Genomic DNA, 144,179 nt, shown 5'->3' on the forward strand with positions numbered 1-144,179 from the left:
GTTCCACTTATACTCCAGCTGTATCAGAAGTTTGTTTTTACAGAAAAGGGCATTTATCCAAGCTGTAGTTTTGCTTTTCTTAACCACAGGCCAGTACACTGTTATTTGAATTCTTAACAGAATATATGATCATTTGGTATGTAATATCACTGAAAGTTGAATTAGCCCAAAGAATTTCTCATATAGCAAAGAAGATACAAGAATTAGCCTATGATGATGGGCTCTACAGATTCCATACCACATACTATGAAAGTTGGTGCTGTGTGTCTGTGCATAAATATGTGTATGTGGTGTGTGTGTGTGTGCGCACAGCGCACAGTGTAGCTGAATTGTCTTTTGAAGGACAGATAAAGCACCAACCACTGTCAATAATCTGTGAGTATAGAATCTCATTTTTCAGAATATAGTACATTCATTGAGACAAAAATTTATATAATCTATGCCCTCAGAAAGAATACATGAGTTTCAAAACAAAGGGGCGTTAAGTATGAAGAGCTGCACTTACCATTACTATTGTTAACACATCAAGAGGCTTTGTGTTTGGCAGACATTCTAGAGTTAATGTCCTGGCCCTGAAATGACTCACTCCAGCATAAGATTATCTCCATCTTGCAGCTATTGATACTTGGGCTGGAATATTTATGGTTGTAGCACTGCCCTGTGCACTAAAGGATACTTAGTAGCGTCCTGGTCTTCTATCTGCTAGGTTCCATTATACAACCCTCCTAATTGTGATGGACAAAAATGTCTCCAGATGTAAGGGCTGTGGATCAGTGGTAGAATACTTGCCTAACTTGCAAGAATCCTTAGGTTCAAACCCCCATATTGCCCAAAACCTATTGCCAAATGTTCCCTGGGGAGCAATGGCCCAATATCATCATTCTAACCAGTGGAACTACCACTACATATTCTCATATCCTTGCATCCAGGAAGTTAAGACAAGAAATATCTCCATCGTAACTTGTTCTGTTGAGCCTGATTGTCAGGAGGTGGTATAAGTGATGCTGTGACACAATGGAACAGGGGGGAGTTTTGAGATCAAGCAGTCTCTGGGCAGAAGGAGCTGCTAGACTGGCTGGCCACTCTGTCAGAGATTTGGCCAGTAAGGTAACAACAGGGGGAAATGGGTAAACAGTTTACTACTTACATAGATGGCATAAGCAAATACATAATGTCAGTTCCCCACACAATCCCATAAGACGATACCAAAACATAGGGGTCAGAGGATAGATGACAAAACTCATAGATTACTTGTTATGGAAGAGCCAATTCTAGAATGAAAATAAATGGTGTTAATCCTGTGTCTGTGTACTAAGAAGACCAAGATATGCAGTCCTGTGTCTCCCTGTAATGAGCTGTATAGATAAGAACCTGAGACATGACACCCTCCCACAATAAACAGAAGCTCATGAGAAATAGCCTGGGATAGCAATTCAAAATTTGGTGGGGCGTGGGGGCAGGATCTTGCAATGTTGCCCAGACTTGCTTCTGCCTTCCAAGAGTTGACATTACAATTGTGTACAACCACACCTATCTTTTTTATTGTTTGTTAGAGCCTTTGTTATATGTCCCAGGCTAGCCTTGAACTATGTAGCTCAAGTCACCCTGTCAATTCTGTCTATAAATGAATAGGTCTAGTGATCTCTTATTATGTAGGACATGATAATAGAGAATCAGGCATCTCAAGGAGAAAGACCGAGATCAAACCAGCAAGTAAATGGGCCACTGAATCAGCCAATGGAGTAACTGAGGGTAAGGAGAATTTATAATGGATTTTAGAGAAAATAAAACTGTATTATTCAAGGTTCTCTAATAGAACAGAACTGACAGCATATATATATATATATATATATATATATATATATAATTAGAGTGACTTACAGGATATGATCTAGGAAGTCCAACAATTACTATCTCCTGATGGAAAAGCCAAGAGTCAGTAACTGTGCATTCCATGAAACTAGATGCCTCAGTATTCTCAATCTGGTGCCAGAGAACTGGGGAATTCCTAGAGATTTTGCACTGGAACCTGGAAGGCTGAACCACCAGGGAAGGAATGCCTTGACAACAGTATGGATGAACTTCCTAGGGAGAGTGAGAGAAGTCAGGCAAAAATGTAAAATCTTCCTTCAGCCAGGTCCTTTTATGTAGACTGCATTAAAAATGTGACCCAGATTGAGGGTGGGGTTTCCACCTCAAATGTACTGGATTTGGGGTGTGTCTTCTCACTTGAAGTGATCCAATCAATTTCGCCTCACAGGCATGCCCAAGTCCCTAGATTTTAGTTGATTCTAGAGGCAGTCCAGTTAACAACCATGATTAGCCAACACAAGAGTTATTTTTTTCCGTTTTGGCTTGTAGCTTTGGAAACAGCTCACAACCTCATACATGGTAGGCCAGAGTTCTAACATGGGGCTTCATCTCCAGCCCTTGATAATTAGTTTCAATTTAATGTTCTTTCTTTTTCTAAGTTTTTCCTCATAAAGAAAACCTCTCGGGAGTCCTGTAAAGCTTCTCCCAGATATTCAAAACAAAATGTACCCTAGAAGACAGAAAATATGTGCTTTTCTAATTTTATTTTCTAATTATGTGTGTTTGTGTGTGTGTGTGAGAGAGAGAGAGAGACAGAGACAGAGACAGAGGCAGAGACACAGAGAGACAGAGACAGAGAGACAGAGAGAAATTAAACTCCCAGTTGTGAGGCTTGGTGGATAAGTCCTCTTACTGGCCTACAAACTCATTTTAAATCATTCCACTTTATTTTTTTATGGATTTTTTAAGCCAAAGTATCTTTTTTTATATAAAACACTTGTGGTGGTTTGCATAGGTACAGCCCCCATGGACTCATGTGTTTGAATACTTGGCCCATAAGGAGTGGCACTATTAATAGGTGTGGCCTTGTTGGAGGAAGTGTGTCACTGTGCAGATGGGCTTTGTGGTCTCTTCTATGTTCAGACCAATGTGAAAGAAATCTTCCTCCTGGCTTCCTGCAGAAGACAGTCTCATCCTGGCAGCCTTCAGATCAGGGTGTAGAACTCTCAGCTCCTTCTCCAGAACCATGTCTGCCTGGATGCTGCCATGCTTCCTGCCATAATGCAATAGCAGACTGAACCTCTGAGACTGTAAACCAGCGCAATGAAATGCTGTCCTTTATAAGAGTTGCCTTGGTCATGGTGTCTCTTCATAGCAATGGAAGCCCTAACTAAGACACCAGTTCTTTAGAGGTAAATAGTACATATCTTTAACTTATTACTGTATGTTACATCCTATACTATAATATATCATTTAATAATTGGTATGTGAAGTGCTATGTTTGGTATATCGTTTGAGTGTGTTTCACAAAAGTTTATGGGAAGACAGCTTCCAGTAGAGGCTGGTATAAAGGAAGTTTGTCTGTATCTTGCTTCCTGTTTCACCACGTGACCTCCCACATGAATTCTCACTATTGTAATATTTTCCTGGAGACCTTCACCAGAACCACACAGATGCTGGCACTTTGCTCTTGAATCTCCAGAACTGCCAGATAAAAAAAAAAAAAAAAAAAAAAACTCCTTTATAAAGTAACCAGCCTTGGGTACTTTGCTATAGGAACGAAACACAAAACAACAACAAAGGAAGTTTCAAACACACACTTTCATTTTTGTGCAATTATTTTCATATATTTTTCTACTCTGTGTTATAAAGACACACTACACTATGCTGTTTACTTTAGCAAACTATGGTTTTGTTTGTGCATTATAACTTTTGTGCAAACATATTATTTTAGAATAGGAATACATAGAATTTAACTTCCAAGCAGTAGTGGCACACACTTTTAATCCCAGAATATGGGAGGCAGAGTCAGGTGGATCTCTGTGAGTTCCCAGCCAGCCTGGTGAACAGAGTGAGTTCCAGGACAGCCAGGGCTACACAGAGAACCCTTGTTTCAAAAAACAAAACAAAATTTTAAAAAATTATTTAAATATTTCTAAGTTGTATATTAAGCTTATTGCCACTCTGTTTTACAAACGAGCATTCTTATGGAAAAATGAATTTACATACTTCTGGCTGTTCGGGTTATATTTTCATTATAATAAAAAAAAACTCACATAAGTAATATATGTTGGCAAACATCTGGAATATCAGCACATGTGTTTGAGGCTAACCTGGGCTATGTAGTGAGGTCCAGACTAGCTAGCCTGAGCTACTGAATAAGATTTTATTTAAAAAAAAACTTTTCAAACACACAAAACTTGACACCTTAACCATTTTAAATACATGTTTCAGTGGCATATACTGTGTTTAATATTGTGAAATAGAGCTCTGGAGCTTTTAAAATATGTTTTTAATTAAACAATAATTATATAATTTACCCCTTCACTTTCCTTCCTCCAGCCCCTCCCATATCATCTTCCTCCAGTGACCTCCTTCAGCCTTTCTCAAGTTGATGATGGTTTTTCTTTCATTTAAATCTTGCTAATTTGAAATCCTATATGCATTCACAACTTCCCCTCCTCCCAGCCTCTGGTATCAACCATCCTATTTTCAATCTTTGTGCATTTGACTACTTGGATATCCTAGATAAGTGGAATCATATACCATTTACTTTTTGTGACTAGCTTATTTCATTTATCTTCATATCGTTAGGATTTACCCATGTTAGAGCATATGTCAGTATTTCTGTGTGTATCCATGTGTGCATACATGTTCTTATGTGTACAGGTACATGTGTGTATGCCCATGAGACTAGAGGTTGACACTGGGTATCTTCCTCAATTGTACTTTTTGAATGTGAACTTATATATGTATGTGTGTATATATGTATGTATATGGTAAGCTCTGTGTGTGTGTGTATGTGTGCTTGCACATATGTACAGATGTCAGAAGTCTTTCCTGGTTACTATTTGCCTCATTCATTTAGGCAAGGTGACTCAGTTGAACCCAGAGCTCAATGGTAATGTCTGTTTTAGTTAACTGGCTTGCTTCCATTTCTATCTTCCAAGCACTGGAATTACATGTAGGCAACCATGCCCACCAACCATATGTAGGTACTGGAGATCCAAATTGAAGACCTCATACTTGGTGATATACAAGCTATTTATCCACTAAACCATCTCCATAGACCTGCCTTAAATTTTAATGCAGGGTCTCTTACTGGAACCCATGGCTCACAAACTGGGCTAGGATGGCTGGGCATTGAGCTCTAGGAATATGCCTGTCTCCACTTCTCCAGTGCTAGGATTCTAAGCACATACCACCAAGCCAACCTTCCACATGAGTTCTTGGTATCAAACTCAGATCTTCATGTTTACACAGCAAGCACTTGACTTGTCTTCCCAACCCTAGTATTTCCTTCCTTATAAAACTAAATAGTATTTCATTGTATACCTTGCTATCTGTCTTTACATATAGCACATCTGTCAGTGGACGTTTGGGTTGTTTCTAGCTCTTGGCAATTATAAATAGTTTTTCTATAAACATGAACATGCATGTTCTCAGGAGCATCTGTATTATTTTTTTTCATGATGGCTCTACCATTGCAGAGTCATAGCAACTATAGAGTTACTCTCATTTCTTGACCATCACTCGTCTTTTATGTGTTTGTGATAATAGGTGTGAGGTGATAACTTGCTGTAGCGTTAATTTTCATTGCTTTGATCATTAGTAATGTTGAAAACATTTTTATTTGTCTCTTGAACACTTACAAAATCTATATTGGATATTTCTTTCATTGCTGTGACAAAATACCTGATAAAGGCAACTTAAGGACAAAAGGGTTTCTCCTGGCTCACAGTTTGAGGGATAGCCCATTATGGTTGGAGCTTGGCGGCAGGGACTGGAGACAGCTGATCACACCGCATCCATAAACAGGAAGCAGGAGGTAAATGTCCATTCTTAGCTCCTTTTCTCCTTTATATTCAGTCCAGAACCTTATCCATGGAAGGTTCTTCCCACCTTGCCTAACCTAATCCAGAAAATGCCTCAGAAACTTGTCTCTTAGCTAAGTCTAGGTCCTGTCAAGTAGACAATATTACTCATAACAATATCATCTTTGGGAAACGGTCTATAGAATACTTTATTTTTACTTTCCTTCCTTTTTTCTTCCTTCCTTCCTTTCTTTTCTTTCCTTCCTCTTTCCAGTCTGGCTGAAAGGAATAGACACTACTTAAATATCTGGGTTTCTAACCATTCTATGTGGCTTATTCCTTAGCCTTGGGTAGTTTTCTCAAGTGCATGGATCTATAGGTACCTGGGAGGACCATCGGTGATCCAGGGCACCCTCTGTAAGTCTCTGGAGTTCATTCTACATTTACAATATTTTACTTAGTGCTATGTCTAACAAAACCTACTTCCTTTGGTTGCTGCGGATTCTCTCCTCTCCTCCTCAGGTCCAGCTTTTACTTGAGTTCCTCCTCTCCATGCCATGGTCTAGACAATATGTATCACAAACATGAGGCTCAACTCATGGCTCCCACTTGTCAGGGATTACTATCCTTTATTATTTTATATGGCCCATGACTAGAAACATCAGTATTCTGTATCTTTTGTCCATGTAAAAATATTTTCCCTTGTTGAAGACTAAATCCAGTTTATAGCATAACAATTTGATTGATGCTGAAAGTCTGCCTCGTTTTATTTATTTTCTAAGTTGGTATGTGCAAGGGCAACTCTTATACAAGAAAGCCTGACCAATACATATACAGATGCTTGCAGTCAACCATCAGACTGAGCCCAGGAATCCCAATGGAGGAGTTAGGGGACGGACTGAAGGAGCTGAAGGGGTTTGCAACCCCATAGGAAGAACCCCCCCAGAGCTCCCAGGGACTAAACCACCAACCAAAGGGTACACATGGAGGAACCCATGGCTCCAGCTGCATATGTAGCAGAAGATGGTCTTGTCAGCATGGGAGGAGAGGCTTTTGGTCCTGAGAAGGCTTGGTGCCCCAGTGTAGGGGAATGCCAGGGAGGGGAGGAGGGAATGGGTAGGTGGGGGAGGACCCTCATAGAAGCAGGGGAAGAGTGGATGGGATAGGGGTTTTCCTGAGGGGAAACCCAGAAAGGGGATAACATTTGAAATGTAAATAAATAAAACAACCAATTTTTAAAAAAGAGAAACCACTTAGTTGGGGCTGGCTTACAGCTTCAGAAGTTTAGTCTATTATCCTCAGGGTAGGGAGCATGGCAACATGCAGGCAGACATGGTAGCTAAGAGCTCTGTACCCAGATCTGCAAGCAGCAGAATGAGAGAGCCACTGGGCCTGATTTGAACTTCAGAAACCTCAAAGCCCATCCCCACTGACACATTTCCTCCAATAAGGCCACAGCTATCCCAAACAAGGACACACCTCCTAATCCCTCTCAAGTAATGCTATTCCCTGATGACCAAATCTTCAAATATATGAGCCATTCTCATTCAAACCACCACACAAGATAATATGTTCCATTCTGGCATCATATATATATTGTATTCATATATGTCCTTTTACTTTGTTCTCACTCATCCTCATTCCTCACTATCATCCTCTTTCTCTACTTCGACTTAAAAAACAAAACAAAACTTGTTTCTGTGTGTGCAAGTCAGGCCTCAGTCTGAATAATAGAACTACTCTTTATCTCTACCTCTGCCTTTCTGTCTCTCTGTGTATATGTGAATGTGTATTGTGCATATGATTTTTTAAAGATTTATCTATTCATTTACTATATAAATACACACACACACACACACACACACACACACACACACACATGCACGCACTGTTGCTCTCTTCAGACACACCAGAAGAGGGAATCAGGTCCCTTTACAGATGGCTGTGAGACACCATGTGGTTGCTGGGAAATGAACTCAGGACCTCTGGAAGAGCAGCCAGTCCTCTTAATCGCTGAGCCATCTCTCCAGCTCGTGCATATGATTTGTGAGACAGGATGTCACTATGTAGCTCAGACGTCTTTTGAACTCATGGTCTTCCTGCCTCAGCCTCCTGAGTAATGCGATTACAATTATTTCCCACTAGGCCCACCTGTGCATAACATTTTAAAACATTTGTATCAGACAATTGCGTGAGCTAGATAAAGTGTGTCTCAAAGGCCACCCTCCAGGTCTGATACTGAAATATCATGTGAATAGTTTGGAAGCTGAGATGAAAGCAGACAAGAAAGGGTCCCTGTGACTCACAAGTGTAAGCCCCCAAAGGTAGATTGATTGAACTCTGAAACCATTTCTTTTTTTCCCCCTCTGATCTTTATGGTATGAATTTCTTGCACTCACCAAGACATTTTGTGTCATAAATTAACTCAGACCCCTGGCTCGGGGGGGGGGGGAGGATTCTGTGAAGAAAAGTTCCTGACAAGAACAGCACCTTCCACTGAACCTTCTGCAAGCCTGATTAGCCAATTATAACGTCGACCATGTGAAGAGGTTGGATGTTTGAAGTCCTAACACAAATTATCCTGGTGCATCTGAATCCCCCATAATAACTATTTCTTACCCTCTTCTGTGTGTGACCCCTGATCATGTACAATTATACCCTTAATTTCCAAACTACCAAAGGGCTAAGTGTGCTGTCAGATAGTATCTGAGGCTTACAGCAGAATTTTCCGTTTTGATGTAACTGATCTGCATACTGTCTCCACCCATGTATTTGAAAATGCCTTGATTTATGACTTTCTTTGTTCTGTTACTATGAAAACTTCATCAAATTGTTACCACTTTGTAGTGTGGAATTTGGAGTAACCTGACTTGTGTCCCTGAGCCATAGTCAACTCATACTTAGCTCTGGAATTAACTCACATCCTCATTGTGATGGTGTGAGTGTGCTTGGCCCAGGGAGTGGCACTATTTGGAGGTGTGACCTTCTTGGAAAAGTGGACATAGGCTTAAGACCCTCATCCTAGCTGGCTGGAAGTCAGACTTCCACTAGCAGCCTTCAGATGAAGATGTAGAACTCTCAGCTCCTCCTACACCATGCCTGCCTGGATGCTGCCATGCTCCCACCTTGATGATAATGGACTGAACCTCTGTCCAGTCCTGTAAGCCAACCCCTATTGAATGTTGTCCATATAAGAGTTGCCTTGGTCATGGTGTCTCTTCACAGCAGGAAAATTCTAACAAAGACACCCATTGAAGTGGAAGTTTTGTTTTGGTTTTCAAATGTTGATGATCACAGAGAAGAGTGTATTAGTTACTTTTCTCATTACTTTAAATAAACACCTGACTAGAAGCAATATAAAGGAAGAAACATTAACTTTGGCTCATAGTTTGAAAGAGTATATCAAAGAAGAGAAGACATATCTTTGGGCAGCTATTTGCTATACCAAGGGGCAGAGAGAACAGGAAGCAAATTCTGGCTATAAGTCAGGTGATGATCCACCCAGCAGAGATCTACTTCCTTCAGCTAGGTCCTATCGGCTACCCACTTTCCCAAACACCTAGACCCTACCACCTTCCCAAACAGTGCAATCAGCTGGCATTCAACCACATGAACCTGTGGGGGACATTTTATTTCTAAACCGTGAGAAAATCCAGTGCAGCTACAAACCCTGCTGCTATCCTACACCAGAAAAGAGACAGTGTGCTTGAGTTCCAAAGTGAGGACAGCTTCACTTCTGTCTTCCACCTCTCCCACAGCAGTTTCCCTGTGGCTCACCCTAATTGTAAATACGGAATGAAAAAGAATTCTGGGAAGTACAGTTGAGTTTAAACTCAATTTATTCACATTCTTAGATTTCTATGCTAGGTTTCCCCAAAAGCAACTTGAAGAAGAAAAGCTTATACTTCTAAGTCACAGTCTATACTTAAAGGAAGTCAGGACAGGAAGTGAAACAGGGCAGGAACCTGGAGGCAGGAGCTAATGCAGAGGGCATGGAGGGGTGCTGCTTACAGGCTTGGTCCCCCTGACTTCCTCAGCCTGCTTTCTTATAGAACCCAGGACAAATAGCCCAGCAATGAAACCATTCACAATGGGCTCCCACATCAATCATTTTTCAAGAAAATACCCCACAGACTTGCCTGGGGAATTTTCTCTATTGAGGTTTCCTCTTCTAGGCTGTATTAACTTGACAAAATCACAACACAACCAGGGCACATACTATGAACCTGTCATGTGGAGTACTTTATAATTTAAGTCACTATAGTGAGTGAAACATTTTACTCATTCCTATCTATCCCAATTTATTCCTACTACAGAGATAAATCTCCTGTGTTTATCTTGTATCTTTCAGTCTTGACATTTTCATTAATTCTACTGGTATTTATTAATGTCGCTTGAATTTCCCAAGAGCACATTTACATCCAAAACATCAAAACTCTTCTTTCAGTATTTATTTTGCTATATCATTTTCTTCCTTAATTGCAGTTATTATAATCTGGAAGATTATTGGAATGATAATTATAACAGCTTTCCTGATCATCTTGTAAACATTTTAGTGTCTCACTCTGGAATATTTATTTTCTTTCTTTTTAAGATTTAAGAACTAATGCTGCTTTTTTTTTTTTACTGAAACATGATATTTGCCCATATTTATCAGACACAGTAAAATGATTTGGTTCATGTACACCTTGCACAATGAACAAATCAGGGTAATAGCATTTCTATCATCTTAGGTAAGTAGATAATTCTTACTCATGCTTTGTGTTCTTATTAAAAGTACCTGGAAGATTTTATGAAAGCTTTTACAGTATGTTGTCAATACTACCCGAATATATCATCCTTTAATTCATTTTGCTATGAATTACACTGAAAGGTCTATTTATACTGAACCACAATTGAGTTACTTATACCCAACCACTCTTGGATTCCCTGTTAGGTATTTAACATGATGATAATACCTTTGACATTATCAGTTTGGAATTCTATGAGGAATAGAAAGCTGATCACAAAATATTTCAACCACAAAGACATGAGAGTGCTTTAGCACCATGAGAAACAGACATTTTAAGGGTTAAATTGACTCAAGGGCTCAAGCTCATTTATTTTTTTCACTCTGTCATATTACCAGGATGTAACAATAGAGAAGTTGATTGCATTGTTCAGAGTTGAACTTCTGATAGTTCTTCCCATCTATGCTTTGCATCACAGAAAAATCTAGATTCTCCTTCTTTCTGTAGGACCTGGAATGGCTTCAAAGCATGTACCCCTTGTATTCTCGGATCCTTCAGTTCAGCATACCCCCTAAGCACCATAAAAACCCATTCAATTCTCCCTTCCTTACTCACTCATTTTGGGATATTTTGGTGGCCCTAGAAAGCCTCTGTGGTGGTCTAAGTGAAGATGCCCCCCATAGGCTCATAGGGAGTGGCACTGTTAGGAGGGGTGGCCTTGTTGAAGTAGGTGTGGTAATTGTTGGAGGAACTCTGTCACTAGGATCTTTGAGGTCTCAGGTGCTCAAGCCAGGCCTAGTGTGTTTCAGTCTCTTCCTCTTGCTTGTGGACCTAGATGTAGAACTTTCAGCTGCCTCTCCAGGACTATGTCTGCCTGGATGCCACCATGTTTTCCACCATGATGATAATGTACTAAATCTCTAACTATACGCCAGCTCCAATTAAATGTCTTCCTTTATATGAGTTGCTGTGATCATGGTGTCTCTTCGCAGCAGAAGAGACCCTAACTAAGACAGCCTCATTGGGCAAATCAGTCATAAACCTCCATTCTCTTGACATCAACACCAATTTTTGGTGGGAATCTCTTCTCCTGTCTAAAATTATGACTGTGAGAAGGATGCAGAGACAACCACGCCAGCCAGATGGCCTTCCTCTCTTGCTTTTGATTGTTAACTGACTGATAACCGGAGGCTTGACATGTATTTTCAGCTGCTGCTGCTGACTACCATGTATTTTGAGTTGGGCTGCATTGTGCTATGCTAGCTAGGTTCTACAGAAATTCTGCTATAGATTTAACTGACCTAAATTAGAGGTTTTGGTCATTAATAAGTAATTAGGATACCAGTATGGGATTGGAACCCTCCTTAAAATACACCTAGGTTGTGTGTTTTGGTCTAGACCTAGCTGTGTATCTCAGAATGATTCATTTGTCTTCCTCCTCATATAAAGTGTGACTGATGTCAGGATAAGGGGGAGGCTTTAGAGACTGATTATGTCTCGAGGAAGCATTGAAAGCCAAGCATGGCAGCACACATAAATGCTTTGAACACTCAGGAAGCTCAAGCAGCAAGATGGCAAGTTTAAATTCAGCCTGGGCTAATGGTAATACACTAACAATCACAACAACAGAAAAAATATCAGGATATCTCTGAGCAAGAAAAGGACCGAAGTGTCAATACAGTTGTTCAATTGGCATACAGACACCTTAACGTTGCTTCTTCTAGCCAAATAACAGAATCATCTGCAGCGTTTTTTCAGACTCTGGCTCTCTGGTCTGTCCAGTGACAACGATAATTCCTTTCCCAGGGTTCCTTACTTTGATTTAAAGAACTCTGACAGTGTACCACCTCACAAACACATATTTTAAATAAAGTGTCAGTCAAAGTCACACATACCTTGTGTATAGCATATATTGAAATCACAGTGCAAGTCCTAATCAATACATTTCTTATACCGTTTATTGACAGTGACCAAGGCACTTACTTGTTTCTCACAAAACTTGATATCGGGCTCTTAAACAAAGCATTCAATACAAGTTTTTCACCTCATTTATAAGCTACAAGCTTCAGGCCTCAGAAAGTGCCAGAATGTCTCATTTAAACAAATTTAAATTCAACTAAATGAAGTACAACTTATTTTTTGTCATCAGTCAGAAATCGGAGGTGAATTATAATAAAAGGCCTTACTCAGCGGGGGTAGGGGCAGAGATGCACATAGGTCTTAAAGCCAAGGCTTCACGCACACTAGGCATGTACTTTATTACTGAACTGGACCCCTTCAGCCCCAAGACTCCATTTTTTTGTTTGATTGATAATAGCTTTTAAGACTTACCTCTGCGAGGCCATAGAGATGGCTCAGTGGTTAAGAGAACAGGCCATTCTTGCAGAGAACCCAAGTTCAATTCTCAGTACCCACATGGCAGTGGACAATTATCTGTAACTTCAGTTCCAAGGGACTTGCCTCCTTCTTGCCTGCTTGGTCACTGCATGCATGTGTTGTATAAACAAATATAAACACAATCACAAACACATAGAATAAAGACATATTTTTAAAAGATGCACCTCTGTACTTTCATTGTTCCCTACATTTGGTCAAGATTATATGAAAGGTTTAGTGCTTCTCTTTTGGTAAATGCAAAAGTTTCAAACCATAGTTGGGACCTAAAAGAGGGGCCCAGGGGGAGGGTGAGGTAAGCCCACACCCCGCCAGAGTTTTACCTATTCTCTGGTCAGTCAGGCGTGGGAGGGCTGCTAACTACCTTCCACCCATCCCTGGGTGGGCATTCCTCTATCCCACTCTTCAGGGGAGTGGCCAAGGGGCAGCCCTACCTGGGATTCCCAGAGCTAAAGCCCTGGAGTTATAGCATAGAGGGATGAGGGAAGAGGTTCCCAACACCTGCGAGAGTGAGGGCAGCGGACCTTTATGAGCAGAGACTCTATGGGTTTAGAGCTTTATTATAGAAATGCAGGGAGAAAGAGAGAAGGGAGAGAGAGAGAATGCTAGAGAGAAAGAGAGTAAGAAGAAGAGAGGAGAGGAGAGGAGAGGAGAGGAGAGGAGAGGAGAGGAGAGGAGAGGAGAGGAGAGGAGAGGAGAGGAGAGGAGAGGAGAGGAGAGGAGAGAGGCAAGGAGAAGAGAAAGAGAAAGAAAAGAGGACAGAGGAGTGAGAGAAGTGAGAGGTAAGAGAACAAAGGAGTGATAGGTAAGAGGGAGACAAGTAAGAGAGCAAGCAGAGGCCTAACAGCCCTTTTTATGGTCTTCACTATTGCTAGGTAACTGGGGAGGAGTTTAGCCTGAAGGTCAGAAGCTTGGGCCATTGCCCATGTGACTTCTAGCCACACTTCTCTTGTGGGGACTGGGGGGGGGGTGTAACTTAGACAGGAGCCAGAGTTCCAGGAGCATAAGGGAATGCCTACCATGTCATTTAGGTGAATTATGACTTCGGGGTTCAGACCTCAGCTCGACTGAAGACCAGCCTGTAGTGCATAGCCCAATGCCCCACACAAGCACCTACTCACATAAGGAGCATATCAAGATACACACACACACACACATACACACACACACTTAAAATTGCAAGCTTGTCTTCTCTCTCAATTTCCAGTGTCTGGGATTCACTCATGATCTTCTGGGCTCCTCCAAAGGGCTTACATCATTTCTCCAGCTCTGCCCTCTGGAGCATTCTAGACTCTGTTCAGCACTGCTCCATTGCTGCTGTTGCTCTTGGTGGCCATCCCATGGTACTGGCATCTCCAATATGCTGAGGTCTTCTGCTGCAACTGGTCTGCCCTTTCATCAATAGCCTCTCATTCATGGTGGAAGCCTCAACTTTTCTATATAACCCTTTCAAGCCTGGGCTTTCTTTTCTGAATTTATTTATTTATTTTTATTCTCCCCCTCCACCCTCCGACTGTTCCACATCCTATACCTCTTCCCTACCCCTGTCTCCTGTGGATGCCCCCACACACCCCCATACACACACCTGACCACTAAACTCTCTGGGGCCTCTAGTCTCTTGAGGGTTAGGTGCATCTTCTCTGAATGAACATAGACCTTTTACTCCTCTATTGTATGTGTGTTGGGGAACCTCATATCAGCTGGTGTATGCTGTCTGTTTGGTGGTCCAGTATTTGAGAGATCTCCGGGGACCAGATTAATTGAGGCTGCTGGTCCTCCTACAGGGTCTCCCTACTCCTCAGCTTCTTTCAGCCTTTCCCTAATTCAACTACAGGGGTCAGCTGCTTCTGTCCATTGGTTGGGTGCAAATAACTGCATCTGACTCTTTCAGCTGCTTGTTGGGCCTCTCAGAGTGCTGTCATGCTAGGTCCCTTTTTGTGAGCTCTCCATAGCCTCAGTAATAGTGTCAGGCCTTGGGACATCCCCTTGAGCTGGATCCCACTTTGGGCCATCACTGGACCTTCTTTTCCTCAGGATCTCAAACACTGGACCAACGAACAGACAGCATACACCACCTGATATGAGGCCCCCCAATACATGTACAGTAGAGGACTTCTGGGTCTGTGTTCATTCAGAGATGATGCACCTAACCCTCAAGAGACTGGAGACCCCAAGGAGTTTAGGGGTCAGGTGGGGTGGGGGGTAAGGAAATCCATGTGGAGACAGGGGGTAGGGAGGAGGTATGGAATGTGGAACAGTTGGAGGGTGTATGGGGCAGGGGAATAAAATATGGAATGTAAAAAAATTAAATTAATTAGTTAAATTTTAAAAAGAAAAATGAACAGAAAAGATTTAAATAAACTCATGAATGAACAAATAATTCAAGATTTATATAAGAAGCAGCAATTTGGATGGAGAAAGAGGGTAAGAGGAGGAAGGAGAGACATACTAATAAAAAGTGAACGCTGGGATTTTTTTTAAAGTAATAAATCAAATAAAAAAACCTCTCAGAAGGAAGTACCACCAACAGACCAGGTGGAAGAAAGAATATCAAGATAGGAGAAAACGTTGAAAAATTAATATATTCACAAAAAGGCTCCATGACCAAAATAGTCAAAATCCCTGGGACACAATTTCAGGGATGAAATATACAAAACTGCTGTATACACAGAACTAAGATGCAGACTGAACTGACAGAAAAAAAAATGATCAATGGAATTTTAACTGGAAAAAAAGTTTCAAATCAGATAAAAGAAATGGATAATACCTCTTCCAAGTGTAAGAGGTATTTGAAATCCTATTTAGACACAGCCAGAAACAGCCTTTCTCTGTTATATTATACTTAAAATATTAAGAGCACAGAATGAAAAAAAAATAGTGAAAGCTGTAAGAGAGAAGTTACAGCTTACGTACAAAAGCAATCCTATCCGAATAATAGCAGATTTCTCAGCAGAAACCCTAAAAAGCCAGGAGAACATGAACAGAGGTATTTCAAGTGCTGAGGATAAATAACAACTGCAAAGCAAGGCTACTATATAAATGAAAGGAGAAGGACCTTCCATGGTAAATATAAACTAATGCAATTTGTGTCCACTAATCAGCATTGCTTACCATTCTAAAAGGAATGCTACACAGAGAATAGGAAGAAAGCTTAAGAAAAATAAATCACAAAAGTTCAAGAAAGAAGTCATCTCACAAGAAGGATAGATTAAAAATACAAATCATGAGCCAGGTGGGGGGTGGCACATGCCTTTAATTCCAACACTGAGGAGGCAGAGGAAGGCAGATCTCTTTGAGTTCAAGGCCAGCCTGGTCTATAGAGTGAATTCCAGGACAGCCAGGGCTGTAGAGAAAAACCCTGTCTCAAATAAACAAACAAAAAGAATTCATATATTGGTTTGGCATGGTGGCACATCCCCTTACTCCCAGATTTGGGAGAGAGAAACATGCAGAGCTCTGTGAGTTCAAAGACAGCCTGGTCTACATAGAGAGTTCCAACTCAGCCAGGACCATGTCACAAAAGACTAATTTGAAATAAACATTATCAACTTAGTAAATAAGCAAACACCTAAGATGATGGAGAAAGTGATACATAAAATTCAATAATAACCCTAAAAGTGAATGGTGTTAAAGCAACAGTTAAATCAAAATACAAAAGCATTCTGTCCTAAGAATCTCACCTCACTAAGACATATACAAACAAAAAGGGAAAGGACAGAAAATGATATTTCAAGAAAATAAAATCCAAAAGCAATCAGGAGTGTCTGTTTTAGTGTGTGACAAATCAGACTTTAATCCAAAATTAACCAGAAGGGATAAAGAAGGCGATTACATATTACTAAAAGAGGTGTATTATTGTGTGTATATATGTGTGTGTGTGTGTATGTGTGTGTGTGTGTGTGTGTGTGTGTGTGTGTTTGATATTAGAATGGCTTACAAAATGTGGTTTGGGTAGTTGCACAATGATTGTCTCCTGGTGGAAAACCCAAGGGTAGTTGTTCAGTCCATGAGACTGGATGTCTCAGCAGTCCCAATCTGTTACTGAAGTCCCAGGGACCCATCTTCATCCTAGATTGAACTCCCAGAGAGGAAGGTTCTAATATCACTGAGGAATAGTCTCAACAACAGAATAGGTAACTTGTCAGCAAGAGTGGGGGCAAGCAGGCAAAAAGCAAAAGCTTCCTTTTTCCATGTCCTTTTAGGTGGGAGGCCACCAGAAGATGTGGCCCAGATTTGGGTGAGTTTTCTCACCTCAAATTATCTAGATCTAGGGTACATCTCCTAACTTAAAATGATCTAATCAAGACAATTCCCCACAGACATGGCTAGATGCTTGGGTTTTAGTTGATTACAGATGCAGCCAAGTTGACAACCAAAATTAGACATCACAGGGAGTAATCCATCAAGAGGTTATAAATGGGCCAGCAAGATGACTCAGCAGGTAAAAGCATTTCATGCCAAACCTGACAATCTGAGTTCAATTCCTGGAACTCACATGGTAGAAGAAGAACTTCCATAAAATTTCCTCTGATATCAACACTTGTGTGTTGTATTTGCATGTAAATGTATGTGTACTGTTCGCTCTCTCTCTCTCTCATTTAAAAAAAATAAGGCACTGAAAAGGCTCAAAGTAAAGATATGTGCTTTTGAGCCTAACAACCTGAGTTTGATCCCCACAGCCCACGTGGTAAACAAAATGGTCAACTCCTGTAACTTTTCCTCTGATCTCCACACACATACACATATGTTCACCAACACACAAAGTTAAGAAATGCTATTTAAATATTTTCTAACTTAAAAAAAAAAGAAGAATATAAAATACAATTTACCAAAACCTTAGGTACACGGCTATAGCAACTCTAAGAAGAAAGTTTCATAGCTATGAATGCGTATATGAACAAATCAGAGAGATACCGGCTATGGAGGCATGCACCTTTAATCCCAGAACTCAAGAGGCAGAGACAGAGGCAGCCAGCCTGATCTACAGAGTGAGTTCCAGGATAGCCAGGGCTACACAGAGAAACCCGATCTTGGGGGAAAAATAGAGAGAAAGAGAGTCTGCCTCTTAATACAAACTATTGCTTGGCTACCCACTGGAACTTGATGGTAAGACACTATTGGTGAAGACATAACCCAATTTGGACATAGGACATGGAGAAATCAAGATGATAATTAACTGGAAGCTTCTTTCCTGCTGGCTAGCTTTCATAGTGCCATAAGCTGCTAGGCAGGCATCTAGGAACGAAAAGTCACCAAGTCTTACTCAGCAGTGAACCCTGTGAACTACAGTAACAACTCACCTAGAAAGATAGATAGGTAGATAGATAGATAGATAGATAGATAGATAGATAGATAGATAGATAGACACCGAGTCACCTTGGGCACGGAATCAGCAGACACCCCCACAGTCCCCACAGGACTCTCCACGTGATTTTAATTAAGATCACTGGTGAGTGGAAAACAACACCTGCTCCAATCCAATTGTGACAGTCCTGTGACAGCAGGAACAAGGACACCAGAGCCCTTCCTAACCAGAGGCTCAGGTTCCTTTTGATCAGTTCTGGTTTACATTGGTTTCGAACAGATGAGACAGCTCCACACTCCTCAAAGGAGACAGCACTTCCAGGCAAGTAACTCGCCCAGGATCTTAGGACAACAGGATCCCAGGATAAGAGGAGCTGGGTCACACCAGTATTTCAGGGTCTCAGAGGAAGCTTGACTGCCAAAAACTCTGTCACACACAGAATCTCAGGTTCACAGGAGCCCACAAAGTATCACAAAGAAAGCTGGACTCTGAGGAGTCCTGAATCAACTGGGATTATAGGAAGGACAGGCTCCAATCAGATATATTGAGGGCAGCAAGCACTTGAGATAATCAGATGGCAGGGTGCAAGCATAAGAACAGAAGCAACAGAAACCAAGGTTACTTGGCATCATCAGAACCAAACTCTCCCACCATAGCAAGTTCTGGATACACCATTACATGAGAAAAGCAAGACATGGATCTAAAGTCACTTACCATGATGATGATGGAAGACTTTAAGAAGGAAATACAGGAAAACACAGGTAAACAGCTAGAAGCATTTAAAGAGGAAATGCAAAAATCCCTTAGAGAGTTATAGGAAAACACTACCAAACAGGTGATGGAATTGAACAAAACCATCCAGGATGTAAAAATGGAGGTAGAAACAATAAAGAAAACCCAAAGAAAGACAACTCTGGAGATAGAAAACCTAGGAAAGAAATCAAGAACCATAGATGCGAGCATCAGCAACAGAATACAAGATATGGAAGAGAGAATCTCGGGTGCAGAAGATTCCACAGGGAACATGGACACAACAATCAAGGAAAATGTAAAATGCAAAAATATCCTGACTCAAAACATCCAGGAAATCCAGGACACAATGAGAAGACCAAACCCACAGATAATAGGAGTAGATGAGAATGAAGATTTTCAACTTAAAGGGCCAGCAAATATCTTCAACAAAATTATAGAAATTTTATAGGTTTGGAGTTCTGTAGGCTCCTTGTATCTTCATGGGCATCTCTTTCTTTAGGTTTGGGAACAATAATTTCTTTAGGTTGGCCATAAAACAGGCCTCAACAGATACAAAAATATTGAAATTTTCCCATGCATATCATCAGATCACCATGAACTAGGGCTGATCTTCAATAACAACATAAATAATACAAAGCCAACACTCAGGTGGAAACTGAACAACACTCTCCTCAATGATACCTTGGTCAAGGAAGAAATAAAGAAAGAAATTAAAGACCTTTTAGAGTTTAATGAAAATGAAGCCACAACATACCCAAACTTATAGAACACAATGAAAGCATTCCTGAGAGGACAACTCATAGCTCTGAGTGCCTCCAAAAAGAAACTAGAGAGAGCATACACTAGCAGCTTGACAGAACACCTAAAAGCTCTAAAACAAAAGGAAGCAAATTCACCCAAGAGTAGACAGCAGGAAATAATCAAACTCAGAGGCAAAATCAACCTAGTGGAAACAAAAAGAACTATTCAAAGAATCAACCAAAGGAGGAGCTGGTTTTTTGAGAAAATCAACAAGATAGATAAACCCTTAGCCAGACTCACTAGAGGGCACAGGTGTGAGGAGTGGGTGTGGCAGCAGTTCCAAGATGGCACCTGGGACTGCAGTCAAGTCTTATGACTTGCACCTGACTTCCTCATACACCTGAAAATAAGCCACATCCATCGTGAGAACTGCGCAGGTGCACCATGATGCAAAATCGGATCATATGACGAGTGATGATTCTGGCCAATGGACTGCTGTTACATGGACTGGGCTGATAGGTCGTGGTTGAAGGGATATATAAGGGATTGCAATTGGGGGCAGTTTGGTTGTTTTGTTTTTTTTTCCTGGAGAGATTGATTTCTGGAGAGAGATTCATGCATGATATTGAAAGGTTCCTGAATAAACTGCTTTGAGAAGAAAGTAGAGTTGTCGCTCTTTTCTGCTGGTTGGAATAGGAGGCAACACACAGGGACAGAATCCTAAATAACAAAATCAGAAATGAAAAGGGAGGCATAACAACAGATCCGGAGGAAATCCAAAACACCATCAGATCCTTCTACAAAAGCCTATACTCAACAAAAGTGGAAAACCTGGATGAAATGGACAAATTTCTAGGCAGATACCAGGTACCAAAGTTAAATCGGGATCAGAATAATGACCTAAACACTCCTATATCCCCTAAAGAAATAGAAGCCATCATTGATAGTCTCCCAACCAAAAAAAGCCCAGGACCAGATGGGTTTAGTGCAGAGTTCTATCACACCTTCCAGTTCTTCTCAAACTATTCCACAAAATAGAAAAAGAAGGTACTCTACCCAATTCATTCTACAAAGCAACAATTACTCAGATACCGAAACCACATAAAGATCCAACAAAGAAAGAGAACTTCAGACCAATTCTCCTTATGAATATCAATGCAAAAATACTCAATAAAATTCTCACAAAGCAAATCCAAGAACACATCAAAACAATCATCCGTCATGACCAAGTAGGCTTCAACCCAGGGATGCAAGGATGGTTCAATATATGGAAATCCATCAACGTAATCCATTATATAAACAAACTCAAAGACAAAAACCACATGATCATCTCGTTAGATGCGGAAAAAGCATTTGACAAGATCCAACACCCATTTATGATAAAAGTCTTGGAAAGATCAGGAATTCAAGACCCATATATAAACATGATAAAAGCAATCTACAGCAAACCAGTAGCCAACATCAAAGTAAATGGTGAGAAGCTGGAAGCAATCCCACTAAAGTCAGGGACTAGACAAGGCTGCCCACTTTCTCCCTACCTATTCAACATTGTACTTGAAGTCCTAGCCAGAGCAATTAGACAACAAAAGGAGATCAAGTGGATACAAATTGGAAAAGAAGTCAAATATCACTTTTTGCAGATGATATGATAGTATATATAAGTGATTCTAAAATTCCACCAGAGAACTCCTAAACCCGATAAACAGCTTCTGTGCAGTACCTGGATATAAAATTAACTCAAATAAATCAATAGCCTTTCTCTACACAAAGGATAAACATGCTGAGAAAGAAATAAGGGAAACAACACCCTTCACAATAGTCACAAATAATATAAAATACCTTGGTGTGACTCTAACTAAGGAAGTGAAAAATCTATATGATAAGAACTTCAAGTATCTGAAGAAAAAAATCAAAGAAGATCTCAGAAGATGGAAAGATTTCCTATGCTCCTGGATTGGCAGGATCAATATAGTAAAAATGGATATCTTGCCGAAAGCAATCTACAGATTCAATGCAATCCCTACTAAAATTCCACCTCAATTCTTCAATGAATTAGAAAGGACAATTTGCAAATTCATCTGGAATAACAGAAAACTTAGGACAGCAAAAACTCTTCTCAATGATAAAAGAATCTCTGTTGGAATCACCATGCCTGAGCTAAAACTGTACTACAGAGCAATTGTGATAAAAACAAACAAACAAACAAAAACCTGCATGGTACTGGTATAGTGACAGACAGGTAGACCAATAAAATAGAATTGAAGACCCAAAAATGAACCCACACACCTATGGTCACTTCATTTTGACAAGGGAGCTAAAACCATCCAGTGGAAAAATGACAGCATTTATTTTCAACATATGGTGCTGGCACAACTGGCAGTTATCATGTAGAAGAATTTGAATTGATCCATTCTTATTTCCTTATACTAAGGTCAAGTCTAAGTGGACCAAGGAACTCCAAATAAAACCAGAGACACTGAAACTTATAGAGAAGAAGGTGGGGAAGAGCCTCGAAGATATGGGCACAGGGGAAAAATTCCTAAACAGAACAACATTGGCTTGTGCTGTAAGATCGAGAATTGACAAATGGGACCTCATAAAATTGCAAAGCTTCTGTAAGGCAAAAGACACTGTCAATAAGACAAAAAGGCCACCAACAGATTGGGAAGGGATCTTTACTTATCCTAAATCAGATAGGGGACTAATATCCAATATATATAAAGAACTCAAGAGGGTGGACTCCAGAAAACCAAATAACCCCATTAAAAAATGGGGCTCAGAGCTAAATAAAAGGAATTCTCAAATGAGGAATATCGAATGGCTGAGAAGCACCTGAAAAAATGTTCAACATCCTTAATCATCAGGGAAATGCAAATCAAAACAACCCTGAGATTCCACCTCACACCATTCAGAATGGCTAAGATCAAAAATTCACCCACCTCACACCAGTCAGAATGACTAAGATCAAAAATTCAGGTGACAGCAGATTGCGGCAAGGATGTGGAGAAAGAGGAAAACTCCTGCATTGTTGGTGGGATTGAGAGCTTGTACAACCACTCTGGAAATCAGTCTGGCGGTTCCTCAGAAAATTGGACATAGTACTACCGGAGGATTCAGCAATACCTCTCCTGGGCATATATCCAGAAGATGTTCCAACTAGTAAGAAAGACACATGCTCTACTATGTTCATAGCAGCCTTATTTATAATAGCCAGAAGCTGGAAAGAACCCAGATGCCCCTCAACAGAGGAATGGATACAGAAAATGTGGTACATTTACACAATGGAGTACTACTCAGGTATTAAAAAGAATGAATTCATGAAATTCCTAGGCAAATGGTTGGACCTGGAGGGCATCATCCTGAGTGAGGTAACCCAATCACAAAAGAACTCACATGATATGTACTCACTAATAAGTGGATATTAGTCCAGAAACTTAGAATACACAAGATATAAGATACAATTTGCTTAAACACATGAAATTCAAGAAGAACGAAGACCAAAGTGTGGACACTTTGCCCCTTCTTAGAATTGGGAACAAAATACCCATGGAAGGAGTTACAGAGACAAAGTTTGGAGCTGAGACAAAAGGATGGACCATCTAGAGACTGCCATATCCAGGGGTCCATCTCATAATCAGCCTCCAAACGCTGACACCATTGCATACACTAGCAAGATTTTGCTGAAAGGACCCAGATATAGCTGTCTCTTGTGAGGCTCTGCCCGGGCCTAACAAACACAAAAGTGGATGCTCACAGTCAGCTATTGGATGGATCACAGGGCCCCCAATGGAGGAGCTAGAGAAAGTACCCAAGGAGCTAAAGGGGTCTGCAACCCTATAGGTGGAACAACATTAAGAACTAACCAGTACCCCAGAGCTCTTGACTCTAGCTGCATATGTATCAAAAGATGGCCTAGTCGGCCATCACTGGAAAGAGAGGCCCATTGGACTAGCAAACTTTATATGCCCCAGTACAGGGGAACGCCAGGGCCAAAAAGTGGGAGTGGATGGGTAGGGGAGTGGGGGGGGAGGGTATGGGAGACTTTTGGGATAGCATTGGAAATGTAAATGAGGAAAATACCTAATAAAAATATTAAAAAAAAATAAAAACAGAACAAAAAAATCTAGACTAGATGAAATGGACAAACTCCTAAACACCTATGACATACCAAAACTAAGTGAAGATGATTTAAACAATTTAAACATGCTTAAAATAAAAACAGGGTTAAAGTACCTATAAGAGTTCTCTAAACAAATAAAGATTTAATAGGCAGATTCACTGCAAGACCCTTTCAAACCATTAAATAGCCAACACCAATGTTTCTCAACCTGTTCCATAAAATACAAACTCAGTGAATACTATGTAACTCATTCAGCAAAACCACCCTGAATAGAGACACACAAAACAAAAAGAAAAATATAGGCTGATTTTCCTGATGAATATAGATGCAAAGGTTCTTAATACATCTTTCATAATCTGTAGTCCAGAATATATTAAGAAGACCATACACCATAGATGAACTGCTTTCAGTCCAGGTATATAAGTTTGATTTAATATAAGCAGAAAAGAAGTGTAATATAGTACACAAACAACAACATTATTATTCTAGGGGCTGGAGGGAGGTCAGTGGTTATAAACACTTGTTCTTACCCTGAGATTCCACCTCACACCAGTCAGAATGGCTAAAATCAAAAATTCAGGTGACAGCAGATGCTGGCGAGGATGTGGAAAAAGAGGAACACTCCTCCATTGTTGGTGGAATTGCAAGCTTGTACAACCACTCTGGAAATCAGCCTGGCGGTTCCTTAGAAAATTGGACATAGTACTACCGGAGGATCCAGCAATACCTCTCTTGGGCATATATCCAGAAGATGTCCCAACCGGTAAGAAGGACCCATGCTCCACTATGTTCATAGCAGCCTTATTTATAATTGCTAGAAGCTGTAAAGAACCCAGATGCCCCTCAACAGAGGAATGGATACAGAAAATGTGGTACATTTACACAATGGAGTACTACTCAGCTATTAAAAACAATGAATTTATGAAATTCTTGGGCAAATAGATAGACCTGGAGAATTAATGGCAGGAACTATGTTATAATCTCATCTAATGTGCCAAAGATCTTCAAGAAAATTTAACATCCCTTTCTTCATGATAAAAGCCCTAAAAATAACCAAAATATGGAGGGAATGTACCTCAAAATAATGAAGGCAAAGGTATGTGATCACCCTAAAGCTAACATTATACTAAATGGCAACAAGACTGTGATTATTGTTATATTCACTTTTTGTTTGTATTATACTCATTTTCTAAGACCTTGGGGTATATCAATAGGATATTTATTTGAGTGTTCTTTACTTTTTTTCACTATGAAATCATCTTTTTTCCAGAACTATAAACATTTTTATCAAATTAATAGGATACAAATCAACCTGCAACATACAAAAATAAATTTGGCAAGAAAAAAATAATAGGGTAGTGCCCTTCACAATAACTTAAAAATAAATATTTGTTAGGTGGTGGTGGCACAAGCCTTTAATCCCAGCACTTGTGAGGTAAAAGCAGGTGGATTTCTGAGTTTGAGGCCAGCCTGATCTTCACAGAAAGTTCCAGGACAGCCAGTAGTACATAGTGAAACCTTGTCTTGAAAAAAACAACAATACATACATACATACATACATACATACGTACATACATATGTACATAAAAATAAGCACCTAGTAATAAACTTAGCTGAAGAGGTAAAAGACCTCTTCAGTGAAAACATTAACATAATTAAAAGATAAATTTAAGAAGACAGTATAAGACCTTTCATACTCATGGACTGATAGAATTTATGTTGTAAAAATGGTTATATTACTTAAAATGTCATACAAGTTCATTGTAATCTCTATCAAAATATTAGTGAAATGCCACTTTAAGGAATGAATGAAAACAGTTCATATGGGAGCAAAGAAAGAACCTGTGCAATCCTAAGTACAATGAGTGATGCTGAAGGTACCATCATACCTGATCTCAAATTGTATCACAGAGGGAGATGCATCTGTGGGTAAAAGTACTTAAAGTGCAAGACTAGCAACCTGAATTAGGATCCCTGGAACCCGGTAAAAGCTAAACACAGCCTGTCCTCTGATCTCCACACTGTGGAAAAGAAAGAGCCCAAATGATGATGAATATCTAGAATAGAGAGAGCCACTGTATTAAGTAGCAAAAAGAAATCATCCAATCATTATAAGCACTGATGAACTGAATAGAGAGCTCTCAAAAGAAAAATGCAAATGGCCAATAAATACTTGAAGAAAAATCATCCTCATTAGTCATCATGAAAGTGCAATTTAAAACTACTTTGAGATTCCTTCTCACCCCAGTCAGAAAGGCTGTCATCAAGAAAACTAATGAGAAATGCTGGCAAGGATGTGGGATAAGAGGAATTCTTATACATGGTTGGTGGGGATGTAAACTTGTGAAGCTAATATGGAAATCAGTGTGCAAGTTCCTCAAAAAAACTAAAACTAGAACTACCACATGACCCAGCTAGATCACTCTTGGGAATATGCCTGAAGGACTCTAAGTCAGTATATACCATAAAGATGCTTGGTGTTGTATTCACAGAAGCTAAGAAATGCAACCAATCTAAATTTCCATCAACAGACAAAATAAATACAAATGAAAATAAGTAAATATCCAAAAAAAAAAAAAAAAAAAAGCCGGGCGTGGTGGCGCACGCCTTTAATCCCAGCACTTGGGAGGCAGAGGCAGGCGGATTTCTGAGTTCGAGGCCAGCCTGGTCTACAAAGTGAGTTCCAGGACAGCCAGAGCTATACAGAGAAACCCTGTCTCGAAAAACCAAAAAAAAAAAAAAAGAAAATAAGTAAATAGATAAAATATGGAGCATATACACATAGGAATTTTATTTAGCCAGAATGAAAAGTGAAATTATGGCTTTTGCTAGAAAATGGATTCACTTGGAACGCATTAACATAAATTATGCGAGTCAGAAAGACAAATATCATAGGTCTCCTCTCATATGTAGAACTTAGATTTAAAGTAATATCCAAGTGTAGATAAGTGTGTGTAGGAGACTACAGGCTATCTTAAGTCAGGGAGAGAGTAATTGAATACATGTGACATGAAAGCAGAAGTGTGAACCATTTGAAAGGGGAGGGAAAGTGGCCAGAGAGAAGGAGGAAGCAGGAGGAAGCAGTTGGGAAGGAGGATGCATCAGAACAAACCACAGTGACTATTTGGAAAGAGGAAGAAGGAGACAAGGAGGTAGTGTCTGTGTGCTAGAGAAGTGACTATAACCAAAACTCATATATCATATATAAAAATGTTACAATAAGATCCACTAATTTCAACTGAGGTGGGGGTGGCACATGCTTTTAATCTCAGCCCTTGGGAGGCAGAGGCAGGTAGATCTCTCTGAGTTCAAGGCCAGCCTGGTCTACAGAGGGAGTTTCAGGACAGCCATGGATACATACAGAGAAACCCTGTCTTGAAAAACAAAACAAGATAAAAGATCTATTAATTTGGTTTTTTGTTGTTTGTTTTATTGACAGGGTCTTACTAAATAGCCCTAGCTATTCTGGACATCACAATGAAGACCAAGCTGACCTTAAACTCACTGAGATCTGCCCACCATGTGGATCCTGGGAACCAAACCCAGGTACTCTGGAAGAGCAGCCAGCTCTCTTAACTGCTGAGTCATCTCTCTAGCTATACCTAACATATGTAATTATAAAACATATATGAACCTTTTTTGTAAAGGTCAAAAGAAAACCTAAGCCAATATGGAATCTGAAAGAAGGCATAGACAACAGAACCATACTGTTCTGAAACATCACAGAAGAACCACCTGCCAAACACAGCTTTCAATGTAAGGTAGAAACTGCTGCCTACCTTTGGAATTTTCACTCAAGTTTTGGAGTGAAAACCAAAGTGTAGCATTGACTGGTGATGGAACAATGGGGTGGTGTTGGCAAATGCAAGAAATGGGACAAAAAATGTGTTTAAGCATGGAAGAAGGAACTTGACCAGTTTTACTGAATTGAATAAGTTATCCAGTAGCACAAGAGAGGGGTGTTATGCAGGGGAAACGGGTAATGAAATACCCTAAAATCCTCAAGGAAAGTCATCGTGGGTGCAGACCAATACTTCTGGCACAGAGGAGGATCAGTAGTGAGTCTGAGCTATGTAGCAAGAACCTGTCTTGACAAATAGAACAGACAAACAAACATAAAAACCCCGAGAAAAATAAAATAGAAAGTCCTGGCATCTAGAACAAATTGGGCGTTTAAAAGGAAAACTGAGGGAGTTCTGTCACTCATGTGTGACTTGGGGAACTTAGTACTGCATAAAAACTTCAATACAGAAAAAGTGACAGGGAGCTGAGTCATAAAGTATTCCCCCAAACATCCACTTTCTCCAATTCCAGGTTGGAATTTCTTGTCAAATCCTAGCTGTGCGGCATCTCTAATGCTGTGTATCTCAGCACTCAGGAGATGGTAGCAGATGAATTGAAAGTTCAATGCTAATATGGGCTCTACAGGGTGATGTGGCCTTTCAAAAGAAATGGAAGATGGAAAGAAAGAAGAAGAGAAGGGGGAGGAAGGAAAGAAGGAAGGAAGGAAGGAAGGGAGGGAGGGAGGGAGGGAGGGAGGGAGGAAGGAAGGAAGGAAGGAAGGAAGGAAGGAAGGAAGGAAGGAAGGAAGGAAGGAAGGAAGGAAGGAAGGAAGAAGGAGGAAAGGAAAAAGAAAGAGGAAGAGGAGGAGGAGGAGGAAGAGGAGGAGGGAGAAAGAGAAAAAAATCCATGCCAGATAGGGTGCAGCTAGGGTGCTACCGTTCAGAAACTCTCAGGAAACTATGGATTCACTGCTGTTCCAGAACAGTTGTACTACCATGGCGTACTTTAAAGAGCAGACACCCAACTTGCCAGACAAGCAAGAAATATCTCTTCCACTGCATTTTGGTTCAAGCAAGTCATGAGGCAGGCCTCATAGACCATGTTTATGATGTGGCATGTTAATCTCTTATGTGGGAGGAGTTGGTGTGAGTGGCCCAGTGACTTCAGGGCTTCAGTGTAAGGAGGCAGGGGAGGAAGGAGGGAGGCTCTAGGACCCAGGACTGGACAAGACACTGAGTTGATGGGTGAGCCCATTGCAGTCCACTATTTAGAGCAGGTTTGACCATGGCCGTGGACATTGATGACCCAAAGAGTGGTTTCCGCCACTGCGAAGTGGTTCTGTTCATCAATGAAGAGGTGACACAGAATGGTGGTGGCCCTGGTTTCTACCTGACCTTCCACTCACGGCCCTGGAAGGATATAGAAGATGGCCTGAAGTCTGTAGTGGTTGATACCCAAGTACCGCGTTCCATCAAGAGGGCCTGTGCCTGGAGTGCTCTGGCCCTAGGAGTCAGGGTTGCTATGAGACAGAGAGAAAAACAGTTACAACGTGTTCAGCAGCTGCATGACCGGGTAGAAGAGCTTGAGGCAGCCACCTGGACTTTGGCCACAGACCTGCAACGGCTGCGTGAGGAACGTGATGAAGTGGTCTCTGAGCTTCATAATGCCAAAGAGCACCTGAAGCAAGTGAAGTTTGAGCGAGATATGTTGCAAAGGAAGATCATTGAGTTCGAGCTGTCACAGCAACTCCTTGCCCAGTCACCAGATGCTGATTATCCAGGCACTCCACCAAGGCCTCTAGTTGCCAAAGAAAATAGAGAGGCTCTGGACACAGACTTGCAGAATGGGCAGTGTGCAGTGTGCCCGAAGAAAGACCAGATGGCATCCCTAACAGGTAAGCCAAGATTGCCTAGTCCTTGAGTCGAAGCCCCACAGCCCTGTCTATCAGTGTTCTCTATGACCTTCCTAATGGCATCCCCTCCCCCATCCAGAGTACTCTCAAAAGGGCAAGGAGGCTATCCATCATCCCCTAGCTCGCTAGCTGCTGCAGGATCTCTGTGTCCAGACATGAGGAACCAAATTCATGGACAAAAACAAATCTAGATATAACCAGAGGTACTCGGAAACTTCTTTTTTTTTTTCCTTTTTTTATTGAATATTTTCTTTATTTACATTTCAAATGTTATCTCCTTTCCCCGCCCCCTCTGAAACTCCCATCCCCATCCCCACTTTCCCTGCTTCTGTGAGGAGCTCAGGCTTCTCACTGAATTTAGGGAGGGATAAAATCATTTCTTGGGGCCCCTTGTCAAAGTTTTTCTTTTATTTACATCATAGAATATTTGAAAAGTCAAGTAAAAGCTTTTCACTATTCTACTACCAAGCAATAATCTCTGGGCTTCTTTGCTGAGCTAAGAGATCTAACCCAAGGCCCCAAGAATGCTAGGGCGGTACATCACCACCAAGCTATAGCCTTAATCTGCAATTAACACAGTAAATCTAATTGCACATATGGATATCTTTCTACAGATTCAATTATATATGTGTGTATGTGTATATAATTTCCATTGGTTTTGAGAAGGATGAAATTCTACTGATATGTCAATTTACAAGGAAAACATTTCCAGTTGCAGGTACATTTACAACTGGTCAGTAGTTGACTGCTGTGCATTTAGTTAAAACACAAAAGAAGCTGATGTTATGGAACATTCTCTCTCTTTTTTCTGTACTCTCCTTAACTTCCTTCTTGCATAACCCCAGATCTTCTGCAGGGCATAGCTATGCTTTTAAAATGTAAGATGCAGTGCGTTCTGGATACATTGCATTTTTTTTTGAGAATGCTATTGCTTTACTGTAGTAATTCTTTAATTTGTTTTTATAACATTCACCAACGCTATTCTTTGTGTCTCTAAGTTCTAGATACTCTGTGCGGGGCTGAAGAATTCCCAGCTTCCAGTGTGTGAATCTTCGTGAAATGACTTTCAAAACCAATCTCTGCCTCAGTAAAATCTCAGCTAGGTGCTGCTATGAAAAATAAAATAAAATAAGTGAAGGAATTGGGGAGATGTCTGCATATATATTTTAGGGGAGAAAGCACACAGATTTTGTTATAACTTAATCCATTGACATTGCAGAGTTCAAAGGGATTCACAAGCCAATGTAAAGTTTTAGAGAACATCACAAGTTCATTGAATTTCATTCATTAGTCCACTGAATGGTTACTGATAAATTGACATATAGTAGAAACTACAACTATGCTATCCAGTATGCACACTATAATCCCTTTCGGGTAAGGTTGGCTACATAATAATAGGGAACATAATTTCAGACATAGCATGGCTCATAGTGTCCTCTGTCCTGCATGAAATGCAACCTTTGGACAAACTCAATTGAAAAAAAGAAATCAAGATACATTTCTGTAATTTGGGGTGACAGCATTAAGAGACTTTTATATGGGGAACACTAAAGAACAAAATAGTCTTGATAAAATTTCATGTCTCCCTTTTTCAAGGGATTAACTTGATAACTGAAAATTTGATAAGTTTCCTGTAATTCATAAAACAAATAGTTATTGATTGCTTTGAGTTTGCTAGGTATTGGAACTATATGCTCTATTAACTCATATACATTGTAATCCTTCTTGGTTAGGTCACTAGATGACAAGAATGAGTATAATTTGGAATACAAATTAGATCAGAAGTGCTTTCTCTGCCTTGCATAGAGTGTGGTCCTGAGTAAACCATTAGAAAGAATATCTGTATCTATTTTTGCAATCTGTATTGGGGGCAGCATGAAAGAGATCTTCATGGACCAATTTGAGTGATCAAACTGTTTGTCATCTTAGTCGCTAATTAGACAGATATGAGCAGTGACAAAGACCAGAAAGGTGGACTCGTGAAAATACAGGTAGGGCTTTTCTGATCCTCCAATCATTTCCTCTCTTGAAGGTCATAGGCGTTTCTTCCCACCAGCCTAGCAGAAAAAATCGCTGGGTTTTCTTGAAGGAAGTATTTAGAGGAATGATGGCTCTTCACAACCCTGAACTGCCCCATCCCAAGCCCCTGTCCTGTCAGAAATGGATGAAGAACATCGGGATCACCACAGCCCTCCACACAGAATGTGCCTCCTTGTAGGGGTTAATTACGTTTTAAAAAGAACTGATGTGTGGGGAGCAGGCTTGTAGACTCCTCTTACAGTATGTGTGGGGTTTGCAGGCTTTCTTCTCCCCTGAGTCAGCCGCTGCGAGGCGTGGAGGAGCCAGGGTGGAGCTGGGCCTGAGAGGTTAAATCCAACTTCAGTTTGAACCACAAGTGTTCATGAGTTCCTGGAAGGATCCTGCCCAGATACCCAGGAGCCACTTTTGTCAGAGTTCTTCTTTTCATTAGTAATAGAGTGCACACTTGCCTGGTATGTGTTCTGGGTAGTTTTTATTTCAGATATTTGTTTAGAGATGGCAGCCCCAATCCTCACTGCCCTTGACATCCCAAATAGGTAAAGTTCAGTCTCATTTCCTATTGGAATGATGCTCTTGTGATGATTACCAAGGATTGGAGGCACCTGTGTGGAGCCTTCAATCCATTGTTTTCCCAGTGATCCTCACTATTTGTACTGCATGGGCCCTTGAAAGTGGGCATATCTGTTCTTGAGCTAGGAGAGTGAGGCAAGTATTTCTTCCCTGATATCTGGTGGTCTAAGAACCTTTTGTAGGACAAGAAGTCATTTTCCTGATGTTCTCTATGTGTGATGATTTGTATATGCTCGGCCCAGGGGGTGGCATAATTAGAAGGTGTAGTCCTCTTGGAGTAGGTGTGTTACTGTGGGTGTGGGTTATAAGACCCTCATCCTGGCTGCCTGGAAGTCAGTCTTCCACTAGCAGCCTTCAGATGAAGATGTAGAGCTCTCAGCTCCTCCTGCACCATGCCTGCCTAGATGCTATGCTGCCACCTTGATGATAATGGGCTGAACCTCTGAACCTGTAAGCCAGCCCCAATTAAATGTTGTCCTTATAAGAATTGCCTTGGTCATGGTGCCTCTTCTCTTCTCAGCAGTAATACCTTAACTAAGACAGAAGTTGGTTCTAGGAACTGGGGTATTGCACTGGGAGAGGCCATGGAAGGCCATTGATGAAGGTACAGTCTCAGTTGCAGTTGACAGCCAAGGACTGAAGGAGTCATGCAGAGGATTTGAAGCTTGGCACTATGAAGAGAGCCTATGAGAGGCTATTGGTGAAGCCTAGTTGCAACAGAAGACCCCAGCATATTGGAAATGCCAGTACCAAGAACAGCAGCAGTGGAGTGGATCAGCCTTAGCTGAGAGTACTACAGAGGGCAGAGCTGATGAAATGATGTCAGCCCTTTGGAGGAGCCCAGAAGATCATATGTGGATCTTAAACATTGAAACAAGAGGCTGTAATATTGAAGTTGCCTTGAAGACCCCAAGATGTTCGAGATGACAAAGCCATGAGCTATCTGCTGAGGAAGGCTGCTAATATGGAGTGGAAGCAGACAAAGAGAAAGAAATTTGTTATAGTCAACAAAGATGAAAAAGGAGTTGGAGTTCTGAAGACCACTTTGACATCAGACATGGAGATGCAGAGTTTGGAGTTTGCCCAGCTGATTTCCTTGCTTTGAGAATTACAGTTAAGTGATTGGATGAATCTCAGAAGTGACTTTATACTTTGGACTTTTAACATTGTTGACACTGCTATAGACTATAGGGACTTTAGAGGTTGGATTAAATGTATTTTTATTATGCTATGTTTAAGTATGCACCCCCAATAGACTTACATGTTTGGACAAGTATATTGGGGCCAGAGAGTGAACTGTGATGGTTTGTATATGCTCGGCCCAGGGAGAGACACTATTAGAAGGTGTGGCCTGTTGGAGTAGGTGTGTCACTGTTGGTGTTGGCTGTAAGACCCTCATCCTAACTGCCTGGAAGCCGGTATTCTCCTAGAAGCCTTCAGATGACGATGTAGAACCCTCAGCTCTATCTGCACTATGCCTGCCTAGATGCTGCCATGCTCCCACCTTGATGATAATGGACTGAACCTCTGAACCTGTAAGCCATCCCCAATTAAATGTTGTCCTTATAAGAGTTTTCTTGGTCATGGTGTCTGTTCATAGCAATAAAACCCTAAGACACTATTGTTTCCTAATATATTGTAAGTGATTTCTCTGCTTTTCTGCCCTGCAAGATTTTGTCCCCATACTCCCACACAAAATTTTTCTTTCTTTCCTTTCTTCCATTTTTCTTGTCTCCTCCTTCCTCTCTCTCCTACCATATTCTCTCTCTCTCTCTCTCTCTCTCTCTCTCTCCCTCTCTCTCTCCTCTCCCCTCTCCTCTCTCTTCTCTCTCTCCTCTCTCTCCTCTCTCTCTTCTCTCTCTCCTCTCCTCTCTCTTCTCTCATCTGTCTGTCCATTAGGCTGTCTTTGTAGCCCATACTGGTCTTGAAATCACTAGCTAACTGATGATCCTTCAGAGCCTCTTGCCTCCACCTCCTGAGTATTGGGATTATATACATGGCTCACTAGTCCCAGGTTATGTGAAGCTAAGGAATGTCACCCAGAGCCTTGTGCATCATAGGTTCCAATGAAACTACATCCTCAACTCTCTCCTACACATAAGCTTACCAAGGTGCTTATGATTTTGAAAAGCAGCCATAGTACAGATTATTAAAAATCCATGTGGTTTAGCAAGGCTGACTACCTACTTGATATTGGGCTAAGAAAAGGGGCAAATAACAAAAGTGACTCTGCCTCTGCAGCAATCTTACACCCCATATTTGTAATTAGTTATAGTCTGAAATGTTAGAGATAAAGGACTCCACAAAGGCTATTAATCCCATAGCTAGACTGTTTGGATTGGGGCAAGTTTTATAATATTCTTGTATAACTATCATATCTCCATGGAATATGGGAAAGAAAGAACAATGATACTTGTGAATGTCATGGTCCTTTTTAGTGTGAACTGATATCATCAAGATTACTGGATAATTTATTTATTGTAAATTCTCAAGTACTAGATTACACATGCTGACTCCAGATGTTCTGGATGTGGCACCTAGCAGACATGTCAGATGCATGCTGAAATTTGAGGTTTGTCTTAATCCACAGCATAATGTGGTGGACAAATTGTCCCAGATCTCATTATGACTGTTTCATCAAAGCAGACCTTTCCATTTATACTCTGAGGCCCACCAAAATATCTGTAGGTTCTATGTGTCGCTTTTGTATAGATTAATGTGATTACCTAATATTATAGGGATATTTTTCACATCAAAGTTGTAGGAATCTTTGACTACATTCACTGCAATGGCTCCCAATTCCCTCCTCCTCCTCCTCCTCCTCCTCTATCCTCCTCCTCTTCCTTCTTTTTTTTTTTGTGGTTTTTTTGAGACAGGGTTTCTCTGTATAGCCCTGGCTATCCTAGAACTCACTCTGTAGACCAGGCTGGCCTAGAACTCAGAAATTCACCTGCCTCTGCCTCCTAAGCGCTGGGATTAAAGGCATGTGCCACCGCTGCCTGGCTCCAATTCCCTCTTCTTCATCCTAGTCTGGACACATGAGGGTAAAGATAGTATGAATGTTTTTACTAGAGAGAGCTGGACTGTGATGCCAAAGAATTGGGCTCAAAAGGTGCTCTGCAACCTCAAACATGTTACTGATTATTTCCAAGCCTCCTCTAGAGTTGGCTGCTCCATCTGCAATCTGGGCTGTTCTCTGCAATAATGGAATAATGGTCTAGAGGAATAGCAACCAAAGACCTATTCATATTATTGGGCACTTACTATCTGAGACCTTGTAGTTGTTATCCTGTTGGAGGCTGCCAAGGTGTGGATGTTGTTTATCCTTCCCTGAAAGGTTTATGTGTTGGACACTTGCTTACACGGGGCTGAGAAATGGTAGGACCTTTCAGTGGTATGTCCTAGTGGTTGGTCCCTAAGATATTGGGAGCACTTCACAGAAAGTAAAAACTCTTCTCCTGAAGTGAGTTCTGAGGAGAGCACATTGTAAAAGCATGAGTGTGAGTCCTGAGAACCATTTTTTTACTTCCTGTCTCAAGAAGTAATTTCTATCTCATCCACATGCCCTGCCAGGTGATGTGGCCAATAAGGCCCTTAATAGACTTGACCAGATGCCATTGCTATACTTTTGGATCTCCAAAAATGAGAGATAAATAAAACTTCTTTTTCACCACTTTTTCATTTATTTTTGAAATTATATAATTCCTCCCTTCTCTTTCCTCCCACTGTACCCTCCCATAATACCCCTGTGCTCTTCCAAATCCATGTCCTCATTAATAGTTGTTATACCCATATATGGATATACATATATATTGTTAAATATAACCTATTCAGTCTGCATAGTGTTACTCCAATGTATGTGTTTAGGGATGATCATTTTGTATTGGATAACCAATTAGCATGTTCTTCCCTGAGGAAGACTATTTCTACCACTCAGTATTCTTTGGTTTTCTTGTAGTTCTTTGTGTAGGGTTGAGACCTCCTGGGACTTACCCCATAGACTTTGGCATGTATGTTGTCCTTGCTCAGCTCATGTTTAGACAGTCTTGGTAGTGAGACTTCATGGGTGTAGTGTCTGGCATCCATAGGAGACAGAATCTCACAGCAAACCCCTGATCCTCTGGCTCTTATAATCTTTTCACCTCTTCACGTGCAATGTTCCTTGCACCTTAAGTAAAGTCTTATTTTGTAGATATATCCACTGAGACTGTGTTCCGCAACTCTGCATTTTGATTGGCTGTGGTCTTCTGGGATTGTCTCTGTTGCAAAGTTTCCTTGATGAAGGGTGAGAACTATACTTATTTATGGGTATAATTAGGGATTATGCTGTTTAGTAAAGTGGTGGTTGTAAGTTCTCCTCCAAGATCCATGACTTCACCAGCCCTGAGTTGTTGGCTAGATTTTCAGAACCAGGCATGGAATCCCTTTTGTTGATTAGGTCTTGAGTCCAATTAGAGAGCTGTTGATTACCAGCAAAGTACATATGCCACTTTTGCATGCCTCGGGTTATCGGACCTTGCTGGTTGTTATTGTGGCTCATAGGCATCACAGCTAATGAAGCAGGTATATTGGTTGCTTCCTTCCTTTGGAAGCTTGCATAGTGCTTTCTGGTACCATGAGAGCTAGTCCTCAGGGAGGAGGCATTCAGGTCAGATCTAGTTCAGGGATCTCTGAGCCCTGTGTCTGAAATGCAGTCTCTTCAGCACTAGGGACTTATCTTCCACTTCTTTGGGGCAACCAAGAACAATAGCAATAGGTTGTATGTTTGAGAAGTTTCTTAGACAACCCTAACCAACCACTCAAAAGAGGGTTTCTCATGCCTGGTGTTGGGATATTTTATTACGTGGTCTTTAGCTCTTGGAGGGAACATTTTCAACCAAGATGAGACAATCTCATTTAAATTATTTTCCTGGTTTCTACAGTTAATCCAGGTTATGTACTCATGTCTGAAGATTTGGGAAAGGGAATGCAACATTTGCTTTTCTGGGTCTGGATTACTTCACTCAATATGATCTTTTTCTAGCTTCCTTTGTTTACTGTAAAGTCCCTGATTTCCCTTTTCTTTACAGCTGAATAGTATTCCATAGTTTATACGTATCACATTTTCATTGTCCAGTCATCAATTGAAAGGCAGTTAAGTTGTTTCCATTTCCTAGCTATTGTAAACAGGGCAGCAATGAAACATGGCTGGGCAAGTATCAGTGGTGCAGGATGCCAAGTCTTTTGGGCATATGCCAAGGAGTGATATAGCTGGGTCCTGCGGATGATTTATTTTTAGCTTAAGAATTCTCCATACTAATTTCCATAATGGCTGCACCACTTTGCAATCTCACCAACAGTAAATGAGGGTTCCTTTTTTTCCTGAACCCCCTCTAGCATTTTTTGTTGTGGGTTTGTATATGTGCGTGTGTGTGTGTCATTTCATTCTGACTGGAGTGAGATGAAATCTCAATGTTGCTTTGATTTGCATTATCCTAATTTCTAGGGGCACTGAACATTTTTTAAAAATAATTCTTAGCCATTATTTTTCTTCTTTTGAGAACTCTATGTTCAGATCCCACACTCAATTCTATTAGGTCAGGTTTTCTTTTTCTTTTCTCTCTCTCTCTCTCTCTCTCTCTCTCTCTCTCTCTCTCTCTCTAGTTCTTCATATATTCTGTATATTAATCTTGTCATATATGTAGCAGGCAAAGATTCTACCCCATTCTTTGAGCTTCCTCTTCACCAGGTTAATTATTTCTTCAGTTGTGCAGAGTATTTTAGTTTTATGAAGTCCTGCTCATCGATTGTTGACCTTGATTCTTGGACACAAATCATCAAGAACCTATACACCTATATCATGTAGGGTACTGCCTGTAATTTCTTCTAGTGGTCTCAGTGTGTCAGGTTTTGTATTTAGCTCTTTGATCCACTTGGAGTTAGTTTTTGAGCAAAGTGATAGATTGTATCTAATTTCAGTCTTTAGTACGTGGTCACCCAATTTTCCCAGCACCATTTATTGAAAGTGCTTTCTTTTCTTCACCTTATGTTTTGGCATCTTTATAAACCACTAACTGGCTGAAGTTATGAATACTTATCTTTGGGTCTTCAATTTCATTCCATTGGTCAACATGTCAGTTTTATGCCATTACTATATTGTTTTTATTACTATGGCCATATGTAATCTATCATGGAATCTGGAATTGATCTTTTTGTTCAGGAATGTGTTGGATGTCTCAAGGCTTTTGTGAATTCATATGAATTTGGGGATGGTTTTTTTTTTCTATTTCTGTGAAGAATTGGATATAAGGATTTTGATTGAGATTGCATTGAATCTATAGTTTTTGGTAAAATGGTTTTCACATAGAGTCCTTCACTTCCTTGGGTAGGTTTACTCAGAGATATTTTATTTTATTTATTTTCTCTGAGACTAATAATGAATGGAGACATGTCCATGATCTGCTTCTCTGTGTATTTGTTAGTGGTATACAAAAAAGCTATTGATTTGTGCAAGGTGATGCTATATCCTGCCAGATTGCTGGATTTGTTTATCATTTACAGAAGTTTTCTGGTAGAATTCTTGGAATTTCTATAGTATTGTGTCATTTGTAAACAGGGATACTTGGACTTCTTTCCTTTTTTGTATCCATTTAATTTCCCAATCATGCCTTACAGCTACAGCTAGTACTTCCAGCACAATATTGAAAAAGAATGGATATTGTATAGCCTTGACTCATTCATGAATCCACTGGGATTGCTTCAAGCATTTCTCCATTTAGGATGGCATTGGCTGTGGGTTTCTCATATACAGCTTTTATTATCTTAAGGCATGCTCCATCTATCCCTCTACTCTCTTAGACTTGAATCATGAAGGAATATTGGATTTTGTCAAAGCCTTATCTGTATCTATTGAAATGATCCTGTGATTTTTGCTTTTAAGTTCATTTATGTGGTCTATTGCATATATTGACCTGTATATGCTGAACTATCCCTGTATTTCAAGGACAAAGCCAAAAGGTCATGGGACATAATATTTTGATGTATGTCTATATTCTGTTTGCAAGTATTTTACTGAGTAATTTTGAGTCAATGATCATCAGGGATACTGGCCTGTAGTTTTCTGTTTAACCTGGTTTTAGTATTAATGACGATGGCTCTGTAGGAGTCTGAGATCTACCCCCACCCCTGCCTTTCTTTCTTCTCTTCCTCCTCCTCCTTTGTTTAGTTTAAGAATTGACTATAGATCTTCTCTGAAAGTCTGGTAGGAGTCTGCTGTGAATTCTTCTTGCCCTGAACAATTATTTTAAGCCTGGAAGGTGGCAGTGGTTGTTGTTGTTATCATTATTGTTGCCATTTCAATCTCCTCACTTGTTATAGGTCTGCTTATGTTGCTGAGTTCTTTTTGGTTTAATTTTGGTGGTTTGGTTGACTCTAAAAATTTGTACATTTCCTTTAGGTTTTCCAGCTTTTAATGGCATATAGGTAGTCTATTTAAAAGTATTCCTTTATAATACTGTGATTTATTCAGTATATGTTGTTTCCCTGTTCATTTCTGACTTTGTTAACATGGATCCTCTCTTTTTCTTATGGCTAGTTGAGACATGGGTCTATCAAGCCTTTTTATTGCCAAGAACCAGCCTTGGCTTGTAGAGGGGTTATGAGGGAGGAATGTTTGAAAGTGACAACTTGAAGTCAAATGGTGGGTACAGGCTGACAGCCTGTGTTCTGCTTGAGACAACTTTCTCTAGAGATCTCCAGACAACTCATCCAGATGGCTCAGCTCTTGAAGACCAAAGCCCAATCTTTTATTTACATATCAGTTTAATCATCCACTCCAGTTTCTCTTTTGATTATTCCATGAATCAGCATCCCTTGACCCTTGACCCCTGATTCTTAGAAAAAGTACATCTTTCCCCCAATATGTCTGGGCTTGGACCTAAACTGAGTCTGTCCCAGGTTGACCTTAAACTCAAGAATATGCATGCCTTTGTAACCACAAACAATAAATTTAGCTGGGTGAGACCTTGCTCTGCCATCACCACTGCCCAAATCTCTTTATCTCCTTCCTTGATATCTTTCTGACAAGCTGGCTCATAGTGCACCTGCCTCTGTTCTTTTAGGTCCATGAAGCCCCTCATATAAATCATATATTGCATCCTTATATTTTACATAGTTGAGAAATTATATATTTTTGAACTAATGTTTTCAGAGTCCTTTTCCACAGCCTTAAGGGCTGTCCTGAAAGTCATAGCATTTATCATTTTTGCAAGGACATAGCCATACTCTCGTCTCCCAGACTCATGCAGTTTCCAATTATCATTGAATCATTAACCTTCAGAATGTCCTCAGAGAGGACATACCCATGAAGGAGGAACCTGAAGTAAAATATAGAAACACAACTTACACCTAGCAACTGCCAACACTCATGGAGTCCCACACTCTGATGGTTCTGCTACAGAGGCAGGAAACCATGTCACACTGTCCCTTCCACATGGCCATGCAGGACTTGGCAGTTTATCGTCTCAAAGAAGCAGCCCTTATATTTGTTAATATTTTTGGTATTGCTTTCCCTGTTTCTGTTGCACTAATAACTACTCTGATTTTCACTACCTTTTGCCATTAACTGGGTATGGATTTGTTCTTGTTCTTCTTAAAGTTCCAGTTGCACCACTAAGTATGTATTTGTGCTCATTCTGTTTTTGTTTGTTTGTGTAATGTAGGAACTTAGAACCATAAATTTCCCACATAGGACTGCTTTTGTTGTGTCCCAGGAGATTTTTTTGTGTTGTGTTTTCATTTTCATTTAGTTACAGGAAGCTTTTTAAATTTCTTTATTGATTTATTCTTTGGCCCATTCATCATTCAGTAGTGAGTTGTTTAATGTCTTTTTGGGTAGAATATCCCATGGATACCTGTTAAGTCTATGTGATGTATAATGTCAATTAATTTTGATGGTTTTTTTTCCAAATGACCTATTTATTGGAGAAAGTGGAGTGCTGAAATCACCTACTATTAATGGATTGTTGTTAGTCTCTGTCATTAAATCCAGCAATACATTTTTTATGAAACTGAGTACTTCAGATTTTGGTGGATGTTTAGGATAGTAATGTCTTCTGTGTTAATTGTTCACTTGGTTAGAATGAAGCATACCTCTTTATCTCTTGAGATTAGTTTTAGTGTGATATCTATTTTGTCAGAGTAGGATATTGATGCATGGTTGCTTTCTGACCCCATTTGATTAGAGTGGAGTATTTTTGCCCATCCTTTTATTCTAAGGCAGTGTCTATCTTAAATGCTGTGTTTCTTATAGAAAACACATAGATTAATTTTATTTCTTGATCCATTAGTCAGCCTGTGTCATTTGATTGGGAAATTGATTGGTATTGGTATTTAAAGTTATTATTGAAATGTGTGTGTTATGTTCATCCTGTTATTGGTATTTGGCACTGTGTTCTCAGTGATATTTTATGTTCTAGTGCTTATGGTTCATTATTTCTTCCCACAATTTTTCTGCTCTGCTCATTTTTCTCTTCAGTCAGAAAAAAATACTTCTTGTATTTTGTTTGGTTTCCTGGATATTAAAAAAAAAAAAAAAACTTTTAAGGTGTGTTTATGTTCTGGAAAGTTTTTCTGTCTCCATTAGTATTGGAAGCTAGTTTTACTGAGTATATTAATCTAGGCCTCCATCAGAGTCTTCAAGGACTGGAATGCATTGTTCCAGGCTTTTCTGGCTTTCAAAGTTGCCATTGAGAAATCAGCTGTGTTTTGATGGGTTTTCTTTTATATGTGACTTATACTTATTTTTCTCTTTCAGCTTTCAATACATGTTATGCAGAGTTCGTGTTTTAACTATAATATACTAGGAGGATGTGGGAATTTTCTTGTCTTGTCTATTTGGTGTTCAGTATGTGTCTTATATCTACATAGGTGTGCCTTTCCTTTTTTCTATGACCTTGTTGAAAAGCTGGTCCATCCTATTAAACTTGAGATTCTTCTCCCTCATCTATGCCTATAATTTAAAGATTTTTTTTCATGGCATCTCACATTTCCTGTGTGTTCCTTTCTTGTAGTGTTTTAAATTGTTCATATTCCACGCTTATTTTTTCTAGATCTGCTTATTGATCTTCAGGTCCTACTATTCTATTTTCTGATACTATAACCTATTTATAAGGCTTTCCTTCAAGTTCCCTAGTTGAATTCATTGGGGTTTTTAATTCCATCTTCTTTTCAGCTTGAGTCCTCTTCAGTGCTTCCATCTCCTCAATGAATTCTGTTCTCAAGTCCTGTATTGTCTTTGTCATTTCCATCAGCCTTATGATTGTGTTTTTCAGGTATCACTCATTTATTCTCCTTAAGCTATTTTTCCTTAATTTCATTGAACTATTCCTTTCTCTCTTCTTTAAACTCCCTGAGTTCTTTGATGAAGTTTACAAGTGTTCTTAAATACTATGCCCTGGGTCCGACTAGAAAACTGTCATTGGCAAATAGTTCTACAAGACAGGTTTGATATTACATACATTAGTATTTTTGTGATGAAATCTGGGCACATGGGCTTCTTTTGTTAGTTCCCATTCTGATAGTGACAGAGCAAGTTGGGTCAATAGAGAGGAAATACAGGCAGGCTAGGCCTAGAAGTTGGAAATAGCTGGGGTGGGATGACGTCAGATGGACAGAGGGGACTGGACTGGTGTACAAGATGTGCTTCCTGGTCCAATCATGGAGTGTGGGGATAGATCTGGATGGTTGGACAGGTTGGCTATGGCATGAGAAGGGCCTGTGAGTTGGAGAATAGAGAGGATCTTGGCCAAAACATAGAGATCATTTGTTGTGTAGGCAGGGGAGCCAGACTAAGCTCATGAGCTCAGTACCATGTGACTAGACTAACTCAACAATAAAAAATTAAGGAACTCGTCTGGATAAATGTGAAGTGCTGTGAGATGGAGCAGAAGTCAAGGCCTTGTCCTTTCATGGGGGTATTTATTTATGTGCAGAAGAGAAAGCCAAGAAGATGCAAAACCCACTCTGAGGAAATTATTTTCTCAAGGTCTTTTTCATTATCAATGCAAACCTAAATTGGACTGCAAAAAGTAGTAAAAGTGATTCATAACCCAAAGCGAGAAGCAAGGCATTTATAGTTTGATCTATTTACGTTACACATATAAACATATACCTTTTTAAATACATGCATAAAAACTATGGATTTTTTTTATAGGTTCCATAGTTGTAGAAGCAGTGGCCCCTGCATGAGGGAAGATCCAGGGACAGGAAGGATGTTTGGAGGGGTAGAGTATCGGTGAACAGGAAGAGAGGTTTACTTACCAAAACAAAATGGGACATCATTTTGAGAATCAATTATATGCATCCCTAGATAGCACTAAATTTGTTATGTAGCCAAAGATGACCTTGAACCTGGTATTCCTGTCTCCAGTGCCCACTCACTAGGATACAGGCATGCAGTGCTGGGGATCAAACTATGTTTCATAAGATGCTGCTAGTCAAGCACCTTACCCACTGACCACATCCTCAGTCCATTATTTTTCCTTAGCAGACATAATCATATTGCTGTTCTTAAGAATGTGATTTTAAATGGCCATATGATATTCTATCATATGCATACTTCACATTACATTAGTCAAAATGACAATTTTGACAATTATTTGCAAATTTTCACTTCCACTCAATATTACACTAGGGTAGAGTTTTCTGATTCACAGGCAAAAGTATCATTTAAAACTATAACCAACCTAGGGAGCTGGCAAGATTGCTTAGTGGGTAAAGCATTTCCTGAGCCCTCAGAACCCACAGAAGAGTGGAAGGAGAGAAGCAGTCATACAACTTGTCCTCTGATCTCCATGTGCCAGTATGAGCACCCACACACTCTCACACATCACACACACACAGGGTAATAATGTTTCTAATTTAACATTTAACCTAATAAGTTACTTTGTTTTAGTTTCCATTCTTTCTGTGACCAGGAAGATGGCGCACTTCTCAATTTGCTATCTATATGCAGCTTGTCTGCTTTGATTCACCTATTCAAGTCTCTGTTCCAGATCACTCCTGGGAATGGCTGTCTTCTCTTGTTTTGTCAGTATTTGGTAGTAAGGATATTACTAACCCATATACTTCAGAGAACAAATATTTTCTTTTGTTTTTGCTGTCATGGTCTTGTTTAACTTTGTGTCTGGTGTCACTTAGATGCTCATAAATAGTACATTTTTAATATTGAAATATCTTCTTTTTCACTGTCATTTTTCATGCGTGTGTATGTGCTCGTCGGGGGCAGATTATTTCACAGCCCTGTGCATGCCAAGCAAGTGTTTCCACCACAACATCCCCACTACTATGCTACTGTAGCTATCTATGTTCAATTCTGGATCTTCTGTAGTTTAAATTTTAACCTCTTTAAGCATACTTGCATTTGTTTTAATGTTGTGAAGTCAGGGATCTAAAAATAAGTAAACTACTGTTTTAGTAGCTAAGCATTATTTTTAATGTTCCACTCTTTTCCTACTGATTGAAGAGAACAACCCTATAAGTTAACACACACACACACACACACTACATGTTAGCCAGGCAGTGGTGGAGCATGACTTTAATCCCAACACTTGTGAGGAAGAAGCAGGTGAATCTCTCATTTTGAGGCCAGACTGGTCTGCAGAGCAAGTTCCAGGATAGCCAAAGTTACACAGAGAATCCGTGTCTCAAAATAACAAAAAAAACAAAACAACCTCAAAAAATAAAACTACAGCATACTTGTATGGTTTATCTATTAAACTATTGGTCTATTTTTTATTTAAACATTTTTATTAGATATTTTCTTCATTTACAATTCAAACGCTATCCTGAATGTCCCTTATACCCTCCCCCACCCTGCTCCCCAACCCACCCACTCCCACTTCCAGGCCCTGGCATTCCCCTGTATTGGGGCATATGATCTTCCCAATACCAAGGGCCTCTCCTTCCAATGATGGCTGATTAGACCATCTTCTGCTACATATGCAGCTAGAGATGTTTGATTCTAGTTTTATAGAACATTTCAATAAAAGCACTATTTTATTACTCACCAGTTGTCTTTTTTATTATTATTATTTGTTAGGTATTTTCTTCATTTACATTTCAAATGTTATCCCCTTTCCTGGTTTCCCCTTTGAAAACCCCCTATCCCCTCCCCCTCCCCCTACTCCCCAACCCACCCACTCCTGCTTCCTGGCCCAGACATTCCCCTACACTGGGAAATAGAGCCTTCACAGGACCAAGAGCCTCTCTTCCCATTGATGACCAACTAGACCATCCTCTGCTACATATGTGGCTGGAACCATGAGTCCCACTATGTGTTTTCTTTGGTTGGTGGTTTAGTCCCTGGGAGCTCTGGGGGTACTAGTCGGTTCATATTGTTGTTCTTCCTATGGGGCTGCAAATTCCTTCAGCTCCTTGGGTCCTTTCTCTAGTTCCTTCATTAGGGACCCTGTACTCAGTCCAATGGCTGTGAGCATCCACCTCTGTATTTGTCAGGCACTGGCAGAGCCTCTCAGGAAACAGCTATATCAGGCTCCTGTCAGCAAAATCTTGTTGGCATCCACGTCTGGGTTTGGTGACTGTATATGGGATGGATCCCCAGGTGGGGTAGTCTCTGGATGGTCCAAATGTGGACTTTTAAATGATTATTTTATTTTATATATGTGTGTGCTGTACATGCCATATGTGCATGTCTGTATAGGTATATGTACCAGCAGAGACTAGAAAAGGACCTCAGGTGTATTCTCTTGAGACACAGTCTACCCTGAAGTCTACCATTTCAACAGCCCACTGTCTGAGCAGCAAGCCCCTGGACTCCATCTGTCTCTCCCCAGCACTGGAGTAAAAGGCATACATGATGGCCTGGACTTTGCATGGGTTCTGGGCACTCAAATCCAGGTGTTCTTCCTTTCATAGTAAGCCTCTTACCCACTGAGCCATCTCCTCGGCCCAGATTTTTAAAAAAAACTGACACATAACTATATTTAATGGGGTATACTGTGATGTTTTAATATATTTCACTATACATATGTAGTGATAAGTTCAGGACATCTGATATATATTTCTCTGTGATATGAGCATTCAAAATTCTCCCTATTTGCTTTTTTATGTTCAGAATGATATTTTCCAACTACAGTTATCCTCCTTTGTTACTGAACATCAGACAGTATTCGTCCTATCCAACTTTGTCTCTGTGCTCTGAAAACATTCTCTGTCCATTCTCCTTTCCTCACACCCTTCCAGGACTCTAGGAGGCACGACTTGATTCCCCGCTTTCTTTTCTTTTCACATTATATATTTTATTAAATATTTTCTTTATTTACATTTCAAATGCTATCCTGAAAGCCCCCTATACCCTCCCCCTGTCCTGTTCCCCAATCCATCCACTCCCACTTCCTGACCCTGGCATTCCCCTGAACTGGGGCATATGATCTTCCCAAGACCAAGGGCCTCTCCTTCCATTGATGTCCAACTAGGGCATCCTCTGCTACATATGCAACGAGAGACATGAACTCTGGGGGTACTGGTTAGTTCATATTGTTGTTCCACCTATAGGGTTGCAGACCCCTTCAGATCCTTGGGTACTTTCTCTAGCTCCTCCATTAGGGGCCCTGTGTTCCACCCAATAGCTGACTGTGAGCATCCACTTCTGTGTTTGCCAGGCACTGGCATAGCCTCACAAGAGACAGCTATATCAGGGTCCTGTCAGTAAAATCTGGCTGGCATATGCAAAAGTGTCTGGGTTTGGTGGTTGTATATGGATTCCCCACTTTCTATTTGAAGGTAGACAGCATGTTCAGAATTCCATTTGCTTTCTTTTAAATGCTGTATCATATAGTATGATGTTTATGTCAGTACAGGTTTTTGAACCTTGGCATTTAAACTATGTATTATGTAGCTATGTATCCCTGTACAATTTATTTAACCTAAGTTAGGTTTGCCCATCTCTAAAATAGCAATACATTCTATGGTGTAGCGTTTTAAAGTTTTAAAAAGATTGAAGAGAATGCCACCAAATATAGTAAGCAATAAGTGTTTGCTTAATGATATCAAGCTGAATCTTTTCCTTATTACAGATGTTGTGATCAAAAGAAGAGGGAATAGAGAGGGAATGGAACTAAGATAAGACTCAGATGAACAGAAAAAGTATACTCCAACCACGTTGAAAAACAAGACTGAATTGTGAAGTTATGCAGTGAGTTGCAGAATCCACTTGAAAGATGCACACATGAGACTCAAAGGAATAAATAATTTGAGTTTAAAGCTTCAGCTAAGAGAATACTTAGGTGATGAATAGCAAAAAGCCACAGCAAGATACTACTTCACTTCCACCAAAAGGGTAAAACCTAACAACTGCTGGCAAAGGTTTAAAAACTGTTGCTGTGGATATATTTCTGGAAAACAGCATGAAGATTCATTACAACTAGAAACAGAACAATCACAAAATATAGCAGTCCCACCCCTGGGTTCAAATCCAGAGGAAATGAGATCAGTATGATTCTATGCTTAGTAGAGGGGTTAGTCTCAGGACTATTCACCAGAGCCCAGATATGGAAGTGCCCTATGTGTCCATTGGCAGATGAAGGTATGAAGAAAATGTGCAGATACACAGTAGAACATTATTCAGTCTCAAAGGAATGCAGTTTGGGACTGGAGAGATGGCTCAGTAATTAAGAGACTGGCTATACTTTTCCAGAGGCCCCAGATTAAATTCCCATTGCCCACATAGCAGCTCACTTGCATATGTAACTCCAGTTCCAGGGTATCTGACACCCTCTTCTAACATCCACAGACAGCTCACTCACATGGTGCACAGACATGCTTGACAGGTGAAACACCCATATGCATACATTTTTTTAAAAATGGAAAGAGGAAAAAAATGCAGTTCAGTCATTGCAGCAATGTGGACAGAATTGGAAGTTATGTTACATGAAATGTATCTGGCATAGAAAAACAATGCCATATGTTCTCATTGATATGAGCAACCTTAAAAGGTTGTTCCCAAGCCGGGCGTGGTGGCACACGCCTTTAATCCTAGCACTTGGGAGACAGAGGCAGGTGGATTTCTGAGTTCGAGGCCAGCCTGGTCTACAGAATGAGTTCCAGGACAGCCAGAGCTACACAGAGAAACCCTGTCTCGAAAAACCAAAAAAAAAAAAAAAAAAAAAAAAAAGAAAGAAAGAAAGTTGTTCCCATAGAAAGTGGGGAATCAAGTCGTGCCTCCTAGAGTCCTGGAAGGGTGTGAGGAAAGGAGAATGGACAGAGAATGTTTTCAGAGCACAGAGACAAAGTTGGATAGGACGAATACTGTCTGATGTTTAGTAGCAAAGGACGATAACTGTAGTTGGAAAATACCATTCTGAACATAAAAAAAGCAAGTAGGGAGAATTTTGAATGTTCATATCACAGAGAAAAATATATCAGATGACTAACAGTGAGGACATAGAACCTGAAGAGGCCACCTCCTAGAGCCAGGCAGGACCTTCAGTGGAGGGGTTAAGGATACCAACCCACCCATAAAACTTTGACCTGAAAATTTTTCCTCTATACAAGAAATGCAGGGATGGGGATGGAGCAGAGACTGAAAGAAAGGTCAACTTTAAAGCCCATCCCATGGGCAAGTACCAATCCCTGACACTATTATTGATACTCTGCTATGCTTGCAGACAGAAGTCTAGCATAACTGTCCTCTGAGAGGCTCTACCCAGCAGCTGACTGAAACAGATGGAGATACCCAGAGCCAGACATAGCATGGAGGTCGTGGACACTTACGGAAGAGTTGGGGGAAGGATTGAAGGAGCTGAAGGGGAAGGGAACCCCACAGGGAGACCAATAGAGTCAACTAACCTGGACCCATGGGAGCTCTTAGAGACTAAACCACTAACCAAAGAACATACACAGGCTGGACCGAGGCCTCCCAGAACATTATGTAGGAGATGTGCAGCTCAAATCTCTATGGCTGCCTTCTCTGGCCTCAGTGGGAGAAGATGCTCCTAATCTGGCAGAGACTTGATGTGCCAGCATTGGGGGAAAAACACAGGAGGGAACCCACTCTCTCAGAGAAGAAGGGGAGAGAGTATGGGGGAAGGGACTCTGGGAAGGAGAGACAGGAGAGGAAGCAGCATTTGGGGTGTTAATTAATTAATTAATTACATAGGAACTTCCAGAAGTCACAGATGCAGGCTACGTTTTGGAATTAGAAGTGACACAAGAAGTACTGTTGTTCCTTTAGCCATCTGTGACATTAAAACTACAGTGAGATTAAATCTCACCCCAGACTATCAACAAGAAAACGGATAATTACAAATGCTGATGAGGAAAGAGAAAGCCTTCACACTGCTGTTAGGGATATAAACTGGTGTATCCAGTACACAAATCAAGTGTGAAGGGCCCAATTGTAAAAATGCAACTACCATATCATCTAGCCATAACACTAACTATACAAATTGGTCCTACCTACAAGATGTACTTGGGTAAAGGTAGAGCAGACATTGTGGGAATGGCCAATCAATGGCTGGTCCAGCTTGAGACCCATGCCATAAGACCACCCCTGACACTGCCTGGAAGGCCAGGATGCAGAAGATGGATAGCTCAGAGACCTAGAATAGAAAATTATTCCTAATATTCTGCTATACTCATAGATTGGTGCCTTGCCCAGTTGTTACCAGAGACCGTTCCCCCAGCAATTGATGAAAACAGATACAGACACCCACAGATATAAACATTAGGCAGAGCTCAGGAAATCCTGTAGAAGAGGGGAAAGGAATGTAGGAACCATAAAGTTTGAGGACATTGCAAGAAAACCCACAGACTCAACTAACCTGGACTCACGGGGGCTTACAAAGACTGACCAGGAAGCCTGCATGGGTCTGATCTAGGCCTTCTGCACATATGTTACAGGTGTGTAGCTTGGTCTTCTTGTAAGATTCCTAACACAGGAGCAAGAGCTATCTCTGACTCTTATGCCTGCTTTAGGAACCTTTCCTCCTACTAGGCTGCCTCATCCAGCCTCAACAGGAGAGGAGGTGCCTAGTCTTACTATAACTTGATATGCCATGGTTGGCTGATAGCATGGGAAGCCTATTCTTCTCTGAAGAGAACTGGAGGAGTGGGTGAGGGGGACAAAGGAGAGAAGGGGGGATACTGGGAAGAGAGGAGGAAGGGAGGGGAAACTGCAGTCAGAATAGAGAGGGAAAGAGGGAGAATATAATTATATTTATATTTATGTAATGGACTATAAACCCTACCACAGAGACCACACACCCATGTATATTGCTGTACTCTTCATAATAGCTAAGAAATAGAATCAGATCAATGGATAAAGAAAAAGTGTTCAATATATACAATGGATTTTTTGTTGCCTTTTTTTAAAAAAAATGAAATTATGGGGCTGGAGAGAAGCCCAACCATTAAGAGTACCTGCTACTCTTCCAGAGAACCTGAGCTCACAACCACCTGTAACTTCAGCTCCTGGGGATCTAACACCCTCTTCGGACCTCCACAGACACCTGCACTCACCTTCACACACACAACACATAAGGGTACACAAATACATTCAAGTAAAAGTAAATCTGTACAAAAAGAAATAAAATTTACAGAAAAATCGTTAGAACTAGAAATCATGTTAAGTGGCATAGCAGAAAATTATCACACACATTTACAAAACATTTTCTCTCCTGTGGATCCCAGTAAAAATACACATTTTAACTTTATACATTTATGTCTTTGTGGATGTGGTTACTGGTCATGACACTAGAAAGGGTACCATGACATGAGAGTGGATCCCCTGGGCCTGGAGTTACAGATGGTTGTAAGCTGCCCTGATGCTAGGAATCTAACCTCGGTCCACAAAGCAGGGGGAATGAAAAGTCATAGGAATGTTGTTCTCTCTCTCTCTCTCTCTCTCTCTCTCTCTCTCTCTCTCTCTCTCTCTCTCTCTCTCTCTCGTGTGTGTGTGTGCACCAACATGAACACACACACGTGAACATTGTATGCATTACTAGTGCATGTCCATGTGTGTATACAAAGATCAGACAACACTGGGTGTCCTGGTCTGTCATTTTCTGCCTTATTTGCTTGAAACAGGGTTTCTTTTTTTTTCATATATTTTTATCGTGTTCCCACTCCCCAAACTCAACTCTCCAATCCCTCAATCAAAACAAATAAAAAAAAACAGTAAGATTTTTAAAAATCAAAACAAAATAACATATACAAACCAAAACAAAACCAACAGAAAAACCATAGAGGGACATTCAACCGGTGGTTCGGGGAGACATACCTTCCACCTTAGACCATGGCCAAGTTCATCAGTAACTTCACGGAGAAAGCACCGTCGATGGTGGCCACTGCCATGACTTACTCGAAGCCTCGAGTGGCCACATTTTGGCACTACGGCAAGGTTGAGCTGGTTCCCCCAACCCCTGGTGAAATTCCTACAGCTATTCAGAGTGTGAAAAAAAAATCAAAGTGCTAAAACTGGTAGCTTCAAACACCTTACAGTTAAGGAAGCTGTGCTGAATGGTTTGGTGGCCACTGAGGTGTGGATGTGGTTTTATATCGGAGAGATCATAGGCAAACGTGGCATTGTTGGCTATGATGTTTGAAGACCAGTCTTTAACTTCTGATTTGAGTTCTTACTTGAATGTTCTTGGACCATGTGTGACGGGACTGCTGTCTGAATAAAATACTAGGTGTTGAAAAAAAAAAAAAAAACACATCGTTTTTTACTGGCCTGAAGTTTGCCATTCCTGGCCCACTGGCTGGCAAGGAAGCTCCTACTCCCAAATGTAGGGCAGTTTTGAAAGAGTTTCAAGAGATGCTTACCTTCATGTTTAAACTTCTGGCCATAATCTGTAGCATATCTTGTCTAGTACATCCCTGTACTCCTTTGTAACCATATTGACCCCCCCCCAAAGCCTCTCAAGGGTGCTTTCCTCTCTAGGTCCTTGTACTTTCTCTGCATTGTATCTGAAAATCTTGTTCCATAGCTCCCTTCATAGCTCACACTCCCACCCCAGTCAAGTCTCTTTGAACTGTCATCTTGTCAATAAAGCATTACCTGTCCAGCCAGTTTAAAATGGCACTTCAGAGCTGAAGAGATGGCTCAGTGGGTAAGAGCACTTGCTGTGTAAGCTGAAGGATCTGCATTTGAAGCCCTAGCTGGGTATGGCCATGCATACTCATAACCACAGCACTGCCCTAGATTTGGGAGTAGGAGCTGTGTATCAGAGCTCAAACTGCCAAGCGTCCTAGCTACAGTGCACTTAAATCCAAGGGATGACTCTGGGATAGGAGTGACATTAAGGAAAGCGAGGACAGAGAGAATTCCATTTAGTTTCTTAAACACACTAATGCACAGTCAAAATGATTCATGATGCAGAAGAATCTGAGGGCAGAATGATAATGATACGTGATCAGAATAAATGGATGAGGCTAGCTTGGGGAAAAAAAAAAAGATCCTCAGAGCTTAGCATTAGTAATAAGGCACACTGCAAACTGGCACTGAGCTTTCAAAAGGCACGTTGCCACAGAACTCATCTACCCTTCCAAACTCAAGAATAATGGAGTGTATTGGATTGATTAAAGGCAAGCTGGTAGAGCACGAGTCAGATTTCTGTGACTAATACAAGGCAAATGCTCTATAAGCCTAAAGCATCTTAGAGCAGGATGTATAATGCTAAACGGTATGGTCTGTGGAGGCAGACGAACCTGAACTCAGCCACTTGGCCACTAACTTCAATGCTTCAGTGACCTCACTTCTGTGAACTGGGGATGATAATTTGCAACCTCAGAATTACTGTTCTGAATGACACAATGTGGGTCAGGAGCTTAGCACTGGAGCAGCTCACTGAAACTAGAGTTGCTATCAGGTGGCGGTGGTGCCCACCTTTAATCTCAGCACTGGGTGGGGGTGGGAGGTGGGGCAGAAGAATCTGTGAAAGTTTGAGGCCATCCAGAGCTACATAGTGAGACTTTGTATTGAGAAAAGAAACTAGAGTTGCTTTCCTGGTTAAGAAAAGAAAAATGTGTTGGGGTGAGGGTGGGGGAAAGGGCAGTTGATTTCCCTGCCACCATTCCCATTTGGTCAGTTGTAACACAGACCTTCAATTCCAGCAGAGTCAGATGGATCTCTGTGAGGTTAATGCCAGAGCAAGTTCCAGGACAGTCAGTGTTACACAGAGAAACTATTTCAAGGAAAAACAAAAACACTGTGTACCAAAACTTGTTGTTCATTATGCACACCTCTTGAAACAAAGTGATCCAAATTTACAGTGCCTTAAAAATACATAAACAATAAAAGTAATGGAAAAGAGGAAATATTTTCTCCGAGTTCTAAAGGCAGTAGTGCTCTCAGGGATTATATACACTGAACTTAAAGGGTGATCCTTCAAATTGACTTACATCCATAGGAACCCTTACAGACAATATACAAGGAGTATTCTTGCTAGCTGCACTTGTTAAGTATTGAATTGTGAATACATTCAGTAAAGGAGATGAAACAAGAAATATTCTGTTGAGACTCCCCTTCCCTAACCAGTCCAACAAATCCTGTGTAGAGCCACTTTTCCAACTAAAGTTGTATGTGGTAGTGCTGCCTATAACATCAGTACCCAGGAGTTAGAAGCAGGAGGCTCAGGAGTTCAAAGCCCCAGCCTGGGTTATATGTCTCAGAAAAAAAACAGTGGATGGGGATAAAACATGGATCAGTCACAAAATGAAATGCTAACATTTAAGAACAACTGAGAGACAATACTAAATTCCTTCTCCCAATACCCAAATTAATATAAACAGTAAGAAATACATGTATGATCTAATGTAGTCATCCAAGTGAGAAGACAGAGGGCTTTTGTAAGGAATTTAAGGGACGTTTCAGCTCCTCTCCAACCCCAGTTGGAAAGCATCTATTCATCAGAATGAACTTTAGTGATGAGTACAGGTCATTGGTATCCACAAACATGTATTAAGTTCTTCCAATTGTTGATGTATACATTTTGTTCTGGATATTTTCTTGGTATTTTCATGAATATGTAGGCCCTCATATTTGAATTGTCTATTTTTTTTAACAAATCGGGTTTTCATTCTTTTTCTTAAGATTTTTTTTATTTTATATATGTGAGTACACTGTAGCTGTCTTCAGACACACCAGAAGAGGGCATCGGATCCCGTTACAGATGGTTGTGAGCCACCATGTGGTTGCTGGGAATTGAACTCAGGTCCTCTGAAAGAGCAGACAGTGCTCTTAACCACTGAGCCATCTTTCCATCCCCATGAATTGTCTATTTTAAAGGTTCTAGTAGTTACCTTATAATGGGACTTGAGTCAAATTGCAAACCTTTAAGATCATGATTTGTGCTGGCATGTCAAAAGAAAAGGACTTAAAGCTAAAAGCTATAAATCAATCTAAGCTCTTAAGGCTGTGTACACAGAATAAAAATGAGGTTAACCATGGTGGCATGGGATGTATCACCTTTATTAGCGCTAATGTATCAATCTAAAATCACACATATGAGATCAAACAAGGATACCACAGTATACTTTATTTTCCCTGGATCCATTAGTTCTTTAAATGGGACAATCCAAGACTTGAAAGAACAGCAAGCATCAGTTCTCCCAAAGAGGATTAGGTAGAAAATGATTCACCATTCACAAGTTCAAAGTCTTAGTCTGATCCACTGTTATATTGGTATAACAAGAACTCACAAAGAAAAGCTAATTGAACACTCAACTCAGTTCACAGACTTTGAACTTCACTGGAATTGAAGCAACTTTTTTAACCTCCTATGATTTTGTATTTCAATGCTCAGAGAATAGAAGACACATCTGTTAATTGCCTAAGATAAAGCCAAAATACCTAATGAAGAATTAGTTACATTAGTTTCCTGCTCAAAGAGTAGAGAGGTTTTGGATATACCCATATTTTTGGGATCTCTCTGAATATTCAAGTCATATACTTAGCAAGCCAAAAAGTCCATTTAATTAATTAGGCTTCAAGATAATATCCAAAATATATATTGAAAGGAAGTCACTGTTCTTTACAGTACTGGCATTTTGGCTAAATGACTTTTGCTAAATAACAAATAAGTAGAAGCCGTTGGAGGACGTTTTGTTAAAAGCCGTTCTGTATCTATTAGAGCAAATGGAGGAGCACTTGCCTCTGCTAAAGGAGTTACCCAGAATTCTACACAGTTGGGTGTCTCTGCTTTTGAGATAGACAGAGATAAGATAGCAGGCGAGCATCTTGGCAAACCTGCTTTCTTTTTAACAGGATTTCAGAACTGCAATTAATGGTAAAATACCCTGGCATCAGCTCATGGCAGCAGCACAGTGGTGAGCAGCTGCAGTATGCTCAGAGGTAGATTGGGATTTGATCCTGGGATCTGCTATCAGACTAACATCACTTAGCCCAGTGGTCCTCAACCTTCCTAATGCTGCAACCCTTTCTGTTGACCCCCCAATCCCAAAGCATTTTTGTTGCCACTTCATAACTAATTTTGCTACTGTTACAGATTGTAATGTAAATATTTTTGGAGACAGGGGTTTGTTAATGGGGTCAAAATCCAGAGGTTGAAAACCACTGACTTGGACTTAAGATTAATATTTTAGGCTTAACTAAAATCTCTGACGTGAAAACAGATCTTTGGACTCTTCAGTTCTTAGTAGAGAGAAAATAGCTAGAGAAAATTCAACATCTGCCTCGTGCTAGTATCAGGTGTGCAAAGCATTAAACATCCAAAGTACCTTGGTGGCTAAAGAATCCAACAAACACAAGGAGACGTAGTGTCTAGGACCTTCCTCCAGAAACCACAGGCACTCATGGCCCCGACAGGGATACAAGACTCTATCAAGATCAATACATTTGTAAGATCATCCCAGGTGAGCTTTGGTTAGGCAGCCACCTGACAGACGACATGTCAGCGTCCACTAGATTCCACAGTTAGCACTTGGTACCGGGAGAGGAAAGGTCAATGCATTGAACTCACTGAGGCACAAAAGTATACAGAAGGATTTTTCTTTTTGTTAGTGCAGGATAAGTTAACTTTCTGAACAAGTTAAAGCTGGGAAACAATTCTAAATTATACCCTTAAAAAAACATAGCCCATTCTAAATCAACACCTTAAAAAAACACGAACAGTATTGCTTCATCTTGCAGTAGAAATATCAGGTTTAATATAATGAATACATCCCAAACTGCCAAAGCCAAAAAAATAAACAAACAATTCCTTCTTAAAATATAGTAGCTCTGAAAGTAATGGAGAAATAGGCAGCTTTTACTGTTGAGTGTAGTCTGTTTTAGATGCTACTTTTAAGTTGTGAGGCTGGAACCCAGAACTTCACATATGCATGCAGTATCACTGGGTTACATCCCAGACCTCTTTTTATTGTTGGTTGTGAGCGTAGCCTTCAATGACTGAGCCATCTCTCCAGCCCCGAGACCCCTTTTTAAAGTAACAGAATTACACAGATTTAAACAATTCTCCTTAGAAGGTGCAGAAAGTCATTCCTTTTATGAGCTAAATTTTATGTTTGTCTTCAAAGAAGATGAACTATAATGTTTCAAAACTTATTTCGGGAAGCAAGTGACATTCTCTTTCAGTTCTGATTTTGCAAATAACATCAAAGTAGCAAAATACAACTAACTGCAACATATAAAATTATACTTCGGTAGAAATGCTTCCAAAATTGGATCCAGATGCTTAAAATTATTTACTTTAAAAAGACAGTCTAAGTTGTAAGTTTTCTTTAAATTACATCTTAATGAACAGAGAAGAAAATGACAGAAATAAAGGCTGGTCCTAATCCATTTTTAAAGTTCTACTCATGCCCAAGCCAGCTTGCAACTCACTGAAGTCAGTCTGTGAATCCGATTTATCGCACAGCGATTCCTGGCTTTTGGCCAATGGAAGCACTAGACTGGTTTGATTAGACAGACTGATACCCAGTACGACTTTTCCGTCTTCCAATCATGTAAGATATAAACACAGCAATTATAAGGAAGCCCAAGGCCACACCCACTGCAACAGGAATAAGAAAGTTGAGGTCAGAGTCAGCAGCACATTCCTCAGCTGTTAGAAAAGAACAGACAGACAGCAGAGAAAGCAAATTAGTAAAGAATACAATGAGAGGAAGAAGCAAACACGAAGCACTGACAGCGGAGACACATGCTATCATTTTCTTTGGAGTATTACTTTCTCAACATCCACCCGAACATTTCACAGCAAGACCATTCACAGTCAGCTATTGGATGTATCACAGGGCTCCCAATGGAGAAGCTAGAGAAAGTACCCAAGGAGCTAAAGGGATCTGCAACCCTATTGTTGGAACAACATGATGTACTAACCGGAACCCTGGAGCTCTTGTCTCTAGCTGCATATGTATCGAAAGATGGCCTAGTCGGCCATCAATGGAAAGAGAGGCCCATTGGACTTGCAAACTTTATATGCCCCAATATAGGGGAATGCCAGGGCCAAAAGAATGGGAATGGGTGGGTAGGGAAGTGGGGGGCGCTATGGGGGACTTTTGGGATAGTATTGGAAATGTAATTGAGGAAATTATGTAATAAAAATATTAAAAAAAAAAAAAAAATAAAAAAAAATAAAAAAAAAAAAAATGCCAAAAATTAAATCAATAAATTAAATCCAAAGAAAAAAAAAAAAAAAAAAAAAAAAAAAAAAGTTCTCAGTACAGAAAGGGAAACCGGGAAATGGTTCAAACTCTGAATTAAGCTTATACAATATTGACTTATACTACTAGCTTATACAACTCCAGAGTTGCCTGATGGCAATTGGGAAATTACTGCCTCTGCATCTCCTCGTCCTTTCCCCCCTGCCACATCTAGACTTAAAGTGTTAAGTGGAAAAGAGAAGCTAGCTCAGTGCTAGAGTGCTTGTCTAGCATGCCTAAGGCTCTTGGGGGCTTCTAAACAAGTAAAAGACAGGATCAAGGTGGGTTATAGCTTTTTAAAGATTAATCTATTTGATCTTATTATGCAGGTATTTTGCTTATGTGTATGGCTATAGACCACATGCATCTAGTGCCCTGGAGGCCGGAAGAGGGCAGATTCTCAGAACTGAAGTTACAGGTGGGTGCTAGGAGTCAAACCCAGGTCCTCCACAAGACCAACAAATCAATATGCTTAGTAATCTCTCCAGCTAATTTTTGTTTTGTTTTTTCCACCTAGGCATTAGGTAGCTCACGGGTTGCCAGTAATTCTTTCCAACTAACTGATGGTCGTGGTGAAGAATAGCAGCATCAAAGGCATGCTATGGAATCACCAGAGCACAGCATGAGCAATGTGGACACTAAACTCTGACCCCCAGATATAACTGAATTGGAAATCAAACTCTGAAGTAATAACTAGCTTAGGGAAACTGCCAAGTTATCTAAGCTGGGCCTCCCTCCCTTCCACGAATGCTTCCATTATACAGTACTTGAGAATTCAAGATATTTTAAAGTACCTGGGCCACAGCAAGTGAGCCACAATTACTCAGCCCCTTCCCTTTTCCTCCTGTGTGTATGATCCAAAGAGGCTTGAGTTTTGACAACATGGGAATCCTAACAGTTGTGTCTTAGTGGACAACTGAGAAGGCCTGCATTCATTATTTCAAAACGACTGAAGCAAGTCAGCTCTCAAAGTGCCAACCTTTGAACCCAGGAGCTCAAGTTTTAATCAATCAACATTTTACTATTGAGTGATTACATTTTATTGAGAATTTAATCCAAATACTAACGGTTTCATTGCTGCTGAACATGTAACATTGAGGAAGTCACATTCCTTTTCACACAGCTCTGGACTTAAGGAGTACCTAATCACTAAGGTCTTTTCATTTCAAGGTTAGAGCCATGAATAAATTATAATGTTTTGTGTTATCTGAGATTTTCTCTCACACTTTTGTCACGTTGTCATGGTTCTGAGAACATAATGTCAATAACTACAATTAGCCTATTTTTTTTTTTGAAGGACTACTGTTTTTCGGAAAGCTCCTTAACAGACACTGACAGCTGGATACCTAAACACATTTTCACTGTTAATTAGTACGTGACAGAAACTCTGAGCAAGCCAATATACACATTAAAATGAATTAATGATCATTTCAGTGTGTACATGGTCTCATCTGTTAAATCCCTTGATTTATTTATGTATTCCATCAGCACTTCACTTTTACCAGGGAAATGTTTCAATCTGGACTATCTGCCTAGCTCATTTAGATGCCAACAGCCTCTTTCTCCACCCCTCTCAGAGCTGTGCCCCACCGCGGCTATCTTGGAGAAGCAAGAGCATAACTGCTGTGCTTCATTGCCTCCCTTCTGAGATTGCTGTTAGCTTACATTTCATAAGTACCAGTCTGATGACAACACTAAATAGATTTTAATGCTCCAGAGATCAACAAGATGAGGTAGAGAAACACAACACAATCTGTCCTAATTAGTTCATAGAATCCTCTATCCTTCAGTGCTAACCAGGCATCCAAAGAGGACGAGAGCGAGGGGAACTGTTTAACTGTTTGAATCCCTTCCGTCTGTAGTGCTGAAAAAGAAACATTTTCTTAAAAGCCCGGGATGGGCATGGTAACACGTGCCTGTGACCTTAGCATTTAGCCAGCCAAGGCAGATGGATCTGAGCTTGAATCCAGCCCGGACAACATAGCAACTACCATATCAGCCAGAGCTACAGAAAGATTCTTTTAACACCACCCCTCCCCCCCCCAAAAAAAAAACCCTTCTAATTAAGAAGCTAGTCTGAGCTCTGTTATAACTTCCTGAGCCTGTTTTTAACCTATGGGAAAAAAATCAGAAGTTTGAGAATCAATTTCATATTTAACTTGAACTCAAAAGACATCAAGTCATAACCTTTTAAAAATGTAATACTTAGCTGGGTGGCGAGAGCACACACCTTAATTTCAGCATTCAGGAGGCAGAAGCAGGTGTATCTCTGTGAGTTCAAGGCCAGCCTGGTCTAAAAAGTGACTTCCAGGACAAGGGCTACACAGAGAAACCCTGTTTCAAAAAACCAACCAACCAAACACCCTCTAGTTCCTCTTCAGTTTTTATTTAAAAAAAACAAAACAAAACAAAAAAAACCATGGATGGCCCTAAGGACTCTCTACTTCATCCCTCCAAAAACCAAGTCTACGAATATCTGATAGGTATTTTAAGTATATGCAAAGGCTAGTAGTGGTGAGTTTAAATTAGGACAGCTGTTACAAATTGAAACAGAACACCGGTGGTCAAGCAGTGTTTATTAATTCCAGTAAGATACAACTCCATATATCTTTTCTTATAATGGTCATGTTAATAAGTTTAAGGCATCTTAGGTTAGGATCCCAATTTGGCCAAAGCTTCTTAAGACAGACCTTAAAACATTGCATATGTGTGTTCGTTTTCTTTTCTTTTTAAAGCCAATCTGCATTTTAAGCAGATCAGAGAAAAAAATTTTTTTCAAAAAAAGACTTATCTCAAACTGCGGGGACTGATTTCCGAATGAAAGTTCCAAGGTGTCTGTCTTAAGGAGCAAAGTGCTTCATACACTGACAGGTAAGACAACTTTGTTTTTTTGTATGTATTTTGTAATATAATCAATCGGATTGCAGGTACTAAAATTGCTCATATCCAGTATGATGGCGCTTGAGACCAATAAAGTAAGCCAGCAACACTAGAATAAGTACTCCTCCCAGAGCTGCTCCCACCGCTATGGGCACAAGGAAGTTGTCTTCATCTGCACTGCAGTCTTGAGCTGGATGTGGAGAAAGGACAATTGAGAACAGAAACAATGGCATTTCATATGTCTCAATTTAAGTTAAAATGACAGCCCTTCACCCTGCATACAGATTTTTACATCAAGTAAAGTCATTGGCATTCATTATCAGTAGTGATATGATTTCATGAGATGTTGCACCAAAAGTTTTTTTTTCAAGCAAAAACAAAAAACAAGTACTTCTATGCAGTTCCCCTTCATAAAATAAAAAGTAGTCATTGGGGAGAAAATATGTATAGTGAGAACACACTCCCAGGCTTCTTATAGAAATTTGCTTTCCCTTGATCAGCCTGGAGTTTCCAGAGCTAACTATGACATTGAATCCTCGGTACTAACTCACCAAATAAACACGTGTATAAAGCAGACACAGAGCTCAATGCAGAGGATGTGAGATCACTTAGTAATAAGGAAAGATGATTAATCTGGCCCTGCTGGCTTCATGCTGTTTATGTAGTTGAGGGAAAAAAAAGGGTATTTATTCACTATTGGTAGGAATGTTCTATTTTAGCAACCATAGAAATCAGTATCAAGTTTCCTCAAAAAGAAAGAAGGAAGGAAGGAAGAAGTCGGGCATGGTGGCGCCACCTTTAATCCCAGCACTTGGGAGGCAGAGGCAGGCGAATTTCTAAATTTGAGGCCAGCCTGGTCTACAGTTAGTTCCAGGACAGCCTGGGGAACACAGAGAAACCCTGTCTAGAAAAACCAAAAAACCAAAAAACCAAAAAACCAAAAAAAGAAAGAAAGAAAGAAAGAAAGAAAGAAAGAGGGAGGGAGGAGAGAGAGAGGGAGAGAGAAGGAGAAGGAGAAGGAGAAGGAGAAGGAGAAGGGAGGGGAGGGGAGGGGAGGGGAGGGGAGGGGAGGGGAGGGGAGGGGAGGGGAGGGGAGGGGAGGGGAGGGGAGGGGAGGGGAGGGGAGGGGAGGGGAGGGGAGGGGAGGGGAGGGGAGGGAGAGGAGAGGAGAGGAGAGGAGAGGAGAGGAGAGGAGAGGAGAGGAGAGGAGAGGAGAGGAGAGGAGAGGAGAGGAGAGGAGAGGAGAGGAGAGGAGAGGAGAGGAGAGGAGAGGAGAGGAGAGGAACATTTTAGTCATGTTGCATTTGTAGTTACTGAAGATAAGTGAGATCGATCATAAAAGGAAATATGTAGAAAAGGGAGATACTCAGTTTGGGGTTGAATTTAAGATGTTTGTGTCCTGAGCTATACCATTCGTGAGTACATACCTAAAGGGGTCTATCCTACCACAAATACCTGTACATCTGTATTTACTGCTGCACTGTACACATAGTAGTAAACTAATTCACAGTAGGAAACAGTCTAGATGTCTACGAAAGGGTGACTAGATGAAGAAAATGTGGTGCATATATACAATAGCATTTTATATGGCTATAAATAAAAATGAAATCATGCCATTTTAAGTCAAATTGATCAAACTAATATTAGCATGTTGAGCAAAATAAGGCAGACTCAAAGACGAATACCCTAATTTCTGATACTGTATTTTAGTTTGTATGTAGTCATGAAACTAGATTGACAGACTGAGAAAAGGACTTTTAAGGAAGTAATGTAATACATGTAACGTGAAAGCAGGGGAGGGGGAGCGGATAGCAGCAGCAAGAATGAGTGTGTGGGAAACCATCATAATGAAATAGTCTGTGTAGCATTTTTAAAACACTAAGAAAACAAGACATCTAGGTTCCAAACAAAACATCAATAAACTGGAATGAGTAAACTGAAAAGGGACCAGAGAGAAAACCCCTAGGAATACTAATATTTGAGGGACTAAGGTATAAAAATAGACGTAGGAAAGGCAGGTAGAAGATGGTGTCACAGCTCAGGAAGGGGAGAGCTCCCTTTGTCATGGGAGAAGAATTTAACATGTTAGAGAATTCTAAAACAATGCCTATAGGATCTAGCAATGTGCAGGATGAGTTATGAGTCAAACTGCTGCAGAGACAACTGAATGGCAAGTGAATAGCTAACGATCAGTCACAACATCAAGGACTAAGAAGAGAGTCTTCTTTATAAATTTAAGATTAAGAAAAAGACAGCATGGGGTGCTTAGAATAGGGACTTAAAGAAAAGGTAGCATCTGGAATAGATAAATTTGTTTGTAAGATGAGATAAATGTTCATAAAAAGAACAAGGCTAATGAACAGCATTATATATTATACATTATAATACAGAGTATTATACATTATACATTACAACACAAAGTAATAGCTCCCCTTTATGAATGCAGACTTTGGAGGTTTTTAGAAGTTAGGGTCTTTTATTACCATCTCCAGTTTGAAAAGATACTTATATTTAGTTAAAAAAAATGTTTTAAAGAGCAAGGCTAATAATGACATGTTGAAGATGTTTGATAGAAGGTTTCCTAGGACCTAGGAGGAATAAGATTCCAGAAGAACTGATCATGAAAAGTCTAATATGACTGACTACAGGGAAGGATGGAGAACTAAGACACTTGCAAAGGCATACAAAGAGAATCAGGATGCTGAAACACCACTTAACAGTATTACCCACTCCCTTGCTTCATGTTGCTTAATGTTTTCTTCCAGGGGTTGGACTCTACCAGAGGTTGATAAATTACACAGTTAAGTAAGTCTATTAGGATTATGCTAAGATAAGAATGAAGAGGATTAGAGTTAAGAGCAGCACTAGCTGTTCTTCAGAGGACCTGGGTTTGATTCCCAGCATCCACATGGTAGCTCACAACTATTCATAACTCCTGTTCCAGGGGATCTGATGCCCTCTTCTTTATTCAAAAGGCATACAAGTGGTACACATACATATGCACAGGCAAAAACTCATATACAGGAAAAAAAAAAGGAGAGAAAGGAAAGAGAAAAGAAAAAGGAGGCTGCAATGCGGTGCTGACTATGCTCTGCAATCACAAAATGTACCAAGCTCTACTCTGACTGCCAGCCTCTGGAGCAGTATCTGGAAACAAGATGCAATCCTAGAGTTTATAGAGATTTTGACATTGACTTTGGCTGCCAACTTGATGGTCATTTTAAACTATGTTCTATTAAGAATCCAGAGAGTCGATGATGCTGGATTTGACTTGAGAACTGTTGGTACTAAAGAGTTCCCAGTTAACTCCGCCCCTTCAACTTCCCACATTACCACTCAGTCTATAAACTATTTGGTGGCATATACCATAAAGTATTATGCCTTGGATTTAATACCTCTTGGATTTTAAAAAAATCATTAGTAGATTAATTTCTTATTTTGGCAAAAAGTCTCAACAGTCCTCTCTTTCCCAGATTGGGTGTTTGACCTAATACTGAGATGACTTTCATAAATACTGCCAATAAGGCTTTCATGTAAGACAAATATTCCCAGAGCAAATCAAAAAGTCAATTCCACTAATACAAAGATCTCTCTAGATGCTGTCATTTACTTAAAATGCACAATTAGTATATGGAATACTAATTTATAATGACTATTGATTTTATAAATTCAACTTGAAAGAATCTGTAGGTAACTGAAACAAAATCTGATTTTAAAAGTTTTTTTTACTCTGTTCTCTGCTGTTTTTGAAACAGGATTTCATGCAGTCCAAATTGAACTCAATTTTGCTATGTGGCCATGGATGACCCAGAAATCCTGATCTGTCTCCACCTTCAAAGTGCTGATTATGGATGTGCTATACCACTAAAACAGTTCATGCTAATAGAAGTGTGTCCTGAAGAAAAATATTCATTATGTAGGCCAATTTGAGTGCAGCTATTTGACTAACGTACACTTAATATTACAATGAAAATGTTCCTGGAAAAAAAAACTGTATTTGGGGGATTTTTTTTTGAGACAGGGTCTCCCTGTGCCATCTTGTTTGACTCAAAACTCACTATGTATTCCAGGTTGGGCTTGAACTTGCAGAGATCTGCCTGGTTATGTCCCAAGTGCTGCAAATAAAGGAGTGTGTGGCATTGTGCCTGACTGTCAAGATTCTCCACCCCCACCCCTACAACCTCACCTCCATCACTTCAAATTGAACTCAGGGCCTGACACATGCTAAGAAAGTGTCCTATCACTGAGAAACACCCACCCTTGTGAAGAGGTGTGAGAGCCACAGGAGCAACAAAAAAATGTAAAGACTGTGGGAGGGACACACACCTTTGATCCCAGCACTCAGGAAGCAGAGGCAGGAGAATCTTTTGAGTTCCAGATCAGAGTGAGTTCCAAGACAATAAACACTGTTTAAAAAAAAAAAAAACCTGGGTCCCGGGTCCCTCAGAGACCAATCTGCACAGGTCAGCTCACAGACTGCAAAGGGTGAGTGAGCAGACTGCAGAAGCAACACAGCTTCTGGGACAGACCCCGTTTTGGGCTCCACATGTCCAGGCACTTTCCCCATCAAAGGAGAGGTGTCCGCCTGGGAGGGCTCTTTCGGAGCAGGGGAGGGAGCCATCTTGGGTCCCGGGTCCCTCAGAGTCTAGTCTGCACAGGTGAGAGTACTACTACAGAAGCAACACAGCTTCTGGGACAGACCCCTTTTCGGGCTCTAGACATCCGGGCACCACCTTCCCCTCCAGAGGAGAGGTGTCTGCCCAGAGGGCTCTGACCACCAGAGAAGGTGAGAGAGCCATCTTGTGTCGTTCCCCCCCCCAACAGACACACCTCCCCCGGTCCCTCGGGAACCAGTCTGCTCAGATGAGCATGCAGACTGCAGAGGTAACACATCTTCTGGGACAGGCCCTGTTTCAGGCCTTCATCTTCAGCCAAGAGGCAGGTCAGAACGCCACATATCTGTGCACCTTCCCTGCAAGAGGAGAGCTTGCCTGCAGAGAGTATTCTGACCACTGAGATTCAGGAGAGAGCTGTACTCCCAGGTCTGCTGAGAGAGGCTAACAGAATCACAGGAGGAACAAGATCCAACCAGAGATAACTATAACAACTAACTCCAGGGTTTACCAGATGGTGAAAGGCAAACCTAAGAATCTTACCAATAGAAACCAAGACCACTCACCATCATCAGAACCCAGAACTCCCACCTCAGCCAGTCCTGGATACCCAAACACACCCGAAAAGCAAGACTCGGATTTAAAATCATATCTCGTGATGCTGGTAGAGGACATCAAGAAGGGCTTTAATAACTCACTTAAAGAAATACAGGAAAACACTGCTAAAGAGGTAGAAGTCCTTAAAGAAATACAGGAAAACACAACCAAACAGGTGATGGAATTGAACAAAACCATACAAGACCTAAAAAGGGAAGTAGAAAACAATAAAGGAAACCCAAAGTGAGACAATGCTGGAGATAGAAACCCTAAGGAAGAAATCTGGAACCATAGATGCGAGCATCAGCAACAGAAAACAAGAGATGGAAGAGAGAATCTCAGGTGCATAAGATTCCATAGAGAACATCGGCACAACAATCAAAGAAAATGGAAAATGCAAAAAGATCCTAACTCAAAACATCCAGGAAATCCAGGACACAATGAGAAGACCAAACCTACAGATAATAGGAGTAGATGAGAATGAAGATTTTCAACTTAAAGGGCCAGCAAATATCTTCAACAAAATTATAGAAGAAAACTTCCCAAACCTAAAGAAAGAGATGCCCATTTACATACAAGAAGCCTACAGAACTCCAAATAGACTGGACCAGAAAAGAAATTCCTCCTGACACATAATAATCAGAACAAATGCACTAAATAAAGATATTAAAATAAATAAAGATATTAAAAGCAGTAAGGGGAAAATGGTCAAGTAACATATAAAGGCAAGCCTATCAGAATTACACCAGACTTCTCACCAGAGACTATGAAAGCCAGAAGAGCCTGGACAGATGTTTTACAGACCCTAAGAGAACACAAATGCCAGTCCAGGCTACTATACCCAGAAAACTCTCAATTACCATAGATGGAGAAACCAAAATATTCCATGTTAAAACCAAATTCACACAATACCTTTCCATGAATCCAGCCCTTCAAAGGATAATAACAGAAATAAACCAATACAAGAACAGAAACCATGCCCTAGAAAAAGCAAGAAAGTAATCCCTCAACAAACCTAAACGACAGCCGAAAGAACAGAATCCCAACATTAACAACAAAAATAACAGAAAGCAACAATTACTTTTCCTTAATATCTCTTAATATCAATGGACTCGATTCGCCAATAAAAAGATATAGACTGGCTACACAAACAGGACCCAACATTTTGTTGCTTACAGGAAACCCACCTCAGGGAAAAGGACAGACACTACCTCAGAATGAAAGGCTGGAAAACAATTTTCCAAGCAAATGGTCCGAAGAAACAAGCTGAAGTAGCCATTCTAATATCAAATAAAATTGACTTCCAACCCAAAGTTATCAAAAAAGACAAGGAGGGGCACTTCATACTCAAAGGTAAAATCTACCAAGATAACTCTCAATTCTGAATATCTATGCTCCAAATGCAAGGGTAGCCACATTGATTAAAGAAACTTTAATAAAGATAAAAGCACACATTGAACTTCAAACAATAATAGTGGGAGAGTTCAACACCCCACTCTCACCAAAGGACAGATCCTGGAAACAGAAACTAAACAGAGACACGTGGACACTAACAGAAGTTATGAAACAAATGGATTTAACAGATATCTACAGAACATTTTATCCTAAAACAAAAGGATATACCTTCTTCTCAGCGCCACATGGTACCTCCTCCAAAATTGACCATATAAAACAGGCCTCCACAGATACAAAAATACTGAAATTATCCCATGCATCCTATCTGATCACCACAGACTAGGGCTGATCTTCAATAACAACATAAATAATACAAAGCCAACATTCACGTGGAAACTGAACAACACTCTGCTCAATGATTCCTTGGTCAAGGATGAAATAAAGAAATTAAAGACGTTTTAGAGTTTAATGAAAATGAAGCCACAACATACCCAAACTAATGGGACACAATGAAGGCAGTCCTAAGAGGAAAACTCATAGCCGAGAGTGCCTCCAAAAAGAAACTAGAGAGAGCGTACACTAGCAGCTTGACAGCATACCTAAAAGATTTAGAACAAAAGGAAGCAAATTCACCCAAGAGGAGTAGAAGGCAGGAAATAATCAAACTCAGGGGTGAAATCAACCAAGTGGAAACAAAAAGATCTATTCAAAGAATCAACCAAACCAAGAGTTGGTTCTTTGAGAAAATCAACAAGATAGATAAACCCTTAGCCAGACTCACTAAAGGGCACAGGGATGGCATCCTAATTAACAAAATCAGAAATGAAAAGGGAGACATAACAACAGAACCTGAAGAAATCAAAACACCATGAGATCCTTCTACAAAAGGCTATACTCAACAAAACTGAAGAACCTGGATGAAATGGACAAATTTCTAGATAGATACCAGGTACCAAAGTTAAATCAGGATCAGGTTAATGATCTAAACAGTCCTATACCCCTAAAGAAATAGAAGCAGTCATTAATAGTCTCCCAACCAAAAAAAGCCCAGGAACAAATGGGTTTAGTACAGAGTTCTATCAGACCTTCAAAGAAGATCTAATCCCAGTTCTTCACAAACTATTCCACTAAATAGAAACAGAAGGTACTCTACCCAACTCATTCTATGAAGCTACAATTACTCTGATACCTAAACCACAAAAAGATCCAACAAAGATAGAGAACTTTAGACCAATTTCCCTTATGAATATCAATGCAGAAATCCTCAATAAAGTTCTCGCTAACCAAATCCAAGAACACATCAAAAAAACCATCCATCCTGACCAAGTAGGTTTCATCCCAGGGATGCAGGGAACGTTCAATATACAGAAATCCATCAACGTAACCCAGTATATAAACAAACGCAAAGACAAAAACCACATGATCATCTCGTTAGATGCTGAAAAAGCATTTGACAAAATCCAACACCCATTCATGATAAAAGTCTTGGAAAGATCAGGAATTCAAGGCCCATACCTAAACATGATAAAAGCAATCTACAGCAAACCAGTAGCCAACATCAAAGTAAATGGTAAGAAGCTGGAAGCAATCCCACTAAAATCAGGGACTAGACAAGGCTGCCCACTCTCTCCCTACCTATTCAACATGACTCTAACTAAGGAAGTGAAAGATCTGTATGATAAAAACTTCAAGTCTCTGAAGAAAGAAAGAAGATCTCAGAAGATGGAAAGATCTCCCATGCTCATGGATTGGCAGGATCAACATTGTAAAAATGGCTATCTTGCCAAAAGCAATCTACAGATTCAATGCAATCCCCATCAAAATTCCAACTCAATTCTTCAACAAATTAGAAAGGGCAATCTGCAGATTCATCTGGAATAACAAAAAGCCTAGGATAGCAAAAACTCTTCTCAAGGATAAAAGAACCTCTGGTGGAATCACCATGCCTGACCTAAAGCTGTACTACAGAGCAATTGTGATAAAAACTGCATGGTACTGGTATAGCGACAGACAAGTAGACCAATGGAATAGAATTGAAGACCCAGAGATGAACCCACACACCTATGGTCACTTGATCTTTGACAAGGGAGCTAAAACCATCCAGTGGAAGAAAGACAGCATTTTCAACAAATGGTGCTGGCACAACTGGCGGTTATCATGTAGAAGAATGCGAATTGATCCATTCCTATCTCCTTGTAATAAGGTCAAATCTAAGTGGATTAAAGAACTCCACATAAAACTAGAGACACTGAAACTTACTGAGGAGAAAGTAGGGAAAACCCTCGAAGATATGGGCACAGGGGGAAAATTCCTGAATAGAACAGCAATGGTTTGTGCTGTAAGATCAAGAATTGACAAATGGGACCTCATAAAACTGCAAAGCTTCTGTAAGGCAAAAGACACCGTCAATAAGACAAAAAGACCACCAACAGATTGGGAAAGGACCTTTACCTATCCTAAATCAGATAGGGGAGGACTAATATCCAATATATATAAAGCAGCCTTATTTTTTAATAGCCAGAAACTGGAAAGAACCCAGATGTCCCTCAACAGAAGAATGGATACAGAAAATGTACATTTACACAATGAAGTACCACTCAGCTATTAAAAACAATGGATTTATGAAATTCTTGGACAAATGGATGGGTCTGGAAGATATCATCCTTAGTGAGGTAACCCAATCACAAAAGAAGTCATTAGATATGCACTCCCTGATAAGTGGATATTAGCCCAGAAACATAGAACACCCAAGATACAATTTGCAAAACATAAGAAAATCAAGAAGAGGGAAGACCAATAGGTGGATACTTCATTCCACCTTAGAATAGGGAACAAAATACCCATCAAAGGAGTTACAGAGACAAGGTTTGGAGCTAAGAGGAAAGAATGGACTATCCAGAGACTACCCCACCCAGGGATCCATCCCATAATCAGCCACCAAACCCAGACACTATTGCATATGCCAGCAATATTTTGCTGAAGGGACCCTGGTATAGCTGTCTCCTATGAGGCTATGCCAGTGCCTGGCAAACACAGAAGTGGATGCTCACAGTCAGCTATAAGATGGAATACAGGGCCCCCAATGGAGAAGGTAGAGAAAGCACCCAAGGAGCTGAAGGGGTCTCCAACCCTATAGGTGGAACAACAATATGAACTAACCAGTACCCCCAAAGCTAGTATATTTAGCTGCATATGTATCAGAAGATGGCCTTAGTAGGCCATCACTTGGAAGAGAGGCCCCTTGGTATTGCAAACTTTATATGCCCCAGTACAGTGGAATGCCAGGGCCAAGAAGTAGGAGCAGGTGGGTAGGGGAGCAGGGCGGGGGGGGAAGGGTATAGGGAACTTTCGGGATAGCATTTGAAATGTATATAAAGAAAATATCTAATAAAAAAAGAAATATAAAACTTCTCTTAAAAACTAATTAAGGCCGGACGTGGTGGAGCATGCCTTTAATCCCAGCACTAGGGAGGCAGAGGCAGGGGGATTTCTGAGTTCGAGGCCAGCCTGGTCTACAAAGTGAGTTCCAGGACAGCCAGGACTATACAGAGAAACCCTGTCTCGGGGAAAAAAAAAACTAATTAAGATTGCTTTTTAAACAGTAAATTCGTGACTCACCTCTAATGTAACACCATACTTAGATTTCTTTTAGATCTACATTCCAAACCACAAGTGTATCTATCACATGAAGATGAACAGATACTTGAAGCTGACACTGAAAAGCCAGCTCAGTGGGTAAAGTACATGTTGTGTTAGCATGAGGACCTAAGCTCAGACACCAAGCATCCATCCACTGTGTGCACCTGCAATCCCAGGGCAGCACTGGGGGAAGATGGTCACTGGAGCCAATGAGCACTCTGGCCAGTCAGTCTAGCAAAACTAGCAAGCTCCACATTAATAAAGACCCTGACTCAAAAAAAAACCCAAATATAAGGTGGAAAGCACACAAAAACCCTAACATAGATGTGTAGCCTTTACAGGCACACACAGTATATACACACACAAGTACATGCATGTGTATACAGAAAATATTTGAAGCTATTCAGTATAATCTATATATGTCTACACAAATTTCAAAGACAAGATATAATGATTACTAACAGGATTTTGGTTTCTAGGTAGAAGAAAGGGAGATGAGTAGAAGAGACGTGAACCCAAGACAATGTAACTTTACCTACCTAAACAAACAGATGGGAATGTTATAATATTCAAAATAGATGAATCTTCTAAGAATTCTTCCTGACAATATGCAGGCAATGTAAAATGGTACATTATTCATAGAGTTTAAGTATGTGTTTGAAATAAAACATGTGGCATCTTAGAAGACTCTTTCTAAAAGATTCAAAGATGCACCTAAGTTTTCTGAAATGAAAGGCATTACTCAAAGAGGTAAGAAAAAGCAGAATTTTAAAGTACCCACAATCACTAGATGAAGAAAGCTGTGAGACTAACATCCTAAAGAAGTTCAGAAACTTGGCCAAAGTCTCCCACAGTAGAGGCAGTGGCATTGAGAACCAGTGGCATTGAGAACCATGATAACTGCAGTGCCATGGCTTACCTCAGGATCTCAGGGGAAACCTGCCAGGTGAACTGCAACATTATCTTGCATAATAACATACTAATATGACTGGCAAATTACATGGGGATTGAAAAAGCAAGTGTGAGCTAATTTAAGAGACACTTTGTGTTATGGATATGAAATGTTAGCCTCAATTTGGGAATTAAGAAAAGTGTACCAAGAAGATGCTCTGAAGCTTTGACTATGAAATAAATATCCTCCATTACTATTTACCTGTGAGTTAGATTCCACAAGAGTGCTTATGCTTACACACACACACACTCACTCACTCAGTCTCAGTCTGTCTCTGTCTCTGAGTCTGTCTCTGTCTCTGTCTGTCTGTCTCTCTCTCTCTCTCCCTCCCTCCCTCCCTCTCTGTCTCTCTCTCTCCTTATAACAGACTTGTCAAATAAAATCATCCAGACCTGAGGCCTAGGTGAAGATGCATGTCTCAGGTAATTCTTATTCTGCAGCCATAGTCATCCTTGTGTCACTCAAACCTTACAAATGGGACTTTCTCTCCAGACTGAGTAGCATACAGACAACATATACTGGAAACAATCTAGTTCTTTCTATTCTTAAGCACTTGTTCTAAGTTGTTTTTTTTTTTTAATCGACATCATGTAATATACAAAATCTTCACTTTTAAGCAGTGGGAAAAAATGTGAGCAAATTTCCTTAAGAAATAAAAGAATCTTTATTGATTTAGAAGCAATGTTGGGCAAACAGACAGGCAAATATCTGAGAAGAGATATCGTACGTACATCAGCTAGCACTTTAAACATTTGAAGAGAAAACATGGAAAGTACTTACATGGACCAGTTTCTTATACAAATTCTAAAGTGTGGAAAACATCCCACAGCAGACAGAGTATTACCATCAAGAAGCAAAGCCAGTAAAACAAAACAAAACTACAAAACTACAAAGACAGTGTGTATTGTCTATAGGAAATAATAGTGTAAAGAGCGGTACATAAACTGGCCCATGTAAAATACAAAAATATTTATTGAAGTCAGATCTTTCTATAAAACAGTGCTTTGGAGGTATCTCAATATGAATCCGATATATAATCTAAATGTAAAATCGTTTAGAAACATTAACAGCATTAAGCCAGTGCCACCCACTTGTTCCAATTAGTCTTTTTAAAAAGCTGTTTTGTTGATTCATGACAAATACATAAGACTTACATTCTTAAAAGCACAATCCATCCTTTTAGGATTAACAAAACAAAATGCAAAAACAATTAAAATGAAAAATGTATTTTAAAATCAGATTTCTGATTCATTTGTAACAAGTACTTTAAGCTGGCCATGCAGTTCCCTGTTGCTCTAGAAGACAGTCAGGAGTAGGATTCTGAACTAGCAAGGTTTTCAGGCTAAGTCGACAACAAGTTAAAGTGACACAATCTCTGCCACTCCTATACAACTCAAAAGACAGTCACAGACATGAACATGCTAACATGCAAGTGCCTATACGTGTGCATATATATCATGTATTCAACATCAGCATTTTGGAACCCAGATAGCTCTTCATTTTCTTGTGAATGAAAGGCATTTAATCTGCCCTCCCCAAATAACAAGGACCTTCTATATATGGCTGCAGAGCTTAAGAAATATTTGCTGGGCCATACCAGTATGTACACATGTATGTGTATGTACACATCCATACATATATGGAAGATGTCCTAGAAGCTGCAAGGAATACATGATGTGTTAAGTATTGGGCTGAAAGAATTAGTTCTCTTATATAAGCAGTAGGTGGTGCATAGTAAATGAACAATTGGTGCCATCTCTGAGTACAGAACTGAATAGAAAAGTACCACAACGAACATTAACTATTTAAGTTTTGATTATCACAGAACCATTTAAACATAAAAGCCAAATTAGTAAGTGCTGTAGCAGTCAATGCAAACTGGAAATGAAGACCATGTTAATGGACTAAGGCAAGACCATGACTTTTGGATTAGGTGCAAGCAATTTTATGAGCATAAGTGCACTTTGTTATCTAGGTTCTAAGACATACTAACATTTCTTCTTAAGGAAAAAAGGAAAGAACAAAGCACATTACCACCAAGAAGGAAGACTGGAAGGTTCAAGAGAAATCTGCATCAATCTTACTGCTGCATGTAGAGGCCAATTTCTGGGTACCAAGCACTAATGCCCTCATTTGGCACTGCCTAGCAATTATCTCTAAAGCACCTAAAACCAGATTGAAATGCCCAGTTGGAATTGCCTTGTGTCTTGCAATTTAAAAGATTGAAACATCCAGGGTTTTTTTAAGATTAAATAAAAAGATAACATCTATTCTAAAATTTAGGACTTTTGTTTTTGTCATTTCAGCCACATTAAATACAAATGTATTCAAAAACATGGGAAAAGAATTTTGCTGGCAAGAGCATGGTACCTCTGGGCTCTGCTCAAATCTACTGATACCTTTTTCATAGGTCAAATACGGAGCAAGGCCGAAGTAGCTAAGTCAACCTGCAAACAAAAGTCACAAGCAATGCAAAAGGAGCAAGTACAAATCCACTGGAAATCAGGATGGCCAAACTCAGTCTCATGCAGGCAGAAGAAACCGGCTTTTTCCTACACTGGACGTTCTCATTCAAAACTCCAGACCAGTGAAACAGAACCAGATAATTTTGTACATGCCTTTTGCCATAGTAGTTTTAAACTCAGGAAAACTAAAATCATATGATTCATTTATAGTTGATAGTATTTGGAATTCTTTTGTTTTAATTTGAGATCTACTATACCACCCAATCTAAGAGCAGGACTGTAACTAATATACCTTCAATAGTATTGCATGCGAGAACTTGTACTTGCTTTATTGTTTTGTAACAGATCACATGTGGATTAGTGTTACAGAGTCTGATATCCAGCATAGGTCTTTCTTCTGCCAATTAGGTAAGCAATCACTATAACGATAATCAAGCCTGAAAGACCAGCACCAACTATAATTGGTATTAGAATGGTGTCATCATCCAGCGAACACTCCTGGGCTGTAGGTGAGAAAAAGTGTGTAACAAATAATGAGTATAATCAAAAAGAAATATCCAAAAGTAAAAGATGCTGATTTAAAAGTCAGAAATGCTCTTATAAAAGAAATTTCAACAAAGGCAGGCATATTTTTTATGATAAAGTATAGAAAGTGATGACCAGTTAAAGCTACAATCTTGAAGTGTATTTGTCCTTTCATTTGTGAGTACATATGAATATTTATTTGTGTGAATAATCCAGATTTATTTAAAACTCTAAATAAACAATGTTATCACATGATATGCACACACTGTGTTACATATACTTCTAAGATGAGAGAATTACTTTATCATAAATGAAAAGATCTAACCAAGCCTATGTATATAAAACCATTTTAGCATCTAAGTGGGAGAGTGTATCTCTCTCTCTGGGGAAATAGAAATTAGGATATTACTGGACTGAACGATCAGGCTGGCTCTGGAGTTCATTAACAATAGAGATCAGCAAACTATAGCCCAAGTACCAAACCTGGCTAAAGAGCTAAAAATAACATGAATAATTTTAAACAACTGGAAAAGAAGACAGTCTTTTGTGAAACGTGGGAGTTACATGAAATTCAAATCTTCATATCCTTAAAGTTTTACTAGAACACAGCCACACTCATCTGTATGAACTGCCTAGGGAGGTTCCCAAGCTACAGCGGCAGAGGTTGCCACACAGACCAAATGACCTCAAAGCTTGAGAAATCACTGTTGAAACTGTTTCACAAAAAGCTTCTGTCCCTGGCATAAAATATGTGATTTCAGTGGGTGGAAGAGCTAAGAAACTAGGACCTCTTACTAATTTGAGTGTGTTTACTACATGTTTTATCAATCTAGCTCAGAATAGCAACCCAAAGAGGCTATTTTTTTCTATTTATAGCAAGTAGTCTGATCTAATAAAATCCAATCAACACTCCAACCTGACTGCAATTCTATTTCCTCCCTGAATACACTTAAGTATTACCTGGATGTGATATTTATAGCTACCCACAACCAAGAACCTAGTTCCATAAATAGATCAGGCATTCAATATCAGTATTAAATGTTATATATCTTTCTGGCACCCAACCTTTCAAATTAGGCAAAGACTATTGGCTCATCTCAGGCCACTGCCAACTAGATAGATAAAACAGACCTGAACTGCGAATAGTAGTAATGATTTTAAATTTTAAACACAAAATCAGACCTCAAATTAGGATAATGATGTAGGGGAGCTAGATGATTTCAAAAATAAATCTATTGTAAGATCAAAATAATTAAAGTTATAAGGAAACAAACACAGAAAGGAATTGGATTCTGGTTTTGTTTCTTTGAAACAGGATCTCATACACCCCAGGTTGGCCTGCAAGTGAATTTTCAGCCAAAGATGACCTTGAACCCCAGATGACTCTGCCTTGACCAGCTGAGTACTATGTTTTTAAGCACGTGTCACCACTTCTGGCAAAGGAAATGGAGTCTTGGATATTTTTTGAAGTTGCGATTAACCTTTCTACCCACAAGAATGGTAAAGGTCTCTTTTGGCCTGAGCAAGGCCAAAGTAGTATTCCCTAGCACTGCAAAGGCAGCTGAATCGTTCACAGCATATTCACTTTAAACAGAGCATCTCCGTTTACTTATAAGCCTCTCGATTAATTGTTTGAAAGGATGGCAATGACTGGAAAGCTCTGCTCAGCAAAGCTCTGCTCCACAAACTGCCAATTTAAGTAATTGGTTTAAAAGCATAAGTCACTTAAGGAATTTGCTCTACTTTTCTTTCTGTCATGCAAATCTTAATCTTGCAATGCCAAATACATCTTTTGTATCCATACAAATACAGTATAATGAACTCTAGGAGGATTTCATTAAAACCCAAATAAAGGCCATCATTTGCCCTTCTAAAGTAGGACTTCAAAACGCCTTATTTGAACTAAATTGTACTTGCAGATCTCCCTATATGACACTCTGGCTAGCAAGATGAATTCACGGGTGTGAGGCTTTGCTATGACTCTGTATCTTGGGTCTTAAGAAAATCAAGCCAAATTGTTTTCATATGGGTATGAAAATGTTCCCCAAGATGGTCCCAAGAAGGCAGATGTAAGGTAAGGTACTTATAGCTCCAAGTGCCATCCCCACCCAAATTCAACCCCAGGGGAGTACCTGTTCCTTAAAAAGGATTCTTAAATACTTCAAATTATTTTCAGGTTTTCAAAAACTGTATCTGCTTTGAGCAAAATGATGAGCCAAATGAAGAGTTACACAATTGGTTCCAGGCTGTAAGAACTTTCTATCAGAATCAAGAGGGGCATTTTTGTTTCTCTATGTTCATGTACAGAATCCTCTTGACTCAGAGGAAAGGCCACCTATAGGGTGACAGAAGAACAGAGTGAATAAGGTTTGTTTCTTACCTGTAGAATACTCTCCTTTTGTCACATTAAAAGGTTGCACCTTTAGGTTAAAGGTATTTATCTGAAATGCTCTAGACACAGAAAGCACCTGCTCTTTGTTGCACATATAAGAACTTCCCAGAGGGGCATCCCAGAAGCTAAGGTTGTTGTTAGAAATGTTGAAAGCTGCAGGAAAAAAAAAGGCAGGTGAGTAATTTCTTAGTGTATCAATACTAAGGGGGGGTTGGCTGGAGGACAACCTTGAGTACACTGTTTCTCAGATGCTGTCCATCTTGGTTTTGAAGACAGGGTCTTTCATTGGCTTAAAGCTGCAAAATAAGCTAGACTAGCTGGTGAGCTTGCTCCAGAGATCCACCTGGCTCTGCCTCCCCAGCACAGAAATCACAAATGCACATTGCCATACCTACCTTTTTTTTTTTTTTTTTTTTTTTTTTTTTTTTCTCAGATCTTTGTGCTCTGCAAATACTCAGGGCGTTTTAGTAAAGTATAAGAGTTTGCAGTCAGGCTCTGACCAACACCATCCCCGCCCCCCCCCAAAAAAAAAACCAACTGTTGTCATTAATAAATTCACTTGTTTCTTTTGTTTTCTGAGACAGGAAGGATATCACTATATAGACCCAACTGACCTAGGGCTCACTATGTAACCCAGGCTGGCCTCCCACTTACGATCTTCCTGTCTCTGCTTCCCAAGGCTGGAATCCCAGGCATGCACCACCTCATTCACTTCTCTCTAATCTTTCCAGAGCTTTCAGTAGCCTAAAATCTAGTCGCTTCCCTAACAAACATCCACCATACTTTGAAAAGATGATTCTGCAAGGGAGACAACACTGTAGTTCTACATTAGATTGTAAACTGTGATCAAGAAATATTTTTACATAGCATCTACTATTTCATAAGACACAATCTGGTCATAAGCTAATTAGTATTTCTTTTCCCTCCATAAAATCCACTCTTCTCCTCCAAGCCAATGCTGTGCTTACCTGAGCCATTAGCCAAATACATGTAGACATTCACTTCCTTCAGATAGAACCGTTTTTCATTTTTCTGTTTGAAAAAGAGCTTCTAGTTAATAACATATCATCACAACTGCCTAAAGAAAAAGTTGGTCTATCTGCCTTTCTGTCTGTCTGTTTATTAGAGGCAGGGTCTCTCTGTTATATACCCTCTGGCTGTCCTGGAACTTTTTCACACTCAGAGACTCACATGCCTCTGCCTCCCAAGTGTTGGGAAGTTTATTTTTTTATGAACATATATTTTACTTTTATTTTGAAACAGTATCTCACTATGTAGCCTTTGATAAGCTGGAACTTACTATATAGACTTGGCTAGCTCAACTCAGCAATCCCCCTGCCTTTATCTCCCAAGTGCTGGATCAAAGCCTTGCACTACCACATCCCACTAAATATGTTAATTGTATGTATTTTGTTTTCAAAAGAGGGTTTTTCTGGCATAGCCAGGACTGTTCTGGAACTCACAATGTAGACCAAGCTAACCTACAACTCACAGAAATCCAACTGCCTCTGCCTCCTAAGTGCTAGGATTGAAGGTGTGTACCACCATGCCCAGTACTTAATTATATGTATTAATCGAGCTCAGTGTGATATTCTGACACATGCATACATCAAATACTAATCAAATAAAGGGCAATTGGCATTCCTCTTGCCTTAGAACTGTTTGTATTTGAAGCACTGAAATCCCCTTTTCTAGATCTTCATAAAATACAACATAGGATATTTTGAACTATCTTTCTAAAGCATTTAACTGATCAGCCAGTCATTCTAATTGTCTACATGCTTAGTATACACAAAGTAACATGTCTGCTCCATGGGACTAGCAAGATGAATCGGACTTGTATCTTGCCCTCCCAGTGCTTGCAATCTGCGAGGAAACATAGATCCTTAAGAAATTAAAGATACAGCTCAGTGGTGGAGGGCTTGCTCAGCATTTATGAGTCCTGGAGTTGTAACCCGCTTGTTCCTTGACTTGAAAAAAAAAAAAAGATACACAAATAAGTTAATCCTGTCTTTAAAAAAAACGAAAGTGGCCAATTAGAAATTTGGCAAGAAAATCATCTCCAATAAGGGAAGATGTATCCCTCATGTCAGCTGAGGGATAAGGAATTGGGGGTGGGCAGGATCTGGTTAGGAAACAAGTGGATCAAGGATATGTTCAAGATGGCAAGAGCAAAAGCAAAGGTAATCAATCAGAAAGAAACATTACCTAAATAACAACTGAGAACTAAGTGCTAGCCATTATTCTTTCTGGGTGTGAGACACTGGAAATTGACCCTAACGTTTTGCAGGCATTGGATAAGCATCCTGACACTGAGCTGTATGTCCTCAGTCATTATGTTTGCTATTTTGAGACAGAGTCTCACTAAGTTGCCCAAACTAGTACTAAACTCAAGTAGTGCAAACTGACCTTGAATTTGCAATCTTCTTCTCTCAACCTCCCAAGTAGCTGGGAGTATAGAGCTGTGCCACCAGCCTTGGCTCCAACACCCCTATACTACTGATGCTGTTACTATGCCCAGTTTAGGATGAGTCATTCAAGCACAGAGTTGCTAAGTGACCTCCTCCACTGCTGCCAATTAGCAATCAGTGAGCTGGAATTTAAACCCAAAGTCTGGCTCCAAACATTCGGACTGGTTACTGCTGGGCTCTTAGACTTCACAAGCTATTGCATGAAAGCAGAGAGAAGGAAGGCTCATGGAGTGAAATCCAAGCTGCGAGAGCAGAGTTCACTGCGTGGAGGAAAGGGCTTGAGCTGCCCTTCTGTCCTTTAGATGTTACCTTGTTGGCAAAACACAATCACTGAAGATTTATGGGAAGAGCTGTGCTTTGGGAAGATTAATGTAGGGGAGATAAACAAAGGGGGAGCTTAGGTAAGAGGCCTTTGAACTACCCAGACAAGAGAAGCCACGGCTAGAAGCAGATATGGGACAAAGAGAGCAAAATGAAATGAGAGACATTTCAGCAGCAAGTGTAATGGAGGGCTTGATGTGTCCTCTTACTATGCCCTCCCTCTGTTCAGCCAATGCTCTGCCTGGCACTCAAGATGCACTCCTAACTTTGTTCTAACTCCCTTCATATTCTCAGCTGGACACACAGCTCGCCATCCTCCTCCTAGCTGGACTGGCACTGATTATGTTCCTTCATCCAGGGACAACCTCTACTTTTCTACTTCTCCTCACCTCTGTATGCACAGATCTGACCTATCCCTGAATGCCCTCAAATGTCATCTTTTCCATTAAACTTCCTCTTTGTGTTAACATCTGGCCTGGCACTAGGCATATAGCCAGGTAGCCGCATGCTTCTTTAGCATCTGTGAGGCTCTGAATTCAATCCCAATTGGGAGAGAAAGAGAGAAAAAGAGAATGAGAGGGAGAGCAAGAGAAAAGGGAAGGCAGGCCTATCCTGGACACATTGAAGAGGCTAATTCTTTTTTTTCTTTATTTTGTAATTTTTACAGTGCTAACGATGGAACCCCAGAGCATCACACTGGCAACTAATTTAATGAGTCAATGGATGGACTTACACATAGATAACAAGGGAACTGTTCTTTAGATTCTCAAAGGATTAGTACCAGGATACCAAAATCTAGGAAGTCCAAGTCCCCCTTTCAAAATGGTGTACTATTTGCTTAGAATTTACATGTGGCTCCTATATACTTTCAGTCATCCCTAAATTACCTATAATCCTTAAATATAAATGTATAAAAAATAGTGTATTGTTTATTTTAATAACAAAAACAAAACTGTGCATGTTCACAATAAATACAATTTTTGTGGTTCTGGAGATCAATCTCAGGGTCTTGTGCATTCCAAGCAAGAATGTCTGCCACAGACAATGAACTTGAGACATTTTTACCTAACACTACTTCGAGGTTGTATGTAGGACGTAGAGAAACAGACAGCTAACCATGTTCATTAATGCTGGCTATTACTAGTACAGATACTATAAAGAAAACATTCTATAAGAATGTTAACAGGGGCTAAAAAAGATGGCTCAGCAATTGGGAGCACTGGCTGCTCTTCAAGGACCCGGGGTTCAGTTCCCAGCACCCACATGACAGCTTACAGCTATCTGTGATTCCAGTTCATGGCATCTGGCGCCTTCACTCAGATATGCATACAGGCAAAACACCAATGCACATAATAAATGTATCTTCACAAACAAAGGATATAACTATAAAAGGTTTAAAACGGTGTGTTAGCATGAGAATTGTCTAATAATAGAGAAAATATTATAAAAACTAATTAGAGCTAGTTTTCTTTTACTATGAGTTCATTCTTGTTTCTACACTGAAGCACATATAATAGTACAATGGCCACTTTGTGTGATTATTAATACAAGAGTCCAGCCTATAGATAGCCCAGTTGACTCAGAGATGAGCAGGGATAAATAAACCAAATATCGTCCCCCTCCCCGCATACACCTACCCACTGTTCAAACTTGCAGGTGCACTTCTCAGAGAAAGCGCTTTAGCTTTCAGTACTTACCACAGCAAAGATAAAGTCAAGATACTTAATTTGGCTGTTGTTCAGCCTAAGTTGAGCACTTTGAGGTTGACAGCTGCCGGTGAAGTTGGTTGTGGCAGGGTTGATGTTAAAAATAAAAGGCACCTTCGGGAGAATAAAGAGAAGGGAGGTGCAGATTAACTGTAAAAGTCAACACCAAAGCCCTTTACACTGATAAAACCAATGTCAACATACAACACAACCTCTTTTGTGTGGACACTTGAATTCCTGATGTCTTACTTTCATGAGAACTTGATGCAAGACTTCAAGCTATGACTCAGCCAACTTCAACTACAATAACAAGAGGGAAGTTTCCCCAGTAATGAGTCAAATGAAAACACTTTTTTTTTTTTTTCAGAGCACAAAAGCCATCTGTCTAGTTTGTTTCGGATCCTAAAAAATGTGATTTGTTCACTGGCACTCCATCTGGTGTCCAAATGAGGTATTGCAACTGGACAAGGACTTGACCATAATTGTGCTCTGACTCATCAAATAGCCTTGCACCAACCTACAGTGTGGTTCAAATAAAAGCCTGAAAAGGCTTTGATTTGACTTTCATTTTTGGCAGTGTTGGGGTGGTACCCAGACCTTGTACATGTGCTGTAACTGCTCTATCCCTGAACTTTATCTTATCCCATCTCCAACTTAACTACATATGCTGAGCTACTGAAGGCTTATAGAATCTAAGCTGTAAAGAAGTCTTTTAATAAATTGGCAGGTTTTCTGCTGGTCAAGATTCCTAGATGGTGAGATTAACTATTCATGGATATAGTCATTCCAAATTATTCAAAACTCAAGTCAACACCAACTCTGCATTTAAACTTAAATCACTCTAGTATCGGTTATTAAGTGCACGGTGCACTATACATTACTTAAGATACAGACAGTTTACAAAAAAGGTTTCACTAAACCCTACCTTCTCCTCTGTGATGTTCAGCTGCAGCCCCATGGTAGCCAGCAGACAGGTAGTATTGCCATTTCTAATGCTGTAGTTTCCAACAGTTGGAGTTGGAGTGGGTGTTGAAGTTGGAGTGAGTGTGGTTGTAGTCGACGGGGCAGTGGTGTGAATGATGGGTGCCACAGTGGTGACAGTTTGGTCTTTCTCACACACTTGTTCTAAAACAAAGGACAAAACAAGCTCGGGTGATCTTGCTTTATTAGGCCAGGGAAGAGCAAACTACTTCGAGTTAGGTTCTCACAGTCCAAGGGGTTAATTAGAGCAAAAGAAGACCTCGGGGGATGAAGCACGGGTTCCTAAGCTACTGTTTCATAAACAGAGAATCTCTTATGAGTTGTGACCAGAATAGACAAACTCCGAACACATCAAAAGTTATAGTATTCAACTGTGGCCACATAATCTTCCTTCTTGGGCCCACAAATGCCTTTATTTCAAAGAATTTCCCCTGTCTCTGATGAGAAATTCAGAGACAAGTCTAAAACAACCCCACTCCCCACCCCCAAGCTAAAAATGTTTTTTTTTTTCCTTCAAATGTAACAACCACTGTGAAGAAGTGGTACTAAAAATTAGCCTGGAAATCGTTGAAGGGTTTAAATACAAAGGAATCATATTTCTATCACTCCTCTAGCAGGTTATTGATATTTAAATCCCTTCTTAGAAAGTATTAGTTTTCAAGTAATGAATGTGAAATTATTACATTTCCATTAAACAGTCCACTGTGGGTCTCTAGTGCTTACATTCTCATTCATATTCTCTCTCTCTCTCTCTCTCTCTCTCTCTCTCTCTCTCTCTCTGTGTGTGTGTGTGGGTCTCTAGTGCTTACATTCTCATTCATTCTCTCTCTCTCTCTCTCTCTCTCCCTCCCTCCCTCCCCCTCTCTCTCTCATACAGATAAACACACACACACACACACACACACATTCACAAACACAACATACTACAAACAAGACAATTGCATGTATATCATAAAATTTCAACTGAAATTATCTGTAAGAATGGTTATCACTTTAAGCCTATGCTCACAGTGCACGCCTATGATCCTAGGAGGCAGAGGCAGGTAGATCTCTGAGATGGGAGGCCAGACTGATCTACAGAGGGAGTTCCAGGATGGCCAGGACTACACAGAGAAACCCTGTCTCACAAAAAAGAAAGGAAGGAAGGAAGGAAGGAAGGAAGGAAGGAAGGAAGGAAGGAAGGAAGATCGATCTATCACTTTAAAAATATTTAGTCTGCACCTTAAGAAATGTTCTCAGACGGTGATCTCAGTGAATGCTACCTGATATAGTCTGCCCTTAAAATAAGAGCCACATATATAAGTCCATTTAAGGACTTACGGTTTTTGATTAGGCAGTGGAGGCAAATGTCTTTAATCCCAGCACTAGAGAGGCAGAGGCAGGTAGATCTCTGGGAGTCCGAGGCCAGCCTGATCTACAGAGAGTTACAGGACAGCCTGGGCTGTTATACAGAGAAACCCTGTGTCAAGGAAGGAAGGAAGGAAGGAAGGAAAGAGAGAGAGAAAGAGAGACAGAGAGAGAGAGACAGAGAGAGAGAGGAAAGAACAAACTTACCATTTTTACTCACTGTACCATTTTGGACAAAAGCTTGGAGGTGAATACCCCAATAGTTCTGAACAACAGGAGTCAGGTTGTAAGTTAAAACACTATTGCACTTAAAGATGACATCCAATGGAACTGTGAAATTCTCAGGATTTTTAACAGTATGAACTCCTATAAAACAAGGTTAACAATGTTATTTCCAGGAAGACAAGAGAAACTAATATATTTATATTAACATAAATACAGGTTCCCTTTCTTCTAGGCCTTGCTATGTCAAAGGTTATAAACTGTGGAGCGTTGACAGGAATGACAAATTCACTGTGACTGGAACTGTAAGCAGTAGGGAAGACAAGACATAAGGGTTATGAAAGAAAGCAGAAAGCAGAAAGACTAGAGGGATGGCTTCATGGTTACCCGCACCGGCAGCTAGTTCCTAACACCCATTTGGTGGCTCACAAATACCTGTAATTCCAGTCCCATGGGGATGTCATACCTCTTCTGGCCTCTGTGGGCAGTAGGCACACACAGGATGCATAGACATACGTGCAGGCAAAACACCCATACACATAAAATAAATGTTAAAATAATAAAGAAGCATTATTTTTTTAAAGAAAGAAGATATTTGTAGAAGGTGTTCCCCTGAAACTTCTCACACCTAAGGACAGTATGAGCTTGGTTGACAATGGGGGACTTGCTTCTGTTTTTCACATTACCTGTTGCTCTTGCTATGGTTTTGTGTTCATGGACACCTGTGTGCAAGCTGGTTATGGAGAGTACACATGTGGGGGCCGTCAGAGGATAAACTGCAGGAGATGGTTCTCTCCTTCAGATTCCAGACAGCCAACTGGGGTTGTCAGACTTGACAGCACACACTCCTACACACAAAGTCATCATGTTCTCCCTCCCCCAACCTGTCCCTGACCCTACCTACCCACCCAACTTCATGTTCCTTCCTCTCCCTACACCCTCACTCTCAAAATAACCAAGAGCATAGCAAGGAGAGTTGAAACAAATAAAGAACAATAAGGCAAAAAGTGTCAAAACAACAACACAAGGGAGTCCCATTTTTGCTGGAGAAAAATGATGTCCTTTACCAACAGATACCAATCCTAGTTAGAGTAAGCCTTAAGAGAGGAAATAAGGCCTAATTTATTTTAAGGGATGTTAATAAATATCCAACCATAGGCAGAAAAAAACTCTGACCCTAACTTTTAATTACCAGGGGGAACAGAAGGCCAATGGTTGCTTAGGTGAAAATCGAGATATAGTGAAGGGCAGGAGGAAGAAAACCAAAGGTAAGTTTAAAATGCCTTTCTACAGTAACTAGATGGGACTTAGTGACTGTAAGAAAGGCAGACTGCTGAGAATGGTGCACAGTGGAAAGAGTTACTGCCCTATAAGCATATCAGAGGCCCCAGGTTCAATACTCAGCACCCCAGAAAATAAGGTGGTGGAGCCACATAGGCCAGCACTGAAATGCCTGCCGCTCCAGAGGTAGAGAGCCTGGAGGACTGGGACTTCAAGCTTGTGCTTGGCTTCAGCTAGCCAGAGGCCCATCTGGGCTACATTAGAAGTGATAGAGCCTTCCTCTTTCTGGGGCTACTGAGGTGATTCCGAGAAGTGACAGGCCTGGTGACTGTGTCCCAGTCTGGCATTGGTGACACATGCCTTTAATTAATGCCTTTAATCTTTAATTCTGGAGGCAGAAGCAGGCAGATCTAGTTGAGTTTGAGGCTAACTTAGGCTATAAAGTAAGTTCCAAAACAGCCATGGCTATTTCACAGAGAAACTGTCTCAAAAAGACAAAAATAAAGTGTAATAAAGAAAAACGTAAAACAAATGATTCCATTTCAAGAAATCTTCAAGTAAAAATGTATGCCACTGTGAACAGAATTTTTACTGGAATGCCTATAGTGAAACTGCAAAATACTGAACTCATACAGATCTAAGTGGCCTGGTCTCTTGGAGAAGCAGAAAAGAATGTATTCATGATCCCTAACACGGGTAGTCTTCTATGCATCTCCATCATGTAACAAGGCAGCCACGTAGTGCTTCTTGGCACCCCCTAATGGACAGATGGAGTTTGGGGATTTTTAAATTTGAATGTTTTCCTAAAATTGTCTCCTTGTTATCAAAAAGGAGCAGATGTGAACTTGCTATATAAAGACAGACCTTAAAAAACAATGAGCGGAAGCCAGGCGATGTGGCACATGCCTTTAATTCCAGCACTCAGGAAGCAAAGGCAGATGGATCTCTGTGAGTTTGAGGCCAGTCCTAGTCTACATAGTTGAGTTCAAGGAAAACAAGAGCTACTTGGTGAACTGTTTCAAAAACAAAACAAACAAAAAATGATGATAGGAAAAAAGTTTCTAAACATTTTAGGATTATACTATGAAACTATATAAAAGTTAAAACTATTCCCTATGAACACATACAGGAATATCACACCCTGAAGATATAAGGCTGGTTGCCTCTAGCAGGCAGAGAAGAAAATGAAATCAAGGAGTATCTCAAATTTAGCAGTAAAGTTTTGTTTCTTTAAATAATGAAACACCCATTTTAAAATTCGATTTATTAACCCAGGCATACTCCTTTAATCCCAGCACCCAGGAGACAAAGGCTGGTAGATCTCTATAAATTAGAAACCAACCTGGTCTCCATAGGGAATTCCAGGCTAGGTAGGGCTATACAATGAGACTCTAAAATTAAAAAATATATTCTGGGTAATAAGTCTCTATGAGTCTGCTATATTATTCTCTCTGGGTTTTTAATTTGTATTTTAATCATAAAAACATTTTTTAAGTAGCAGCTTCAAAGTTACTTCAATTATTAAATGCCTAAAACTTAGCATTTCAGAGTAGGGCAGTGGTAGCACACGCCTTTAATCCCAGCATTCAGAAGGCAGAAGCAGGAGGATCTCTGTGAGTTGAAGGCCAGTCTCGTCTAGACTGAGTTCCAGGACAGCAAAGGTTATACAAAGAAACTCTGTCTCAGAAAAACAAACAAAACAAAGCAAAGCAAAGCAAAACAAAAGTAGCATTTCAAACTACTAAATTATTTCAAAGGCAATTCTCTAAAGTATACGTAAAGAAAGTTCAAAAGTTTTGATACTTTATTATACAGAAGACAGTCACAGAAAAAGTCAACAACCACTTGTTTAAAATAAAGACAAGGAAAGGGGTTAGCATGTTAGTGACTTTATCTAACATGTCTGACTAAAGCCATCTTCCTTTAACAGTTGCCCACGCAGTTGAGGGATGGGTCACATCATCCCCTGATTATAACAGATTCTGAAGCTGGCTTCTTCTGCTTGTAGTCTCCTCACTTCCAAATTAATCCAGCAATATATTCTCTATAAACTGCTCTCTCTGCTTTGCTTGTATCATTTTCTGGCTTAGAAAAACCTACCACGGTTTCCCTAGTGCCTACCTTCATTGTGCTAAAAGCCCTTTCTTGGCTTCCCAAGCCCCTATAATGAGGCCCACTGTACTGAGCCAACTGGCTTGGCCTCCTGCTACACAGACAGACAGCCTGGATCTCAGGCAACTCTCCAATGACTGCTGTGCATCCTCTGGCTCCCCCTGGTGGAAGCATCCTGCTCCAATTCTTCCACTTACGTTCCACCATAAGCCTGCAGCTCAGGACGAAGCAAGCACCTTTACCCCTCCATCATACACTGACCTCTCTCATTCTGTTCCCAATCCCTCTTTTCTCTCTGCTTTTCATCAGGACCCCTGGTGAGAACACTCAGAAAGCAGGCACTCAGCCCATGGATCAACAGATACAACTATAGAATGCATAATACATTCTGAATTTACTGTGTGCTTTATGTTGTTGTTGAGAAAAAAAGGTCTAGAGTTTTCCTCACAGGGTCACAAAAGATTTATAAACTGTCTTCTCACTTAAACAGAAAGTCAAGGACAAATTTATCCTAGTATTTAAAGATAATGCAACCATGCCCCAGCCAAAGATAAATATCTAAAAATAGCTAATAACCTCTTGCCTCGGTTCTTCTCTCAAAACAAGAGATTAGTAGAATTAATACTTTGGTTTGATTTTTCAGTAGACCAGGATGGCCTTGAACTTAAGAGCTCCATGGCTTTGAAGTATGCTCTTTCCATCTACAAGTCCAAGAGTGGTATTAACTCCAGATCTCAGCGCCTGACGTTGACTTGCCAGTGTTTCTGCAGTCAGAATGGCACACTATGTGTAAGAGAGCTAACTACTCCAGACATCCTGCTAAGCTAACTTCACTGGAGGGGGCCGAAAAGGGAGAGAATTACATCCCAAACTGAGGATGGTGGTGTACAAACACCAAAGATCTCAATCCTCAAGGCCGCTGATAGGAGGAGTATATATCTCAGGTCAGCCTGGCTTGACAAAAAAAAAAAAAAGAAAAGAACAAAAAACACCTTAAATTCTCCACCACACACACTTTCAGAACATTTGAATGCATGACTGTTTAAGAAAGACGAGACTGAGCCGGGCGTGGTGGCGCACGCCTTTAATCCCAGCACTCGGGAGGCAGAGGCAGGCGGATTTCTGAGTTCGAGGCCAGCCTGGTCTACAGAGTGAGTTCCAGGACAGCCAGGGCTACACAGAGAAACCCTGTCTCGGAAAAAAAAAAAAAAAAAGAATGACGAGACTGACCTAATCAAGTTGTTCTTGACCTAAAGTTGTCTCAAAATAGCAGTTAGTTTAACTTTTCAAGTAAAGGTTCACAGTAACAGTAAAAAGATCTGAAGGTAAGACATTTCTTCTACATTACTGACCTGGGACACTTTCAATTAGTAAGGAGTTTTCTCACTCACCACCATTTACTTAGTGCCCACTACTGAGTAGATAAAAGGAGTTAAGTGTGCACACTCTCTATCTCAGGAAACTGGCTGCAATCACTAGCTCTTTGCTCACTTACTAAATTTAGAGCCTTTGGGGAAGTCACCAAGCCTCATCCCCTTTATTATTATCAACCCTTCCAAAGGTTGCTATAAACTGTACACTCAGTAGAATACTGCATAGAGCAAAACACTCCAGAAATGGTACTCAATATCACTTTGTGCCCAACACGACTCTATGCATGAACTCAGAGCTTAAATGAATAAGAGGACTTGATTTTTTTACTCTTATTAGGAAGACAGATAGGCATAATAATCATTATTTTAGTTGTTGACATTTTTTGTTACTAATGAAAGCAAGAGAATACAAAATCAATCCAATTCTTAAGTTTACCTTTAGCTACAGCATCAGGAAATGCTGTGCTATCACTGGTGTTGTAGGAAAGCACGATGTCGTGAATTGAATAGTGAGATGCTTCCTTGGTAAAATTCACAGCCCAAGAGACAGCGAATCCAAATTGTATCATTATTTTGGCACTATTCTGGTCATCCCCACAACTGCTTCCATCATGTGTCACCTTGTCAGGTACTGCAATGGTTCTAGTTTTCTAAAAGATAAAAAGAAAAAAGTTTAGGAGTGGGTAAGAAGAAAAAAAACAGACATCAGTAAAAGCCCACCACCCCTGGAGAACCCAGTTGGGTGTACCACTTTTAGCTAAATCACACTTTCCCCTCAGCCAAGAGGCTCTTTCCCAATCTCAGATTCTTTAGCTACACACACCAGTAGTCTGGGCAAGCTCATGTATGTCTGAAGAAGAGAGAAGTCGCCCGGCCTCTTCTCTAACTCTTAGCTCATTTCAGTAAACCTCAGGAGAAAATCCAGGGTCTCATACACAATGGGCAAGAGTTCTACCAGTGAGCAATTTCACAGCTTACACATTGGGTTGTTTTTTTTAGGTCATGTTATATATAGGGCTTTAACAAAATGAAAATAAGGCAAAAAAAAGACCAAAGAGACCAACAAAGCAATAGGTAGATACTGCAAACTGTTTCTTAGAAGTTGGGAGCCTAAAAAGATGGCTCAGTGGTTAAGAGCACTGCTTACTCATCTGGAAGACTTGGGTTGGATTTATAGACCCCATATTATGGACTCACAATTGTCTGTAACTCTAATTTCAGGGGAGGCTATGTCCTTTTCTGCCCTCCTCTGACACCAGACACACAAGTGGTACACAGACACACACAAATAAAATTAAACCCATACACCCTATACACACATAAAAAAATTAAAACATAATTTTTAAAGATAAAAAAAGAAATTCAAGTTTTAATGTCAGTATATTCTATTATTACAAAAGTTGCTGTAACTGAAATACTATGAAGTCTTTCCTCATTTGCATATAACCATCTCCAAGGAAAACTCCAAAGAATCAATGAATTCAAAGTCTCCCCTCCAATCTAAGCAGAACAGTTGTAAGAATATTAATACTTTTAGAACACAGGACTTAAGTGTTAGGCAAATTAACCTGAGATCTTATTTGTACCCAGTATAAAAGGTTAAAAAGTAGTGGCTGGAGATCTGTCTCAGAGGTTAAGAGCACTGACTGCTCTTTCAGAGGTCCTGAGTTCAGTTCCCAGCAACCCCATGGTGACTCACAACCATCTGTAATGAGATCTGATGTCCTCTTCTGGCCTGCAGGCATACATAATAAATCTTTTTTTTTAAAAAAGTAAAGGGTATAAAAAAAAAGTTTAAATGTAAAGCTGGACATGGTGGCACACACCTTTAATCTCAGCACTTAGGAGGCAGACAGAGGGGAATCTTAGTTCCAGGACAGCCAGAGCTCCACAGAGACCCTGTCTGCAGTGGTGCGGGACAAACAAAAAATGCTAAATGTAAATAAATCCTGATAGAAAACTCGAGACTGGAAGTAGTACAGTGCTTACCACCCAACAAACAAAAACTGCTCACTCTAGTGCACTAGAAAAACTGCTCCCTGCTTAACAGCAGCACCTGCTCTTCCAGAGGATTCCCAGCACCAACTTGGCAGTTCACCCTCATCTGTAATCCCAGTTCCACAGGATTCAATGCTCTGTATTGACCTCTCAGGGCACTGTATGAATGTGGTGCACAGATACCCATTCAGGCAAAACACTGTAAGCAAATAAGCAAATAACCCTAAAAAAAAAAAGGCAGAGATGTTTACTTACATTGGTGTGGTTTGTAGTTTCATATGTTATTGTGAAATTCATCTCCCATTCTGCATAAAGGCAAGTACCCTTTGAATCTGTCAAATTAACTATCAATGCATTGGACTGAACGGCTCCTAAAATAAAAAGACAATATATACAGGATAAAAATAAATTCAAGGTACTGCTGAAGTTCAACCAGCTCTAAAATAAAACATGTACGTTAAAAAAGATGGTTATCTTGGTGATTATATTTCTTTGTAGTTTTTAACAAGCCACTGGTAATAAGGGTAGCATTTTCTCTTTTGGAAATGGTTAGTTGATCCTTGATGCTTAGGGGATGGCAGAAACTAGTGGCATCTGATTCTTACATTCATTCACACCTTGTTAGTTCAGTTTTAGACATTACAGTTGTCTTGTTGCTGTTCTTATTTGGTTTTGCAGTGCTGTGAGTCAAAGCCAGGGCTCCATACATTTGGCTAGCACTCCACTGAGCTGTTACAGCCAATGCTTTCTTAGGTTTTGAAGTAACTAATGTAGGGGCACGTGTGGAAAGTGTATTAAGTCCTGCTTCTCTCAACCCAGTCAGTGAAACTTTCTCTGCAATGATGATTAATCAGATGGCTTATGTTCTGACTCAACATTCTGTTGCCAACTATATGACAGGACACATGGAGATCTTGCCAAATGATTTTATTCTGATGTAATCAGGTTTAGCTTTTCTAAACACAAGGATCACAATAACAGAGAAGCAACAACTCAAAGGGTTGTTACAGCCTAGTAGATCCTAAGAAAGGTCAATCTTTACAAATGCAGAATTCATAACTTCATTTCTCACTAAAACTGAATTGAGTAAAAAGTTTGATGAACCGTTCTCATGGACCCGCAATCTCTTCCTACATTCTCAACCTGCTCCTTCTGTAAATGGAGAAACTTTCACGCAGAAATGCTTTGGGACTTATCGTCTAACTCTAATCTTCTATTACTTAAAGGTCGCTGCAACATCGCCTATTAAACTCAAGCCCCTAAAGTGTCAATATTTTAATGGAGAAGGGGAAAATATGCCAGGAAATTCACCTGCAACATAAATAACTGGCAACCTTTTGAGAATTGCCTTGCATGTCTAATACATGACCCAAGGGGACGCTGCTTCCTGTTAAGATCACTGCACACCCTTTAATGCTATCCAAGCAAGCCAGTGTCATTTACAGGTAGAGACATGCTATCAAACTAAAGAGAAAACTCCTAAGAGGAATACCAAGCCAGCATGCCTCAGCAACCACTTTCAAGCCATACACAAAAGGCTACCTTTCATGCTCCAGAGCCCTAGCTGCCTTAGCAAGCCCAAACACTATGCTAAAGCTTGTGGTGGCTGATAATGACTAAGTATTGGCAAAGATTCATTTCAGAAAGACCTTGTATAAGGAACATAGGTTTTTGCCACCATTCTTTTCTTTACAGACAAGAAATGGAGCTGCCAAGCAGATCCAAGTCTACCTGTAGAGTGCTGCTGAGAACTCCAACTTCAGCTGGAGTTTTGTTTTGCCTGTGCTTGATCTCAAAGCTTGGCATAAAGTTCTCCAGCTTGTATCCCTGGTATAAAGCCTCCTTGGTCATGATAAATGATCTTTTTAATATGTTGTTGCATTCAATTTGCTATGGTTTTTAAGAGTTTTGCATCTATATCCATTACAGGTATGTGTGCATCTCTCTTTTGCTGTAGTCTTTAGAAGTTGAGCGTAAAATCGTGGCTACAAGAAGCTGGGCAGAGTACATGAGAAGGGATGAAGAAATGCCAATCAATAGAAACTAAATAACAGTTAGGACACTTAGGAGTAAGCAACCCTGATATGCTTCAACATCAACACACTGCATGGCACAGCAGCAGTATACTGCACTTCAAAAGGAAAGGATTTTTTCAAAGCTTTTCCATAAAGAAATGAACAACACCAGGGAGCAAGGTTTAGTTTGATTCTTTAAAATTAGAATTATTCATATGCATCCAAAAATCATGACATCTCATTTTACTGTGTACAATTTTGTTTTATGTGTTACTTAAAATCAATTTAAAGATAAAGGATCCTCTTCTTCTACCCAAACTACTCAAAACTATTATGAAAGTAATTGAGAAGCCAGGCATAATGGTGCACACTTACAACCCCAGCATCCAAGAAATTGAGGGACGGGGCTGCAGAGATGGCTGAGTGGGTAAGAGCACTTGTTCTTGCAGAGGATGGAGGTTGGATTCCCAGTAACCACATGGCAGCTCACAACTGTCTAAAACTCTAGTTCTGGGGGGAATCTCATGTCCTCTTTTGGCTTCTACGGGTACTAGGCACCCACATGGAGTACAAACATACATTCACGCAAAATACTAATACACTTTAAAAAAATAAATCTCAAATACTGGAATGAAAGAAAAAGAGGGGGAGATATGCAAGCTCGGCTGGAGATATGGTTCCATGGTTAAGAGAACTAGATGCTGTTCCAGAGGACCGGAGTTTGATTCCCAACACCACACGGGGGCTCACAACCAACATTACCACCAATTCTAGGAGATCTGATGTCCTCTTCTGGCCAAGGCTGGCACCAGGAACACATGTGATCACAGACATATATGCAGACAAAAATACCCATGCACATAAAATTAAAATAAATATTTAAAAAGATGCTGAGGCCGGTAAAAAGTTAACCTAAGCTGTTCTCAAGGCAGGTGGAGCTCTATGAGCTTGAGACCAGCCTGGTCTACAGAGCAAGTTCTAGGACAGCTAAGGTACAGACAAAACCCAGTCTAAAGAAAAGAAAAGAAGAGAAAAAAGAAAAGGAAAGGAAAGGAAAGGAAAGGAAAGGAAAGGAAAGGAAAGGAAAGAATAGAATTAAAGGAAGGGCCGGGCATGGTGGAGCACGCCTTTAATCCCAGCACTGGGGAGGCAGAGGCAGGTGGATTTCTGAGTTTGAGGCCAGCCTGGTCTACAGAGTTCCAGGATAGACAGGGCTACACAGAGAAACCCTGTCTCTAAATAAATAAATAAATAAAATAAAATAAAAATTAAAGGAAAGAAGGAAGATAGTAACAGGATCAATTTGCCATGGCGAAAAGGAAAGGCTTTAAGAAGAGATTCTGGGTTGTATCTCTTTCGACCAAACTCAGGATACCAATCTTGACCAATCCTGGCACAAGACTGAGAACAGAGGGATGCCCCAGGCCCCGGACACACCTAGCCATCCTTCTCCAAGTCCACCTTCATCAGGACTGCTTTTACTCATAGGTTTATCAGCTCAAACTAAACAATTCCAAAATCCAGATTCATTTTTTACTTCCTCCTCCAAAAAAGGACTCCTCTCGTTTTCTTCCTATATTACTACAGACCCTCTGAGCTGTCCCTAAAAAGCACTGCCAGATACAACTTGTTTCTCCAACACTGAGGCTTAATTTTACTGGTTCCCAGACTCCAAACTAAATTTAAATTCCTGTCTGACTCTCAAAGTAACCCTTAATCTTGTCCCACCCTATTGCTCCACCATCATTCAGACCATTTTCCCAGAACACACCCTTTAATCCGGCTGAACTAGTTTCCACTGGGCCCAAAGGCTACACTCCACTCAGCTTCACTTCAATTGTTTCTAGCACTTGAGATCCATTTCCTTCTGATGGCTTAAATCTTCACCGTAAGGACTACTACTTTGGGGCTGTAAAGGTAAAATAACTGTACCGTTCAACATGAATCTAACTGCTGGTCCACACATCATTGGCTGCTATAGAAACTGGAAATGTTGAAAACTTGCTTTCCAAACCTCCTTTACAGCTAAACTGTCCCTAACAACTCCACCCAGACTTAAAAGTAAAAGAGCTGAGGAGGGAACCAGCTACAGAAAAAGCATCCTATGGGCAAGGAAAAGAGCAGGTTCAAGTACCCAGAAAAAAAGGTATGCTAGCCAATGGTAGAAGCTTAACTACTATTATCAGTTGGTCATAGCAATGCAAGCCAGTAGCATGACCTGGGATATTAGGTTTTGGTATACCTGACCAGAGTTCTCCCTCTGTCTAAGTAAACTGATATACTATGAACCTTTTTAATACATTATTTTGTGATTTGGGTACAGGAGATTGAAATGGGGAGCAAGTGTGCTACCACACAACTACATGCCCAGTCCTTGCTCACTTTAAAGCAAAATGTTATTGAGATGTAACATCACAGCTCAGAGCATTTTTTTTATTACATGGGCAAGTGTAAACCCTCCTCCAAGAAGCAGAACATTCCAAGTACAGTGTTGGAACCTACAGGAACAGTTTCCAGGACACTGGGAAGATACTGAAATTCACAGATGTTCTAGTCCCTTACATAAAATGACGTATACCGTATTTGTACATAATTCATCCACATGCTTCTATAACCTCTCTGGATCACTTATATAATAGAGCATAAATGTAATGTAAAAAAGAAAGTTCATAAGACTCAGTATACTTTTTCTCACTCATCCTTTGATCCACACCTGGTTTAATCTGTGCATACAGAACCTGTAGAGGACAAAAAAGGCTGACTATATTCCCAAAGTTCTTATAGCTTCTCCATTCAGCTACTATTTATTCCTCTTCCAAAGTAAAATGCCATCCTGACATATAACAGATGACTACTGCCTCTTATTTTCTTGGCGTGGTATAGGCAGAATAACATACTATGCTCTCTTTTAGGTCTGTCTTCTTTCACTCAACCTGTGAGATTCACTGTGGTATGACTGCAATTCAATCATTCTAGTCTAGTGCTTCTGATGTCAGGGTGAACCTTTGCTATAGATCTGTGGTATTGTTGATGGACAGCTAGAAGGATCCCAATCTGTCCCATCACAGAGGCAGATGTAAACACTCTTTCATGGACTGGTAAGCCTGTATGTTGAATATTTATCTAACAATGGAATTTTATGGTTTCAAAGACTATAATATGTCCCACTGCAGTTTTCCGGTTTTATTGTTATTGCTACGGGGGGGGGGGGGCGGGGGGGGGAGGAGTTGTTTGGTTTTCTGGTTTGTCTGTTTTAAGACAGTCTTTTTTCCTCCCCACCCCTTTCTTTTTGAGACAGTGTCTCACTATGGCCTTGAACTCAGGGATCACTTGCTTCTGCCCCCAAATCCCCTGGAATCAATCACCCTGCCCAGTCAGACAGTCTTGCTATATATCCCAGAATGCCTTGAACTCACTGTTTTCTGGGCTGGCTAAGAACTCCCATTTTCCTCCCTGGAATTAGATTTGTGCTACCAAACCCTAACCCACTATGATTTCAATAAACTCCCTTTTTGCTTAAAATCCATCAGGTTTTGTTCTCTTGTAACTGAGACGGAAGCTGGGCATGGTTATGCAAGCCTGTAATCCTAGCACTTAGGAAGCTGAAGCAGAAAGATCATGAGTTCAAGGCCACTCTAAGCTAGCCCCTTACAACCAACCCGTTTCAAAAAATAATAATAAATGGGACCCATACTTACATGCTATCTCACTTATCCACAAAGTTCCCTTGAATATAAAAGCCCTTACAGAACAGTCCATAAAACATATTTGCACATCTCAGTGGACTTTACGCTATCTTGAATTACTGATATTTTTAATGTTCTTTCAGTATTTTTTATTATAGGGACAAATGACAGATACTGTTCAAATGAAGAACTACAACTGGCCAGTAAATACATTTAAAAGTATTCAACATCAGCAGCTCTCAGGACAATGCAGATCCAACTTATTTTGTTATTGGCTCCTGTCTCTCCTACTGGCAAAAGCTCCAAAATATAGCACTTCCGAACTGCCACTTCACCGCAAACTAGTATGTTGTGACAACTGATGTAAAGTAAGCAATTTATGATTAATAAGATACCAAAGTCTGTGAGTGGGTGATAAAGATTCCCTTTACAAATGTTTCCGTCACTCATCTGAATTCCAATATGCTCCTTTAATCCTAAAATCTCATCTAAGCCACAGACCTGAAAGAGTGTCTTTTATATGAATGTCATCTATCTTGTCTGTCACACTGAAGAACAGGTCCGTGACTGTTCCTCCATTAGTGTTCCTAGTAATGCTGAATACATATTAGGTTTTCAATAAATACTGATCGATTATATCAAAGTGAAAACACCCTCAATGCAGACCTGAAATTTGGTTCAGTTGTACGGCTCAGTTGTATTACAGGAGGACAGTTTTCTTTTGAACTTCCAAATCATGAACTTATCAGTGTTCTGGATATTGCCACAAGGCTCATGTCAATTTTCCATAAACTGTGACTCATATTTCAAGCCATGAATAATGCTTTCCCCATAAAGTGAAAGATTAATTTTGAAATGTAATACTTGAGTAGAGTGTCTCTGGCAAGTGATTTCCACACTTAACTGCTATGCTTGATTTTTAGAATTGCCAAACTATTTTAAAGGCTGTATGTATGTTGAAGGCTGTACGGCCTTTCAAAGTCATAGCTGAATATATCCTAGTATCATGGAGCTGAGACTTTATTCTTGAAAGAAAAGAAAAAAGATCATGCCTCACAAAAACAACATTCTCAAGTGCAATGCTGCTGTCAGGGCTGCTCCAAATGGTCATGTATAGGTTTTCAGAACTCGGCTAACCATTGGAAAAAAAAAGTGGCTAAGTTTTCATGGGTCTGTTTGGCCCAAAAGGTGCCTGGAAGGTACATAGACTAAAACAAAGCACCGTGCCAGCACATGCCTTTAATCAGCAGACATAGGCAGATTTCTGAGTTCGAGGCCAGTCTGCAGAGCAAGTTACAGGTCAACCAAGGCTGTTACTCAGAATAACCCTGTTTTGGGGGAAAAATAGAGATAGAAGATAGAAACAAAATCCATATAACAGGGGATGGAGAAATGGCTCGGTCACTCCAGAGGACCCAGGCTGGATTCCCATAACCTACATGGCTATTCACAATCGTCTTTAATTCTAGTCCCACAAGACCCAACACCCTCCCGTGGCATCCTCAAGTACCAGGCACAACATGGCAGACATGCAAGCAGGCAAAGCACTCATAGAAATAAAATTTAAAACAAAAACAAAAAAACTAAAACCCACATAACAGTGATCTCAGAAACAATATAATGAAATGATGAAAAGAACTCACCACCCACATGCAAAGCTGAAAAGCTACAATCCACTCAGGAAGCCAAACATACTAGCTGTGAGACTCTGGGCCAGTTACTCTTGCCAAGAACTGCAGTATTTGTCTAATGGGTTTCTCGATGGGGTATAAACACTCTAAGCTAAGAGAAGTTTTCCAAGCAAGTTAGAGATCCTGTTTATAAGCCTCCCTTTCAATAAACACAGGACGTAAAGAAAGGGAACCTGTCTCATTCTAAAATGTATCTTTACTTTCGGCCCATTAAGTCCTACCCCAAACTTTATCCATTTACCTTGAGGTTGGCCAAAAAGTGGGGGTTTTGGTTGGTTTTTTGTGTGTGTGTTTGTTTGTTTGTTTATGGCAGGGAGGGAGGCATACAAACCTGGAGAGATAGCTCAGTGGTTAAAAGCATTTGTTGCTCTTGCAGAGGACCTGGGTTCAGTTCCCAGCACCCTTATGGTGCTCACAACCATCCTTAACTCCAGCTCCAGAGCAACCAACTCCCTCTTCTTGTCTCTGAGGGGCACTAGGTCATGAATGTAGAACACAGACATACACACAAGCAGAAAATGCATACATATAAATAAATGTTTTTCTTAAAGGCATGGGGCCAGAGAGATGCCCCAGAAGTAAAGCTGCTTATACCAACCTGACAACTTAAGAACTAAGAACTAGGTTCAATTCCTAGAATCCACAGGGTAGAAGAACTGACTCTTGCAAGTAGTCCTCTACATTCCGCATGTGCAACATGCACATATGTACTCATACATGAATACACACACTCTACAAAACAGGGCATAGCCTATAATCTCAGCATTCAGGAGGTTGAGGCAGGAGGACTGCTATGAATTCCAGGCTAACCCAGGCTACACAGTAGGAGTTGCAGGTGAGCTTGAATGACAGAACAAGACCACTGAAAAACCCACTGCAGGACAAAAGGCCCCCATTTCCTTCTCTGTTAAGTGACAAGTTTCCCATGAGTTTACTACATCCGGTTAGCTGTTCTCATGTTTACCTGTGACTCCCTTGTTTACATTTTCCTTTTTGTTAGGTCTGCTTACAACAGAAAATACAATTTTACGCTATGAATGTTGGTGCATGAAAAGCAACAGTTAAAACTAACAAAACATAATGTTCTAAACCATAAAATGACTTCCTGGATTCTGTTTAAGGTCAGAGAGTAGGTAAGAAAAGGAGACAACTTTACTGAAGTAATGGAAAGTGCCTATTGCTGAGCCACAGTTGGCAGGCCTCCAGAGTGCTTTTGTAATGCACACTGGGATCCCAACAAGTACTCATAAAATCCACTTCTGGAATGGAAGAATCTCCGAGCACTTTAGAAACTGATTAGGAAGCGCAGCCTTCCAGAAGCAGGATCCCAGAAGCTCTCTCCAAGGCTGAGACAAGGCTGGGTTGCAGACAAAAGTCACAGTCAATTCCAGGAAAATAAGGCTAGACACACAGGAATATTTGAATATTTAGAACCCTATCAGATGTGATAACCAAGGACTCATGGACATTGTCAAGCCTGCCCTTTCAAGTATCTCTACCACAGATAGATGAATCTTAATTGAACCATGAAATCAAAGTCACTGTGCAAACAAACTGTGGTAAGGCTACAGAGGGGAAAACAAACCAACAGGAAAACGGTGTTAGACATTTTTTGATGTTCTCCAAAAGGAGAGGTGCTGGTTGTTTGAGAAAATTAATTCTCCTCACCAAGTCCTTCTTAGCTCTCCAAGTTGGGCCTCATGCCTATACAGGCAAAGTTTAAGTGCCAAATGTGATGGTGCATGCCTGAAATCCCTGCACTGAAGAGCTAGACGTAAGTGCGCTCTTACATTTGAGGTTGGCCTGGTTGCCGTAGAGTGTTCCAGGGCTACACAGTGAGACCGTGTTCCTCCTAACCCCCCAAACAGCAGCCCAAGGAGGAGAGACTAGAATTATCACGTGAGACCAGCCTATAATTACCTGAACTCTTAATGCTCATTCAAAAACACAAACGAGCTTTTTGTAAAACACCCTGTAAGAGCCACAGAAGACAAAAGAAGATCACCTTTGGTCTAATTCACCATCTTACCTACTGACCTTCGGCCATTCCACAGTAGGTCTACCTCCTCCTCTCAGAGACTAAGACCATAAAAACAGAAAATAGGCTACTACACCTAAGAGCTGGAAAACATACTCCTTTTTCAGCTTCAGTAATTTATTTGTTGTATTTTGACTGAAAGCTCCTATTAGCCTTGATCATGATTTCCCATCCCCTCCCAGAGCCTCCTCACCCACACCATTCCAAAGGCTTACAAGTATGGTGGGCCTCCTCCCAGCACCAAGGTCTCTGCCCAAACGTCACTCAACACAAGAAAGCCTTTTGACCACATAATATACACAGGTCACCCCAGCATGCACTATCTCAGCTACTAATTTTTATTCCTTCTTATTTGCTTCCTGTTTGTCCCACTATCCGAAATGTTACTTACCTATAGGGCTATCTTCACCCTCTAAAATGTAGGCTCTAGGACAGCAGACCTTCCACTGTCCACTGCTGCCTCCCTTTCATCTGGCTGTGGTTAGCTTACAGTAGGCAGTTAATAATTTCTGGGAGGGAGTGGCCCCAACCTGACCTACACTCAGGATAGTTAACAAAGCTTTTTTTTTAAAGTCTCACTCAAGCTGGGGGGTGGTGGTGGCGCACGCCTTTGATCCCAGCACTTGGGAGACAGAGGCAGACAGATTTCTGCCTGGTCTACAGAGTGAGTTCCAGGACACAAAGAAAACCCAAAAGTTAAGCAGGGCATGGTGGGGGGCAAATGTTTAGTCCCAGCACTAACGAGGCAGAAACATGTAGATCTCTGTGAGCTGGAGGCTAGCTTGGTCTGCAGAGTTTCAGAACAGCCAGGGCTATTTCACTGAAAAACTCTGAGGAAAAAAAAAAAAAACAGAAGTTAGGCTAGTTATAAAAATCGATGAGCACAGAGGAAACGATGGAAACAAAATTAAGCAATGATGTTAGGCAAGGACTTTCATCTGTTGCCCTTTTCATGTCTCTAACTCATAGGCCTTTTCCCCCAAAATGGTTGTCTTTCATTGTTTGTAATTCATTCAAATGAAAGCCAAGAGAAGTTTTTTGTGAGCCATTTGTAGTGGTCCGCCCCTTTAATCCCAGCACTCAGGAGGCAGAGAGTCTGATCTATACAGTGAGTTCCAGGACAGCCAGAACTACACAGAGAAACCCTGTCTTTAAAAAAAAAATTTAAAAATTTAAAACTAAATGTCTATGGAAAACAATATAAAGTTTAATTAAGAGTATCTCCTATATTTACTTTAAAACAAGGGTTTTCGTCTTCCTTTTTTACAGAAATGGCTGGAGACTGAACCTAGGGCTTCACCCACTCTGTGTAAGTGCTCTCTACAACTGAGATATAGCCCTAACCTTAAAGTAGACTTTTGTTTTGTTTTTGTTTTCCAAGACGAGGTTTCTCTGCGAAACAGCCCTGGCTGTCCAGGAACTCATTATGTAGACCAGGCTGGCCTCAAACTCACAGATCTGCCTGCCTCTGTCTCCCAAGTGCTGGGATTAAACTTGTGCAAAACCACTGCTCCACTAAAATAGTTATTTTTAAGAAGCCACTGCTAGAGATGGAATAGAATTATGAAGTTTGCAAACTGAACCAGTACACCAATCAGAGTACACAGTCAGGACTGGTACCCACTTAAGTACCAAGACACAGTTATGCCTACAGTTTTCAAAACCCTATTCTTTGGTGTCCATTCTGACATGAAAATGTAAAACATGTGCCGAGCGTGGTGGGGCACACCTTTAATCCCAGCACTCGGGAGGCAGAGGCAGGCAGATTTCTGAGTTCGAGGCCAGCCTGGTCTACAGAGTGAGTTCCAGGACAGCCAGGGCTACACAGAGAAACCCTGTCTGGAGAAAAAAGAAAATGTAAAACATAAAATCCAAAAACAATTCTTAAGACCCGCAGAATCTTCCTCAGCCTGACAGCAAACCAGGATATGCCTGAAAGAAGAGCTGTGCAGACCTAAAAACTAGATCGTGGGGGGTGGAGGGGGCTCATCCATCACTCTTCCAGAGAACCCAGTTGATTCCCCAGCACCCACATGGCAACTCACGAGTGTCTGTGCAAACTCCAGTTCCAGGGGGATGTGATTACCGCCCTCAAACTGCCACTGGTACCAGGGACACATGTAATACACAGACATACAGGCAGAAAAAAAATACATAAATAAAATATAGATAAATCAAAAAAATATTAAAAAAAAAACCCCGACCCTGCATCCTACATTATTGCTCCTGTAACTCCCTTTCTGAAGTTGTGGATGGAATCAGCTTCAGGAAACATCTAAAAGGATGAATCTAGTTAACTACAAGTCACAAGGTTTGAGTTCTTCTATGTACTAAGCCTTGTCTGTTTACTTTCTGCAATGAGCCTGTACTGCTTTTTTAAATGCAAAAGAAAAGACTTCATTAAAAAAAAATTTTAATGGCACAAAAGCCAGCACATAGGTAAAGTATTTTTCTCACATTCTCTGAACAATAACAGCATTATGTTTGCACAGATTCAATTGGCAGGGAATTACTGGTTAAACAGGCCTTTGTCAGATGTTCTCTCATCACTGATAAGGTGTTTTCCACTGCAAACAAGCCTGTCTTTGGGGTCAGCCAGCCCTCAGTAAGTGCCTCACAGGTAAGGCTTAGAATCAGGTGTGCATGCTCAGCCTTGTGACCCAATTTCAGAAGTGTTAGAGGAGTTTCTTACACAGTATGCTCAGCTAGATCAAGGGCCTGCAAACGTATTAGAGTCAGAATGTTCTGGACTATGGAAGACGTCACAGAGTCTTGGCTTAGGTGAATTATATCTGCTGGCATTTACTGTTATTAGAAATGAAAGTTGATAAATTAATAAATAGCAAGGACACTAGAATCATATCGGCACATATTATGTACACAACTTCTAGAAAACTCTACTGTGTATAAGCAAAAGCCTAGGAGGAAAAGAAGAAAGACCTTAATATGGTTGGGGAAGGTTTTGATTCCAAAGGCTCCCTAGTAAGCTCCTTGGGAGTCATGGGAGGAGCTCACTGGATGCTGTGCTCTAACATTTGGCACTGCTGATGTTGAAAGAGAGAACTCTTTTTTTTTTAATTTTTAATATTTTTATTACATATTTTCCTCAGTTACATTTCCTCTTTATTGAGAGGGGCTGTTCCTGTCCTTGCAAGCAGATTAGCAGGATCCCTGGCCTCTATCCACTCGAAGCTGCCCAGTGGGACACACGCAAATTCCTCTAGAATACATATATCTATACAAATAAGCAGGTGATAACAATAATAAAGAAGGCATGGGTTTGAAGAAGGGAAGGGCGAAGTATATGGGAAGATTTAGAGGTGGAGAAGGGAAGGGAAAATATAATTAAAATACAATCTCAAAAAAAAAAAACTCAAAAGCTATTACGGGAAAAATAATGCCTCTAAGAAGATATTGCCAAATGCCCACTGTGTAAGAACACACTGTACCAGTTGATTCTATCCCACCAACATGTGAATTACAAATGCAATTCTTTTGCTTTTCTCAAAGCACCCTCAATAGACCTATCTCCAGCCCATTCTGGTCTGGGTCTTTTTTCTTCTATCTCTTTATTAAAGCACAAACAGCAAGAGGCACAAGGTAACAAGGAGCAGAGTAAATCAGGTCAGGAGGACACTGGGATCAAAGTTCAAGCTTAGGCTGTTATGGACTCTCAAGTCTATTGGGACAGATAACAAACAACCAACATTATTAACCCAGCAACTCTTCCCACCACTTTAAAACCACGACTAAGCTGACCTGTGGTGAGAAGGAAAAAAAAAAAAGTAGAAAAAAAATCCAAGCGGTTGTGAAGAAAATGGATTGAATATACAAAGCTCAGATACACAATTACCATCTTGGAAGCTCCCCGGCTTTAGCATCTAGGGATATTTCTGTCGGGAGTCTGGCTGGGAGGAAGTAGCGAAAGTTATGCGAGAAAAACAAACAAACCAACAAAAATCAAGCAAACCAACAACACCAAAAAAAAAAAAAAAAAAAACTGAGATCCTCAACACCTTCAAGTCAGATACTCACTCCCCACCAAAGTTATCCCCTCATCCCTTTAGTCTTCGGAGGTTGGGTATAACTTTTCTTTCCGGAAGTTACTCCAGCCCCAGTCACTATATATATATCACTTCACCCTCAAACTCCAAGGCCATTCCTTAGCTCTTCAATCCCTGCTTCTCCCAGCCTCAAGTCCTACCTACAAAGCTCCCAAAACGGTGTCTCTGTCCCTTAGGCCCTACTGTCCTATCTACCTACCCCCCCCATGCCCTCCCCCCCCCCCAACAATTTCACGAGGGTACAGCGCCTTCCGTACCAAATTCTATTTCTCGCTCTACACTTTTTTTTCACCATCTTTAAAACTCTCCCCTGATCCAGGAAACCAAAACTCCCCGGTGTCTGCTCCCCGACTCTTTTTCCAAGTTGCTCTCTCTAGCCCAGAGGTCTAGAACTCTGCACTCCTCTTGCCTAATCCCTCGACGTCGTCCTCCCTCGTCCCCTTACTTGCCCCGCTGTTACTCTCAGAGGCCCTCCTGGCGGGCCATCCCACGGCCAGGCCTTTCTCCAGGTCCTGTGTCCCCCCTCCCGGCCCCCCCGCGCCCCCCCTCCGCCGCCGCCTCGGGCCGCCGCCGCCCTGTGTCAGCTGTTCGGTCTCTCAACGCCTCCTCAAAGACCAGTCTTTCAGGTTGTGGCCTCTGAAACTCCCCCGATCCCCCGGGCCCGGCTGAAAGACACCAGAGGGCCCAAAAACTCACCTAGGAACAGAAAGATCAGGATGAGCTTTGCGCCCTTAACCGGAGAGAGGCACATCGTGATCCCTCAGGCCAGGCGATGACCGGACCTACAATTCGAACGAATCCCCTCGCAGCCCTGCGGAAGCGAAAGCACGAGCGACCACCGACCGAGGCACGGAGGCACCGCAAAAGCCTGGACTCGCCGCTTCAGCTGGAGTCATAAGACCAGGGGCGGGGTTCTTTATTCCTTTCAGCCAATCAGCATGCTTAGACGCTGAGAGGGAGGCGGTGATGTCCGGGCATGAGGGCGGCGTGGCCACGCCCTGGCTTTTTGGTTCACAGCCATTATTAAACTAGAAAGAGATGTGCGAGGAGGGCATTTTTTAAGGCTAGCAGGAAAGGAGGAACTTTGATGCTTGTAGACAGTGGGTTATTTCTATTCTAGGTCCTTGAGAACAAACAGCATCATTTTTTCTGGCAACAAAATGGTTGCTAGGCCTCTCAAGATATATATGTGAATATATATGAATGTAAATTTATATATATGAAAATATATGTAAAAATAATACACGATTATTCAAGTATGGAGACCACCTACACAGTTTATACTATAGGTGGATAAGGAAGCTAGGGGGTATGGAGTCATTGACCACCAGATCAGACCATGCTCTTGAAGTTCACAAAGTTATAACACTCTCTTTCCTTGATGGGGAAATTGAAGTCAGAAAGAGGAAGCATATTTTTAAATAGAGGAAGAAAAAAAGAGAGAGAGATAAGAATAGAAGGAAATTAAGATCACTCCCATTACTACCCAGAGACACTCTTTACAAAATACATAAACTTCCAGATATTTTTCTATCTGGAATACAAATACAGTTAATGTTCTCTAATGAGTTCATACTAAACCGTATTCTGTACGCTTGCCAAGTGAACAGTAAACAAACATGTCCCAAAACAACAGAGGCAAACATTAACATAAAACTCCAGAGTTGGAATAAAGCAATGACCTTCAAATGTTGCTTTCCAAAACACACACACACAATCTTCTCAGGGATTTTTGGAAGTAGTTTTTGTTTTGTTTATTTTACCTGGTGCCTTAGAGACTCTGAAACAAATGCCCTTTTTCCTACAAGCTTACTGTTTGTTTGAGGTTTAATCCTCACTAAGTTGCCTAATAGATATACACTTAAAATATACACTTAAAGTATAGCTGTAGTTCAGCTGGCACTTGAACATAGGATTCCTCGGCCTCGGCATGCCAAGTAGCTTGGGTTGCAGGGTTTCTCCTCCCATCCTGTCTTATTCCTTTACTAAAGAAACACCTGGGGTGATTCTGATGCTGAGGCCCATGAACTGCACTTAGAAAAGTACTAAAAGCAGTGGTGTCACACGCCTTTAATCCCAGCACTCCGGAGGCAGAGGTAGGCAGATCTCTGTTTGAGGTTAGCCTGCTCTACAGAGCAAGTTTCAGGACAGCCAGATTCTGTTTGCACAGAGAAACCCTGTTTCAAAACAAACAAACAAACAAACAAATAAACAAAAAGACAAAGAGAAGCTCTAAAACATAGCTTCAAAGTCATGCAGTTCAGGAGATCTTTAATCTCTGGCTCTATTTAAAAATAAGCTTAAGAAGAGATTTGTCGGGGCAGCTTAGTGAATTCTCAGAAATTCCATGAGACACTGGTGAGGATTTTTCTGTGGAACATTATAGATTTAGTTAATTCTACCTCAGTCCCCCACTCCAACCCAAATATTCATAACCACAAATCTGCATTCACAATCATTTCCTTTAATGTGATTCATCCCTGAAAGTAAGAACCCTTGCTAATGAATGTTTTTTTCTGTCATGGGTGAAATTAAGTCAGGAGCAAACACCTTGCTGAACATGGGACTAACATACATTACAGCATTAGTCATTAACTTTAGCAAAATGTCATTTGACCATTCTCCCATTCACAATAGCTGGCTAGAGCCATGTTCTGGGTCTGCAGGGAACACATGACTGAATGAAGCCCTTAGAAGTTGCCCCATATCCAGAGATCCATCCCATGATCAGCCTCCAAACGCTGACACCATTGCATTCACTAGCAAGATTTTGCTGAAAGGACCCAGATATAGCTGTCTCTTGTGAGACGATGCCGGGGCCTGGCAAACACAGAAGTGGATGCTCACAGTCAGCTATTGGATGGATCACAGGGCCCCCAATGGAGGAGCTAGAGAAAGTACCCAAGGAGCTAAAGGGATCTGCAACCCTATTGTTGGAACAACATGATGTACTAACCAGAACCCCGGAGCTCTTGTCTCTAGCTGCATATGTATCGAAAGATGGCCTAAGCCGGGCGTGGTGGCGCACGCCTTTAATCCCAGCACTTGGGAGGCAGAGGCAGGCGGATTTCTGAGTTCGAGGCCAGCCTGGTCTACAAAGTGAGTTCCAGGACAGCCAGGGCTATACAGAGAAACCCTGTCTCGAAAAACCAAAAAAAAAAAAAAAAAAAAAAGAAAGATGGCCTAGTCGGCCATCACTGGAAAGAGAGGCCCATTGGACATACAAACTTAATATGCCCCAGTACAGGGGAAAGCCAGGGCCAAAAGAATGGGAATAGGTGGGTAGGGAAGTGGGGCGGGGGGAGGGTATGGGGGACTTTTGGGATAGCATTGGAAATGTAATTAAGGAAAAGATGTAATAAAAAAATAGTTTTATATGTAAAAAAAAAAAGTTGCCCCGCCAATCCTTACTAAAGAACTCTTTCCTTAACCCGCTGCTGCTGCTGCTGGTTTGGTTTTGTGTTTGTTTGTTTGTTTGTTTGTTTGTTGTGGATTTTTTGTTTGTTTGGGGGTTGTTGTTGTTGTTGTTTTTGACAGGGTCTCCCTACATGGCCCTGGCTGGCCTGGATCTCATGTAGACCAGGCTGACCTAGAACTCACAGAGATCCTCCTGCCTCCATCTCCAGTGCTGGGATTAAGTGTGTGCACAGCCAAGCCTGACTGGCAGATCACTGATAAACCTTTTCCCCAGTATTAGGACAATGAATGATGTAAAGAGAGACCCTGTGAATATAGTGAATATAATCAAAGTGTGCCCTACGAATGTATGAAAAGATCACACTGAGGTCTATTAGTGTGTATAAATCACAAATGCTATTTATGATTTAAAAAAAAATATTGACGGGGCCTGGTGGTAAACAACTTTAATCCCAGCACTAGAGAGTCTGATGCAGGAGGATCTCTGTGAGGGATTTTTGAGTTTGAGGCTACCCTGGTCTACAGAGTGAGTTTGAGTCTAGCCTGGTCTACAGCATGAGTTCGAGTCTAGCCTGGTCTACAGCATGAGTTCCAGGACAGCCAGGGCCACTGGGGATGGCCTTGAGCTGTCGTTTTTCCTGCCTCTAGCTCCCTCCCAGGACCCTAGTGTTTAAATAGCTCTGTAAACTGAATTTCTATAGCTTTACGACAATTTATTTTAAAAGTAAATAAATTAATCTTCTCGTCAAGCATGGTAGCACATGCTTATAATCCCAGCACTAAGGAGTCTGAAGCAGGACTATCAGAAATTCAAGGCTAGCATAAGAAAAAAGCGTAACAAATACATTTTTAAGCCACACTCATCAGACTCATGTCGTTAGTATGAAAGTTGTACCTCAGAACACCACATTTTCTTTTTTTTTCCTCTCTTTTCTTATTTATTTGAGACCTGGTCTCACTCCATTGTCCAAACTGGTTTTTTGAAATGTTAGATAGGTCCAAGAAATCCCCCTGCCGGAGAGCCCTGACTAGCTAGTACTCTAAGCACATCCTACCATTTCTGCCACACCAGCATGTTCTTTAACATGGCATTTTAACCAACAACTTCCCTTTGCCTTACTGGTTTGGGCATTTGGAAAAGAGTCTCAGGTAAGTACTTGCCAGGGAGACAAAAGCAAAGTAGATTCGGGCCATTGCAATGCTCAACTAGACTGCTGGAGCCCCTTCTGCCATCAGATTCTCACACGAGCTTCCGTTCTCAAAAATGTCAATAAGTTGGATTTGGCCCACTCACTCACTGTCTTTCTTCTTCAGGGAGCTGCAGTTCTTTTCTAAAAACCTTTGAACTAGTCGCACTCTGACCACAGTTCACCTGGCATAACTCCTGTTCCTTAAAGTCAACAGATTAACGAACTTCAAGAACAATTGAACAATACCATCACAGTAACTAGGCTTGTTTTAGGTTGGTTAATTAGCCTTGCTGACACATCAAAAAGGAGCATGTTCTTTCATTTCTTTCATTTAAAAAGTCTTCATAACAGTATTGTTCCAAGGACAGTCCAGTCCACGGAACAGAATAAACAGCTTAAAGATACACCTATGTGCATATGGAGGATCATTTATTTTGTGTTGGAGGTTGGATGTGATGTACTGGGTCTACTGGGCAAGCACCTTATCACTAGGCAATAGTCCTAGTCCCTTCTGCTTTTGTTTTTTTTTTGTTTGTTTGTTTGGGTTTTTTTTTTTTTTTTTTTTTTGGTTTTTTAAGACGGGATTTCTCTGTGTAGCCCAGGCTGTCCTGGAACTCACTCTGTAGACCAGGCTGGCCTCCCAAGCACTGGGATTAAAGGTGTGTGCCACCACCGCCCAGCTTGCTTTTGTATTTTTACTTTGAAACTGAGTCTTACAGGGTTGCCCGGGTTGCCCTTGAATTCCCTTTGTAGCTCTTGGAGGCTTGAAATTTACAGTTTCTGCCACAGCATCCCAAATGCCTGGGAACATGTGCTTGTACCACAAGGCCTTGGCTTTGGTGATGTAGTAGATCAGTGGTTCTAAACCTTCTTAATGCTGCAACCCTTTCATACAGTTCCTCATGCTGTGGTGACTCCCAACCATAACATTATTTCCCTTGCTACTTCATAACTGTAATTCTGCTACTGTTATGAATTCTAATGTAAATATTTTTGGAGATAGAGTTTACCAAACGGGTTGAGACCCACTATAGTACATACTAAAAATATCACTACAAAGGAAATGAAAGAGCCTGGGCGTAATCTCTCACACCTTTAGTCCCAGCTCTTAGTAGATAGAGGCAGGAGATCTCTGTTAGTTCAAGGTCATCCTGGTCTATATGCTAGTTCCAGGCCAGCTAGTGTTACAAGTGAGACTTGCCTCAAAAAGCAAACAACAACAAAATTGACAAATTATTTAGTGACTAACCCTGGAAGAATGTTTGGTTTTATTTTATTTTTTTTTTTAATTATCATGCAATGTCACTTTCTCCCTTGGTTTATCTTATCCTCTCCACATACAAATTATTACAACCAAGTTGCCTTTCATATTTTACCATTATCCTATACTCATTGAATGGAGAACATTGTAAAAGCACTGCTAAACACAAAAACAAAACTAGAAATACCTCTAGTCTATAGTCCCCAACGTCTGCCTAGCAGGCTTCTTCTCCCACCTCTCCCCTAGAAGAATGGCTCCAGTTTCCCCTTAGGAGCCCCTCTTAAGCCAGTGAAATAACAAAGGGATTGAGCCTATGTGTTCCCCCAGCATCCTGGCTGTCCCTCCAATGCTTGTATCTTCAGTGGCCCTGATGTGTTCCAAATCTAAGCGTCTTCAGGGCAGAGAATGTGGTGGTGTCTTTCAACATTCTGTTCTCATAATCTGTACTCATAAATGTTAAATGGTTTGTTTGTTTGTTTGTTTGTTTTGCTTGCTTGTTTGGTTGGTTGGTTGGTTGGTTTTGAGACAGGGCTTCTCTGTGTATCCTTGGCTGTCCTGGAACTCTCTCTCTCTGTAAACCAGGCTGGCCTCAAACTCAGAGATCCACCTGCCTTTGTGGAGAGTATAGGGGTTAAAGGTGTGCACCAGCACTGCCCTGAACAGTTCTTGAATTAATAAGTAAACAGAGGATACAGGAAAAGATAGAGAGCCTATAACGTCAGCAGGGAGCTGGAGGAATTATCTCAGCCCACTTCCTGTTTTCTCCATCTGTGTCATGTCAGGAAAAGTGGAAGGGTTTGTTCTTTTTTCCACCCCCAGCTGACTAACCAGCTGTAACTAACAAACTTCTGACCTCTACTTTGACCACTTTCTCCTTATATGTCTTTTTGCCATTGTTGAGTTAGCATCTTGATATAGAGCCTAGGCTGGCCTTGGGCTTTTTGGTTGTTGCTGTGTTTGGGGTGTCAATGATTTTCTTTTTGCTTTGAAATAGGGTTTCACTGCGTAGCCTTGACTAGTCTGGAACTTTGCTGTATACAGCAGGCTGGCCTCAAACTCATAGAAGTCACCAGCCTTTAGAGTGCTGGGGTTAGAGGCATGGGACACTTTACCCTGCTAGCCTTGAGTTTATTTCCCTACTGCAGCCTCCGGAGTGCTTAGGCTAAAAGAATGCAGCACCAGGTCTGACATATATCTTTATCCTACTGTCTCTTCCCTTTTGACTCTTTGTTTTTCTGTCTACTTCTGTGTCCTTACACTTATGTGCGCACGCTTTTAGCCAGCCTTCTTCATAGCCCCTCTCTGTGATTTTCTTTTGTTGCTTTTTTCTTTTTTGAAAGTTTATTTTAAGTGTGTGTGTGTGTGTGTGTGTGTGTGTACTTGCACACTTCTGCACATTTGAATATGTATACCTGTGTCTGGAGGAGCTTGAGAAGTCAGATTCCCTGGAACTGGAGTTCCAGGTAGCTGTAAGCTGTCTGACATGGGTGCTGGGCACTGAACTCAGGGCCTCTGGGAACCCAGTAAGCATTCTTAACCATGAACCTTCTCCCTCCAGCCTCTACTTTCTTCCTTTTGGATAGGAACTCCTGGTGCCGAGGTTGGCCTTGAACACTCCTTCCCAGCATTAGAATTACAAAGCATGTACTACCACGCCTTTCTCCATAGTTTTCTTTTCTTCTCTTTTTATTTTTTGTCTCATTTTATAGTCCAGGGCAGCTTTGAACTTGAAGTGATCTTCCAGCCTTGGCCTCCCAAGTGCTGGAATTACAAGTGAGAACCACCATCCCTGGCTTTAATATTGTCTTTCTACTCAATTGATTATAGTAGCTCTAGATCCTAAAACAACATATACTAAATTGTGAAATGACACTCTATAGGAAATCACGTCATATTGTTCACTTCCTTCTTAGTGACAGTTGAGAGGAGAGAATCAGATTCAGGAAGTCCTACCACCCCCTTTGACTATTGATGATCGTCACCTAAGCAAAAAGTCAACTGAAATGGCCACCGCAAGCTCTTGAGCATGAGATGGTAGTCACCCAGGGCAGATTTCTTGATCTAGAATAGCAGGTATTTTGAAATCAGAAGGGCTTCTTCTCTGTGTCAGCACTGCCATTTTGCTCACCAAGGTCGCGATTTCCCCAAGTTGGCAGCAAGGCTGAGAAGAGAACTCTTACCTCTGAATCTCTTGTCTGCTGCTCAGCTCTCATCTGGCTCTAGCCCTGTGCTCTAAAAGGCTCCCATCATTAAAGTTTCATGGCAATGAGAGAGGCACAGGAACCACTGAAAGCACTGTGCATTTCTGCTACAGACTTTCTTAGATGGTGACCTTAGCACTCTCACCAATTAAAATGCACAAGTTTGCTAGCAGTGTCACACTTTGGAGGTTGTTTTGTTATCCCAGTGCATACTCATGAAGAGATTTCTGGACTTGCAATAGGTTTTTAAAAGACTGTCCATCCAGCCAATCTCTTCATTGGTAATGTAATCAAAATTAGTAAAAAGAAACCATCAAAAGGCCATGGTGTGCACCTTTAGTGTGTTAAACGTGTATTTAATAACTAATAAGTACTACTAGTCCTGGTAGTAGTATTATCAATATTTATTATTATATCAATAGTAGCCAAGCAGTGGTGGTTGCAACACGTTTGATCCCAGCACTTGGGAGGCAGAGGCAGGCAGATCTCTGTGAGTTCAATGCCTGCCTGATCTACAGAATGAGCTCCAGGACAACTCAGAGAAACCCTGTCTCAAAAAACCACCACTGCAACAACAACAACAATAATTACCATTGCCATTGGGAAACAACAAACCAAATATTCTCAGTACTTTGTGATTTGTTATCAATAGACATACTAGGTATTTTTATGTAGCAGATCTACTGCATATATTTCAAAATATCATTCACACACATTGCCAATGGAATTGTTAGATGTGGTACTAAATACTAATGTAAATAAAGAATTACCACACAGTACACACAGCCTGACAGTGGTGGTGCACTCCTTTGATTCCAGAACATTGGAGACAGAGGCCAGCCTGATCTGCAGAGTGAGTTCCACAACAGCCAGGGATATGCAGAGAAACTGTGTCTTGAAAAAACAAAAAATAAATAAATAAATAAATAAATAAATAAATGTTAAAAAAGAATGATCACACAGAGAGAAGAAGAGTGGAGCTCATTTGCTATTATTCCTTTCAGAGTCACACTTTCCAGTCCTTTCTTCTGAGACATAGTGGTTTCTGGGAGGCAAAGTTCTGTAACCAGAGAAAGAGACAACAGACAGCCACATAAACCTGTTGAGTCTTCAGGGCACTGTCACTCTGTCACATCTAACAAGATGCTCATACCTAAGAGCCACTTACTTGTTCTCCTTAACAAAAAAGCAAGACAACTAGTTAGTAGTTCGTTTCCTTTTATAAAGTTTTTACCCACCCCCTCTGTGTGTGTGTGTGTGTATGTGTGTGTGTGTGTGTGTGTGTGTGTTTCTCTCGTTCTTCCATCCTCTCCCCTTCCTTTCCCTTTTAGAGATACTGTAAGTCTTTGAGGCCAGCCTGGTGCTATACAGTAAAACTTCACACACACACACACACACACAGGTAAAAGGTTTCTGAGTCCCATTATTAAAGAATCTAAAGGTCTTAGTGGGACTGGGGAAATCTACATTTTAATGAACTAGCCAAATGATAAAGATGTCTGTGGCATTTGTAGAGCGAACACTTTGATAGACTCTTTTCTAAATAAACTTATATTGAGAAATTTTAGCAGTATATTTTTTTCACTTACTCAAAAAAAATACCATTTTCAACTTTTGGGTCAGACATGGTGGGCGGCTCATGCCTCTCTATAATCCGAGAATGGTGGCAAAGAACTGGGGAAGCAGACACAGGAGAACTGCTATGATTTCAAGGCCAGCCTAGGATACATAGCTAAATAAATAAATAAAATAAAACAAAAACCCTTTCTCAAAGACCTCTCTAAACATTTTTTTTTTCATGTTTGACAGAAAATCAGTCTGTGGCTGATATAGTTACATATGGGAAAAACAAAGCTTCCTGCTCTAAAGAAAAGGAGTGGGGGGCGGGGAAGCTGGGCCTTTGATCCCAGCATTAGGGAGACAGAGGAAGGTGGATCACTGCATTCAAGACTGGCCTGGTCTACAGAATGAGTTCCAGGGCTTCACAGAGAAACCAAGTCTCAAATAACCAAAAGATAAGAAGAGGAGGATAAGGAGGAGGAGGAGGAGAACAGAGGGAGAGCTAAACTGTTAAATGTTATGGGTAATGTGTAAGTGTTGCTCTATGCCCGAGAACAAGTACGAAAGAGAAAAGGAGAATCACGATGTTGTTGTTTGTAACACAGCACTATTCAGCCCAGCCTAGCTTTTAACTTACCATGTAGCTGAAGTCATTGTCAAACTGGCAATCTTCTTGCTTCTGTCTCCCTAGTGCCAGGTGTACAGGTGTGTGCCTGCTACCATGCTTAACCAGCCACTAACATCAATGGCCCCAATATTATCCAGAGAATTAAGTGATCATCAACTGCAAATGATCCACATTTCAGAAATCAAGCCTAGTGTGATCCTTCGAATTCAAATACCCCAAAATTTACTGTTAGCCAACCTGAATAGTGGATTCACACAAGTGAGATTACATTGAATATAGCTAAATATGAAGGGGAGAGGTTTGGCTTCTGTACCACCACACTCAGATGTAAAGCTTGGTTTTACATTGATTTTTAAAATTCTCTTAAGACTGAGAGTAGTAGTGCACACCTTTAGCCCTAGTACATAGGAGGGAGACACGGGCAGATCTCTTTTGAGTTTGAACTACATTGAAATACATAATGAGTTCCAAGCCAGCCTGGGCTACAAAGTGAGATCCTGTCTCAGGGAGAGAGAGACAGACAGAGAGAGAGAGAGAGAGAGAGAGAGAGAGAGAGAGAGAGAGGAGGGGGAGGGAGAGAGAGAGGAGAGAGAGAAGTGCAGGGGAGGGGAGAGGAGGGGAGGGGAGGGGAGAGGAGGGGAGAGGAGAAAAGGAGAAGAAGGAGGAGGGGGAGAAGGAGGAGGAGGAGAAGAAGAACAACAACAACAAAAACAAAGACAACAACAACAACATTATTCTAGGGGCTGGAGGGAGGTCAGTGGTTAAAAACACTTGTTCTTGCCTAGGACCCAGGTTCGGTTCCCAGTACCCACAGCCATCTGTAACTCCAGTTCTAGGGGATCTGATGTGTCTACTGCTTAGAGAGGCATCCTTGTAAGATCCTGACAGAATGTAAAACATCACAGAAGCCCTGAAATTGGCAAAATAGATTTCCTTGTTAGTAGAACTAGCTTCACTGATTTAGAAAAATAGAGGTTCACAATGCTCTGGCCGCTCCTCGAACCTGTGTGTCTGCCAATGTTCTGACCAGGTGTGTGCCCATTGCTGCACCTCACTGCCAGGTGTTTGTGATATTGGTTGCTGGGAAAGAGGAAATCTCCCCAGCAACCATAGTCAGGGCCAATCTGGAATGCTGCACCTTCATTAGACTCCTTGTTTCTCTCCCATACCCATTTCTTGAGGAATCAATCATTTTAGAATAGATATTGTTTAGATCTGGAAATCCCCTACTCCCCCCTTCTTTTTTCCCCGCTGAGGGCCTATAAAAACTGGGTCCTCTTTCCCCTCCAGGTCAAGTCCTCTACCCCTGCGTGGGATATGAGTCGTCCCCAGAGCTCTGGCTTTCCCCGAATAAAGCCTCATGTGGTTTGCAACAAGTTCGGTCTATTGTGAGTTCTTGGGTGTCTGCTATTGTCCTGAGGCCTAAGCAAGGGGCTCCTCTCGGAGTCTTTCATTTGGGGGCTCATCCCAGGATTGGCGTGACCACCCACGTCTCCGAAGACCCACTTGGAGGTGAAATTTTTTTGTCTAAAAATATTTCTGTGAGCCGGCGAGGTTCAGTGCTGAAATTTGCAGCCGCTACATTTCGTGAGAAATGGAAACCTTTGCCTCGGGATGAGGCACTGAGTGTGAACAGCAGACGTGCTGGAATCACCCGCTGCTGCTCACTCTGGGGGACGCCCCGAGTGAGGGGAAGGACTCCAGGAGTCTGTCTGGGGTGGGGAGCGCACTTCCCCGACCTTCTGCATTTCTGAGTTGGTTTTGTCTGTCCGTTAGAAAAAGGGCATCTGTCAGTGTGTGTATGTGTGTTTTCTGTGTTTGTTTTGTGTTTTACGTGAGTCATCCCCAGAGCTCTGGCTTTCCCCGAATAAAGCCTCTTGTGGTTTACATCAAGCTCGGTCTATCGTGAGTTCTTGGGTGTCCACTATTGCCCTGAGGCCTGAGCGAGGGGCTCCTCTCGGAGTCTTTCACTTGTAGTATGTGTATCAGAGTCCAGTTAAATTTTATGTTTCCTTCTTGGCTCTACAGTTACAGACAGACATTGACAAAGTCAAAAGCCACATTCAGGCAGGAGAACGGAAGTCTCCGTAAGATAACCATCTTCAAATGGACTTGAGAGATGATGGCTCAGTGGTTAACAGTGGTTAGTACTCTTGTGTAGGGCCAGGTTTCAGCTCCAAGCACCCACAAAAACCTGTGACTCTTACAACAGGGATCAGATGCCTCTGGCCTCTGCTGGCACCCACATATGCTTACACATACTGCCTGCACCCCCCACAACAACTAGGAAAAAAGGACATCCCTTTTAAAGTTAGTGCATAGATACCTACAGAGGCAAGAGAAGGGAAGGGGGAAAAGTTAATTCTTGCAGTTCCAGAGAAGGAAGTAGAAAGAACACTTAAGAAATTCTACCTTCCTACTGCCTGAACTTTTAGCCCCTTTTAAATTTTCAAACAAGACCTTGGAAATTATTAACTCAACCAGGTGATGATGGTGCACCCTTTAATCCCAGCACTGGGGAAACAGAGGCAGTCTGACCTCTGTGACTTCAAGGCCAGCCTGGTCTACAGAGTGAGTTCCAGGACAGCCAGGGCTACACAGAGAAACCCTGTCTTGAAAGAAACAAAACCAAAAGTAATTCCGTCACAGGCATGTGCTCCAAACTAATGACTGCTTACAGAGAAACCAAAGACTGTTGGACAGGAAACTGCACCAAGAGATTTGCCATCAGAAGGAAAGTTAGGTTAGGTGACTTCTATGGATTCTGCCAACATGTACTCCACGACTTTTGAATGTTTCTTGGGCCTCAGTGTTTGATACAGGATGCAGTGTACATTGAATGAGAACAGAATAGGCTGTCACTAGTGGCATCTAAAGACAGTCAGTGTCAACGCAATTTCTATTGACAAATGCTTCAAAAAGACTTTGACCTTTTTAAAATTTACAAAGTAATCAGAGGTGAGCTGGGGCAGGGTCATAGTTCATTGTTAGAGAGTGCTTGCCTAACACACACAAAGCTCTACATCCAATGCTAAAATTATTTTAAGATTATCTACATACACATATTTTAAAAGATTCAAATTTATTTTATGTGTATGTATGTTTGTCTGCATGTATGTGTACCATGCACATGCAGTGAGTGTGTGCTGGGGACAGAAGAGCTGGTTGGATTCCCTGGAGCTGGAGTTAACAACACATTGTGGGCCTGTGTGCTGGGACCTGAGCTCAGGTCCTCTGAACTAGAACTACAGATAGTGGTGAGCCAACTCGTGAGTGCTAGGAACCTCTGACCCAATAAGCCATCTCTCCAGCACCCTCCCCCAAATAACATATACTTTAAGCAAAACCAAACAACTAATGAAAGGCTGGGGATATGGTTTCTTGGAACAGCAGCTTCCTAGCATATGCAGTGCCCTGGGTTCAATCTCTAGTACAGATAACGAAAACAAGCAAAGCAAAGTAACACTAGCAGGGCTGAAGAGATGGAGAGACCAAGTTGCTAAGATCTGAGTTCAATTCCCAGAACCCACATGGCAGCTTACAAGTCTGTAACTCCAATTTTAGGGGATCCAAAGCCACCTTCTGGCCTCTTTAGACACCAGGCATGCACACTGACATACATGAAGTCACAAACAAATAAAAACAAAAAAACACCCATATGCAGAAAATAAAAATAATGAAAATGAGCAAGCAGTAGTGGCGGCACATACCTTTTTAATCTCAGCACTTGGGAGGCAGGGGCATGTTGATTTCTATGAGTTTGAGGCCAACCTGGCCTACAGAGTGAGTTTCAGGACAGCCAGAACCTCACAGAAAGATCCTGTCTTTAAAAACATGAATGAATGAATGAATAAGTGAATGAGTGAATAAATAAATTAATGGAAATAATTTAAACTAATGCTAGTAGAGGCAGAGTTTCTACCTCTGGTCAGGTTTGATATGCAGAATAATGCTCCTACAAAGATGCACATATCAGGGCGGGAGAGATGGCTCAGTGGTTAAGAGCACTGACTGCTCTTCCAGAGGTCCTGAGTTCAATCCCCAGCAACCACCTGGTAGCTCATAACCATCTGTAATGGGACCCGATGACCTCTTCTGGTGTGTTTAAATTATTATAAAATAAGTCTTCAAAAAATGTCCATATCTTAATTGTCAGGGAAAGTTATTTAAAAAGTTAATTAATGTTTTCTCTGTTGAAACTAAGCTTACTGTTATTTGGGTTTTATTTTATTGAGACAGGATTTCAGGTTGACTTCAAACTCAGGATCTCCTTGCCTCTGCCTCCTGAGCACTGGGATTACAGGTGGCTTTCATCTGACTTTAAAATGAGCAAAGTATGGTAGATTTTCTCTACTGGGCCTAATGTGGTCACTGGGTCAATGTAAGTGAAAGAAGGAAGTGACAGAGTCAGTGGGAGAAAGCGATGTATTAGCGGAAGCAGGGATCAGAGGAGTTGGCATGAAGATAGCTTCAGGAGGGACCAAGCCAATAGGGCATAAAAAACAGTGGGTGGGACAGCTCAAGACCCCAAGACAGGGTGTGAAGAACCTAGGATGGTCAATTCCAGATGTGCTAGATCTAAGGGAGTTTTCTGGTTCTTTTTTTTTCTTTACTTTTTTTTTCTCACTTAACAAAAAATCAAAACAGAGTAGTGGAGGAGAAGAGGTGAGCTGGGGGAGGGGTTGGGGGAGAGGAGAGTCAAAGTGAGAAGAAAACAGATGGAAAAATATCAATATGGGGAAGAGAGGTGGTGAGGGCTGGGGATAAGAAAGAAGAAGGCATTGAGAGGGCTACAAGTGGCAGGGGCGGGGGGACAAGGGCAAAGGGAAGGGGTGAAGGGAGGAAAGGGGAGGGAAGAGAAATGGGAGAGTATATGAAGGAAGAAGCAGAGGTAAGGGTAGTGACAGGGAGAGGGGATGGAAAAGAGGTGCGGAAATAAAAGAAGAGAGTGGGACGTCATAGGAAAAGGACAGTGACAAGGGAGGAGGCAAGGAAGCTGTGGAGGAGAGGAGAGGTGGGAAGGGGCTGGGATGTGTATGGAAAGGATAGGGTATGAAAAGAGAGTGGGGATCATGGAGGTAAGGAGGTGCGACAGGACGGGAAAGGAGAGAGGATGGGAGGAGGTAGGTTGAGGAAGAGGGGCAGGCGTGGTAAAGAAGGAATAGTGGAGAGAGAAAAGGAAGGAGGCTGAAAAGTGGAGAAGGCAAGCTCAGCATCACCAGATGAGGCAGTGTTGGGGTTGAAGGGGATGCAGGGATGTGAACAAGGAATTCTGGAAATGCAGGAGTGGGGAGGAAGAGAGGGGAGAGCAGGGGAGGGGGAAGGAGAGGAAATGGAAAGATGTATAAAGCTCTGGGGGCTTGTGTGAGAGGACAAGAGAGGAAGGAAGGGGAAATGGGTACAGAGGAGAGACAGAATCTAAAGGAAGAGGAAGCAGAGTGGGGAGAAGAGGTGGGGAGAGGAGGAGGGGGAAGAAGGGATGCAGAAAAGGAAAAAAAAAACAACACAAAAACAACCAGGGGAATGAGCACATACTGGTCTTAACAGCCTCATGACTATTCCTCCTGGAACCTGCAAGTCTGAACAGTGAGCAACTGACTTCAAGGGCATTTGGAGGCTCCGGCTCCACTTTATAGCACGATGGTATCGTCTCCTTTCTGAGATTCAAGTTCTAGGAAAGCAACCTAGAAGCATCTTCCAATCCCTTGTCTCCATCTTAGGAACTGCTCATACATCCTTAACTTGAGTCTGCAGCATAGGTGGAACTAAAATCTCGCTTGGGAGCCACATAGTGACTATTTATCCATTTACTCATTCAGTTAGAGACAGACTTTCCTTGTATATCCCTGACTAACCTGAAACTTGTGAGTCTCCTGCCTCAGCCTCTTGAGCTCTGGGATTGCAGCAGGATGCTTTCACCACTGATTTCTACACATTTGTTCATCAAAGCATCTAGGCTCCTATATGTCAGTAGCTTCCCTGTTAGTCTTCATGGTCTTTCCTTGATTGTCACATTCTTTTTAAATATTTTTTCCTGTAGATTTATTTATACTATTTTGTGTATGAATGCTTTTCTTGCATGACTGTATGTGCACCAATGTGTGCCTTGTGCCTAGGAAGGTCAAAAGGGAGCCTTGGATGCCCTGGAACTGGTGTTAGGGATGGTTATGAGACACCATGAAGATGCTGAGAATTGGACCCAGGTCCTCTGCAAGAACAAGTGTTTTAACCACTGAGTCATGTCCACAGCCCACTGTCACTTTCTTAATGACTATCCTACTTAATTCTGAGCCCCCAACACACACCCACACGCACACACACACACACATTCTTCATTCTTATTTTTACATAGCACGTACCTCCTTCTAACATAAAATAACAAGGGGAGACGAAAGTAAGTCTCCCCTCGTTAAAGCACTAATGCCTGAAGTGCAGGAATTTCTCTCTTTCATGTTTACTAATATCAATGTAAAGACCAAGAACAATGCATGCTAAGTAGCTGCTCCTCAGAAAATATTACTGAATCGATCAATTTTCTTCCTTGCCTATATGAGACTAGATCTTGGGATAGGGCTATAAACGAAACAAGACAATATATGGCTTAAAATCTGCCTGATCACCTGAGGAATACCGAATGGCAGAGAAGCACCTGAAAAAATGTTCAACATCCTTAATCATCAGGGAAACGCAAATCAAAACAACCCTGAGATTCCACCTCACACCAGTCAGAATGGCTAAGATCAAAAATTCAGATGACAGCAGATGCTGGCGAGGATGTGGAGAAAGAGGAACACTCCTCCATTGTTGGTGGGATTGCAAGCTTGTACAACCACTCTGGAAATCAGTCTGGCGGTTCCTCAGAAAATTGGACATAGTACTACCGGAGGATTCAGCAATACCTCTCCTTTATACTTTATACCTCTCCTGGGCATATATCCAGAAGATGTCCCAACCGGTAAGAAGGACACATGCTCCACTATGTTCATAGCAGCCTTATTTATAATAGCCAGAAGCTGGAAAGAACCCAGATGCTCCTCAACAGAGGAATGGATACAGAAAATATGGTACATTTACACAATGGAGTACTACTCAGCTATTAAAAAGAATGAATTTATGAAATTCCTAGCCAAATGGATGGACCTGGAGGGTATCATCTTGAGTGAGGTAACACAATCACAAAGGAACTCACACAATATGTATTCACTGATAAGTGGATATTAGCCCAAAACTTAGGATACCCAAGATATAAGATACAATTTGCTAAACGCATGAAACTCAAGAAGAATGAAGACCAAAGTGTGGACACTATGCCCCTTCTTAGAATTGGGAACAAAACACCCATGGAAGGAGTTACAGAGACAAAGTTTGGAGCTGAGACAAAAGGATGGACTATCTAGAGACTGCCATATCCAGGGATCCACCCCATAATCAGCTTCCAAACGCTGACACCATTGCATACACTAGCAAGATTTTGCTGAAAGGACCCTGATATAGCTGCCTTTGTGAGACTATGCCGGGGCCTAGCAAACACATAAGTAGATGCTCACAGTCAGCTATTGGATGGATCACAGGGCCCCCAATGGAGGAGCTAGAGAAAGTATCCAAGGAGCTAACGAGATCTGCAACCCTATAGGGGGAACAACATGATGAACTAACCAGTACCCCGGAGCTCTTGTCTCTAGCTGCATATGTATCGAAAGATGGCCAGTCGGCCATCACTGGAAAGAGAGGCCCATTGGACTTGCAAACTTTATATGCCCCAATACAGGGGAATGCCAGGGCCAAAAGAATGGGAATGGGTGGGTAGGGAAGTGGGGGGGGGGGTATGTGGGACTTTTGGGATAGCATTGGAAATGTGATTGAGGAAAATACGTAATAAAAAAAAAGAGTATATAAAGCAGACTAATATAAAAATAAAAATATTGAGAGGTCTAAAAAAAAAATCTGCCTGATCAAATGCTACATACATATTTGATTGCATATTGCCTAGCCTGAACTATAAACACTTGGAGGTGAATACCCTGGCTGTCTTTAACTTTTCCTTAACTTCTGTGAAGCCCAACGCTTTTCCTGTGTTTCAGCCCTGACTGCTAATCTAATGGGCACCTTTTCCTTTCAAGTTTCTCTTCAGTATTCAGTACAAAGGGAGTCAAACCACTCTTTCACACAACCTGGGTATTGATGGAAATGTACAGATTATGTATATTGTTGAAACCCTGTGGACAAGCACAAAAGAACTTATTCAGAAAAATATTTTTGTGGTTTGTTTTGAGACAGGTTCTATTTATGTAGCCCTGGCTGGCTCGGAACTCATTATGTAGAGCAGGCTGTTTGTTTTTTATCCTATATGTGAGGGAAAGCCTTGAACAAGTCTGTCTTCAAAAGTAAGGCTCAGATGTTCAAGCATACTCTGACTCCAATAAACACAGAGACTGGTTTGGGAGTGGCTATTAGCATTTCAAAGGCAGCCTCACTTCACAAAAAGAATTCACTACAGGGTTCAATTCAGCAAACACACACACACCCCAAAATGGAGAAACTGGGCTTATGTGATCCATGTTCAACTCATAAAATGAACCCTGAACTGGCCAATAAGTTACATGTTGGGGGATAGGCTGGACTTCAGCTGTGGAGCACTAGCCTACCGTGTGAGAGAGGCCTTGACTTCAGTCCTCTCAGTACCCATAAAAGAAAATACATTGTCAGTAACTGGAAAATGCAGGCATTGTGATGAGGGAAATATTTTGGACACAAAATTGTTTAGTGGCAATAATTTCTTTAAAGACAGTAACAAAAAAAAAAAAACCACCAAATATTGTTAACAGATTATTTCTAAGGACAGAGATTAAGAGTGCTTTCCATTCTGTCTTTTGAGATGTCCAGTTGCCCCTATCTTCAATAATGAGTGTGTAAAGATAAAAACAAAATGTTTAGGGTCTGCAGAGATGGTTCAGCATTTAAGAGTGCTTGGCCCTAAGTTCTGTTCCCATGTCAGGTGTTCATAACTGCCTGTAAGATGGGCATGGTGGGCACTAATCACAGCTCTCAGGAGGCAGAAACAAGAGGATCTCTGTGAATTTGAGTCCAGCTGGTCTATATAGTGAGTTCCAGGATAGTGAGGACGAGAGAGAGAGAGAGAGAGAGAGAGAGAGAGAGAGAGAGAGAGAGAGAGAGAGAGAGAGAGAGAGAGAGAGAGAGACCCTGTCTCAAAACAAGCAAGCAAGCAAAGGGACTAGGAACAAGGTGCATATTTTACATATCAAAGCAGACCTGGCTTCCATATTCTCCCAGAATCCCTCAGTTCCTACCTGGTATAACCTGACCCCAACCCTGAATTTTCCAGTCCAGGGGCTGGGCTGTGCTTCCCCAGAGGCTCTTCACTATATAATCCAGGCATTTCGGTTTCTCCCTTTCTCCTCTTCTCCTTTTCTCTCTGCCCTTTCTCTGTCTCTTCCCCATCCCCTCCCATGGTGACTTCCCTGGCTTGGTCCTTGGGCCCAATGAACTCAAGAACAGCTTCCCAATAAACCTGCATTTAATATAATCGAATCTGGTTTGAATTGACTCAGGTCATCAGTGGAGAAATAACCTATCATCAAGGACTCCACCTCCAAGGGTTCCGACACTATCTTCTGATACCCACGGCCACTTGCATTCATGTACACATGCACGTATATACATAATTTAAAAATAAAATTTTAAAAGTGAAAGTAAAAGTTTGCTTTCTAAGAAATTGATTTGTTGGGGCTGGTGAGATGGCTCAGTGGGTAAGAGCACCCGACTGCTCTTCCGAAGGTCCAGAGTTCAAATCCCAGCAACCACATGGTGGCTCACAACCATCCGTAACGAGATCTGGCGCCCTCTTCTGGAGTGTCTGAGGACAGCTACAGTGTACTTACATATAATCAATAAATAAATCTTTTTAAAAAAAAGAAATTGATTTGTACAGAACGGTAAGGAGGAGGAGAAGGAAAAAAGTCTTGGCAATTATTTATCAAATCTCTTAAAAATTTCGAGGGCAGAGAGCAGTTATAACAGGCTGGCCTGGAATTCCAGGCACTTAATGTCCCTGCCTCTCCAGGCATCACAGGTGTCCACAACTAGACCTGATTTTATTTCTTATCCTATCTTCTAATTCTTCCATTGGGTCTGTAGATACTGTTTCATCACAGTGACAGTATTTGATAGCTATATTTTAAGACCTTCCCAATTGCTAAAAGTAGCTTTTGTGTTCTCATTACAGGAAACAAGAATGATAGACCATGTATAGGTTCACTAGCTTGATTTTGACATTTCAAAAGAAAAGGTGCCATGGGGGCTGGAGAGATGGTGCTGGTTAAAAGCACTTACTGCTCTTCCAGAGGGCCCATGTTAGGTTCCCAGCACCCACATTCTTTGCCACAACCACCTGTAACTCCAACTCCAGGACAACCTGACCTCTCTAGCACTATACACATATTCATGTAGACAGTTGTACACATAGTTCAAATAATAAAAATATCTAAGTAGCTACATATCCAATATTGTGAACATTATAAACAACTGTAATAATCAATTTATATTTTAGTAAGCATATATGTTTTTATCCATTAACAAAAAGAGAAACAAGAACAATCTATAACAATCCAGAATTAAGGTAGAAGAATAAGAAAATGTGTGGTCGTTGCTTCCCTGGGAAATCAGCCACATGGTTATTTAAAAACAAGTTATCATTTTGTGGGCTTGAAATAAATTGGGCTAAAAGAAATAGCTAGCTTAGTTTTTTGGGGTTTTTTTGTTTGTTTGTTTGTTTGTTTTGAGACAGGATTTCTCTGTGTAGCCCTGGCTGTCCTGGAACTCACTCTGTAGACCAGGCTGGCCTCGAACTCAGAAATTCGCCTGCCTCTGCCTCCCAAGTGCTGGGATTAAAGGCGTGCGCCACCACGCCGGGCTGCTTAGTTTTAAAATAGTTGTGATTTTTTTTCAGACAGGGTCTCACGGTATATCCTAGGCTGGACTCTCACCCGTGATCCTAAACCTGAAGACGCAGTGACCACTCCCGGCTTTCAAGTCTCGACTTTTATTTTTTTTTAATTTCCAAGTCATTTGTAGTTTGTGTCGAAAAGAAAGTTCCGTTTCAAATGTTCTAAAGTGGTAGCTAAGACCGTAAAAGAAAAAGGAGAAGGCGGTGATGACAAACCAAGAAATTAAAGGCGGCGGTTCAGGGAAATCGCTGAGTCAGGAGTCGGACAATCAACAATCACGTGAATAGTTGGAAAAAAAAAAAAAAAAACGAAACTTAGGCGGACCCAGCCTCCCGCCGCCTCCACCCCCTCTAGTCACTGTCACCGGCTGGGGAGCGTAGAGTTCAGAGTATCCTTTGCTTTGTCCCGTGGGCGGAACCTAGGCTGAGGGTGCAGCACCTTAGGGCACGTGGGATGCGTTTGGAAGCAGAGGGGCCCAGAAGCTCCAGAGGTGGCATTGGCTTGTTGTGTCCTCCGCGTTCCAGAGCCTTACCGCTGCGCACGGAGGCCATGCCGCACTGCCAAAAGTCAAAGCAACTTTGTTCATCCAGAAGGAACTATTGTACTTTTGAGCGAAAGACTCCCCGTGCTCCGCTGCCTTGCAGGCATTCTTCCAGGAGCTTTCTCCCCCTGCAGGCCTGGGCTTTAAATGCAGTTTGTTTTTTTTACCGTGGGATGCTGCTTTATTCTTGGCGTTGGCGCCAAGAGCAACATTCAAGCCCTATCAATTCATTATGGGCTTTTCGAGAAAAGGGGCTGTCCCTTAGGTCTACAGTTGGTGCTCCTGGCTTTACTGGCAGGCTGTGCTTTTGAAGTTTCTGCGTACCTACTCAGCCAGCATGCTATATACAAGCATGGGCATGCCAGAAAGCCCAGCTTTGGTTTGGGCTTGGCAAATAACTTACTTGGCTGCACAGAGACATCACCATCGTCTCCTGCACCTAATTTCCTTCAAAATTTACCAAGCTGTACAGTCAAAAGATGTGTAATTTACATGTCAACAAAACTTGCTTCAAAAAGCACACTCCCGGATTCACAAATCAGTGTCAGCCTAGCTTCTAAGTAACAAGGTAGAAAAATGGCTCTTTTAAAATTACATCTATTATTCTTCTCATTGGATAATTTGTCTACTTTAAAATCTTGAGTTTCTTTTCTTTTCTTTTCTTTTTTCATTTATTTATTATATGTAAGTACACTGTAGCTGTCTTCAGACACTCCAGAAGAGGGCATCAGATTTCGTTACGGATGGTTGTGAGCCACCATGTGGTTGCTGGGACTTGAACTAGGGACCTTTGGAAGAGCAGTCGGCGTTCTTAACCACTGAGCCATCTCGCCAGCCCCAAATCTTGAGTTTCTATAGGTATAGGAACACAGTTCTTACTTGCAGAGTTTTTCATTAGCATATTCCATTCATATTTTGCTATTATAAAAACTGAAGTGGGAGCCGGGCGTGTGGCGGCACACGCCTTTACTCTCAGCACTCGAGAGGCAGAGGCAGGCAGATTTCTGAGTTCGAGGCCAGCCTGGTCTACAGAGTGAGTTCCAGGACAGCCAGGGCCATACAGAGAAACCCTGTCTCGAAGAAAAAAAAAAAAAAAAAAACCTGAAGTGGGGAGCATCCCTCTGTTAAACAACTGCAAAGATATATAACATCTTGATTGTAGCAAGTTGAAATTTTGCAGACACAAAACTAAATTGTCGTGGGTTCCCTTAATAGCCATCCATTGCTCACCTAAGATGACTTTGTGACTACCATGTGAAGTCTTTGGGGATGTATTAGCTAGCTAGCTTCCTCCAGCCCCAACATGAAGCATGCCATCTAGCTAGCTGGTATTTCCATCCCTGTCTTTTAAAAAGTATCTCGATTTACAGTTTTATTTGATTTTTATAAATATAAAGACTTCACTAAACTGCTAGTGAATGCCAAAATGAAGCATTCTGAAGCATTTGAAGCAACCTGATTCTGGGTTCTGAGGCAGTGGTGTTACATATTTGCCTCCAGAATAATCTATCTCTTATTTCCTTTGAAGTGAGAGCTGTCAGATTTCTGAGTTCGAGGCCAGCCTGGTCTACAGAGTGATTTCCAGGACAGCCAGGGCTACACAGATAAACCCTGTCTAGAAAAACAAAACAAAACAAAACAGAACGAACGAACGAACGAAAGAAAGAAAGAAAGAAAGAAAGAAAAGAAAGTGAGAGCTGTGTTTTTATGTTGATAGCTGTAATACCAAAGAAAACACAACATCCACAGGCCACACTGGAGATGGAGCCACATGCTTGTTACAAGCAGCACTTGGGAGGCAAACATTGGAGGATCCCAAATTCAAGATCAACTCAGGTTAGAGATGTCATTACTCACTATCATAACCATCCTTCCACACCTAAAGAAAATAACCAGAATGACAGGAAAGAAAAACTAAAAAAGACCAAAGCCCTGAATTAATCCACAGGCACTTTGTAAACCAAGCAAGGTGGCATACATCTAACCTCCACACTCAGAAGGTAAAGGAAGGAGGAGAAAAAGTCACCCTGAGCCTCAGAGTCAACGCTGAGCTCCCTAAGACCCTGCCTCAAACCAAACAAATAAGAAACTGTAACATGCAAGTAGGCAGTAACACAGCATAGAAATGAGAATCCCTGGTTAAGTGTCCAGGCTGCTACAGATCTGAATTCAGACTATAGCACCTTCCATTGCCAACCGATAGTGCTAAAATTAGCCATTTATTCTCTCTGTGCCTCTGCTTCCTTAGAGAGCTCATGAGTAAACCAGTGTTAGCTGAGAGGCAGCAAAGGACAAACCCTTTTGATCGGTGCCTTCAATCTAGTTGGGTCTCAATTATGAGCTGCTAGCTCATAATATTGTATGTAGAATTGCTAAGAGAATGAAGATCACAAACATGGATCTTAGTGTTGTGGGACTGAAAGACTCTGAAAGGAGCCCCTCGCTCAGGCCTCAGGACAATAGCGGACACCCAAGAACTCACGATAGACCAAGCTTGTTGCAAACCGCATGAGGCTTTATTCGGGGAAAGCCAGAGCTCTGGGGACAACTCATATCCCACGCAGGGGTAGAGGAGTCAACCTCGAGGGGAAAGAGGTCCCAGTTTTTATAGGTCCTCAGGGGGGAAAGGAGAAGGGGGACAGTAGGGGATTTCCAGATCTAAACAATGTCTATTCTCAAGAAATGGGTATGGGAGGGGTACAAGGAAAGAGTCTGGTGCAGGTGTAGCAACTCCGGATTGGCCCGGCTGTGGTTGCTGGGGAGATTTTCTGACTCTTTCTCAGCAACCAATATCACAAACACCTGGCAATGGGCTTCATCAGTGGTCACACACATGGGTCAAGGAATGGTCAAAACATTGGCAGACACACAGGTTCAAGGAGTGACCAGAGCATTGTGCACCTCTATTTTTCTAAATCAGTGAAGCTAGTTCTGCGAACACTGACGTCTATCTTGCCAATTTCAGGGCTTTTGTGTCCTTTTACATTCTGTCAGGATCTTTCAGAACTATTCAAATCCAACATAAATCCACCATATCTCAAACACTAGGTCTATGCAGATGACAGAAATTGACTGTAGGCTGGGCGTGGTGGTGCACGCCTTTAATCCCAGCACTCGGGAGGCAGAGGCAGGCGGATTTCTGAGTTCGAGGCCAGCCTGGTCTACAAAGTGAGCTCCAGGACAGCCAAGGCTATACAGAGAAACCCTGTCTCGAAAAACCAAAAAAAAAAAAAAAAAAAAAGAAATTGACTGTAATCAAGCTACGAATCCCAAGGCCTGACACTATTAGTGAGGCTATGGAGCACTCACAAAAAATGACCTATCATGTCTGCCTTCTGAAAGACCCAATAAGCAGCTGAAAGAGTCAGCTATTTGCACTCAACCAATGGACAGAAGCAGCTGACCCTTGTTGTTGAATTAGGGAAGGCTGAAAGAAGTTGAGGAGAAGGGCGGCCCTGTAGAAGGACCAGCAGTCTCAATTAATCTTGGGGGAGGGGACCCCCGAGATCTCTCAAACACAGGACCACCAAACAGACAGCATACACCAGCTTATATGAGCCCCCAACACACATACAGTAGAGGACTGCCTGGTCTGTGTTCATTCAGATGATGCACCTAACCCTCAAGAGGCTGGAGGCCCCAGGGAGTTTAGAGGTCAGGTGGGGTGGGGAGGAGGTGTGGGATGTGAAACAGGTGGAGGGTGGATGGGGGTGGGGTGGGGAATGGAATATGGAGTGTAAAAAATAAATTAAAAATACATTTAAATTTAAAAAAAAAACCGTTTACCTTATCTCAATTTCACTTTGGTAAGTTGTATCTATCTCGAAAATCATCCTTGTTAAAATTTTCAAATTTTGTGGAGCACATGCTTCTGAAGTTAGACCTAAAGATTCTTCCACTTGCCTCAGTGTCAGCTGTTGTCTCCCTTTTCATTACTGATATTGTTTATTTGGATACTGAGTCTCTGTCTCTTGGCTAGTTTGGCTAAGGGTTTCTTTGTCTTCTTGATTTTCTCAAAGAATCAGCTCTGGGTTTCATTAATTCTTTGTATTGTTTTCTTTGTTTCTAACTGATTGATTTCAGCCCTCGTTTAGATTATTTCCTGCCTTCTACTCCTGTTTTGTGTGCTTGTTTCTTTTTTCTAGAGCTTTCTGGTGTACTTTTGAATTGATGATATGAGAACTTTCTAATTTCTTTATGGAGGCACTTACTGCTATTAACTTTCCTTTTACTAGCAGGTAGTGGAATTTGATTGTATAGAGGACATGTAGGACATTTTAAGTTATTTCTTTGGCTTGTTGTCAAGTGGTGGAAAACACTTTCTTTAAACCTTTCCCATTAATATGATGTTTTCATGAAATTTGGAGGCTTCTAACACATTCCCTATTAATTTGTCAATTTGATCATTTCCTTGAGCTAATGGACCAGGAAAACCTGTATGAGACCGAATATGCGTAATATATAATGGATAATTTCTACTTTTGATGACCTGTTGTAATTGTATAAATAACAAAGTTAATTTGGAATTATCAGGTACAAATTCAGCAGTCTCTATATGCCAAACAACTCCTTCTACATACAAAGAATCAGTAATTATGTTAAGAGGTTCAGCATAATCTAATACCATGAGGATAATATACAATTCTGACTTTTAAACTGATGTATACAGACTTTTGACCACCTTATTTATTTCATCTGACCTATAATCTGTCATCCCCATCTTGTTTGCAGCAGTATAAAAAGTTGGTACCTCTGGAATTGCTGTTATCTTTATAATATGTAGAAGAATGTAATTAGTTCTTTTAATAAACTGCATGTTTTAGATATTTATTATTAATTTCACCCAAGTAGTTACTAAAAGCTTTTTGCTAATCCTCACTGATCACCCATAATTGCATAATTTCAGCATTTGAAAGAGGTACTACAATTTTAGCTGGATCTGTTCCTGACAATTGATATAGTCATATTCTACCTTTCATAATTCAGAAATTATAAATATATATTCTTTAATTTTTCCTTTGTTTATGAACTAAGAAAATCCATTCCATAATACTGTCTTCTTTTTGCATAATGAGCCCAGTAGGAGAATGAGTTGAAGGTAAAATGACCAGAATACAGTCAAGTTTAGGATCAATTACATCTGCATATACCTCTTGCAGACTTTATTCTACAAGACTGAATTTTTTTTGCTTCATCTGTTAGATATCTTGGACTGTTAAATTTGAATCTCCTTGTAATATTTGAAGCAAATTACTTAACTCATACTACAACTTAATCCAGTTATAGACCTTAGTCGGTTAATATCTCCCATATTCATTTTTTAATTTTGTTTTATTTAGTTTCCTATGCATCTGTACCTTTTGTGGTCGAATTTTTTGTTGGCTGATTTTATAACCCAGATAACAAAGTGAATCTCCTCTTCCTATTTTTTCTGGAGCAATCTGCAAACTGCAGCATGGCAGAATTTTTTGTGTTACCATAAACATATTCTCTAAAACATCTCTGTCAGAATCAGCCAACAGAATGTCATCCATATAATGATAAATGATAGACTGAGGGTATTGCTTATGAATAATTTCTAATGGTTGATGCACAAAATACTGACATAAAGTTGGACTATTTAACATTCCCATTCCAGTGGTGTCTCTTTAGTGGATAACTATTAGTCCAAGTAAGTACTGAGAAAGAAAACCTTTCTCTGTCTTTCTCATGCAAGGGTATTGAGCAAAGCAATCTTTCAAGTCAATTATTATTATAGGCCATGATTTTAGTAGCAAAAATGGTAAAGGAAGTACAGGCTTTAAAGGACCCAATTGGTTGAATCACCTTATTAATTGCTCTTAAAACTGTTATCATTCTCCATTTACCTTTTTTTTGTTACAACAAACACAGGGGAGTCTATATGGGCTGGTAGACTCGTCTACATGTCAAGCCTCCAGCTGTCCTTGTACCAGTTGTTCAAGTGCCTGTAATTTTTCCTTTGTTATGGACCACTGCTTTTACCACAAATGTTGGTTTGATAACTATTTTAGGGGCAAGGCTGTTGGTATGTCAGTTGTGGCCCCTTTTATAAATTTGGAAATTTAATCCCTGTGATGTCTTGTTTTTTGACCAAGGGAACAGCTTACAATTGTTCCCTACCACATGTATCAATACCTTCCCCAGGATCAGCTACCATAATACCTCTAATTTCCTTGTTTGCTCTCCCCAGAATTGCAGGAATATTAATTTGAGTATACCATTGTTGTAAAAGATCCCTTGCCCATAAGTTTATGGGTCTATCAGCCACATAAGGTCTCAACTTCTGTAATGGTTAGTCGTGGTTGTCAACTTGACTATATCTGGAATGAACTAAAGTCCAGAATTGGAGGGTTCACGTGTGATCCAGATCAAAAGGCTGGAAGACAAGTTTCTGACCTGAATGATCATGGAACACGGAGATCATGAAGCAGAGTACCATGAAAAGCTTAGGCCCGGGCAAGGTAGTACAGGCCTTTAATCCCAGGAGACTGAGGCAAGGAGATAGCTGAGTTCAAGGTCATTCTAAGACAAAACAAGTTCCAGATCCAGGAGTGGTGGCACACACCTTTAATCTGGGCCACACCTTCTGCTGGAGACTTACATAAGGACATTGGAAGAAGGGGGAATTCACAGTTCTCTGTTTGCATTTACTTGCCAGAACATGTGTTAGAATCTACTTCTGCAGAAGACCAGGTGAAACAACTAGCCTCGTGGGACTGAGCAACTACTAGACTATTGGACTTCCCATCCACAGCTGCCCATTAGTTGGACTAGAGACTGTAAGTCATCACAACAAATTCCCTTACAATATAGAGACTATCCATGAGTTCTATGAGTCCAGAGAACCCTGACTAATACAACTTCCCTGTTTGCCCTTCCAGTCCCACACAGGTAATCCATGGAACACTTTGTCTTATTTGTGATAATTTACCAATTCCTATAAATTGTGTGTAAACATTCTGAAGTGGCCAATCTAGGTTCCAAGACTTTTGGGAAAGCATCCTAACATCAGTTCCTGTATCCACCAACATTTCTATGTCCACACCATTCATTGGTAACATTAATTTGGGTCTCTGATCATTGACCATTGTTTGTCAGAACACGTTTCCTAATACTCCCAAAAGCTCCTGTTTGTTGTATTAGAGTGGCATTGCCCCTTAATGTAAAGAAAGAACAATTGAGCAATCTATCCCCTGCTTTAAATTGCATCTCCTTTTTTACATTTTCTATGTTTTTTTATTTCTTCCTTGCTATCTCCATCTACTACAACTGGGAAGACAATAAATCCTTGAGAAGTTAATCCACTTCTTTCCAAGATTATTCCCACTGTTGCTGAAGGAAAGGGAGCATACAATACACACCAGTGGTTAACTTATGACATTCAACTTTTGGGGATAATGTAAAAGAGGTATCTGTAGCCAGATCTAAAGCTGCACTTCCTTCTATAGTATGGATAAGATCAGGAATACCTAATTTTCTTTTCTGCTTGGTACCTCCTGACTGACCAAAGGAAAACAGATCTTATTGTGGGGCCTTGAGAGCTGACAGGTCACTTGGTTCTTTTCCCAGTGGCAAGAGGTTAACTCGTATGTCTTAGATCAGCAGTCCTCTGACCAATGTTTGCCTGTTCCACAGCGACTATAATACCTTGGAAGCCTTTGTGACTCATTGTAACCAGAACCAGCTTGTTCACTTCTCTGATTACCGTATTCTCTAAAATCAATGTACCTGTCTTTTTGGGCTCTGGATCTTTTAGCCTTATGACTTCTTTAGAAATGACCAAATTGATCACAATTAAAGCATCGAGCATTTTGATTTCTGATATCTCTAGCTACAATTTGCCATATGATATTGGCATCCTCAGGGTGCCCTCCCTGAGCACCAATATCAGTTGTTTCCCTTATCCATTCATCTGTAGGGGCTCCACATGCTTTAAATGATCTGAATGCTCTCACATTCAGTGTTTACATTCTCAAAGGCCAATATTACTATCAGTGACTGGATTCAGGGTCTGATATGGTTCTATTCACAGCTGAACTCAACCTCTGTAAGAATCGTGTAAAAGCTTCTCCAGAATCCTGTATTATTTTAGTAAAGGAGATGGATTTTTCCCAGGTTCCTCAACCAAATAAAGTGGCAACATGACATTGTTCAGTTTACACCATCATAAGATCTGATTTGTTCTTGTAAGTCAGCATAACGCTCTTCACCAAGTAGATGGGTCTTTGGTAACATTTATTCCTCTTGCTAAATTACATCATGCTATTTGTGACTTTGTGCCTCCACCAGGTCAACCATTGTAATTGTTGGCCAGCTTCTAGAACAGCTGACACCAATCCCTTCCAATCTTATGGGATCACCCTATGCTGTGTAGCCCAGTTATAAATAACTTTGACAAGAGGGAATGTAACCCATACAAAACAATAGACTCTTTAAAATGCTTTAAATCTAGCATTTCTATTTGATGCCAGATCAGTTCATTATAGACAGGAATACCATCATTAGCAGACATATGCTGGACAAGGACTAGGAAGGCTGAAGTTGGCTTGCAAATCCTCTGGTGGTGTACTCGGTTGCGCATTAACCCTTTGTGTCTGTGCCGCCTTGTCTCACCGAGGTGCTTTGGGCACCTGGAAGTGACTGTAAGTGGAGCAGGGCAGGTGGCACTTTACCTTCCAGCCTATTTTTCATCGTGCAATATATGCCTGAACTATGTTATCCTGCTCCCCCAGGCTCTTTTTGCTTCCCAAGCATTCCGACCTCTAGTCGCAAACTCTCTACGTGCATAGCCAACTCTGCAATCTTTTCTAGCAGAGAATTGAGTGAACCTTCTGAGTTTTCAGCTTTCCCTCCAAACGTTTTCAGAATAGTATATGTGAACAGTACAAAGCAAAAACAGAAAACGCCACGGGGAACAGAGTAGGAGACCACCCCAGCGACAGTAGCTGCCATCTCGCCAATTTTCTTTAAGCAACATGGCTAACCCCTCATAATCTGCTGTTTCTCTACCTCATTAGAAGCAGAGTTACTGTGATTGGAGAAACTCCACGAGGACTAAGAGAACAGCTTCTTCACTTGTTCATTGAACAGGAAGAGAAGATGTTGGAACGGAAAGTTTTAAACAAACACTACCCACCTGACTTTGACTCAGCGAAGATCCCGAAACTCAAGCTACCAAAGGACCGGCAGTATGTGGTGCAGCTGATGGCCCCCTTCAACATGAGGTGTAAGACATGTGGAGAATACATCCACAAGGGGAAGAAGTTCAACACACAAAAGGAAACAGTCCAGAACGAGGCATAACTGGGCCTGCCAATCTTCCGATTTTACATCAAATGCACATGCTGCTTGGCCGAGATCATCTTCAACACAGACCAGAGAACACAGATTACACCTTGGAGCACGGGACCATGCGCAACTTCAGGCCCCGAAGCTTCTGGAAGAGGAGGAGAAGTGCGTGCAGAAGGAGTGAGAGGATGAGGAACTGAACAACCCCATGAAGTTCCTAGAGATCCAGACAAAGGACTCCAAGCTGGAGATGGAAGTGCTAGAAAACCTGCAAGAGACCTGAACCGGCGGCAGGGCAGGCGCACGTGGACTTTGAGGCCATGCTGCGGCAACACCACCTGTCTCAGGAGCAGTGGTGACAGCAGTAGGAGGAGGAAGAAGAGCAGGAGACAGAGGCCTTGCTGGAGGAGGCTCGTCATTGAAGGCTTCCGGAGGACTCTGACTCAGAGGATGAGGCTCCACCTTCCCGACCACAGGCAGCTTTAAGACCCAACCCCACAGCCATCCTCGACAAGGTACCAAAGACCAAGAGGAAAAACAGAGGCCCTGTGCAGCAAAGCACAGTTGGCAGACTTGGTTGTAACAAAGAAGGTAATGACGGAGGCTAGCAGGGGCTCAGAGCAGGTCCGGGTGCCTGCCACTGGTGCCCCTGAGAGCAGAAAGGTGGCCAACCCTACACCCCAGACACCTGGTGCCTCCTCTCTGAGCCAGCTGGGTGCATATGGGCACAGCGAGGACAGAGACAGCTGAGCATCACTGATGCTCACCCTGGCATCAAAGACCCAAGAAATGAGGAAATGGGATCAAGGAAACACCTTCAGCAAAGGCCTCAGGACCATTTCTGCCATGGGTCCTGGCAAGGTGTGGAGAAACAATGTCCCCAGGACAGAAAGCCTGGTCCACTCCTTCAGTCCTTGAGTTGTGTGGAGCCTGTTGGCTGCTCCCTTCCTGCCACAGATCTAAACACTGACATGGAACAGGGGACAGTGACAATGGACACCATCTCCAACCATACACAAGGTCTGGGGCTTCACCTGCATGCAAGACAGTAGTACTGTAAAAAAACAAGAATAGAAAATGAATTGAAAAGCAAACAACAAAAAAGCAGTTACCCATTATGCCTAAGCCATGTTGGGTGCCACCTGTAGGCATGAATTTTTTGCAACCTACTTTTAATAGGGTTCAACCTCTCCTCTAGCCCACCACCGAGCAAGAGGGAGTGGAAGACAAAAGTTATTAGAATAGGGGGAAGTGGACCTGTTCAGCAATAGTTCTTTGGGGACAAGCTTGATCTTCTTTGGCAGCAGTTCAGTCCTGTAGTAAACATCAACCTGACTCAGCAGCTGCAGACCAGTCCTCTAAGCAGGCAGATGCCAGGCAGCTGTAGTTCAATCCTGAAGAAACTGCCAGGCTCTTCATCTGGCTTTAGGAGAGGCCACAGAGGTGGCAAGCTGCTGCAGGAACCTCATGAGCCATTCTTGGGTGAGTTTCTCTCAATGGCAGCGTTATCACCAGCTCAGCTCAACAGCACTGTGTAAGGTGAACCAATGCATGCGTGTCTTTAGCGAAGAATAGCAAGGCGAAGCAAACCAAACCAAGGCTTACTGCTCATCTCCCACTGCTCTGTGGGGGCATATTTATACTCCTTCATCAAGTGTCCTTTCACGTGTTTGCCTTAACAAGACGTCCTTTCACCTGCGTGCCCCAGCAAAACATCATTTGACATAACTAACTTTCCAAAGAACTAGAAGGTTCCAGTTTATGTGGGTATGGGGTTGGGGATTGGGAGGGGCTAGTTAGTGAGTGTCATCAGAGTGAAAGTTGCCCCATCTTTGAGGACTTTTACGAGTCAAACAAGATAAAAGGGATAGTGTTGATAGGTTGGAATGGTACCTGATATATGGTACTATGAAGTAAGTAGTACTTATTTTATTTTGTCATTATCATTGGTGGCAGTGCTATCTATCTTGTAGTATCATTGTGAGCAGAGTATTAAATGAAATGAAGTAACAAAGTTCCTAGCAGATACCCTGAGACACAAGACTCAGCTGGAATTAGTTCCTGCCCTCCTTCTGAGGGTTCCTCCCCAATCCAGTCCACTCCATGAAGCTTTCCCCTGCTTCATGCCCCCTGGATCGAAACATGGAGACATTTTTGTTATTTTGGGACCTCATGGGTGAAGCATGACTACCAAATATACAGGTTGTTGTGGGAGACCTGACTTCTTCCCACTGAGTTTCAGGGAAGCAAGTAAGCTTGCCTAGAGGTAGCATCCCAGACAACAGATGGTGAAGTTGAGCTCCCTGTGCTGGTTTAGATAAGAATAGCCCCATGTGCTTGTATGGATGAATATTTGGTCCCAAATTAGTGAACTATTTTGGAAGGATTAAAAGATGTCTCCTTGTTGGAGGAGGTGTGTCAATGGGAGTAGGCTTTGGAGTTTCAAAAACCCATGCCTAGTACTACCTGAGGATCCAGATATACTACTCTCCTGGGCATATACCCAGATGTTCCATCATGCAATAAGGACCCATGCTCCACTATGTTCATAGCAGCCGTATGTATAATAGCCAGAAGCTGGAAAGAACCCAGATGTCCCTCAACAAAGGAATGGATACCGACAATGTGATACATTTACACAATGGAGTACTACTCAGCTATTAAAAACAATGAATTTATGAAGTTCTTAGGCAAATAGATAGAACTAGAAAATCCTGAGTGAGGTAACCCAATCTCAAAAGAACACACATGGTATGTACTCACTGATAAGTGGATATTAGCCCAAAAGTTCAGAATGCCCAAGATACAATTCACAGACCACATGAAGCTCAAGAAGGAAGACAACAGTGTAGATACTTTGGTTCTTCTTAGAAGGGGGAACAAAAATATCCATGGGAGGAGATACAGACACAAAGTTTGGAGCAGAGACTGAAGGAAAGGTCATCCAGAGACTGCCCCACCTAGGGATCCATCCCATATACAGACACCAAACTTGACACTACTGCAGATGCCAAAAAGCGCTTGCTGACAGTAGCCTGTTATAGCTGTCTCCTGAGAGGCTCTGCCAGTGCCTGACAAATACAGAAGTAGAGGCTCTCAGCCAACCATTAGACTGAACATAGGGTCCCCAATGGAGGAGTTAGAGAAAGGACTGAAGGACCTGAAGGGATTTGCAGCCCCATAGTAAGAACAACAATATGAACTAACCAGTACCCCCAGAGCTCCCAGGGACTAAACCACCAACCAAAGAGTACACATGGAGGGACCCATGGCTCCTGTCACATATGTAGCAGAGGATGGCCTTGTGGGACATCAATGAGAGGAGAGGCCCTTGGTCCTGTGAAGGCTCTATGCCCCAGTGTAGGGGAATGCCAGGACAGGGAGGGGGTGGGAGAGCACCCTCATAGAAGCAGGGGGTGGGTGAGGGGATGTAATAGGGGATTTCCAGAGGGGAAACCAGGAAAGGGGATAACATATGAAATGTCAATAAATAAAATATCCAATATATATCAGTCCCAGTGAGTATTCTCTAGATAGATAGATAGATAGATAGATAGATAGATAGATATAGTATATAGTATATATGCACATACATACATATGGATCAGATGGAAGCTCTTCTACTGCTCTAATGCCATGCCTGCAATGGCCTGCTGCCATTCTCTCCACCATCATGGTCATAGACTAAGCCTCCTAGAATTGTAAGCCCCAGATTAGATGCTTTCTCTTATAAGTTGCCTTGGCCATGGTGTTTTGTGGACATTAATAGAAAAGAAGGAAGACATTCCTAGATGTCAGGGCATGGCCTGTCACAAGTTTGGCTTTATAAAAGCAGACACTGAGGTGGAATTTAAGGTGTGAATTGAGTGTGTTTAGAGATTAATCACTATGAGAGGGAAGAGTGGGGAGCCAGATGAAGAGATGAAGAAAAAAAAAAAAAGCTGAACTTCAGCACCAGATCAATGAGGCCTGGGCCAAATCCACAGGACAGTGCTGGTGAGTGTTGCCACTTGTCTCAGTGGGAAGACAAAGGCAGGGCTTCACACAGTGTCTCCCTCAATTCCTGCATGGTGTTTGTTTCTGCTTGTTAACCACCACACCCCTTCTATATTTTCACCAGAATCTCTGGGTTTGAGCGTGGTTACCAAGCATTAGCAATGCTCCTTCTTCAAGCTCTACTTGAGAACCCAGCAGAGGATGGACTGACAAAGGAAGTGGACCACACTCCTCAGGGCTAGATGCAGCACCCTTGCTGTTGCAAACTGGAGGAAGAGAGTTTCCTCTCAGCACTCACCTCTGTCAGACTCTGAAGACAGAAATAACAAGCTCAGTAAGAAAGGAACCTGTGGCACATGCTGTAAAGACACGTGTAACAGACTTTTCTTGAACATACCAGAGAGTCACAATCACTTGGTGTGCCTCATCCATTAAGTGCTGAGGAGACACAATAGAGAAAGGACTATAAGAGAAGAACCCGCCGGGGCGTGGTGGCGCACGACTTTAATCCCAGCACTTGGGAGGCAGAGGCAGGCGGATTTCTGAGTTCGAGGCCAGCCTGGTCTACAGAGTGAGTTCCAGGACAGCCAGGACTACACAGAGAAACCCTGTCTCGAAAAAAAAACCAAAAAAAAAAAAAAAAAAAGAAGAGAAGAACCCTGAGGAACAGAAATAATGTTACCAATGCTTCTTCTGCAAGGTCTACTTGAGAACCCAGCAGAGGATGGACTGGCAAAGGACGTGAATGCCTCTCTCAGCATCTAGAGATAGAATTCAGGGGATGTACACAATGCGAAAGGAAAACAGAGCATAATCGTCTAAAGCAGTAGTTCTCAGCCTTCCTATAACTGAGACCCTTTAATATATGTCTTAGGGTTTATACTGCTGTGAACAGACACCATGACCAAGGCAAGTCTTATAAAGCACAACATTTAATTGGGGCTGCCTTACAGGTTCTCTAGAGGTTTAGTCCATTATTATCAAGGCAGGAGCATGGCAGCACTCAGGCAGGCATGGCACAGGAGGAGCTGAGAGTTCTACATCTTCATCTGAAGGCTGCTTGCAGAATACTCACTTCCAGGAAGCTAGGACTAGAGTATTAAAGCCCACACTCACAGTGACACACGTACTCCAAGGCCATACCTGCTAAGAGTGCCATTCCCTGGGCCAAGCATATTCAAACCATCACAATACACTTCCTCATATTGTGGTGACCCCCAACCATGACATTGTTTTCGTTGCTACTCCATAATGGTAAATTTGCTACAGTTAATTATCGTACTATCAGATATGCAGGATATCTGGTATGCGACCCCATGAAAGGGTCCTTCAATCCCTAACGGTGTTGAGACCTACAAGTTGAGAACCACTGCTCTAAACTAACCTCCAACCGAAATTTGGGATTTCCTTAAATCATGACACAAAGCTCAGCACTTAGTAAGCACCTGAACCATCACCACTAGTTGTGAACCCACTTTTGTGTTTTTCACAATTATTTTTGTTGGTGCTTTGCTTTAGAGGCAGGATCTCACTATGTAGTCCTGACTGGCATGAAAGTGGCTGTATAGACCAGGCTGTCCTTGAACTCACATAGATACACTTGCCTCAGCCTCCCTAGTGCTGGGATTAAAGGCATCCACTACTACACTCTGTTTTGTATCACAATTATTATTATTATTGTGGATCTCCTGAAACACGGTTTGTGTTGCCCAGTCCTTTAGGATTATTACTCTCTGGTGTTTTAATTGTTTAATCATCATATAGTGTATTAGATATCACTATGACATTTTCCAATAAAGTATGTTCATGTGGTTCTTTGTCACCTCATCTCCTCCACCCCTTGCTACCAATGTTTCTCCTTCTAGCTCCCCCTAACCTGCTTTTTTCTTTTCTCATATCCCATATGTCCTTTCACCCACCTTCCTTCCTCATCCTTAGTATTACCCTCTCTTGGTCTCCTTTCTAAACTTTTCGACTTTACCCACATTTATACCTGTCCACTTATATATCTTTTATTCTGTGCTGGGAATTGAACCTAGAGCCGTATGCATGCTGGCAAGCACTTTACCATTGATTGAGCTACATTATCAACACTTGGTCTATTACTTTCTAAATTCTCCTTTAGATCTTGGTTTTTAATATGTTAACAGAGAAACACAGTCACTGTGTTATATCACACATTTCTTGAGATGGGTTGCTCTATGTAGCCCTGGCTGGCCTAGAACTTGCTATGTAAATGTAGTGGTTTGAATGAGAATGCCCCCCCCCATAGGCTCATATATTCAAGTGCTTGATCTCCAGGTGGGAGGGGGAGGATTAGGAAGTGTGACCTCATTGGAGGAGGATGTCCATCAGGGGTGGGCTTTAAATTTCCAAAAGCTCACACCATTCTTTTTTTTTCTTAAAGATTTATTTATTTTATTTTATGTATATGAGTACACTGTAGCTGTACAGATGGTTGTGAGCCTTCATGTCATTGTTGGGAATTGCACTTTTAGGACCTCTGCTCGCTCTGGTTGGTCCTGCTTGCTCCAGCCCAGAGATTTATTTATTATTATGCATAAGTACACTGTAGCTGTCTTCAGATGCAACAGAAGAGGGAGTCAGATCTCAGTTACTAGTGGCTGTGAGCTACCATGTGGTCGCTCAGATTTGAACTCAGGACCTCTGGGAGAGCAGTTAGTACTCTTACCTGCTGAGCCATCTCGCCAGCCCAGTTCACACTATTCTTAGTTCACTGTCTCTGCCTTGTACTCCAGTGCCATGCCTACCTGTAATGCTCCCCTGCCTCATGATGGTCATGGGCTGGGCTCACCCTCTAAAAGTGTAAGCCACATTAAATGTGTTTGTCTATAAGTTGCCTTGGTCACAATGTTTTGTCATGGTAACAGAAAAGTAATTAAGACAGTTGCCAAATTTAATATTTAATTTGTAATAATTCTCTGCTCCTGCCTCTTAAGTGCTTCAGTTATAGACATGAGCCACCATGTCTACCCTTTATATCACATATTTTTAATTAAAAAAATTTGGGGGGGGGCAGGTCTTTCTACATAGCCCTGCTGTCCTGGAACTCTGTGTAGGCTGGCCTCTAACTCAGAGATCCTCCCCCTCCCTCTCCCCCTCCCGCTCCCCCTCCCCTCTCTCTCCCTCTCCCCTCTCCCCCTCCCCTCTCCCCCTCCCCTCTCCTTCTCCTCCTCCCCACTCCCTCTCCTTCTCCTCCTCCCCCTCCCCCTCTGCCTCTGCCTCCTGAATGTTTTAAAAAGTGTGTGCCATTGTGCCTGGCATTCTTATTAAGAATTTATATAGCTGGGACTGGAGAAATGGCTCAGTGGTTAAGAGCACTGACTTTTCATCTAATAGACACAGGTTGAATTCCCAGCACCCCACAAGGCAGCTTATCACCGTGACTCCAGTTCCAAGGAATCTGACACCTTCACACAGACACACATGCTGGCAAAACACCAATACATATAAAATTTTTTTAAAAATAGCTGAGCAGCCTGCTATCCCAGTGGGAACCTCCATTCTCCTGCCACCTCTCCCCACACCTTCATCAGACCTGTGGATCCTGAACCATACAGGTTAGTTTCCCTTCCACCAACCCTCTTCCCTGCTGGCTGAGTCCTCTGGGGCAAGCCAAGCAGCCCTGAGCAGCCTGCTATCCTAGGGGACCTCCAGTCTTCCACCACCTCTCCTACCACCTTCATCTGACCTGGGCCTTCTGAACCTTACAGACCCGGATCCTGAAACATACAGAACTTCAAGTCCAGAATCAAGGGCCTGCCACAACAGGACCTTGGAGGTTCACCCCCATCTCAATACCTATGACAACAGGAAAAAACAGGGACTAACACAATCCAGACGGCGAAAGGTGTGGAACCGTGAAAGGGATCCTGTTTTCTGGTTGAGCTAGGTTTAAACCCCAGAGACACAGCAGATAACTCTGCAAGGGATGGAAGGCAGAACACAATCAACAAGAGCCCTGGCAATATGACACCTCCAAAACACAGCTACCCACTACAGCAAGCCTTAAATCAATCTTATAAAGATGATAGAGGCCTTTAAAGAGGAAATGAATATATTTTTAAAGAAATACTGGAAAATACAATCAAATATATAGAGATCTTCAAAGAAGAAACAAATAAATCTCTTATAGACATACAGGAAGATACAACTAAACAGGTGAAGAAAATTAATAAAACTGTGTAAGACCTGGAAGTGGAAATAGAAGCAATAAAGAAAACACAAATTGAGGAAATTCTGGGGTTGGGAAACCTAGGGAAAAGAACAGGAACAACAGATGTGAGCATCACCAACAGAACAAAGGGGATGGAAAAGAGAACCTCAGACATAGAAGATACAATGAAGAAACTGATACATCAGTCAAAGAAAATGTTAAATCTTTAAAATTCCTGACACAAAATATCCAGGAAATCTGGGATACCATATAAAGAACTAACCTAAGAATAATAGGAATAGAAGAAGGTGAAGAGTC

At 41.2% G+C, this 144,179-nt stretch overlaps 2 protein-coding genes and 2 pseudogenes across 4 annotated transcripts; 3 read left to right on the top strand and 1 right to left on the bottom strand.

Moving 5' to 3' along the window:
• Window positions 1-28,874: 28,874 nt before the first annotated feature.
• On the top strand, window positions 28,875-30,609 carry LOC110287437 (testis-expressed protein 13C-1-like). Its single transcript, XM_085837760.1, has 3 exons — window positions 28,875-29,566; window positions 29,664-29,787; window positions 30,583-30,609. Exons 1-2 carry the CDS (start codon window positions 28,957-28,959, stop codon window positions 29,711-29,713), a joined length of 660 nt encoding a protein of 219 aa, XP_085693886.1. The 5' UTR covers window positions 28,875-28,956; the 3' UTR covers window positions 29,714-29,787; window positions 30,583-30,609.
• Window positions 30,610-51,485: 20,876 nt separating this feature from the next.
• LOC110287515 (ATP synthase F(0) complex subunit g, mitochondrial pseudogene) lies at window positions 51,486-51,820 on the top strand (annotated as a pseudogene).
• A 2,843-nt stretch (window positions 51,821-54,663) lies between these two features.
• Window positions 54,664-105,522, bottom strand: Lamp2 (lysosome associated membrane protein 2). Of its 3 annotated transcripts, none has more exons than XM_029472999.2 (9): window positions 105,314-105,522; window positions 91,379-91,494; window positions 89,562-89,775; window positions 84,345-84,503; window positions 82,735-82,934; window positions 81,801-81,923; window positions 78,280-78,343; window positions 77,300-77,464; window positions 54,664-57,255 (listed from the first exon to the last, which is right to left on the bottom strand). In XM_029472999.2, exons 1-9 carry the CDS (start codon window positions 105,366-105,368, stop codon window positions 57,113-57,115), a joined length of 1,239 nt encoding a protein of 412 aa, XP_029328859.1. In that variant the 5' UTR covers window positions 105,369-105,522; the 3' UTR covers window positions 54,664-57,112. The 3 variants fall into 3 exon arrangements, with proteins under 3 accessions (XP_029328859.1, XP_021008435.1, XP_021008436.1); XM_021152776.2 differs by lacking the exon at window positions 54,664-57,255 and adding an exon at window positions 60,413-60,923; XM_021152777.2 differs by lacking the exon at window positions 54,664-57,255 and adding an exon at window positions 72,570-74,897.
• A 29,977-nt stretch (window positions 105,523-135,499) lies between these two features.
• On the top strand, window positions 135,500-136,646 carry LOC110286144 (splicing factor YJU2 pseudogene; annotated as a pseudogene).
• The last annotated feature ends 7,533 nt before the right edge of the window (window positions 136,647-144,179 follow it).

Source organism: Mus caroli, unplaced genomic scaffold (assembly GCF_978045245.1).
Source record: "Mus caroli unplaced genomic scaffold, Mus_caroli_1 scaffold_5, whole genome shotgun sequence".
In the NCBI taxonomy this organism is placed as follows: Eukaryota; Metazoa; Chordata; class Mammalia; order Rodentia; family Muridae; genus Mus; species Mus caroli.

Excerpts from the sequence above, each read along its gene's own strand:
- LOC110287437 (XM_085837760.1), top strand. The coding sequence starts at position 28,957 with ATGGCCGTGGACATTGATGACCCAAAGAGTGGTTTCCGCCACTGCGAA. Across the intron at positions 29,567-29,663 it reads CCAGATGGCATCCCTAACAG|AGTACTCTCAAAAGGGCAAG; the intron begins GTAAGCCAAGAT and ends TCCCCCATCCAG.
- Lamp2 (XM_029472999.2), bottom strand. The coding sequence starts at position 105,368 with ATGTGCCTCTCTCCGGTTAAGGGCGCAAAGCTCATCCTGATCTTTCTG. Across the intron at positions 91,495-105,313 it reads CCTGATCTTTCTGTTCCTAG|GAGCCGTTCAGTCCAATGCA; the intron begins GTGAGTTTTTGG and ends TTTTTATTTTAG. Across the intron at positions 89,776-91,378 it reads AAACTACAAACCACACCAAT|AAAACTAGAACCATTGCAGT; the intron begins GTAAGTAAACAT and ends TTTATCTTTTAG.